Source organism: Apodemus sylvaticus, chromosome 2 (genome assembly GCF_947179515.1).
Source record: "Apodemus sylvaticus chromosome 2, mApoSyl1.1, whole genome shotgun sequence".
Classification (NCBI taxonomy): domain Eukaryota; kingdom Metazoa; phylum Chordata; class Mammalia; order Rodentia; family Muridae; genus Apodemus; species Apodemus sylvaticus.
Genome location: NC_067473.1, coordinates 118,854,555 through 118,974,782, shown reverse-complemented (window position 1 = coordinate 118,974,782; position 120,228 = coordinate 118,854,555). Strand labels below are relative to the sequence as shown.

Genomic DNA, 120,228 nt, shown 5'->3' with positions numbered 1-120,228 from the left:
TCCAATTAAATGTGTATACATTAAATACATAGAGTCTTAAAACAGATGAAAGTTTTCATAGATAATATATGAACTTTGAGGGCATTATTCAATAAATTAGTAACAAAAACACAAATATGTTTCTACTTATATACAGTATATAAAAGGCAAATTTATTCAGGCAGAATATAGTCTAGAGATGATTGGATATTTGGGAAAAGAGGAAAAAATGAGGCATTACTTGCTAATGACTGTCACGATTTTAAAATATAGAAATGGAAGTGGTGATGGCAGTTGTATTAGTCAGCTACCTGTTACTATAATGAAATATTTGAGGCGATTAACTTACAAAGAAAAAAGAAAGATTAGTTTCTTTCAAACAGGAGGGGTTCCAAACTGAGTGAGCCCATTGTTTTGGACCTCTGGTAGGCAAACTGAAGTAGCAGAGGACGAGAACCAACTGGGCTACTGTTGACTCAATCAGGGCATGCCCTCCAATAATCTAAGGACTTAGCCGGTCTCACGTCCTAAGGGTCATAACACCTCCCAATAGCATCATTCTGGGGCTCACATGTTCTGAGGGATAGTCAACATCCAAACTATAGTAGTCAAATGTATTCAGTGATGCTAGATTGAACACTTAAAGTGATTAGGTAGTAAAATTTATGTTAAACATATTTTACCACAAAGATTTTTTTTTAAAGGAAAAATATGAATGAGCACCAGAGTGATCCAACCTGAGAAAGACTCATTTCTATGACTCCAGCTTTGGGGGAGGGGGCAGTGGGGTGTCATTATTCAATGTCTCATGTGCCCCAAGCTGGCCTTGAACTCCTGATTCCCCTGCCTTCACTTCTTGGGTGCTGGAATTACAAGTATGCCCAACCACTTCCAGCTGATCTTGACTTTAAGAGAAAGGAATCACACACACAAGAATCAGAACAGTTTCCAGGAACTGAAACAACCAGGTGACGGGTTCTCCTCTAGAAATAAATCCACCCCAGTCACAGCTTCATTTTAACCCAGCGGGACCCTCAGTCTTCCTAATGCTGTGACCCTTTAATATAGACCTTCACGTTGTAGTGATATTTCCAAGGGTCTTAGGCAACCCCTGTGAAAGGGTCACTTGATCCCCACCCCCCCCCCAAAGAGGTTGTGACGCTTACACAAATGTGTGTTATCACACAAAAGCCATTCTGGTTTGTTTTAAACTAGCTGACTTAATACTCTTTCTTTAATCACAAAGTAGAGGTACTCAGGGACATTCTCCATTACCGAAAGCACCCTGAGGACAGAATTAATCTTTTCTTAGGATTAGGGGACACTTACAGGGAATCCTCCCTCCAACATCAGGAGCTGATTGCTCAAATACAGCTGCCAGCTGTCATAAATAAAAATAAAAAAAGCCTGTATTTTGCCTTGAAACCAAAACCTGGTTTGATTTCAAAACAGTGAGTTGTTTCTAAATGTGGACTGATCATGTGATCTCTGGAACATATTATACGAGAAATACTGTTTGTATGTATGAATTTTATATTTAACTGGGTTCCTGTGTTTTATTCAGCAACCCTACCATAGGCCATACTCAATAAGATCACTCAGAAGCTTCGGGTGAGTTTTGCAAACGTTTAAAGATTAAATGAAAGACGTGTCCCCATAAAGGATCCGATTTCCAAATTCTCTTTTCGAAGGTGCCTTTTTGGGGCTCCAGACTGACAGGACACCTTGGCCGCGAGCGCGCGGTCTGGCGCGGGAAGACCCCGCGCATGCGCAGAGGCCCTGCTGGGTGAGGGACGGCTGTGAGGTCTGTGCGGGACGGGCCGGCGCGGGAAGACCCCGCGCAGGCGCACACTGCGGCGCGTGTCCGAGCCGCTTCCCGCACGGAGACCGAGCACCTGTTACCTCTGGGTGGCCGCCAGCGCCCTCCTCGTCCTCGCTGGGACGTCGCTGTCCCCTGCACCCCCCTCGCTCCGTCTATTTATAGCATTTGTCCGCACCGGCCCATTTCGGGTAGTGTGGTCAGTCAGGCAGGCCTGCCCTGCCGCGCCCTCGCGACCCCGCGCTGTGCCTAGTCACGGCGCCATGGCGGCGGAGCGAGCGGGCCGGGCAGCAGCGAGTAAGTAGGGGCCTGGAGAGGGGACGCGCCCGCGCTCGGCCGGCCGGCGCGGGTCAGCGGCCGCTCCGGGCTCCCTGCGGCATAATCCATTCGCTAGAGCTGCAGGAAAATTCCCTTCCCTAAATGACCCGGCTGATTATTTTGCGACCCTGCTAGACTTTAAATGCCATCGAGGTAAGGGCTCTCCTGCCTTCCGAGAGCCCATAATAAAGCAGGGTTCGGTTCGTTTAAATTCAATCAGTGCTGAATGTATCCCTGGGCGACTCTCTTAACTTTAAAGCCAGGAATATAATTGCCTTGCATTTTCCCCACATGATTCTTAAGAGGAACTAATGAGCTATAATGCATATTAAAGCACTCGGAAAAGTATAAGGAACTGTGCGAATGCAGAACATTGTGTGTGCACCAAAGAGAAGAGAACGCTTATTTGTCTTTATCGTCTCTGTGACTCGTTATTGCAAGCCTTATGTATGTTTGAGGGTGAGTTATTCTTATTAATCAAATCAGGGAAACGACATCCTCGGGAAGGTTGGGTGTAATTAGGGTGGTATGCATGTTCAGCCATTTCCTAATGCAGGGCTGGGGAAAGCTGGTGATGGCAGAAACAATATACAGTAAGATGTTATAAACCAGGGGTCACAAACTTAGATGTCTGTAAAATTGTCCACAAGGAGAGAAATAGGGAAAGCAACATAAATAATGACTGACACTTGGGTCTCACACGGGTGGGCAGATGTGCCAACAGCTGGCTTTTGAAAACACATGCAAATAAGCCATGGTTGCCATATTTTTTTTTCTATAAATGCGGGAATGTTTCACGTTTGCTTCAGCTGGCTTTTCCCCAGGAATGAGGCCTCTATCTCAGAGAGCCAATAATGACTGTGATTAACTTTGAGGACGGGGATGAGAAGTAATGTCATAATGCCACAAATTTATAGGCGATGGAATAAAGTCTCCTGGAAGGATTCATAGTTGGACAAGAGGATAGTAACATAAAGCATTAAAGTGTGGTTTAAGCAAAATCAGAATCTCCAAATCTGGCATGTACATGCAAAGACATAAAGGGAAAAGGGCAGACATAGTAGCACATGCCTTTAATCCTAACACACAGGAGACAGAGGCAGGCAAGATTGCTGTGAATTAGAAGACAGCCAGGGCTACCTAGAAAGATCCTGCCTCAGAAATATTTATTCAGATATGGGGGTGGGGTAAGGTTATTAGGAATGATGTAGTATACAAAGCATTAGTTTGATCATACAACCATACTAAGCAACTCTTTGCTTTTTAATTACTCACTTTACATTCCTCTCCCTGTCACCCCTCCCACAATGTTCCCTCCCTCCCTCCTCCTCTTACCCTCTGAGCAGGTGGGGGCCCTCCTGGGTATCCCTCCGCCCTGGCACATCAAGTCTGTGAGGCTAGGCATGTCCTCTCCCACTAAGACCAGACAAGGCAACCCATCTAGAAGAACACCTGCTATGTACAGGCAACTACTGTGGGGATAGCTTGGGGATAGACTCTCCCCTCCTGCAACGTGCCTGGTCTTACTGATCTAAGCTCAGCAGGGTGGGGCCTGGCCTGGAGATCATGCCAGGTGTCAACACAGACATGAACAGAGAAGTGAATAAAACAAAACCCTTTACTTCAAGAAATGTTATCTGAGCTGAATTCTGAAGAGCTGGACAGGGGAAGAAGGATATTCCTGACACAGAATTACATGTATGCATTAGAATTGTTAGCACTTTGGCACTACAAAAAAAAAACAGTAAGGAAGGAAAGTCAGGAAGCACAAGCAGTGCTGGGAGGAGCCAGATCCAAGGAGCCTGCAAGACGGGAATGAGCAGTGCTGAAAATGGCCCTTGACAAGTATTTTTAATGTGAGGTAATAATTTTTTCACATGGTAGTCACTGACTTTTAAAAGGCTTCCTTAATATATGATTCTGCTTTGGAACTGGGAACACTGGAACTGGGACATTATTTTCGGATGTCATAATTGTTGATGTTTCTTGGTTTGTTAACCAAAGTCTGTTGAAGGCAATTTGGGGAAAACTAGATTTTTGGAGCCCTGCCCTTGCTACCTGTCTGCTCTTCAGCTGCTTTTTGTTTGATTGGTTGGTTGGTTGGTTGGTTGTTGGGTTTGGGTTTGTCTTTTTATTTTTTATTTTTGAGACAGGGTTTCTCTGTACAACTTCCCTGGCAGTCCTGGAGCTCACTTTGTAGACCAGGCTGGCCTCGAACTCAGAGAGAGTACTAGGATTAAAGACCTGTGCCGGGTTGGAGAGATGGCTCAGCGGTTAAGAGCACTGGCTGCTCTTCCAGAGGTCCTGAGTTCAATTCCCAGCAACCATATGGTGGCTCACAACCATCTGTAATGGGATCTCATGCCCTCTTCCGGTGTGTCTGAAGACAGTGACAATGTACTCATACATAAAATGAATTAAAAAAAATGTTTAAAAAAAAAAAAAGACCTGTGCCACCGTGCCCAGCTTTTCAGGATTTTTATAAATGTCCAAAGCTTTGATATTGATCATTTTTTCATAGTCTTAACCTATTCACTGTACCAGATATTTTTTTAAAAGATTTATTTATTTATTATATATAAGTACACTAGTTGTCTTCAGACACACCAGAAGAGGGCATCAGAACTCATTACAGATGGTTGAGCCACCATGTAGTAGCTGGGATTTGAACTCAGGACCCCTGGAAGAGTAGTCAGTGCACTTAACCACTGAGCCATATCTCCAGCTCTGTACCAAATATTTTTAGGGGGGAAATAAACACATAACAATTCTGAATCTAGTAACTTTCCCCATCACACAGTTCAATGCTGAAGAAGTGAACAAAGAGGTGGGGTTATAGCCACAAGATTTCAGACCAGAGAGGAGGTGTCTGCATTTTCCAGTCACTCATAAGTAGGGCTGCCTACACTTTGATATGTAAATTTACAAAATATGAAAATTCATAATTTTTTATTTCTCTGCATATGACATCAGATAATGTACAGATATCATTTGCAACACAGCTAAGGTTTTTGGAAACCATAAGTAATTGATATTAATGCAATCTTATATTCTAAACACAATTTATGAGGTTTTCAAAATATGCAAAGGGCATAAAGAATAATGAAGTGTGGATTGAGTCCTCACCATACAGCTAGGGAAATTAAACATTAATACAGTTTAAACTCCTTGTCATTCTTCTGTTTCCCTTTCTTGCACATCTCATGAAAGCAACTACTCTCCTGAATTCAGTGCTTATAGATACCCTTCATTTCTTTATGTTCCCTTACAGTTGTATGGATTCTTAAAAATACATTATTTTTAACCTTTTTATTTTGGTGTTTCCAATTTTACAGAAAAATTACAAGAATGATATTTAAAACTCCTGTAACACACTTTATCAAATTCATCTGCTCTTTAGATTTATGTCATCATAATATATGATCTATACTTTATTAGAACAGTATACTGTTTTGTACATTTTAAAAACATTAATAGTATGCAGCGTGTATTCTAGTTATTTTGTAACTATTTTGATACATGTGGATCATGTTTATTTTCCATTGTTCAATATTCTTTTGAGTGAATATGTTATAGTCTGTTAATGGATATTAAGTTGGTTTTTACTATTTCAAACAGTGATGCTATGAATTTTAATTATTTTAAATTCTGCTAAAGATGGAGAATTTTCTTAGAAAGGTTGTATCAATCATTGTTCAGAAAATGCAGCAACTGTAAAGATAATGGAAAGATGATAAAAATCAAACATTGTGAAAGCAAAACATTTGTGATTTGAAGAAATTGACATTTTTGCCCTATATTAAATTTATAGCAGTGCACATCTCTAAACTAACTCTAATGGACCTGGGTGTAACTGCACTTTGGATTTGCAGGGTAATTAGGCTTTATTCTTGTGATTTATATTTATCTTTGCTACTCATCTTTCTCCATTATTATGGGTACTGTTATTATGAATGCATCAGTTCAGTCTGCCATAAATTGGAGCAGAGAATAACTCCCCATTGATATCATTGAGAACATTTATACAATTTTGTTTTGCTGATGAAAGGAGAATGACTCTCTGCCCTCATTATGAGAAAAAGTTGCTGTCAGCTCTCTCCACTTCGGAGCTGTGCCTGTATCCACAAGTGATTTGTACATGCACCAAAATTATTGTCATTTGCAAAGTGTCTGTGCAGGTATGTCTCACCTTCACTTTACCAAGTAGAATTTATAAAGCTAATCACATATTGTACATATATAAATAACCTTATGCAGTTCTTCCACCTGTTCTTAATCTTATATAATTCTCAGAAGAAATTCCAAGTAAAGAATCTAGAACTTAAAGAGGCTATAAAATATGCTCATATTACTTCATTACAGTAGACAAGGAGTCAGATATTGGCCCTGTGAACAAACCCAAGGCCATACCCTTAACCGTGGAGAGTATCCTGAGTACTCTCTACTCTGTTTGCTGAGTCACTGTAACGGTAAAATCAACCTATTGTCAATTTGAGAGCTAAGGAATAAAATAACTACTTGATTTATATGCTTTATCTCCATTGTTCAGATAAAGAAATCAAGAGTAGGAAAAGTTAAATCATTTTAAGATGACAGTAAGTAAACAGCCTAAACTCCATTGGCCACATCAATACCTTCTGTACTCATTAAATGTAAAGAAAACGAATATTTTTTTGGAGTGTGGTAGCTGATTTAACATCCAGGCTTCCCTGCCCCCATAATTTCATCCATCAGACTAATTTGATCTGCAAAGCCAAAACAATTAGAATACCTTTCCAGAGTCTAAACAGCAATTAGAACAAGTAGGTATATGTATATGTCCATTTAAAAACATTCACAGTAAATGACTCATCAAAGTGTTTGAAACTGTTGTTTCTGTTTTAAAGTAAATTGAGTTTTTGCTTTTGTTGTTATTTGTGTAAGCCAATGTTGGAGAAAGAAGAACCACATCTGAATACACCATTTGTTCAAGAGACTAAATACAGATATAAATGATGTAGGCATATAGATATGAATAAGCAGTTGATTTTTTTCCAAGCAGAGCCAACCCTTTCTCAGAACTCTTCAGTTGAATTTAGAAAAGAAATGGAGATTAATCACCCAGACAGGATAGTGTCCTACTCACAGTCTAGAGAGTGGATTTATTTATAGCTTTGGAGCAATCGGCAACATGCCACTGTTTTTGCACAGTCTATGAGCTATGAACGGGTTTCATAATTTTAAATAGCTTTTAAAAGTCAAAAGAAGAATAATATTTCATGTCACGTGAAAATAGGGCATGTTGAATTTGTGAAATTCAAATTTCAGCATCCAAAATTCATCATACTGGAACACAGTCCTGTTCATTTGTTTATGTTTTCTTTCCCTGTGGCTGCTTCCACGCCATAAGAGCAACATTGAGTGGTTGTGACAGAGCCCAGATGGCCTGCCTGGCATGGCTACCATTTAGCCATACTTTCCAGCTCTTGCACTAGACGGGACACAGACTCTGAGGTCAGATGGAACTGGGTCCATAATTCAGTCCGTTCCCATGATAATGCCTTGGCCATTTTTATGAGAAGCCAATAGACAATACCTCACCAAGTAGTCCTGGCTGCTCTAAAACTCACAATGTAGATCAGGCTGTACTGAGCTTTTAGAGATCCTCCAGCGTCCGTCTCTGAAGTGCTTGGATTAAAGGTGTGTGTTACCATGCCAAGCTTGTGACTGGCACTTTCTATGAAGGAGGAGTAAAGATTCGAGATTCTGATGGTTCTACTTGACAGTACGGTATCTGAACATATAAAACATCAACCCAGTGATGTACATAATTACAGCTACCTGGAGCAACTTTCTTCAACATGTCTTCAAATGTCATTTATACAAGTAAGGATCCTAGATTACAAATAATAGCATTCCCAATTCAAATTGGCTTTAACTGTCTCAAAGCTGTAAGCCCATCTTCAAACCTATTGCTCTGGATGCTCTGCCTCCTTCCCTGAATTTGCTCTGTCCTGCTGCTGTCTCCGGAGCATGGCTGCAACAGTGTCTAACATGTGGATGTCCCAGCTATAGAGCCAAGGCCAGAAGTTCACTGCTATAGATACCCTTGGGTGTTGTGTCTGTCCTTGAACCAGTAGCAGTAGGGCCAGCCTTCCCAGGCACACCAAGGTTAGATACTAAAGGAAGCTCAGCATCATCCACCATAAAATCTGTGAGATACCACCAGGAGAGATAACTCAACAGCTAAGAGGACTGGCTACCCTTCCAAAAGATCCGGGTTTTATATCTAACGTGTACACGTGGCTTACAACTGTGTGCAACTCCAGTTCCAGGGGATCAGACAACTTTTGCCTGACCTCTGTAGGTACCACAAACACAGTGCACAATTATACATGCAGGCAAAATAAATATCTATACACATAAAATAAAAATAATAAAACATTTTAAATACCACTTAGCATGTTTATGAGCAAACATAGATTCATTAGCTATTTAACTTGAACTTCTTGAAAGTAGTGATGTCTGGTTTTTTTTTATCACAATAGCCAAATGTAGTACCAAAAAAAGTCCATCAGGTAGAATTTGGCTCCATTTTATATATGTGAAATCCTAGGATTATAATCATAAGCTTTGGGTCTCAAGTATCTGAGTTCTAACATTATCAAGATCCACAGTCTAGGAACTGGCCAAACTGCCTGTGGTGTATTAGATCAAGGGCATTCCTCTTAGAAGGTGCACTTGGCCTTCTGACATCATGAATGCTGGTATCCTTCAAGGAATTCTCACACATCTATACAAATAAAATACTAGACCTTTTAAAAAACATTACTTACTTAAAAAGAATTCTTATGTCAATCCATGGTACACAGCTTGCCTAGCACATGTGATAGCCTGTGCACAATTCTCAGATCTAAACCAAAACCAACCAACCAACCAACAATCAAACAAACAAACAAACACCAAAACCATAAGTTCTTTTTACTCCTCAGAATTTAATAGCTGATGTGATTATATGTCAAGACACTTTTATAATGTGATTTTGGCATAGTAGGTGTAAAAAACTTACAGCAATCTCATAATTGCCCATAATTGGATACTCACAGATAAATAAAATAAATAAAAAATCAGAGGTTTGCTTTTAACTGGAAAGCCATCTCCAAGAAAGCTTTAAGTGTTACGGAAGCAAAACTGAAGAGTCAGTGTTGTGACAGTGTCCAGCTAGTAGGGTCTTGTGTCCATTTGGGTTCTCAGCTCTGGTGGTTGTTATGGCATATGCTCAGACCAAGTGCTTCTTGGGTCTTTGTCACTGTACAATGAGACATCCCTACCATGTGTATATCACTTATCTCTTGAAACGAAATTTACTTCAACCCTCAAAAAGAAGAAAAAAAGATATCTCATGAAATGTCTAATTCTTTACAGGGCTATGGAAATTCGGGGACTCACTCCCCATTCTAGCTGAAAAATATAACCTGTTCTTATAACTGCCACCTTACTTTCTTCCACACTAACTCTGCCACAGTCACCATCTCACTGCCTGTGGCTCTGTAGCCAAGTGAGAACTAGAAAAGAGAACCAGAGAACTAGGGCCCTCTCCTCACAGGAGCTGCTGGCTCTGGGAAAGTCTTTCTTTAAATCAAAGCAGCTAATTAACTTCCTTGAAACCTCATGTTTGCATCGCCTGGGGAAGGCGAAGGTGACACCACCAGCTTAGAGACTTTTAATTAGACTAGGGCTTTTAAAGGCAAGAAGCAATTCAGTCCATGCCGCTGTGAAATGGGGAACAAAGGAAAACTGGGTGAGGAAGGAGGACGAGTTTAGGTTTAAGTTTTAAATATCATGAATTCTCAGAGCAGCAGCCATTGGCCTGTGCTTTAAAGCTCAGAAGAAATGAAATTTTCATTACCTACCAGTCTGAATAATCTTTCCCGTGCCAAAATTTAATCAGCAAGGACTTTGTTTCAGTCATCTCGCTTCTAGGGTCTATGTAACCCTCATCACAGTCATATGGATTAGTCATTATATATACAGCTGTGTGTTGTAGAGGAGTTGAGTATAACCCACATGCAACACTGCATCTCCTTAGAAATGATATTAACTGATAGCCCTGAATTCCCAGCCTACAGGCTGGCCCTTCTGATAACTAGAATTGGAATTGCAAAACGTGTTTATCTTTTTATTTCTTTCTTCCTTCACTCTGAGACTCTCCAGTCCTAGGGGGGCAGGGTGGTGGGAACCACCGATGATTAGAAACTATTGCAGCAGCAGTTAATAATTGATGATTTACATATCAAAGTCTTTTTTGCGATACAAAGTAGTTGTCCTAAATTGCTCTGTTCTGAATGTTTAATATGTATTTGTAAATACTTCTTAGCACTAATGCTACATGTTAAGTATGGGGAATTTTTTTTTTCTTAGACAAAACCTGCTTCTTTTCTTACCCGCAGGAATGCTTCATGGCATCTCTGTTGGTTTGTGAGTAATCAGAAATGCAAATAGCTCCTCAGGAATCAAGCTAAGCTCAAAGAACTCTTACTTACCAATTTCAAGGAGTGCATCATGGAGTGCAAGACTAAGGAAAAACACCAGCATAGCTTGAACTTACTAGATAAAATTAAGAATATGAAGGAGTTAGAAGAAATGATTGATGTAGTGCTCATAGCAGAGGAGGAGAAATTTCCTTGCCACAGACTGGTCCTTGCTGCCTTCAGTCCTTATTTCAAGGCTATGTTCACCTGCGGGCTACTTGAGTGCACTCAGAGGGAGGTCATACTCTATGACATCACAGCCGAAAGTGTATCAGTGATACTAAACTACATGTACAGTGCTGTTCTGGAGATCAATAACGCCAACGTACAGACCGTAGCAATGGCCGCCTATTTTATGCAGATGGAAGAAGTCTTTAGTGTGTGTCAAAACTATATGATGGACCACATGGATGCCTCTAACTGCATAGGAATTTATTACTTTGCAAAACAAATTGGAGCAGAAGATTTATCTGATCAGTCAAAGAAGTATTTATATCAGCACTTTGCCGAGGTAAGCCTTCATGGAGAAATACTAGACATCGAAGCTCACCAGCTTCTGGCACTTATTAAATCTGATGATCTGAATATATCCCGAGAAGAGAGCATTCTGGACTTGGTTCTGAGATGGGTCAATCATAACCAAGCTTTGCGCACAGAGCATCTTGTTGAGCTTTTGAAGCAAGTCAGATTGGAACTTATAAATGCTTCCTTCCTAAGACAGGCCCTCAGAAGGAACACGATGCTCCTTTGTGATGGCAGTTGCATTGACATAATCCAGAATGCGTTCAAAGCCATCAAGGCACCTCAGCAGCACTCCTCTAACCTTCGCTATGGCATGGAGACCACCAGCCTTCTGCTTTGCATTGGGAACAATTCTTCTGGAATCAGATCACGGCACAGGAGCTATGGAGATGCAAGTTTTTGTTATGACCCTGTATCACAGAAGACCTATTTTATCTCATCACCCAAGTATGGGGAGGGTTTGGGTACCGTGTGCACTGGGGTAGTCATGGAAAACAATACTGTAATTGTGGCTGGAGAAGCAACTGCCACTAGGCTCTCTAGGCAGAAGAGCAAGAATATTGAAATCTATAGGTTTGTATCTCATAGCAGGTTTGGTATTTTTTGTTTTGTGTTGTTGAAAAAGAGTTTCATTATGCAGCCATGACTGTCTAAGAACTCTCTGTGTAGACTAGGGTGGTCTGAACTCACAGAAATCTGCCTGTCTCTGCCTTCTCAACAGTATATATATATTTTTTTAAATCTTGTTTTGGCATTAGCAGTTGAAGTAGTACTGTGAGGGATCACATCTTAAATAATATAAAGTAAAAATTTAATAGAAGTCATAAAAATAATATACAGGACATCATATATATGCATATAATATTTATAATGGTCATTCATATTTTAAAATTATTTCCTCTTTATTGTTTTGTGTTATTATTGTTTTGGGTTTTGGGTTTTTTTTTTTTTTTTGCCTGCATTTAGGCAGTGCTAGGGACCAGATTCATGGCCTCAGACATATTGAGCAAGTGCTCTATCACTGAGTCCCACCCACAGCCTGCTTTATTCCCTTAATTGTCAAGATATAATTGAATTGTTTGTTTATATAAACTTATGCGTGCTAAGATTATAAGCACATGACATCACACCTGTCTAGAACCTTTTATCTTAGCCAGGAAGTTTTCATTCTGTGTCCTCAGTTTGTGAATCATTCCTAAAACCTTCTGCATTACAGAACTTTTGAAGAATGCCTCCATTATAGTAAAAGGAACAAGAACACCTACTTAGACATAGTTTATTGTCTGTATCATAATTGTGAAAACACATTTACTTTATGACCTAATCGTAAATATTTGTGAGTGCTTACTGTTTAGAGCTAACTACATGAGTATGAAATATACACATAGAATACCCCCTGCTGGATCTTTTCTCTTATTAGATCCTTCTTGTCTGGGTTTATTCAGATTTTTCCATCAGGATGCAATTCTTTGTGGCAGGAAAAATGGGGCAAAGAAGGAATTTAGAACTCTGCTGTTGCTTCATCATTTATTAGCACTACACCTCTGTTCTGAGCCTTTCTGTCTTTTGCACAGTCATGGCTTAAGGAATATGCCTCATCTCCTCCTTTGGGATGGGTTACAGAGTCCTGGGTAAATGGCCTGAACCCACACCCATGGGGATCAAGCATGTCACAGCCTAAAGGAGCATCCTTCCTCGGAATTACCAGTAGACTGCAAATTGGATATGAAGGCCTTACAGGAGGAGGAACTCTGATTTTCCTGGCAGGACTCTTGCAGCTCTGTTTCCCGGTGTGGCACATGATTTGTACTGGTGCCCTTTATCTTGGGACCTTAATTAAAGCGCCCTGGGCTCTTCAGATATCTCGTTTCCCCCTTACACAGGCTACTCACCTCTCACCAGAGATTGTTGTTAATAAGAATCAACCCTACCATGTGCTTCATTCTGTTCTGACCCTTAAACATCTTCATCTTCATTCCGAAAGCCCTCTTCCCTCTCTTGCAGCAATGTCTAATTGCACACTCCCTCGTTTCATTTTTAAACTGTCTTAGATCAGCCAGGGTCCTGTCGCCAATGACTCCTTCACATTGGTCAGAATTAAGGCTAAAGTTACTAGTTTCTTCCACCTTTAATGTTGATGTGAAATTGTTAGAAAGGCAAGTATAGTCAGAGTATCAAAAGCATTGCTTTGGACTTAAGTGGGACAACATACTTCCTCATAGTTGTCTACTACATTGGACTCTGGAGAGCCCAGAGAGAGTCCTGTCTCCCTAAGATCCTTGTCTCACAAGACTTTTAATCTCCTAGCTTCACTGCAAGTCACTTTGGTAGCAATTTTGTGATAAAGGAGGGAACTTAATTGTCCTATGGTGGACACTTGCAATATTATTTTATAGTAATACTTCACTATTTTAATATTATTCCTTATCGCTTTGATCTTTGTCCAGATGTTCTTCAGGGTACCTATGTTGCACAGTTCATAGCTGTCCGTGCAAGTGTATTTCTTCTTGACTTACAGTAGAAAACGGGCAAATAGCCTTGTAGGCCATCCCTTTCCATCTTCTTTCTCCATCCTCCCACTTTGGCTGGCATATGAAGTAAGTGAGCGTGCACCAATTCCATCCTGTCATGTCTTCCTAAATTATGCCTCAGAAAGCCCCAACCATCTCTGGTTCTATTTATATATTCACTCACTTAGCTCCTCTTAAGAGACACCAGCATATAGACACATGATCTTCCTCATCTTTAAAAGTCTATACAGTTAAAAATTAGTGAAGATACTCCTTGAAATTCCAGGAACTCTGGCTTCCTCTCTAGAACTGCATAGAAGACAGCGCTGGAAGGTTTGATAAATCTTCCTGCAGCAGTGACAAGCCACACATGCCTCTAGGAAAGGAACATGCCTTTCAACTTTCCTGTCAAGCCCGAAGCAGAATGTTCTCTGGGGAATGTGAGAGTTGGCCCAGAACAAGTGGGAGAAGCTCTGATTAGATGACTAACTGTCGAGTGTTCCTTAAAAGCTGTACTTTGTACAAAGCACACATAAGTGCTGCAGGCTTGCTCTTGTCTCCAAGCAGAACACCTGGGTTGGGTTGGTTTTTTCCACGTTCCCGAGTTTTGTCTTTATGTTCCACATAAACTTTTCTAGATTTTTCTGAGACATTTAATTTCAGATATTTTATCCCACTATCCCTGTGTTTCTGTCTTTCTCCTACCAAATGTCTCACATTATAATTGGAAAAATACACTTATAAACCATGCGATCACACATATCTGTAACCAACCATCTAAGAGGTTGAGGCAAGAGGATGGAAAGGCTTAGGCCAGCTTGGGCTACACACTGAGACTTTTTTTTTAAAAACAAACAAACAAACAAGTATTGTGAGGAAAGTCAAAACACAGCCATAAACTAATACAATCAGGGGATTTATAATATAAATAATCATCAGTTGCTGTGTTGTGTTCCAGAAGACACTGACAAGACACCTATCTGAGGATCCACATCTCTCAAGACTCTTTCTAAACAGATATAACTATTCATGAAGGAAATTACCCAAATAACCATATCTAGTAGATGAAAATAGACATTAGATGCCCAAAAACATCCATAGATGGGTTTTTACACAATGCTTTTGACCCAAAACTACAACTTAAATAGCAACCAGGCAAGGTAGTGAATCCCTTTAATCCTAGTATTTGAGAGGCCAGGGACAGCCTGGTCTACAGCCAAGGCTAGGCTGGTCAATAGCCAGGGCTACATAAAGAGGCCCTGTTTTTGACTGTTGTTGTTGTTTGTTTGTTTGTTCTGTTTAATCCACCTATGTAGAATTTACAGTTAGAAATTCTAAGTTGAGATACTTTAAATTATCTGTTTTAAAACTATGATTCCTTCAATGCTGTTCTAAAGTGCTATTCCTTATCCAAATATTCAGGATATTTTGTATTTTTATCTCTTTGTTCATTTATGTTAAAGTTAAAAACTGATTTTTCTGAAAGATTTTTCTATTCCTGGTTTTCTTTTCCAGAATTAGGAAATACTGAAAACTAGTCTGAGTAAGGTCTACTCTTTCTACATGTCTGCTTTTTTCAGGGAGATGAAGAATACATTTCAGCACATTATGTTTTGTTCATTGATCCTTGGAGGAAAAAGAAAGCAAATATAAATATATATTCCCATCTTTTCTCCTTTAGTTAGAAGATCAGGGTCACATTGTTTTATGATGGAAAAAAAGTTAAATGTGTTTCTTGGGTAAGTTGTTGCCATGGTAACTCTAATCCTAGATCTCTCTCTCTCTCTCTCTCTCTCTCCTTCCCTCTCCCTCCCCCTCCCCTGCCCTTTCTCTCTCCCTCTCCCTGTTAACTTGCAGGTATCATGATAGAGGAAACCAGTTTTGGGAAAAGTTATGCACAGCTGAATTTCGAGAGCTCTATGCTCTGGGCAGCATCCATAATGACCTCTATGTCATAGGAGGACAGATGAAAATTAAAAACCAGTACCTCATAACAAACTGTGTTGATAAGTACTCTGTAGATCAAGACATCTGGAAACGAGTCTCTCCCCTTCCACTGCAGCTGGCATGTCATGCTGTGGTGACAGTGAACAATAAACTGTATGTCTTCGGAGGCTGGACCCCTCAGGTTAAGAAATGCCTTGCATATCTGCCTGCTGTGGCTGGCTTTGCTGGAAAATGTAGCAGTTGTTGAGTAGTAAAGATTATGGCTTACATTTTGACAAAATGGTTTTAAGCCCATACAATATAAACTTAATTCTTGAATGTGTCAAAGCAGTTTCAGAAAATTGATTTTTTAAAATGTGTTATTTATAAAATTGGTGCATTTAGTATTCATGCTATTCTATAGACTTCATAATTCTTCTCCTACTGGCTAATTGGTAAAGATCCCCTTGCCAAGGAACAGTTACAGGGAGCATCTAAGTAAAGGGAGCAGCTGGATCCTCATTCCTGTCCTTCCATCTAACCTCTGTATGACTAGAGGCTACAGGTCCTTCCCTCTGACCACTCACTGTGTGATCAATGGCTAGTCTAGGCCATTTCTACATTTAGGATTCTTGCGGCCGGGGCTGGGGAAATGTTTCAGTCAGGAAGATGCTTGTTGTACAAGCATGAGGACTTGAGTTTGATTCCTGCACCCATGTAAAAGCCTGTAATCCCAGCACTGAGGAGCCAGAGACAGGAGGACCCCTGGTGCATGCTGGCTAGCTAGTTTTGTCAAATTGACAAGTTCCAGATTTGGTGATCTATCTTGCCTTAAAAACATAAGACAGATCCTCCTGAGGAACAGTTGGGTTTAACATCTGGTTTGCATATGTACATGTACATGAACACCCTTATTGACCATGAGTAAGCATACACACACACACACACACACATGGGAAACCAGAATATTGATTCCATAGTGGCACAATCATTTCTAAGAAAGTGTGTTGTGACTAAACATTAACTGTCATTCCTGGACATCGGCAATATCAAGAGAATACTGTTGACCCTGAAGTCCAGTGGAAGTGATGGCAAGTCAAAACAGAGGTCAGCAGTGTGGCCACAGTGGCCCTGTGTCCTTTTGGGGTCCTTGTGAATCTTTGGCATCTATGGTGGTATAGATAACTCTCACTTGCTCTTTGGATGTCTCTGTAATATAAATTAATTTTTGCCTGTAGTTTCTCTTATTTTATAAAATTTGTCTCATTATAAAACTCATGTTTTTGCATTCCCTTCATAAGCTTGAAAAACTTATTATTTGTACTTTATACATTTATATCCACGCTGCAGATCAAAAATAGTACAGATTTCATCACAGCAAGTATTTGACATTATCTGTAGGTAGGTACATTTTCAAAACTATCCACCTTCACAGTGAATTTACACACCTCAAAACAACTCAGAAGCTTTGCCTTACTAGAGTGGAGATTAAATACCTGCATCAGAAGGAAAGTGAAAGCAGCAAAGGAGGTGTTTGTTACTTTGTAATCTCTGAATGCTGTGTTGTATAACTAGGCAATCTCTCTGGGCCTCAGACACCGCACATGATAACAGGCGCTGAGGGCTCAGTGTCCTAGCTTTCGTTGTCCTTAAAGCTGTTGATAAAGAGGTGCATACAAGTTTCCTAAGGGTGGCAATTGCCTCTTTGTTGTAAAGTTGAACTCAAACAAGAGACACATCAATCCTTAACTTGAAGTTGTTATAAAGTTCTAGGTATTATATATTAACATTTTAATTATCTAAAAGTTTATGGGTAAAAGCCACTTGTATCTCTATAAGAATAAATGTATTCAGTTTTTACTAATTAATCATTAAATAAATATATACATATATAAAGTAAGTAAATATGTAAATACAACCCCAAGTAATTTATGTTAATCCTATTATCTTAAAAATTGAAATCAGGTTATTTACATATAGTTCATAATTAGGGTCTACAATCCTCTAATTACTAAAACAGCAAAAGTATTTTCAAACTTTTTATAGGTTAGAAACTTTTTATAGGGCAAAAAATATAAAGAAAATGCATTATGATTATTAAAATTAATTCTTCATGAATACTATTAAAATTCATAACTGTGAAGTTTGCTAAGGATAGAATTTACTTTATACACTGTTCAAGAGAGCATACTTTGCTTTTATTAATAAAGATTTTACAACTGCTTTATTTTTGCTGTCTCAATGTGAAAAATCACTGATTGCTGTAAACCAGCATGCTAGCTAGCTCCACTGCACATATGAATTCCTCTGATGTTGACAGCGTACTTACAACCCCAAGTCTCAGGGCTCGGCAAGTCTGGGAGTCTGCGGGAGACAGTTAACCTCCGTTCATCTCCTCTGCCTCTGCTTTGATTAATTGTATCCAAAGGCTCACAAAGGCCTCCAAGTGGTCTGCTGCTACATTTGCTGTCATATTTCACACAGATGGATCTTCCTGATGAAGAGCCTGATCGATTAAGCAACAAACTGTTGCAGTATGACCCCAGCCAAGATCAATGGAGAGAGCGGGCGCCCATGCAGTACTCTAAGTACCGATTCAGTGCAGCCGTCGTCAACAGTGAGATCTATGTTCTGGGTAAGAAACAGCAGATTGCTCAGAATGTAGCCACTTTTATTACTACAACAGTGTGTTCCTGTAAAAACAAAAGTTTCCCTTCCTCTTGTATCTTAGTTTAAATATGCATGCATTAGTGGTGAAAAGTTATTTCTTGTTTTCTAGAGCAAAAGTAAAATCAGATTAAGTCTTAGAGGGCAAAACTATTTTTATGGCATCTTCAAGGGCCTAGAGTGCAAAAGCAGCAGAGAGCTGTCCTATGGGACACAGGCTCATGAAATAGAAGAAGTCTTTGTCCATTTTCAGTTGGTGAAATGTGGGTTTTGCAGCCAACTGTGGTTGTGTTGTTAAAGAGAAACCCATGGCAAGACAGACTGCCACAGAGTCTGCAGTTTTCTTCCTTTTGCCCAACCTCCAAATTTCTAAAAGCATACTGCCAAGTAATGGATGCATTCCCCATCCACTCCTGAAGAACTACAGTTCACTAGAAATGTCTATGGTTGGTAAGAATTCCAGAGCTCTCCTGTAGGTACTATTCCTTCCCCCAGTCATTGCATCTTCCTGCTTCATTGTGCCTTAGTTTTCAGAGCAGGTCTCTTCTTTCTGACCTCTCCTTCTGTCATCCTACCATACATACACCCCACCCACCTGCCCAGATTTGGGAAGACTGCGGTATGAGGCTGGTCCTCTCCGTCCTTCTGTGTGCGTGAGTGGCTGGACTATCAGGAGGTGAGAGGAGGCAAGGAAATGACAAAGAAGAGATGAGCTCTGGAGAAAAGCAAACCAGGCCTCTACGGAGACAGTTTAAAAAAGAAAACACAGGAAATGCAGGCTGTTATCTTGGGATTTTTCACCACATGGGACAAAGCAATTCATATACCCAAATATTAAAATTATTTTATTTAAGAATAATTGTGAAACATAATTTATGATTACCTGTTAAGAGACTCACAATTATAATTAAATTTTTTCCTTTAGATAAATATCCCTTATTTGTTATAACCAGAATAAGAGCTCTTTCTAACAAAGGAGCTCACCTAAGCTGGATATGTGATGAAATGATAATTCTTTTGGATGCTGGTGGGAAAGGGCACCTAGAAGCCACCTTGGAATCCCATTCTTCATAGCATGGAGAGTGTCCACTGGGCGAGCACCAGGTGAATGTAAGGGACATTTATGTCAGAGCATATGCTATGCTTCAGGAGGGGAGCAGGACCAAGAGCAGGAAGGAGAAGGCAGGGCAAGTGGTGGCTGCAGTTTGGGGTGAGACAAGGGTGACCAGAGGAGAGGATAAGAGATGTGGAGTGGAGGAGCCCACTATGGACAGAGCTGAGCCCGCGGTGCAGGCGCACTGTTCCCTGGCTCCTCATCACTGTGACTGAACACCTGACAGAAGCAGCGGGAAGGAGGGAAGGTTTACTGTGCCTCGTAGTTTACTGTGGCCTGTGGTTTCGGAGGGATTTCAGTCCACTATAGAAGGTACATGACGGTGGTCTGTGGTGGAAGTGGGAGGCAGTGGCTAGTTCACATGGCATGAAGCAAAAATATGACAGAAACCTGTGGTGGATATGGCTTTCTAAGTCCCACTCCAGGTAACCTACTTTAGCCAGTGTCTTATCAGGTTTCTATTCCTGCACAAATATCATGACCAAGAAGCAAGTTGGGAAGGAAAGGGTTTATTCAGCTTACACTTCCACATTGCTGTTCATCACCAAAGAAAGTCAGCACTGGAGCTGATGCAGAGGCCATGGAGGGATGTTTCTTACTGGCTTGCTTCCCCTGGCTTTCCCAGATTGCTTTCTTATAGGCATACTAGAAGATGGGTCCTAGTGGAAAGAAATTGCATCATTAGGCTGTGGTGTCAAAGGGCTTAACTAGAAAGTATATTCCAGGCAAATTTTAACTAGATGATAATAATTTAGCTGTATTGATAGATAAAATATACTTTTAGTCAACTACAAAAATATTTAATTTCCAGCTGAGGTAAATGGAGCAAGCTCAGTAACCCTATCTTCCCATTAAATAGAACTGCAGAACATGGCCGAAATGTATGCAAAAGACCCTTGAGAGGCAGGTGCAGCTGCTGAAGCACTCGGTTTCCCTCCTGTGTCCGCTAACCTGAACTTGCTGCAGCTGAAACTCAGAAGAACATATTCTCTGTGCAGACAGAGCTCTGAGAGAAGCCATGTAGTTCTGGCCTGAATTACTGGAGAGGAACCTTGTATTTCTCTGAATAGGAGTTTCTCCCTACTTTCCTTCTGTCTTCTGTGTCTCCCTCCTCCCTTCCTCCTATCTTGCCATTTAGGCCAATCAGAGCTAAGTGTGGCTGAACAGGAAGACTAGAATCCTGAGTTTCTATGCAGAGAACCAGTACAGAGAGAGACTAGAGATGTCAGTCTCCTGGAGTCTTGGGTTGTGGACTCCCAGGGCTCACCTCTGGTGATGCCTGCCCTGATACTCTCATACTACACTCACTGAGAACTAAAATCACAGTTGAGCATGGCCAGGCCTCCGCTGATTACCCAGATGATGAACTTCATAGAGCACATCAAAGAGCACTGCACACGCTTGGACTCTAAGCAGACCCTAGAACAGCATCACAGAAAGCGGATGGAGCTTCTGTCCTGCACCTGACCAGTTTAAATGTTGACAAGGGCGCAAAGAAGGAGGGGAAGGGAGAGAAGACAAGAGAGAGGGAGGGAGAAGGAGAGAGAGAGCAGAGGATAGAAGACCATTGTTATCACTAGGGTTTAAATAAGCCCTTGAGTGTTATGATTAGAATACCAGGACACAATTCTTATTAATCAGACAAAAAAACCTGGAAAATCTTGAATCACTTGGAAAAAGCAACAGTAATGACAGAAAAGGCATAAATGCATGAATCATCTTTCAAAGGCCTTAACACAGTTCCTCTAAAATGGTAAAATATACATATGTATATTACATATGTATTCATAGATAGTAAACATTCTTGAAACAAATACTAAAATAGAAAAACCTCTGCAAAGAAATAGAAAATGTAAAGAAAAACAAAGTAGAAAATTTTAAACAGAAAATATTGTTGCTCAAATTATGGAGCTCAAGGGATGGATGCAAAAGCTGAGGGCAGATGACTGGGGCGAGAGTCAGGAAACGCAGACATGCACGGTGGGAGCTGTGGAGCCTGGGTGGCACAGGAGAGTGTTAAAACCAGGGGAGCTGCAGGACAGCTATAAAGGGCCTCTGAGTTATGTCTCTGGGACCCAAAACTCAAATACCAAGAGTGTGGCCCCCTCAAAATTATTTAATATGAAATTTATTTTTATTTTTTTGTCCATTGATGTTTTTCCTGCATGCATGTCTGTGTCAAAGTGTCAGAAGCCCTGGAACTGGAGTTGTAGACAGTTATGAGCTGCCATGTGGGTGCTGGGAACTGAACCCAGGTCTTATGGAAGAGCAGCTAGTACTCTTAACTGCTGAACCATCTCTCCAGCCCTCAAAATTACTTAATACTGTCTGAAGAGCTTCAAATGTGTTTAAAGTTATAAACTCACAGACTCAAGAAGCTGAACAACCCCAAATGGAATAACTCCATAAGGCCCACACCCATGTCACATCACCAACTAGCCACAGAAAACCAAAGGGGGAGAAAATCAAGCAGGCAAACAATGCTTGAATTGTGTACGGGGGAGGCGGGGGACATAGTCTGGACAACTAGAGATGTGTGCTCAGAAACCACCAGAGCCAGGAGGCGAGTAAGCACAGCTAAAGCACTAACAGAGAAGAACCATCAGCGTAGAATTCAGCTTCCCCCAAAGCCTCCATCACCAGCGGTAATTTATTACACGAGTAATTTACATCACGAGTGTAAATAAATATACTCAAGGACACAGGAAAGCGAGGACACTGGATGAGATGTGTCTGCTATGGGAAGTGGTTCAGACAGAAGGGAAGGGTGCGAGTACAAACCCAGACAGAGGAGGCTATGAGCCTAGCTTAGCAGACTGGCAAATGTCTCACGCGTGCAGTGTCCTGCTGTGGAGTTCTCAAAAACACGTTTGCGGACCGAAAGTAAAAATTGTCATAGTCTACAGTTTTCAGTGTAGATAGATATGAAGAATGAGACAGGTTTATCTAGTGTAAGAGGCTACATGGGGGACCTGTAAAGCACTGGTTTACAGTAGACTATGAAATGTTAAGTACATGATTTGGTGAGTGCTGTGTCTCATACCTGTAATCCTCAAACTTGAAAAACTGTTTAAGACAGTCAGTCTCAAATGATAAGACCAAAAAGTACATATTTTGTAAACCTCAAAGAAAAGCTATGAAAGGGATAATGTAAAAATCTCAGTAAATACATGCAGTGACTAGAAAGGTGCTGAGGAGCTCTGGTGTGAGTATCTTTGGCCAGTCTCTCTATTTCCCTCCCTCTCCAGCTATGGTAGCCATAATAGCATGTGGCTTTTCTGATTCAACATATGAAAAGCCCTGGAGAATGTATCTGTTTCTTGTTTTATTTAGTGTAAGGTCTGCCAGCCTTACCCATGTTGTTACAGATGCCAGGATCTACTTTTCATTTTTCTCTGTGTATGTGTGCATATGGTGTGTATCTATGCATATGGTGTGTGTGTGTGTGTGTGTGTGTGTGTGTGTGTGTGTGTGTGTGTGTGATGGTAAAGAGAACATGCCTTGTGCGTAGAAGTCAGAGGACAGCCCTGGGTGTTGGTCTTTACCCTGCACCTTGTTTTGAGGCTGTGTGTGGTTCTGTGCTGCCTTCACTGGGCTGGCTAGCCTGCAAGCTTCTGGAGATCTGCCTGTCTCTACCCTCACCCCAAACTTCCTAGAAGGCCTGCCACTTTGCCCATTTTGTATGTGTATTCTGAGGATTTGACTGTAGGTCCTTGGATTTGTACAGCACGTGTTCTGCCCTCTGAGCCATCTCCCCAGCACAGAGTTCTTCCTAAACTTAATTCCTTCATTTCTAGCCAGTCATCCATTAACAAATGCTTAGGCTGTCTCAGCTATTGTGTGAAGTGCTGCAATGCAAGAGCACACATATCTCTTTGAAGTGCTTTTATTCCCCCCATGGAAGAGGAATTTCCCAGAAGAGGGAGGGATTCATTGTACTTTTGTTTTTCAATTTCTAGAAATTTCAGTACTGTCTTCCATAGGCTGTACTAACTGTCATTTCTACAAACCATGTTCAAAGTCCTAGTTCCTCCGCATCCTTGCCAACAGTTGCCTTTTAGCCTTTGGACAGCAAGTTCCCTAAGGGGTGTGGTGCATCCTCATTGTGGTTTTGGCGTAGTGAATGCCTTTTCTTGTGTCTGTTGGATGCTGTGTGTCTTCTTTGGTGGGTGAAAAGGTTTGAGTCCTTTGCCCATTTCAATCAAGTTTTTCCTGTTTTTATTATTGGGTTATATAAGTCCCTTATATATTTTGAAAATTAGGCCTTATTTTATTTTGTTGGCTATTTCTTTTGCCATACAGAAGCTTTCTGGTTTAATGCAATCTGTTAGTACCTAAGGTTTGGGCATCACCTTTAAATATTTTCTTTTTTTTTTTTTCCTTTTTGAGGAATTGTCCAGATCAGAGTATTTTTATGTTTTTTAATTTATTTTTATTATATTCAACACAACATATACTTTTATACCTATCATAAAAATGATGGACATGTTATTAAATGACCATAAATAGATAAAGTCTTTTGTTTGTTTGGTTGGTTTGGTTTGTTTTTCGTAGAGCTTAGAATCTTGGCTCTTACTTTGGTACAAACCCAAAATAAGAACAATTTTTAAATATTGGAGTACATTGTACTTCAATGTCCCTCATATCAACAAAGGATTTTACATCCATAGTAGCTAAGCTAAGAGTTGACAGTTCTGCTGTGCCAAGGAATGAATTGTGGGCACGATTATTGGATACAGAATTCCTACTGGAAATGGTCAAAGCTTTTTGACTTGAGTGATTGTCATCATTCTCAGCCCATAGGGAACAGGTTACATTCATTTAAGAAATGGTATGTGTACTAAGATGGTCTATCCATGAAGTCATTTATCAACTGTTTCAATGAACAATGGTTCTACTTGGAGGGTGGCACAGACATTAGGTGAGGGTAAGATTCTGGTTCATTGGCTGAATAATTTCTGAGATAAATGAAAAGCATTCATCTCAGAAAAATAGTAACTTATAAGGTCCTCTTCTTCAAAATCGATAATTATAAATATCAAGCAAACCATTCAGTCTCACTCTTTGTTGTTCTCTTATAAGCCACTTCCCAAATTAATTGTCTACATTTCTTTTGACTGTATAAATAATTTTTAAATATGTAAGCTGTAAGCCATAGTATAGTGTAAAAACATCAAATAAACAATCCTACTAATAGAGAGGCTAAGATAGGAGAAGCATGATTTCAAGACCATTATGTGGTACACAGCAAGACACTGACTGTCATGTACAGACAAGCAAAAAGTGTATATAGATTGTACAATATTGACCATCTTAGTACACACACCATTTCTTAAATGAATGTAACCTGTTCTCTATGGGTTGAGAAGGATGACAATCACTCAAGTCAAATATCTTTGACCATAGTAGAAAATCTGTATCCAATACAGATTTTGTGGGGTTTGTTGAAAGATTACTTTCTTGCTTTTTCTAGAGCGTAGTTTCCTTCCTTGTGTTGGTGTTTTCATCTATTATCCTTTGTAGGGCTGGGTTTATGGAAATATATTGTGTAAATTTGGTTTTGTCGTGGAATATCTTGTCTTCTCCATCTATGGTAATAGAGAGTTTTGCTGGGTATAGTAGCCTGGGCTGGCATTTGTGTTCTCTTAGGGTCTGTATGACATCTACTCAGGATCTTTTAGCTTTCATAATCTCTGGTGAGAAGTCTAGTGTAATTCTGATAGGTCTGCCTTTATATGTTACCTGACCTTTTCCCTTACTGCTTTTAATATTCTTTCTTTGTTTAGTGTATTTGGTGTTTTGATTATTATGTGACGGGAGAAATTTCTTTTCTGATCCAGTCTATTTGGAGTTCTGTAGGCTTCTTGTATGTTCATGGGCATCTCTTTCTTTAGGTTAGGGACGGTTTCTTCTATAATTTTGTTGAAGATATTTATTGGCCCTTTTAGTTTGGAATCTTCACTCTCCTCTATACCTATTATCCTTAAGTTTGGTCTTCTCATTGTGTCCTGGATTTCCTGGATGTTTTGATTTAGGAGCTTTTTTCTTTTTGTATTTTCTTTGACTGTTGTGTCAATGTTTTCTATGGTATCTTCTGCACCTGAGATTCTCTCTTATGTATCTTGTATTCTGTTGGTGTGGTCTATGACTCCTGATCTCTTTCCTAGGTTTTCTAGCTCCAAGGTTGTCTCAGTTTGTGATTTCTTTATTGTTTCTATTTTCATTTTTAGATCCTGGATGGTTTTGTTCATTTCCTTCACCTGTTTGATTGTGTTTTCCTGTAATTCTTTAAGGGATTTTTGTGTTTCCTCTTTAAGGGCTTTCTAGCTGTTTACCTGTGTTCTCCTGTATTTCTCTAAGGGAGATTTTTTTATGTCCTTCTTAAAGTCCCTATTGTCATCATGAGAAGTGATTTTAGAGCCAAATCTTGCTTTTGCAGTGTGATGGTGTATCCAGGTGTATCCACTTGCTATGGTGGGTGAATTGGGTTCTGATGATGCAAAGTAACCTTGGTTTCTGTTGCTTATGTTCTTATGCTTGCCTCCCACCATCTGGTTATCTCTAGTGCTACCTGCCCTCGCTATATCTGACTGGAGCCTGGCCTTCCTGTGATCCTGGTTGTGTCAGAGCTCCTCAGAGACAAGCTGTCTCTGATCCTGTGATTCTGGGATCCTGTGATCCTGGGTGTGTCTGAGCTCCTGAGAGTCAAGCTGCCTCTGAGACCCTGAGATCCGGTGTGACCAAACTCTTGGGATCCCGGGATCCTGGGTATGTTAGAACACCTGGGAATTGAGCTTCCTCTGGGTGTTATGGTACTAGCTGTGGAGTTTGCGCCCAAGTTCTGCTCAGGGCACCGGCCAAACAGACCAGAAGGAACCAGTGCCACTGGTCTGGCGGAGTTCCTACATGCCTGGGTCCCACTGGTCACAGTTACTCCTGGTGTTGAGACAGATGTTGTGTCCTCCTCACCTCTGATCCTATGATCCTGGCTGTGTTAGAGTGCCTGAGAGTGGAGTTTCCTGGAACTGATTATGAGTTTGTGCCCAAGGTCTGCTCAGGGCACCGGCCCAGACAGACCAGAAGGAACCAGTGCCACTCTAAATAATTATTTTCAAGGCCAATGTAAAGCAGTCTTTCCTGTGTTCTCTTCTGTGACTGTTATTGTTTCAGATCTTATGTTTTGGTCTTTAATCTTTTTGAGTTGATCTTTGTGTATGATGTAAGAAAGGGCTCCCATTTCTTACATGTCAGGTTTATTTCTGGGCTCTCTGTTCTGGTCTATTGGGCTATATGTGTATTTTTGTACCAGAACCACTTTGTTTTGATCATTATAGCTTTGTAATGCAATCTAATATCAGGAAGTTGTGTGCCACGTTCCTTATTTATGAAGATAATTTGGCAATTCAAAACCTTTTATAGTTCCATATGAATTTTTGACTGCCTTTTCTATTTATGTGAACAATGTTGGGATTTTAATGAGGATTGCATTTAATTCTTATGTCAGTCCAAGTGATGCATACATATTAATCCTCTCAATGAATGGAAAGGGAATATTTCCCATTATTTATGTCTTCCTTCATATCTTTCATCTGCATTTTGTAGGTTTTATGGTTACAGTTACTATTTTATCTTTTTTTATGCTACAACATAGTGGATTGTCTTTTCAGATAAGATGTCCCTAGCACAAAGAAACAATTGATTTTCTGTATTAATTTTGTTTTCTAAAACTTTACTCAGCTTATTAATTCTAACTTTTTTATCGACTCAGAATTTTTTACACGTAGGATTGTGTCATTTCTTTGTGGATGACTTATGTCATTTCTTATCTGTTTTCCCTCTCTAAAGAATATTTATTTTTAATTGTGTGTGTGTGTGTGTGTGTGTGTGTGTGTGTGTGGTGTGTATGTGACTGTAAGTTTTTATACATGAGTGAAATTGCCCTCAAAGACCAAAAGAGTGCATCAGAGCTTTAGCTCTCCCGAAGCTTGAGTTACCTGTGACTGGAACCTGCTGGATGCAGGTGCTAGGAACCACAGTTGGGTGCCCTGCAAGAGCAGTACAGGTTCTTGGCCCGTGAGCATCTCTCTACCCCCTTGTCTGTCTCTCTTACTAGTGTTTCCAGTGTCCTACTGCGTAGAAATAGGAAGAACTGCAGCCATGGCTCAGCCCAGTTCTCGTGGGAGAAGCTCTTCCTCCTCACTGATGACAGCACTGGCCTCAGGGTTTTCACACAGCTTCCCCTATGTTAAGGACATTTCTTTCTCTAGATTTTGTTCAGAGTTTTGTTTTTAAATCATGTTGAACTTAGTCAAATGATTTGTATGCAATATTTAAGATATTTTGAACCCATATTGAATGGTTTTAACTTTCCATTCTTTTAATATTTGTCTTGTGCAGGAATCTTATCCAATAATAATAATTATAAAAAATAAAAATAATTAGCTTATTGTAGAAGGCAAACTATCGATGTTCTGTGGAAAAGGGCTCATTTTGGGTTAACATTGTTTACCAACCAGGGAATGGGTTGCTGTCACCTGAAACTGTGGCTTATGTTTCTTACTGGCATGGTGGTGTGTCAGGCCAGGCCAGAGGAGGCTCAGTAGGGTAAGTCAACAAACTGCCTTTCAGTTAAGGAGACTACGGGTTTCTCTCTGAGGGGCCCTGGAGGCATGTTCACAGAAAAAAAAACTCTTGCTGATTGAGTAATCTTATTAAAAACTAGTTCTGATGGTGACTTATCATGTCTTAGGACCATCTATAGCCCCGTTTAGATTTCTTCATCAGTCAAACAGCACAGAAGACCAGGAGGAGCTGTCCAGATCCCACCACTGTTGCTCATTCTCCTTAAAGATGGGGCTTTGCTTAGGGGTCTGTATGTTGATCAGCATGAGCCCATCCTGCCTTTGTCTAAAAAGCATTTGTGGGAACATTTGCTAGGTCAGTTGGCTGTCTAGATTTAAGACTTGATAAACACATCAAACCATGCAATGCTCTAGTTGACTAGTGTGTGTGTGTGTGTGTGTGTGTGTGTGTGTGTGTGTGTGTGTACGTGCGCACTTGTAGGTATAGGTATATATATAGATGACAGCAGTCTGGTGGGGTGATCTAGGTCTTCCCAGGTCTGTTGAAGTCAGGTCCCAGGAACAGCCTCATGCCTCCCCAGTGGCAGTTCACCTTTCATCTTGCTTGGAGAGAAATTGATCTGAGAATTATCTGTGGTGCTAATGCACTTTCAGATGAAGTGTCCACATGGCATGGACCTTTGTAGCAACAAAAAACCCTAAGCTATGCTTTTGTCCATAAATTGCTGAGCAAAGGAATTAACTTGGTGGCCTGTGTCCTGAGAGCCCTGGGTGAATTTTGAGAACCATCAAAGTCGGACATACCTGTGGCAGGGACTATTATCCTTGGAAATCTATTCTCAGTATCCATTTATCTCAGGGAGGGCGTATCACTTTAAATTCTCTCAGAAGACGAAGTCCCTAAGAGTACTTTAAGGAATTAGTCCTGGTGGACATCTCAGAGCTGAGTCCCAGAGAAGGAAACAGAGAAGCATGTGATCTCTGTGAAGCAGCAGCACCTTTGGCATTTTCTTTGGTTCTCATAATGGTCATAAAAATTCCAGGAAGATTTTATCTTCCCCCCTCCCAATGCAAGCATATTTTCTCTTTGTTGTGTGTTTTATCACCATCGCCAACATTGGTGTAAAATGTCTCTATAGCACATTCCAAACTAGCCACACAAGCAGTGTTTTAGGAGAATCAGATTACTAAATTAGAACTGTCATCATCATCATTTAGTAACTAGTAAAGAAAAATTACCATCAAGGGTATCTCTCTTTTTTTAAATCTCTTTTTACAGTCCAGACTTTATCCCCCTCCTGGTCCACCCTCTGACTCTCTCACATTACATACCCCTCAATCTCTAAGAGAATGTTACCTCTATCCCCACCCCACAAAACATCCCCAATCCCGGGGTCTCAAGTCACTTAAGGGTTAGGTGCATCTTTTCTGACTGAGTCCAGGCCTGGCAGTCCTCTGCTATATATGTGTCAGGTTGGTGGCTAAGTGTCAGAGAGATCTCAGGGTGCAGGTTAGTTGAGGCTGTTGGTCCTCCTACAGGGTTGCCCTTCTCCTCAGCTTCTTCCAGCTTTCGCTAATTCAGCCACCGAGGTCAGCAGCTTCTGTCCATTGGTTGGGTACAAATACCTGCATCTGACTCTTTCAGCTGCTTGTTGGGTCTTTCAGAGGGCAGTCATGATAGGCCCCTCTGTGTGAGCACACTACAGTATCAGTAATAGTGTCAGGCCTTGGGGCCTCTCCTGGAACTGAATCACAATTTGGGCCTGTCACTGGATCTCCTTATCCTCAGGCTCTTCTCCATTTTTGTCCCTGCAGTTCTTTCAGACCTCCAGTGGCCTGACATCTTCTCTTTTCCTCAATGCTTCTCTTCGTTTTTTTCTTTTTTTCAGAGCTGAGGACTGGATGCAGGGCCTTTCAGGCACTTTGCAACTGAGCTAAACCCCAGGCACCAAGGCTTCATTTCTTAAAGGCTCTATTACCTCCCAGCAGTCCCTTGTGCTGACAACAAGCACTAAGTCCTGAGTCTTTAGTAGACACTCCAGATCCAAATGGTATCATTCCCTGATGGGAATGCATCCGATTCTTGAGCCTTTCTGAGCTTTTGAAAATGCTTCTAAAACAGCAACTTTCCAATTGGATGTATTTTTTTTCCTGAGACTCTTACTTCAGGATTGAATCATTTACAAATAGAAAGTCAAGCCTTATACTACTCTCTTTTTTTATCTACCCCCAGATAACAAGTTTGCAAAGTTCTTTTTTATAATCTATTTTCCCTTTTAATATTTATTTTATGTGTATGTGTGCTTTTCCTACATTTTCTCTGAACCACATGCATGCGTTGCCAAAGTAGGCAGAAGAGGGCATCATATGCCCTAGAACTGGAGTTACAGGGCGCAACCACGGTGCTGGCAATAGAACCTGGGTCCTCTGGAAGAACAGCTAATGTGCTTAAACACGGAGCCATCTCTCCAGCCCCCATAAAACCTGGGGGCTGCTTTTACAGTATTCTTTTACTTCATCTTTACTGCTTTTGTAACTCAAAGTCATTTTTGTTCCTATTACTCTTGCAGAACAATTCAAATAATTATATGGATAAGATCTATTTAATGGATACATCAGATTCTTAAGTAGAAAGACTGGCTTGAGAGCTTGATTCAAGCCCAGGGTTTGAGAAATGAAAGATTCTACATTTTCCAAGTACTTGATGCCAAAGTGCTTGAGTGCCTTAATCCCATAACATTTTTATCAAGAAAAAAAATGATTTCATAGTACCATAATTTTATGTTTGATGAAAATTTTTCCATGCAGAATAATATTTATTGAGGAGCTAGTAATTGATAGTCTCTTTGCAATAATGTATTGTTTCAGTTCTCAAAATATATTACAATAGTGAGTTCTTAGGGCTGGAGAGATAGCTCAGTGGTTAAGAGTACATACTGCTCTCACAGAGGACCCAACTTGGGATTCCCACACCCCATCAGGTGGCTCAGCACTGCTGTCACTCCAGCCCCAGAGGATCTGATGTCTCTGGCTTCTGCTGGCATTGCACTCATGTATACACACCCTTACACACATACACATAATTTTCTCCAATTATATTTATTATGCAAATACTGGGATTAAGTCTAGAATTCAAGTCCAAACTCAAGTCCAAGTAAAATTATCAAAGTTAGATAATTTTAAAAATATGTCATTACTAGGGCCTGGCTGGGTCATCTCGGTAGGTAAAGCGCTTGCCAATAAGCTTGAAGAGTTTGATCCACAGAATTCAGGTAAAAGCCAGGCAAGCGAGAAGGCTCTCAGTAATCCTTGGAGAAGAGACAAGGGATTACCCAGGCAAGATGGATAACTAGACTGTGGTGGATAGCCCTGGGCTTGTATTTTGATGCTAATTCCACTCCTCAGAGGGGCTACAGATGAGAAGTTGCCTTGTGAACCTTCTCCCCACCTTAACTTTTCAAATAAAGGCTTGAGCCAATGATTGGGCAGGAGGAAAGGAGAGGAGAAAAGGATGGGGAGAGGGGACGGGTGGGGGAGGGGAAAAGGGACAGGGGGCGGGGGAGAGGCTGCAGAGAGAGAAGCTCATGGCCTGGAGAAACCACAGGATATATAGGATACTATAGATGGAAATATAGTGTAGTGGGAGATGTGCCCAATCTAGGCTTATAGCTTGTTTTGTTACCAATTGAGTTGAGATTTCTTTTACTGAGTAATTAGGTTGGAAACAAAGTAGCAACAAAACTAGACTATCAGGAATTGGTATGCTCTGAGTTCAATGAGGGACCCTGCTTCAGTAAGCAAGTGGAAAGCAGATGCCTGATAGCAACTTCAAGTCTTTACATGCAAGCACATACATGTGAAAACATGCATGCACACCACATATAACACATAACACACATAAACATATATACACACATATTTATGGAGAGGGGGTAGATGTCAGCATATGTAGATGTCTTCTACATATGAGCAATGTCCATTGCTGTTGAGCAATGCGACTATTCTTCACCCCCTGATCTAAGAGGCCACAGGTAACCAGACCTGGCTCATTGCTAAGCAGGTGCCTTTGGTTTTCTCTGTAGTGTTGGGGATGGAACCTAAGGTCCCGCTTCATACCAGGTAGGTGTTCTGCCACAAGCCACACCCCAATCCTCAGTCCTTGCCACTGCTGCTGCTTACTGTGCCATCATCCTTCATGGCTGTCACATTGCGCAGGCAAGCTTCTCCACGAGTTATACACAACATACCTAAGATCACACCGCAGACAGCTGTGTATCTCTACAGACAGACCATACATGAAACTAGGCCATGAGATCACACGCCTTTAGCAGAGTTTCCGGTGTCCGTCGCTGTGCGGGCACGCAGACACAGACTTACTTTTTCATGGTTTGTCTGTGTGCTAGGCAGTGACCTGGAAGTCTGACTTCCTGGCCAATGAGTGACCTATTGCACTGCCAGGGATATATTGCCATGGTTGTCATGGTTTGCAAACATCACAGTGGTGCAGGACAACTGATTCCTGTTCTCCCTTGGCAGCTGGCATAGCACCTTCAGATGCCCTGGGAGCTGGTCCTCAGGGAGGAGGCTTCAAGATCAGTTCCAGCTCCATTCTTCCCAGTCCTGCATCCTAAGTCTTGCATCTTCAGCAACAAGTCCTGAGGCAGCCAAGGACACAGCAATGGAAATAGCCCCTTCCACTCCCCTGACTTCAAAGGGAGGATTCCTGTGCTTGGCACTGGGGTAGGGGTTGTTGTTAGATAGTCTATGGCTCTGGGGGGGGGGCGACCATAATATAATATGTATTTTAAGTGAATATGTGATAATGTTTACTCATGGCTATTTCAAAGTCTTTCTACTCTCCCAACTCTCTATTGTCTTCTTCCCCTTCCTTCTTAGCCTCCCTGTCCTTCATTTCCTCCCTCACAGTACCTGCGTTCTACTCTGCTCTCCCACTTTCCATGGTGTTGGGACATTTTCCACTTGCCTGGTTTATATGAGAACTCCACATATCTATTCGCCTCTAAAGATGAAAAACCAGAATCCAAAATTAAAAGAATAAGCTGCACGTCTTTCTGGGTCCAGGTCACCCTGCTTACCAAGACTGTTTTTTTAAATACATATTAGTAAGTAATTTGGCTTTGACACTTGAGAGTTCATTGTGTCAAGTGCTGAATAATAAGTGTGTGGTAAGAGATGGTTATAATAATTAATATCACTTGTAGTAAGAGGTCCAGCGTACTCTAGAGCCCTGCTAATGATCAGCCTCGGACACTTCTACAACCACCTGAGAGGGCATCACTGCGCTGGGGCCTTTGTCAACTGCACCATCTCTGCCTGCTTCAGCTCCTCCACTGTGACTCTGTACTGATGTTGCAACACCCACTATTCTGTGTGGCTTACACACATGCTTTCCCGTGGGCAGCACTAGAAATGCCATGCAGAATATGCTCTTGCTGCAGGCCCTGAAGACAACAGCAGGGTGCTAACCTTATCCCAGCCCTGGAGACTTGATTTCAGTTGGAAAAAAAAATGAATTTGAGCTTCAGTTAAAATTCGCTCTAATTTTTTAATGGAGGGCATGTTTGCTTTTGAAAAGCATGTTTTAGAGAAAATAACTTCTGGGATGACGTTGAACTAGTCAAGGGGCAGGTGTATTAATTTCACATAGATATATTTCCTGACCATCTATAGATTGCCTTCTTGGAAAAACTTTTTCTAGTCTTTCACTCTAAAGTAATGTCTATCTTTGATGTTGAGGTGTATTTCTTATTTGCAGTAAATAGATGGATCTTGTTTTAGTATCCATTCTGTTAGGCTGAGTCTTTTTATTGGGGACTTTAGACCATTGATATTGAGAGATATCAGTCATCAATGATTGCTAATTCCCTTTTTGTTATTGTTGGTGATGATGTTGTTGTTGTTGGTGGTGGTGGTGGTGGTGTGAGCACACATGTGAGCACATGCGCATTGTCCTTTTGGGTTTGGGGGTTTGCTTGTATGAGATTATTTATTGCCTGTGTTTTTGTGGGTATAGTTAACATCCTTAGAGTTTTCCTTCTAGTACCTCCTATAGGGCTAGATTTATGGATAAATATTGTTTAAATTTAACTTTATCATGGAATATCTTGTTTTCTTCACCTATGGTGATTGAAAGTTCGCTGGATATAGTAGTCTGGGCTAGCATCTGTGGTCTCTTAAAATCAGCCCCACATCTGTGTAAGACTTTCTGGCTTTTAGAGTTTCCATTTAGAAGTTGGGTGTAATTCTAATAGCTCTACCTTTATATGTCACTTGGCCTTTTTCTCTTGCAGCTTTTTTTTGGGGGGGGAGAATTTGGTTTTTTCGAGACAGGGTTTCTCTGTATAGCCCTGGCTGTCCTGGAGCTCACTCTGTAGACCAGGCTAGCTTCAAACTCAGAAATCTGCCTGCCTCTGCCTCCCCTCTTACAGCTTTTAATATTCTTTCTTTGTTCTGTGTATTTAGTATTTTGATCATTATGTGGCAGGGGACTTTCATTTCTGGTTCAATTTATTTGGTGTTCTGTAGGCTTCTTGTGCCTTTATAGGCATGTCCTTTAGGTTAGGAAATTTTTCTTCTATGATTTTATTAAATATATTTTCTAGACCTTTGAGCTGGGGATCTTCTTCTATTCCTATTATTCTTAGGTTTGGTCTTTTCATAGTGTACCTGATTTTCTGGGTGTCTTGTGTCCGGAATATTTAGATTTAGTATTTTGTTTGACCAGTGTATCTATTTCTTCTATTGTGTCTTTAACACCTGAAATACTGTCTTCTATGTCTTATATTATATAAATGATGCCTTCTGTAGTTCCTGTTTCTTTACCTAGAGTTTCCATTTCCAGAAGTCCCACAATTTGTGTTTTCTTTATTACTTCTATTTCCATTTTCAGGTCTTCTACAGTTTTGTTCACTTCCTTCAACTGTCTGTCTGGTTTTTTTCTTGGCTTTCTTGATATTCTTTAAGGGATTTATTGATTTCCTCAAGTCTTTTGATTGCCTTTTCCTTGATTTCTTTATTTCCTCTTGAAGGACCTTTATCATCTTCATAAAGTTGTTCTTAAGGTTGTTTTCTTGTGATTCAGCTGTGCTAGAATATTCATGGCTTGCTGCAGTGGAAAGCTGGGCTCTAGGGGTAACATATTGCTCTGGCTGTTTTTTTGATTACGCCCTTATGATGACATTTAGGCATCTGGATTTGGAGTGATTATGGGTTGAGGTGCCAATTTCTGGGTTTGTCTTTGTTGAATGGATGTTTTTTCCCTTGGTTTCTGTCTCCTTTCTGGTCTTCTGGCTGGAGTGGCCTGGGGTTTGGGATTCTGGCCTGGCCTCTCTAGGTTGCCCTCTTAACATAACGATAGAAATATGGCCAGCTTCTTTGAGAGACTGCACTGTTTATGTGGCTGCTTGTGTATTTCATCAGCTGTACTATGCTATGATTGGTGTGTTTTGTTTTCTAGAAAGCATAAACTAATCTAGTCTGTATGAACCATTTGAGGAAAGGTATACCTACCAACTATCAGGTGCTGAAACTGTGTGGTGTACAAGTTGACTTTCTTCTTAAAGGCTTCCTCATGCCTGTGTTTTGGGAAGCACCATGATAGTGATGGTGCTGTGTGCTAGAGAGAACCACTGCGACCTGGAAAAGACAAAATAGGGTGCTGCCTACAACTGTGTATTTTAAAATGCCATAATTTTAAAGCAGAAAATTTTTTCATTTGCATGGAGAAAACTCACTTTAATAGATCATTAAGTGTATCAGCCACACTCCTGGGCAGGCCCTATACACTGCCAGCATAGTTGGTCAACACAAACAACATGTTTGTCTATGGACTTTTTGTTTAGTTTTTCTTGGATTTCACATATTTTTAGTCTTACTGGTCTTTAATTTTTTTTTTTGTTCTGATATTTGCTTTTGTGTTTCTGTAGTTTGTTTTTGAGAAAGAGAGCATAAAGTTGGGTGGGTAGGGAGGGAAGTGTGGAGGATCTGAGAGAAGTTGAAGGAGGAAAAACATCATCAAAATTTTAATAGAAATATTCTCAAAGGAAAAAAAGAAATCTCAGTCATGAGCTCCTCCTAAGATGCCCTGGGGTTCTCTCTGCAGAAGCACATGGTGGGTGAGATAAAGAAGTAGGCACTGTTTAAAATCCCCCACTAGTGATTATGCTTTTGAGTAATATATGCCTGCTCCTGAAATAATGGCGTGTATTCAAATGTATGTTTTGGATTTCCATCAAGTAGATACTATGAAAAGTCAAATTGAGTACAGAATCCACAGAATGTAGAAAGTGAGTAGAGCCACCTACAGAGGCCTTCACTACACACAAGGCAGCCCTGCCCACCATGCAGCCCATGCGTCACTGCATCCTGAAACCCCAGGCACATATCCCTGGGAGCCTGTTCCCCTCTCTCTTGTGACTTGTGTGACCCCTTGGTTAGATGAACCACTGATTCTCCGGAGCACAAGGCTGCCCTGGCCCTGCACTGCTCCTGTCATTTACTCAGGGAAAAGAGCCTCTCATGTACCCTCTTTTCTCTTGCCTAAGCGCTGTCTTTATATGGCTAATACTTGGCAAACATTTGTTTGCCAAATTAATTTTCCCATCTCTGCATCCTGTCGTATGCTTTCTTCATGTAAAGTTCTACTTTATAAAAGCCACAGTAGAGGTCTCATGGCAATTTTTTAAATAGAGGCTTTTGATTTCCTTTTAGAGGGAGATGGCCAATGTCAACTCTTCCCACACTGCTAATGCTGCAAACCATTGTTGCCTTGCTGAAAATATAACAGCATCGTCTGAGCCCGGCTCAGCTTGAATGCCATTAAAGAGTAATGAAGGAAAGAGTTACATAAAAGGGCCACGTTATGACTGTAAATGCACCCAAAAGATTGCTTTAGTGGTGAACTATTTCATGAGAATACCAAGCTTCACGGTAACAAGACTTTGTCTTTGTTTTTTAACTACAATTGTAATGTGAGTTAGCTAGGCTGTGCTTTAAAATGGCACATGCCTGGCTTCTGCCCCTGGCAGATACCTGTCAGAAGGTCTGAAAGGAGCTGAGAGCCTGATAGTAGGGAGTTTCCAGGCAGTTGTGGAGTGAAAGATCATAGGATTGAACTTTGAGAACACAGACATTGTGAGACTGTCCCTATAGGTGGCATATGCTCAGAGTACTTACTAACCCTGTGCTGCATTAGCCAGCCCCATGCTGGTATAAAAGAGACCAGGATGAGTGCAGTATGTCTACTCATAGCTAGCTCTGAGCAGTTCATTATTTGGTCCAAGTGTCCTAACAAGTGATCTAACGCCTGCCTGGTTCCACTCTGATTTGCATGAGTTTTCATTGCTTAAAATGACATTCCTTACACACATGCTGAATGGGAGTAACACAGGCTTTACTGTTGTCAGAAGGTCAAATAGGTTATCCTCAGTGCCTCCTTGCCCTGAGAACAAAGCCCCGCATGAAGTGAGTGCCTCAGTGACCAAGAAGCTCTCGGCTGGAGCGAATGGCTGACCATTGCTTGTACGCAGTCACAAAGTGTTTCCAGCTAAGCATAAAATACATGTTACCCCTTTTCCATTTGGCATCCTTAGCAGTACTAAGAAGACCAGACCTTGCATGTAGCCACTGACTGCAACTTAGCTACAGTAGATTCTATCACTAATGACCTAACAAAAAAGACTGTATCTATATTTCATTGTGATCATCTATCAGTGTGTAACCCCCAACACTCTATTTTATGTGTGTAACCTCCCAGAAGACTGAATATCTTAAGGACAGAACACAGAAGCCCCTGCATTTCTACTTGGAAGGCACAAAACAATTGAGATTTGCAGGTTTTTCTATCTAAAATCAAGCTATAACACATGATACTTGGGCTTCTCTTTTTAACTGAAAATACCCTAGAGCCCTTGTGTTGGGTTCTAGAAACTGACAAGCTGATGTTTTTTAAGGCTTCAAACTTGAAACTAGAATTCTAAAGTATCTACTGGGGAATCGGAGAGCTGACTACCTGTGTGAGAGTAAAGCGATTGCAACAAGCATCCCATTTGTAGGCAGAGGCTCAGGTCGTGAGTCAGAAGGAAGCCTGGTGGCTCGGAGAGATGGGCCACTTTTTCTCCCAGAAGCTTATGGTTTCTAGAATTGTCTTCCGCTCAGCTCTTACAGCTCAAATGTTATGGCCATGTAAGTGGCTCTGTGGGATCAGAGCGAGCTTCCTGATACCTGATTGTTTTTGGATTTTTGAGACAGTCTTACTCTGTAGCCCTGGCTGGATCGATGCTCATTGTGTGGTCTGGAGTGGCCTTGTACTTCCTGTACAGCCCAGGCTAGGCTCAGATTCATGGCAGTCCTCCTGCCAAAGCTTCCCAAGTGATGGGATTGTAGTCATGCACTAGCACAACTTGTCACTGACTTTTGACCTGATTCCCTCTACTCAGATTCACAAGAAATGTCTATGAGCATTTGACCCTAAACCAACAACAATTCAATAATTCAGTTACACATAATAATTTAATTTAGGGCAAACTCAACAATTTCAAAAAACACTTGTTTATGTAAAACCCCACATACATGAAAGTTAGCTCAGTGGCTTTCAAACACGAAAGAAAATAACCGTCATCAGAGTCCCAGGTGCATGTGTGTCATGATGCCATCCACAAGAGGAACTGTGTATAAGAAAGTTCCCCCGGAGATACCCAGCAGTGCTCAGAGGCCCCGGCTTTCTCCTTTCTTTGTTGTTATCTAATCATTTGATCCTTGCCACATTTTATAAGATTGGTGTTATCATTTTTAGCTTACAGGTGAGAGTGATTGAGGCTTAGAAGAATTAAATCAATCAACTTCATTTGGCTATCAAGTAGTGACACAAGAATGTGAACCGGGATCTGTTTCTAAAAGTCCACATGCTCTCACCAAGGCACGTGGGTGCCTCAGTCATTCCCCACCCCCTTGTCTGGTTTAGCAATGCAAGCAACTTTGGGCGTTTGCCAGAACTGTTGGTGAAATCCCTCTCCTGCTTTGGATCAAGCCCAGATCAGAGTAGGATAAGCCTGCCATCTTGAGGCAGGCCTGAAGGGGAAGGGTGTGCATCAGATTCAGGGCCAACTGGGCGGCAAGTCCCCATGCCTTCAGCCAGCTCTCACTCATCCCCAGAAATGAAGAATCTAGCATAGCCCAAAATCAGAAGAGGCCATCTTCATCTTTGTAGGAATAAAATGAAGAAAGAATAGCAAGTTGTCATTCTTCTCCCTCTTACCCCTGAATAATTCAGGCATGTATTTTGCACATGGGGTGCATTTGGGCATGACCTATAAAGGTAATTTCTGCTCATTTGCTTGGTTTTGAGTGAGGGGACGTCACGCTCAGAGATTCTGGCAGCGCATAAGTGAAAGCCACTGAGCTGACTTATTGACATTCTGCAGCTATGCAGATCCCACCCTAGGCGTCCCCTCATCAAAAGCCTGTACTTGTAGAGCCAGCACTTACTTATTAATAAAGATCAGGGCTTTATTTGATTATTTATCTAATCAAGATTCATCTTCAGTCTAAGCTCATTAAGCCTAGTGCTAATGGAGTGTGCTTGAGGTGAAATTACACTCGGTGACACAGAGACTGAGTCCAGGCTTCAGGGGCCAGGACAGAAACAGCACAGAACAAGCTGGGGTCACCCGGGGGTGGGACAGAGCATGTGAAGTATCTGTTCACCAACGAGAACGGGCACATTTCCCAAGGTTAGTTTCGAATGCAGTAATTAAATACACTCGGTAGCAGCGCAAAGGTGACAAGAACTCTCATTATCTCAGACAGTCAAGACTTATAAGCACTCTGCTTGTGTCACACTGGGGCAACCTCTCTGAGGTGATTTAAGGTGGGACTTCTGACTCAGAATCAAGATGCTGGCACTCTGCCTGCCTCAGCCTGACTCCTACTGACTTCTGTCTAAACGTTTTGCTTCACTCCCTGGTCTAACCTGGTTGCAACATAAGCCAGCCCTAAAGCATCTCCCCTACCTCTCAGAGGGTCTCACCATCTTCTTACCTTGCAGGGCTCTGCTGCCACACACAAACCCTCTTCTACGTGACTTCTTGGCAAGTCCCATTTTCCCTAAGGTGAAGAAGTGTTCTACTACCACAGAGCCACACTGAAAGTGGCCCTGCCCATGAGCACAAGAGCTGTGCTGAGGCCAGTGCGACCCTTCCCCCCAAACACAGTTTAGACTAGGCTTCAAAGTAGACTAAATTACTTCTCAAGGCAGATAAGAGAGAAGGCGGCTAAGCTCATCCTGCGTTGATATTTCAGTCTCTGGGTTCATGCTGAAAGAACTGGTCAAATAACGCCAGTAAAGAGGCGACCATGTGAAAAATTTCTCAGCAAGCGGAACCTATAAGAAAGGTCATAAGTATGTCTTAGTTTTCTATATGTGACAAACAGTATACCCTGATGATGATAAGCAGTGTCACCCCACGTATGTAGTGGCCCTTCCAGGACCATCCTCTCAGAGGGCTGGTATAGCCAAGGCCAACACTTTACAGTCCTTCCTTGACATACAAAGATTAGCAGTGGGTCTGAATGGAGTGGAGTAACTCTGAGAACTATTGCAAAAACAAAAGTGTCCCTTCTTCCAGGGAATCTGCCTCAGTCTCAGGAGCTGCCCTGGAGGTCAGGAACTATGACCCTCACATTTAAAACCTTTCGTCTTGGGACTTGGGAGATGTTTTAATTAATTTTCTATTCTCATGATAGAACACTATGACCAAAGCTCCATGCGAATAGAAGGGAGAGTTTACTGTGGCTTACCATTCCAGGGAGGTGGGAGTCCTTTACGATGGAGGGAGGGGGAGCTTGGCAGCAGGCTGGCTAGGCAGCTGGAGCAGCAAGCTAAAAGCTCACATCCTGAACTACAAACAGGAAGCTAGGAGCAAAGTGGGAATGGTACAGGCCTTTGAGCTCTCAAAGCCCCCCTCCCCCTTGATAGCCCAAGTATTCAAAAGCTCAAAATTCTCATGTGCATCTTATTCAAATCACCACAGCAGGAGAGAATAAAAACAAACCGCATACAGACTGGTGTTTCTGATCACAGTGGGTTGGAAAATTTTATACAATGGGACTTAAAAGTCCTAATTCTGTACATATTCTCTCTGTCCCCGTTTCCATCTGAAGTAGTCCTTGAGATGCCTGCCTTCCTTTCTATTTGTTTACATATATGGCTCCTTCCACGCTGTTAACTTCTTGTTTGGAGACAGTATTTCATGATATAGCCCTGGCTGACCTGGAACTTGCTATGTTGACTAGCCTAGCCTTGAACTCACAGAGATCTTGCCTGCCTCTACCTCCCCAGTGCTGGTATTAAAGTATGTGCTACCATGTCATTAATTTCTAAAGAGCAGGAGCAAACGCCTTGTCGTGTCCAACCTTGCCAGCAATGGGGCGTTGGCGAGCACCTGCTGGATAAATCCCGGGGTCCAGTAAGGAAGGCCTGCACATTTCACCCTCCAGGCTTCCTGGCCTCCCTCTAATCCCAAGCCTGAAATTTACCAACGAGCCTTCTTTTCACATGGGAAAGTATGCATGCAGGTGAGGAGCCCAGCTTGCAGTGATGAGTCACGAACAAGAGTCCTTGGCAGCTGCATGGTGACCTCAGAGCTCACAGCGAGGCAGGTGTCTGCGTCATTCAACCAATATTCTTACTGGAAAGGGAGTGCTCATTGTGTGAACCCCAACTTTGCAGGGCCTATGCGGAATAAATCTTCCCGAAGCAGTAATGGCAAATACAGCATTACAGTGACATTAAACTTATCTTTGAAATAGGTGACAAAGCAAAGTCAAGGCCAGCAAGCTGGTGCTGCCCACGGCGGTGCTAGAGGAGGAGGATGTCCACTGTGAGACTTCTGCTTCCAACACCCCATCTCTGTGCTTCACTCTCTTAGGCGGAATTGGCTGTGTGGGCCGGGACAAGGGACAAGTTCGGAAATGCCTTGATGTGGTGGAGATCTACAACCCCGACGGGGACTTCTGGAGGGAAGGCCCACCTATGCCAAGTCCCCTCCTCTCACTGCGAACCAATTCCACCAGTGCGGGTGCCGTGGACGGGAAGCTCTATGTCTGCGGTGGATTTCATGGAGCAGGTACTAGTGTAGCTATAAATAAGTCGTGAACCTCTCAGAATTGGCTTTTACCTCCAGGATGATCAGAGTTTGCTTTCCAGAATAGTGAGGAGCTGGCAAGAGCCCAGTGGCCTGGAGCAGTTCCCTAGATTCTGGAGGGCTTCTCCTCTATGCGATGGTGAGGATTCTGTGGGATGAAGTTTATAATGCATCTAGCACATGGCAGCCCCTCAGCCCATAGAGACTGAGTATGGAGAGAAAAGGAGAAGAGGAGAGCAAATTCCTTTGGTAGGATTAAAAGAACAGGAGGGACGTGGGAGCAGAGGAATGACCAGAAGTGTTGAGTGTTAGGCTTTTAGCTAACAGAAGACCCCAATGCTGCCCAGTGCCATCCAGTGAAGTAAATTGCTTGAAAGCATTTCTAAGATGAAGTCTAATATATATACTTATTACTGAATGTACACATCCAATACCATCATTGCTTTCTGCAGCATGGTGCAGGGAGGCTTTTAAGCATGCATGGATCCAGAGGCCAATGTCTCTAAAGCCTCACCGGCTGCCTCAGTAAATAAAGCAGAAGAATACCTTCTTAGTAGATGGACTAAATGAAGTGTTAGGCCAATAAATATACCCATGAGACATGTGCCCCAGAGCACTTATGATTTTGAATTTCAAAGATTTGATTTGCCTTCATTTTGTAAGCATTCAGTTTTAAGTATTTAATTTAGAGAATAATGCTTTCTTTGTGGATTAGAAAAGAATTAGTGGGTTAGGGAGTTGGCTCTGTTGGTAAACTACTTGCCTTGTAAGCATGGGGACCTGACTTCAATCCCCCAGAACCCATGAAAAAGCCAGAGACATGGTGGAGCATTCTTGTAATTTCAATGCTTGTGAGATTGGGGATCACTAGAGCTTCCTGGCCAGTTAGCCTAGTCTGCTTGGCAAAGTTCCAGACCAGTAAGGGGTTCTCTCCCAGAAGGCATAAGGTAAGGAACAACACTGACACCGAGGTTATCCTCTGACCTACACGCACACACATGCACAACAACCAAACAAGAAACTTAGAAGATATATGAGTCATAAGTCAAATGCAGGAAGTTTTTGTTCTTTATTCAAACCTTTTATGAGAAAGTATTTTTCAGATAATCTGGGAAATGTAAATATGGACCATGTGTTAGATGATATGAAGGAGTTATTTTAGGGATATTGCATTTTATCTAAATCAAAATAAAAAGAATATTCTGATCAATTAGAAATTATATGAAAGTGTTTGCAGGTGAAAATAATGCACTGTCTGAAGTCTTCTCTATTATAGCAGATTTGTTTTTAAGTATGTGTGTATGCCACCTGAGTGCAGGTGACCGTAGGAGCCAAAAAGGGATATTAGATCCCTGGGAGCTGGATTTATAGTCAGTTATGAGCCACCCAACCTGAGTGCTGGGAACTGAACTCAGTTTCTCTAAAAGAGAAGCAAGTGCTCTAAACCACTGAGCCACATCTGCAGCCCTCCAGCAGATTTTTTAGCAGAAGGAGGAGTCAGCATCCTTTCTGGAGCACTGATGGATGTGATTGCTGTGAGAGCTGGGGTGCCTACTCAGACTGTGCTCCACTCTGGAGCACTGATGGATGTGGCCGTTATCAGAGCTGGGTAGTGTGTGCTCAGGCTGTGCTGCCTTATTGTTTCCCTACTGTGTGCTGCAAGGTTCCCGTGATCAAAGGCTTCACTTGTTCTCCATCTGTCCTTTAGATAACGTTCCCAAAAGGTCTTTAAATATTTTATTGCATTTTATTTAGTGTGTGCAGTGTATGTGGGTTCAATGGCTTGAGTGTGGAAGCCCAAGGGCAAGTTTTGGGAGCTGGTTGTCTATGTGGGTCCTGGGGATTGGCACTTGAGGGAAACATATAAAGTAGAGCATCCCAGAAGAGCAGGGACTAGGCCAGGAGAAACTGCAGCTGGAGAGATTCAAGTAAATGCTGTGCTGAAGGAATGGGGGGTGGGTGTCGCTGGGGAGGATGAGACACTGGAGAGATTGCCTGGGACTTAAGATTTAGACCAGAAATTGAATCTACACTGGAAATATGAACAAATATGGTTGGGGAAACTTCCAAGAAAGCAGAGTAAAGGAAATCAGAGGGAAAGAAATGAAGTGCATGCGGGAGGCCCAGTCCTGGGGAAGCAGCACCCCTGACAAAGAGAACAGAGAAAGTGGACGGCATGTGTCATCCACAGAGCAGGTGAATAAAAATCCTAGAACCGAAGTCCCTGGTCCTAAGGAAGCCACCAAATGCCCCAGGAAGCAGAAAAAAACAGATCGAGTCAAAGTGCATCACTGTGACATTAGAGACAAACAAAAGATTCTAAAATGTTCCGAGGAAAGGGGGAGTTTTATCCAAAGTACAAAAATCAGAGTTCTGAACTGTGATGTTGGAAGCTAAAGGAAAGTGAAGCAAATGTATTCACAAGCTCTGCAGAAAACTATTTTCCACCTACACAGTCTGGCCCTGCTGGGCTTAGTCAGGGCCAAGGGCATTCTCCCGACATGCAGTGTGTCAGTGTCTCTTCTGCGCCCTTTTTAAAAAATCAAGATATGCTTCAGCAAAACTGAATATGTAAACCAAGAAATAGTAGATCCCAGAAAAAGGATTGAATACTGTAGAAAGAAAGAAGGAACCCCTGAGAGGATGAGGGAGACCCCAGGAAAACAGCTGCCATGGCAGAGCTGAGGAGCAGCAGTACGGAATGGAGCTAGCTCTGGGCTGTGGGCGAGAGGGCGGGAGCAGAGTGGTACTAGGAGCTGAACTCTGGTCCCTCTGCAAAAGCAGCATTTGTTCCTAACTGCTGAGCGATCTCCCCAGCCCCTAACTCATAATGTTTTTAAATGTTTTAGACATTGAGAGAGGGGCAGTGGAAACTAAAAAGCATAACAACATCATAAAAAACACCATGCGTTACTCCTTCTGTATCCAGTGTGGCTTATTAAGCCGGAAAATCATGGGAGAAAGACCAGTGCCACAATGTTGAGTCAAATTTGAAGCCAGCTTTAATTAAATACTGGCCAGGATGATGGACTCTGACCAGGTCCATCTCTAGGTTCCCAGGAAATGGTCAGGAGTCACGTTTTGCAGAGGCTTAAAAAGGCAAACCTCGCAGCCACCGAATTTCCTATCAGGTCCAAGCAGAGACAAGCATACCTGTTGACATATCTCCTGCCTGCATCCCTCCTGCTCGCATCCAATCAAGCACATTTGGTGCAAACAAACTTTTTTAGAGGAGCAAAACCACGTGGCTTGCTATTTCCCAAGAACCACAGCACCCACCATTGCAGGAATTTCTCTGTCCTTGGGCGAGAGAGGCTTACAGTTTAATTCTGGCTCCTGGATTCCCCCGTGAGTTGTATCCTGAGTCAAATCCTTGACTCTGTGATTGGTACCTGTTTATATTGGGATCTAATGACCACAAGTTTGATGGTACCCAGATAGTAATTGTCATTTAGTTACGGTATCAGTGATGTAAGAGCCAACAGTAATTAGGAGAAACAGAAGGTTCAAAGACTCAGTGATGGCTGACATCAGAGTTACTATCCAGAAGGAGCCTGGAAATGGATGGGGCACCAGTCATTTATTTCATCTCAGATCCCCTTTTCAAAGTGTGGTGGTGGTGGTGGTGATGGTGGTGGTGTTAGTGTTGTTGTTGAGGGGTTTTTAGTACAGTCAGATTATAATCCTGGATGGTTTGTACAAAAAAAAAATTCTCCTAAAGTCATATAATATCTCCTTGTTCTGCATAAAGCAGGCCAGGTGTCCTATCATATTGTAGAACTATTTTAGTTAGTGAATATCTCTGGTGGTAAATCTGGGTCCACTTTCCTGGTATGCCAATTGACACTATAGGTAATTATTTTGTTCCCTATGTCAGGGAGTTTCCTTTTGGCAGCATTTCAGCCTGTTGGGGACAATGGGTGATGTGTTCTCTTCTGCAACTTCTTCTGGCCGAAACTAGGGCATTGTTGTCAGGGCCCAGGAAGGCTAAAATACTTGTCAGAAACCGTCAGGGGAATCGAGCAATGGTGCATCCATCAACCGCATCTGGTTAGCTGACCCAGCTGAAGGGACGGGACAGTCACACAGGCTGGATCGGTTTGCATCAGCTTTCAGCAAGTCCAGAGCTCAGCAGTTCACATTCTGCAGCTGATTCCCAGTGGCGTCTGTCAGCCAAGTGGAAATCTGCTGAGACAGACATACTGGGAACAAAAAGATCAAGTTTAGGATCTTACAGGAAAACCTTACATTTGGAAGTTTCAATCTCATAGTCTCACTAACTGGGGAGAGTAGGAGCAACAAGAGACCTAGTGGATCTAGGAGGAAAAACTCGATCTAATTTTTATATATGGAATGGGCTAACAAAGAGGCGGCAGCCTAGGTGGAAGGGGCAGTTGCCCGATATTGACAAAGCCAGTCTGACCATCAATGCCAGCAGAGATCTGAGAGGACTACACTATAGGAGGAAGTGTGCTCCAAAGGGCCTATGTGTCAGTGAGAATGACAGAGACTAGTCCATTACCTAGACAGTCTTCTCAGGCTCCTGTGGGCTCCATGGCTTCGCTTTAAGGGCAGAGGTACCAGGGTAGCATCAGTGACGGGACCCAGAAGGTGAGAGGCTTTCCTTTGTAGGGGGAGCATGGAGGACTGACCTTACTTTGTCTAGGCTAAGTGGGACAGTCAATTCCCTATTGTCCTGCTTGTCTCTGGTTTGGGCTGGGCCCTGACTGCAGGCAAGGCAGTGCTTTCAAGTGGTTGGTGTTACCACAATCCAGATAGAGTTATATTTGTGCCCAATCATCTTGTTGGAGACTTTGGGATCACTACTAGGAGCTGGGGTCTCCGTCTGTCATGCTAAGTTTTTCATTAAACATTTCAAATGCCATACTCAGCAGATCTCTTACAAGTCTAAGTATATCTAAGCTAAATAAACCACGCATGGTTTTACTTACTTGCTTTAGGTTTAACCTTAAAAACATATATAGGAGGCTAAATAAGACATATTTCTGGAATTTAATTAAATTAATACTTAGATTGGCTACAAGTATAATTCTGGACATATTAAAGCTTAGTCATATTTAACAGTTTATAATAAAAAAATAACAATTTATGAATTGAACCTCTTCTAGTTTCAAAATACAGTTCTTAAATCAGCAATATAGTCCATGCAACTTTACTTTCCTGGTCCTTATATAGTGTACCATTACAGAATATCACAGTTTCTTATATGACTCAGTATATCAAAGTAGCTACAGCTTAACACAGTAAAGACAAGGAAGTTATACATTCATTCTTAAATCAGTCTCTGCTATCCTGAGTAGAGCTTGGGTAAGGAGAGACTGTTTGCCAGACTGCTTAGGTCATTGTCTTGTTGCATCTTAAGATAAGAATATCCCACTTTCTGGTGTTTAGTGCTTGGTCCTCATAGCTGTGACCCTAATTTTTAACGTTTTATTATCTATTTATCAAGATTACATATTAATAAAAATGGCCAAAATAAAATATCTTATACATATAAAATGCCCCATGGGCTTATAAATTTAAATATTTTTAAAGCTGTTCCTTAAAAATATCCAGTTTTTTAAATTTAAATTTTCTGGGAAACTTCAAAATTTCCTTTTAAGAAGTTGAAAATCTTTCAACTGTGTGCTCCTGCAATATCAAAAATAAAGTACCTCTTTTTATTTTAGAAGGGAAGATGCAGGGTAAAACCATAATCTGTACAAGGCAAAACCAAGCTCCCAACAGGGTAAACAATTCAGTGTTCATTCATAGTCCTTTGGGCTTGGGTCACCTCCCTGGCCCCGCCCTCAGCAGCATACATAGCCTGCTTTCTAGATCTCAGCCAGCTCTGTGATCCCTTCATGTCTTTAAGACCAGTACCACCTAGTTGACGTTTAGGTTACAAAATTTGGCTGCCAGCAACATACATTTTCATATATGAACACATGGAGATGCAGCTTTAATATCTTATTAAAGAAGCATTGTTTTTAAATGTAACTTTCATAAACTTTGTTTTCAATACAGAAATTATTTAAAAAATCCATCCTAATCTAAAATATCTTGGAGATCTGTTATTTCTTCCTTGATTGGGCCGCATATTACATGGTTACTTTTAATAAAGATGGTGTTAAAGTCACACGACATACCTCTTCTCCTACCCTAGCAAATATGGCTGCCAGCCACTTGTCTGACTAAAGATGGCAGCAGGTCGTGTATTGCTTATATCCTTAAATGGAATCATGCTAAATAGTACCTTTAAGATAACCTATCCGGCCAGGCAGTGGTGGTACATGCCTTTAATCCCAGCACTTGGGAGGCAGAGGCAGATGGATTTCTGAGTTAGAGGCCAGCCTGGTCTACATAGTGAGTTCCAGGACAGCCAGGAAAAACAAAGAAACAAACAACAATAACAACAACAAAAGATTACCTATATGGACTGGAGAGATGGCTCCACGCTTAAGAGCACTGACTGCTCTTTCAGAGGTCCTGAGTTCAATTCCCAGCACCCACCTGGTGGCTCACAACCATCTGTAATGGGATCCAGTGGCCTCTTCTGGGGTGTTTGAAGACAACTACAGTGTACTCATATACATAAGATCAAGAAAACAAAATCCCAGTTGGTTCACCAAATAAAACAGAGTTTGAGAGAAGAAATAAAAATTGTTTAAAAAAAAAAAGATTACCTGTACATAGATTTTTTAACTATCAACGCCTTGATCTGAGTTTTGAGTTAACTTTTTTGTTACAGATAGTATGTATCCATATCCAATAAACTCATGAATCTTGAGATACAGGAAGTTTATATAATAGTCTTAATCAATAACCTAGTAATCCCTTTAGCTCTTCTGCTTTGCTCTTTTCTCCCTGCCATAGCTCTTGACCGTAAACACAGAGACTTTGAAGTCATGTCTGGGTCTGAGAATGGGAGACATAACCTACTTTCAGAACCATCTTTTCAATAAGATAGAAGAGCATAAGACAACTTTGATATTATCTATATCCAAAATATTGTTTGATCTAACTCAGTGACCAGAAAGCTTAGAGATACTTTCTGAGCCCAAGCCATCAAAGCAGACATGGTAGCTGTGGCTGGCAGCTGGTGGCAGCAGAAGCAGTAAAATATAACCAAGAAGCACAGAATGCAGTAAGCTCACTCATTCAATTGAGCCTGATGCTATTCTGCCTTGGCTCCATGTTTGCAGCAAAACTTGCAGACACATCAGAAAACACAGCCCCATCCATACACCTAAGACAGACAGGTAAGCCTTTCCCTTCTTCCTTTAGTGCTATTCCTAAGGGACTGCTGCTGGGTATCTGCCCTAGTAAGTACCTCAGTGGGGTAGCCACAGTAGGGACAGCCACAGACTTCCACACTGGCCAGGGCTTTGCTTCAAAGCTGCTCACTGACCCCCAAGCCTGGCCCTGGGCACTGCACTCTGCACTGCCTTACATTGACCCGCCACATACTGCCACCATACTGCCAGACCCCAAAAGCTTCACCATTTCTGGAGTGACCTCTCCAAAGCAGCTCAAAGCTACCCAGATTGTCATTTGTCCATTCAGTTTCCCCAAGTCAGAACACAGAAGACAAAAGTCAGGTACAGACAGAAGGCAAGACAAAGAGCCAAAATGACAATGACAGTAACAATTAGTAATGACATTGTCAATAAGACAATGACATTAACAGTTGGTATTCTACAGAAATTTCACCAGTCTGACCAAGAGAATTCAACAAATAGGTGGCAGTTTCAGCTGTCCCTTGAACAAACACTGGGCCTCTCCTAACCGTAGGTCTGGCCCCTTAGTGTCATTGGCTGTGTTGGGAAACCTTGGCATTGGAACCCTGCTGACAAGAATCCAGGTGACAGGCCTCTGAGTCGAGTGATTTCCCCCACCCCAGCCCATGTTACCAGGGCATCCTCGGGCCTCAAAGATAAATCAGAAGAAGAAAAAGAAAAGAAAAAAACTGGCCAAATTCTCAAAAATAACCAGTCAGTTGTGGATGTCTCCCTTTGCCCAGAACAGGGGTGAACAGACCTCATCACTTCCTCCCCCTCCACAGCTTGGGTAGCCCCAGAACCAGAATCCAGAAATGAGGCAGAAAAATGTCCCAGAAAGTTAAAATGGTTTCTATGACTTACCAAATGATACCTCCATAACAATTCTTACTATTTCCTTTCAAGCAAAGTCATTCACCTCAGGAGTTTACAGAGTGGAAAGCACTTCCCTGGGGCCTTGGGTCACCTGGTTTAGCTATCCCAAGGTGGCACACCGCTGGGGTGCCTGACCAGCCTCTTGGGGACCTCAGAGTAAAGTTCAGCAGAATCTGGATGGAATATTTTTTTTAATCTCATTAAAGGCCTCCAAATGTTAATCCTGAAGATCACAAGAGAAGGACCAGTTCCAGAATTTTGAGCCAAAATTGAAGGAAGTTTAATTTAAATAATGGCCAAAATGATTGTCTCTGACCAGGTTCATCTCTAGGTTCCCAGGATATGGTCATTTTGCAGAGGCTTAAAAAGGCAGAACCTCATAGCCACCGAATTTCCCCTCAGGTCCAATCAGGAAGAAGCATACATCTTGAAGTATTTCCTGCCTACATCCCTCCCACCCACATCCAATCAAGCACAAACAAACTTTAGGGGAGCAAAACCATATGGCTTGCTGTTTCCCGAGAACCACAGTGCCCAACATTACAGGAATTTCTCTGTCTTGGGCAAGTGAGGCTTACAGGCTCGGCCATGAGAGCTCAGACATAGGAGCTAAATGTGGGCCAGATCCCCCCAACCCGGAGGGACTGGACCACCAACCAAAGAATACACATGGAGCGACCCATGGTTCTGGCCACAAATGTGGCAGAGGGTGGCCATGTTGGTCATCAGTGGGAGGAGAGGCCCTTGGTCCTGAGGGTGTTCGATGCCCCAGTGTAAGGGAATGCCAGGGCAGGAGGATAGGAATGGGTGGGTAGGTGGGTGGGGGAGCACCCTCATAGAGGCAGGGAGAAGGGGGATGGGAGAGAGGGGTTCCAAAGGGGAGACCTGAAAAGGGGAAATATTTGAAACGTAAAAAAGAAAATATCCAGGCTGGAGAGATGGCTCAGCAGTTAAGAGCACTGACTGCTCTTCCTGAGGTACTGAGGAACCAGTACCTCAAATCCCAGCAACCACACGGTGGCTCACAATCATCTATAATGGGTTTTGATGCCCTCTTCTGATGTGTCTGAAGACAGCTACAGTGTACTCATATACATGAAATAAATTTTAAAAAAACACATGCATGCACACACACATATTTTTTAAAAAATTAAAGAAAATATCTAATCAAAAATAAAGAAAAAAGAATTTAAACAAGAACTAAATATTGAGCTATATTTATATATAACCAATACTGTGCCTTGACTGTCCTGTAGAAATGAGAAAATAAAAAGTAGGTAGGTATGCTACGGATGAGAAAAAAGCTAAGTCCACAATGCCATGTCTTTGTTGTTTCTGTAGCTAACACAAAATACCTAAAGCTAGATGCCTCTAAGAAAGACTTCTTTAGCTCGCAGTTTTGGAGGCTAGAAGTCCATGTTCAAGTGACCCCAACCATTGGTAACAGAGACCCCCTTGACTGGGTCACTGCATGGAGGATAGTGTCCTGGTGGCAGTGCATGCAGAAGGAAGAGTCACATGACAACACAGAAACCCAAAGTAACCAGGAGCTATGCTCACTCTGATGTGAGACAAGGTCTCACTATGTACCCTGGAAGTACATATTGGCCTGGAAGTCACTGCATGGGCCAGGCTGGCCTTGAATTTCAGACCCTGCCTCTGCTTCCTGGGAGCTGCAGTTATGGAGATGAACTTCTAAGCTGTGCTCACTGTGTATTCTGGGGCACTAGTCAGAGGCCATGCAGGCTGCATCAACCCCTTCTGAGGAGAGCAATGGCAGAATCTGGTCACCTCCTACAAAGCCTCGCTTCTTAAAACGCCCCCCCACGCCCCCACCTCCCAGCACCACCGCTCCGGAGACCAAGTTTCTTGCACATGAATCTTCGGAGAACAAACTCAAGCGGTATCTAAAGCACAGCCGCCTTCATCTGAGAAATCAAGAATGAAGTGTTATAAAATGTTATTTATAGGGCTGGAGTCAGTGCCTGGAGAAGCAGCCGAGTAGGAAGAAGAGCAGTGGGTAGGGACAGCTTCTTCAAGGAATTATAGGGCTGAAGTTGCCTGACTCTTCATAGCATGTGAATATGAAGCTAGGAAATCTAGAACAGGGCTTACACTATGCAAATCAAGTGCGAATGAAGAGGAATGGCAGGGAGAGCTCTAAGGAGTCTGCCCGAGGCCAGCCTGTGGGTCTGTGGGGTTCCCACATCTTCCGCACAGAGACGCTGGCCGCCATAGTTCTAGACTGTTTTTATAAGTAGCAGGTGATCTTAGAAGATGCCTTCTCTGGCTCCGTAACAAAGGGCAGGCGTACTGGCCCTTTCCTGACAGTCTTTCGATTCCTAAGCCCAGGATTTCTCCCTAGTGCTCACAGGTGTTGGCACACTCTTCAGGTCGCCTTGTGAGATTAGGAGCTCAGATACCTGGAATTCAGGATGCTGACACAGCAGCAGCAGCAGCATACTGCCCTTCATTGGCTGCTTAGAAGTCCCCTGTCTTCATCAGCACCCATGCATCTGCGGCAAACAGTCTACAAAGACCCAGACTTTCACAGTCCTCAACAGAATCCTGACTCTCCAGCAGGCTTTCATCTCCACCTACCATGGGCTGAGGAGGCCAGCATGTTTCAAGGCCAGCGCTCATAACACCAATCTTTCACACATTCTTACAAAACATAAATGAGGAGACAATTCTCAACTTATTCTGTGAAGTCAGTGTTATCACATTTAAAAAAAAAAATCAAAGCTCAGAGGCTAGGGAGATGGCACAGTCAGTAAAGTACTTGCTATGTGAGCGTGGGTTTAATCCCTCAGAACCTGTGTAAGAGGCCAGGTGCGCTCCTGCAATCCAGCACAAGGAAGGATCCGGGACTCTCTGCCCAGGCAGTCTAGCTGAATCAGGGTGTTCAAAGACCAATGCTGTCTCCGAGAGTACCGCTGGCCGGAGAGCTGGCACCAGGGCTAAAAGCTCTAGCAAAAGACGGAAGCGTGGTTCCCAGCATACACATCAAGCTGCTTACAGCTGCCTGTCACCCCAGCTCCAGAAGATCTAATATCCTCTTCTAGCTTCCACAAGCACCTGCATTCACATGCACATACCCACACACAGACATACATGCAGACACATTATTAAGATGGCTCAGAGGTTGAGAGCACTGACTGCTCTTCCAGAGATCCTGAGTTCAATCCTAGCAACCACACAGTGGCTCACAACCATCTGTAATGGGATCTGATGTCCTCTTCTGGTATGTCTGAAGACAGCTACAGTGTATAAATCTATAAATAATAAATAAATAAATAAATAAATAAATAAATAAATAAATACCACACAGTGGCTCACAACCATCTGTAATGGGATCCGATGTCCTCTTCTGGTGTGTCTGAAGACAACTACAGTGTATAAATTTTATATATACATACATACATATATATATACATATATATGTGTGTGTGTGTGTGTGTGTGTGTGTGTATACATACATATATAAATGGAGCTGGAGAAATGGCTCAGCAGTTGAGTGCACTGGCTGTTCCTCCAGAGGACTCAGGTTTGTTCCCAGCACCCACATGCCAATTCACAACCACCTGAAACTCCAGTGTCCGGGGATCTGACACCCTTTTATGGCATCCATTGAGGGCTTGAGGATGATAAATGCACTCGTGTATACATTTACCTGTACATATGGCACATACACACATATAGACACACTAAAAAAGTCAAAAATTCCAAATGTAAAACTCCTCTACAAAATACTGGCAAACTGAATCCAGAAACATTCAAAAAGAGTTACACATTGGGTGGAGTGGAGGAAAAAATAGAAAAAGGAAAAAGAAAGAGTTACACATTATGACCAACCCAGATTCTCCCAGACAGGCAACAGTGACTAATTGTCTAAAAACTCATTTATATAACACACCTCTTAAATAAAATAAAGGACAAAACCAGGATAATCATCTTAACAGATGAAAAATAAAGGAAAAATCCAGCTCCCATTCATAATGCAGACACCCAGTGTAGTGATTTGATATGCTTGGCCAGGGAGTGGCACTATTAGGAAGTGTGGCCTTGTTAGAGTAGGAGTGGCCTTGTTGGAGGAAGTATGTCGCTGTGGGGTGGGCTTGGAGACCCTCCTTCTAGTAGCCTGGAAGCCAGTCTTCTCCTAGCAGCCTTTGGAACAAGATGTAGAACTCTCAACTCCTCCTTCACCATGCCTGCCTGGACGCTGCCGTCTTCCTGCCTTGATGACAATAAACTGAATCTCTGAACCTGTAAGCCAGCCCCAATTAAATATCCTTTATAAGAGTTGCCATGGTCATGGTGTCTCTTCACAGCAATGGAAACCCTAACTAAGACTCTCAGCAAAGTTACTGAACTACTGACACACATCTATGGAAAATCTGCAGCTAACATCATACTCACTAGTGAAAAATTGAAAATTTTTATCTTAGACTCAGGAACAAGATAAAAATGTACACTATTGCCAGTTCTGTTCAGCACAGTGCTGGAGATTCTGTCCTGGGTAATTAGACAAGAAAAGAAAAACACAAGCAGCCAGATTATACAGTAATAAGTAATTACCTATGATATGATCTTATACTTAGAAAATTCCGAAAAGGTTTTTTTTTTAATTATTGGTACTAAGAAACAAGTTCAACAAGGTTGCAAGATGGAAAATTACTGTACAGAAAATCATATTCCCATGTCCTTGTAGCAAACAATCCAAATGTTAAAATTAAGAAAACATTTCATGGGGCTGGAGAGATGGATCAGTGGTTAACAGCACTGACCATTCTCCTGGACATCCTGAGTTCAAATCCCAGCAACCACATGGTGGCTCACAACCACTCGTAGTGAGAATTGATGCCCTCTTCTGGTATGTCTTCTACAGTGTAGTTGCATATAATAAATAAATATATCTTAAAAAAAGAAAGAAAGAAAGAAAACATTCCATTTATAGTACCATACTAAGTAAAATACTTAGGAAAAATTTAACAAAAGCACAGAACTTATACATTGAAAAATGCAAACTAGCCAGGCAGTGGTGGCACATGCCTTTAATCCCAGCACTTGGGAGGCAGAGGCAGGCAGATTTCTGAGTTCAAGTCCAGCCTGCCTACAGAGTGAGTTCCAGGACAGCCAGGGCTACACAGAAAAACCCTGTCTCGAAAATCAAAAAGAAAAAGAAAGAAAGAAAGAATGAATGAATGAATGAAAGAAAGAAAGAATGGAAGAAAGAAAGAAAGAAAGAAAGAAAGAAAGAAAGAAAGAAAGAAAGAAAGAAAGAAAGGAAGGAAGGAAGGAAGGAAGGAAGAAAGGAAGAAAGAAGGAAAGAAAGAAAGAAGGGAAGAAGGAAAGAAAAAAGAAAAGTGCAAACTACTTAATAATAATAGTGCAGGGCTGGAGAGATGGCTCAGTAATTAAAAGCACTTGCTGCTCTGGCAGAGGACCCAGATTTGGTTCCCAGCACCATGTGTCTATAGCTGCAGAGTCATAGGGATCCAATGCCCTTGTCCAGTCTCGGAGGTGACTGTATATACAGTGCATAAACATACACACAGACAAAACACTCATACATAAAATAAAATATCCAAAAATATTAAATGAGAAAACAAATAAGGAGTCAGGCTAATAGGATGATTTAAATTTTAAAAGGAGCTGGCCAATCCAAGATGAATAACTCCATAAGGTTTTTTTGTGGGCTTTTTGTTGTGTTTTGGCTTTTTTTTTTTTTTGTCTTACTGGTTTTTGGTTTGTTTTGATTTTCATTTTTGTATTTCTGTGGGTTTTTTTTCTAAAGGAAGATAGAAAAGAACATAAACTTTGGTGGGTAAAGAAAACAGAGAATCTGAAAAGAGTGGGTGAGGGGAAAGCATGCCCAAAATATATGAAAAACTTTTAAGAGAAAATGTGTATGGAAATGCAAGAGGCCTTTATAATAAGAGCCAAATACTCACTTCAAAGCTGTGACAGCCCAGACTGTGGGGTGCCAGCAAATCACAGGAACGGCTCAGTGGGAGATCCCTGAGCAGTCAGAAGTGACCTCTTTCTATTATAGTTACTTGGTTCTCTACAAAGCCTCTCGGATAGCTTAATTGGGAAAGAATCTTTCACCATCAAATTGTACAGGAATGGTTGGATAGCCACAAGCAAAGGAGTGAGTGTGTCTCACACCATGTACAAAGATGGGCTCGAAGGATAAAAACCTGTAAATATAAAACTACAGAGTCTTAGAAGGAAATGTGGACATCTTTGTGGCTTTGTATTACACAGTAAACAGGCGAGTCATTCTGAAAGCATTGTTTAAAAATCTGACATCTGACAGATGAGAGAAAAATTGCAAATCATATACCTGACATGTCTAGATGGCAGAAAGAAATCTTCTAAGTCTATAACAAAAAGATAGTTCACTAACTTTTAATAACTATTAACTTTTGAGATTATAATTCCATCATTTCCCTTTCATCTCTTTCCTCCCACCAAACACTCTCACATGCCTTTCCTAAATGCATACATACAACCTGATCAGTCTGCATGTCACATGTGTGGATGTTTTCAGGGCTGACCAGCTGGTGTGCTCTTCCCTGGGGAAGACTATTTCTCCAACTCCCAGCATTCCTCAGTTGCCTGTAATACTCTGTGTAGGGAGGGAATCACCCACTTTTTAAATGACAAAAACCCGAATAGACATCTGTCCATTGGGGGCTGGGGATTTAGCTCAGTGGTAGAGCACTTGACTCCACTCATAGGAAATGCCCAGGAAAGGTGGAAATGGGTTTGCAGGGGGTCAGGAGTCAAAGGAAGGGAGAAGGAGAAGTGACCATCACTGTCTCCCAGTGGGTACTTAAGTTCAATTCTTCTTTAGTGTCAAACCCTGAGGCAGACCACCAAAGCATGAGAATAGTAGTTGTTCCTTTTTCCTTTAAAAGCAGCATTAGTGCATGTAATTCATATGACATTCACTCCCTATACGTGAAAAAGTGGGTTTTTGCATATTTACAAAGTTTTTGAGGCAGCCCGCCATGTATTTCCACAACATCACGAGCCCCCCAGATGAACCATGCACTTTGCATGGGGAAGAGGCAGAAAGAACATCCCAGAAATGAAGACTTTAGTGGTAGACGACACCTAGTGGCCGACACCTATGTCAGCTATCAGAACACCCAAGAGATGACCACACTGCGACCTTAGGGATTGCTGGTGACTCCTTTGCCCATGTTCGGTACCCAAGAACCCTGCTTTTCAAGGGAGCTCGTGGGCTTGAACTGTAGGCATCTTTGTAAAAACAAAAACAAAAACAAAAACAACTTGAGCTCCTAAAAGACATGGAATTCAGTTCTGCAAGGTTTCTGGTGCAGGACCGGTCATCCCTACTACAGCAGGCTCTTATGTGCAAGCTGCAGCTACTCCCTCCGTCCAGGATTCCCAGGAAGCTCTGCTAGGGAGCAGGACTGCCTCCTCTCCATGTCGGCCCATGCCTGGCTGCCTAGCTCTCACCCAGAGCCGGAGCCGGAGCTGGAGATACTCTGCTTTCGGCTCACCAGGGTATCTGTGCCCTCAAATTCAGCTTCCCCAGAACCCAGCAACGTTCCCACCTCAGTTTCATTCCTTCCACATCCTTCCTTCCTTCACGTGGACTATCTTCTCAGCAGATTCCCCTATCTTCTGATTCCCCTATCTTCTCAGCAGAACTCGTTTTACATCTGTCTGTCCCCTCTCGCACAGCCCAGCCCAGACTTAGTGGTGGCACTATGACAGAGGACAGACCCAAATCAACAGGCAGAAAATGCACTGGGATCTACGTCATTCGTTCCCTGACTCTCAGGAGCAGTGAAAGACTGATGCTGGTGTTGACTGAGCCCACAGCAGCATTGGGCACTGTACACAAGTTCATTCATTTATCCTCACGACAGCCTACAAGGGCGATACTGATGTCACTCTTATACATGCAGAAACCGATGCTCAGGAGGTCACACCAAGGGTAAATATTGAATTTGGGATTCAGAGTTCACATACAGAGTCTGGCCCCAAAGTCTGCTGTCTAAATAGTTAGGCTGGCCTGTCAAATTCAAGTACAGCATTTGATATGGAGGCCGAGCACTGATATATCATTTTAAAGATCTTTAAGAATTTAAATATTACATTTTTAAATGTTTATATTTGTTTGCTCTGTGTGTGTGTGTGTGTGTGTGTGTGTGTGTGTGTGTTATGCATAGGTCAGAGAACAACTTTCAGAAGTCAGTTCTCTCCTTAACCATGTGTGCCCCAAGGATGAAACTCAACTTATCAAGCTTGGTGGTAAGTACCTGTACCCCCTGAGCCATCTTACCACCTCTAAAAAGACTTTAAATTATTGTAATATTCTGTTGGGATTTAGAAATAATACCCTGGATGATGCCTGTTGGGGTTCATTCATCTAAAATAGTTTGACTAAATGCACTTGGGTGATAAGCTCTTATTAGCTGCAGCCCTGAAGGACTTAACCGAAAGCCAAGTAAGGGAGCTGCTGTTGCTTGGAATGGAGCAGTCTCTTTACAAGTGGATATGCAGAGGAACTTGAAGGGGAGCTCAAGATAGCCTACAGATTTCAAAGCCTGTGAGCTGTGAAAGACTGCCATGGGGTCACACCCAGCACATAACCAAACTTCTGAACATGAAGGGCAGAGACAAACCTCGAAAGAAGCAAGAGAAAGGCGACAAATAACGTGTGAGAGAACAGATATCGGACAGGCTGGCTTCTCCAGTCAAGGACAGGACAAGATTCCCAAAGGACTAAAGAAAAGTAAATATCTGAAAACTGTAGACAGCAAAGATGCTGCTTAGGAGCCAGGGCAAGCAAGCCACTCCCTGTGTGAAGGAGACAAAATCCGTGGAACAGACCTGTCCTTGAAAAGAAAGTTCCTAAAGAAGAAAATCAACTGATGCCTCGGAGAAACACGGAGGGCCGGGCAGCAGTTCTTCTGTAGTAGCAGCTGCCTGGCATGGCAAGTCCCTGGTTCCAGACCCAAAATTAGAGGAGAATGTTGCGGTGAAGCCAGGAACCTCGGGGTCAATGAAGATACACACACACACACACACACAGAGAGAGAGAGAGAGAGAGAGAGAGAGAGAGAGAGAGAGAGAGAGAGTGTGTAAATATCTGGGCACATATAGTGGTCTATTTCTTTCCCTTTCTTTTTTTCTTTTCTTTTCTTTTTTTTTTATAACAAAGCCGATGATCAAATCCAGGGCCTTGCACTTGCTAGGCAAGCTCTCTACCACTGAGCTAAATCCCCAACCCCATTTCTCTCCCTTTCAATAATTTAAAATAAAATTGTTTAAAATAGTCCTATCTCACTCTTTATGAGAGGGGAAGGGACTTGCATGGTAAAAAAGATTCCTATACTCTACTTAAAGTGGAAATGTGTTCTTCAGAATGGTCAACTGTGTACAGCACAGCACATATAATGAGCCTTACAACAGCTACTAAAATATGACCAAAAAAACTGTGCAAAGACATAGGATTTTAAACTTCAAGGCAACTTAAAAATGGAAATTGAAAATATTCACACAGTTTAAAAACAAAGATAAAGAAAAGGAAAAAAAGAAAATTTAAATTAATTAGACCTAAACTCAAGCACATTAATATTACAACAAAAATAATAGTCAAAACTGGGAATTTGTAAACTGTAGTCCAACCCTGGTGGATCTAGTTCACTGTGTTTTATAAATAAAATTCACTAGAAAATGCATCTATTTACTTACATATGTTTCTGGTTATTCTATTGTCTATGATCTAATTAAATTAACTAAAAGACAAAGATTGTTAAGACTAAATAAACTGCATCTAACTATATAATGTCTACAAGTCAGATTGATGCTGGGTATGCTGGTGCACCTGTAGCCTCAGCACCCTGAGGCTGAGACAGAGGATTGTGTGTCTAAAGCTAGCCTGGGCTACAGGTGAGACCTGGCCTCAAAGCAAGAAAAGAAACTGAATGTAAACATAACTGCATAGGTGCTTAAAAGTCAAAGGATGAGCCAGATGTGGTGGTGCATGACTTTTATCCCGGCACTCAGGAGGCAGAGGCTGGGGGATCTCTGTAAGTTCCAGGACACCAGGGCTACACAGAGAAACCCTGTCTCTACAAAACAAACAAACAAAGTCAAAAGATTAACTGGACCCGGGATCAGTGCTGTACTTGGGAGACGAAGGCAGTAAAGTCTGGGTTCACCATCATCCTTAAGCTGCAGAGTTTGAAACCCTGGGCTTCGTGAGGCCCTATCCCAAATACACAGTGGGGGAAGGGTGGTGCTGAGGAGATTGCTCTGTGGGCATAAATCTAACAAAATACGTTGAGGATCTGTATCTGGGTAGAGCTAAACAAATGAGCTTCCAGCTTTATGAGCTGGAAGACTTATCATGATGGCAAAGTTGTTGATTCTTCCCAAATTGACCTGAAGATTTAATTCACTTCTAACCAAAATCCTGTTCAGATACATGTGCACATAGACAAGTTTATTCTCAAATTTCTTTGGGAATCAACAGAAGTTGGAAGAGCAAAAACTATTTTCAAACCAAAACAATAAAGCAAGGGTGTTCGTCTTATAACTTGAAGGCTCTGTATAAAGCCCGCCTTAACACAGTGGGGTCTAGTGACAAGAGAGCGTGAAAATGGGTTTAAAAAACAATCAAACACCTAAAAATAGACCCAAAGAAATGTGGCAAATTATTTCAATTTGCTTTGTTTTGCTTTGAACAGGATCTGACTATGCAGACATGGCTATGTAGACCAGGCTAGCCTTGAACTTGCAAGAGATCCTCCTGACTCTGCCATTCGAGTTCTTGGATTAAAGACACGTGTCACAATTCCTGGACAGCAAATTGATTTTTAACAAGTATTTAATTTAATGAATTAAGGATGGTATAGGTTTAGTTTTTTTTTCAAAACATACTTCAATAAGGGTTCTTAAATGGTCACACTTTTCTTCTAACCCACCAACCAAAGGTAAAAGAGAAAGATGGTAAATAAGACAAGGATACAGATATGTTTAGAAGTAGTCCTTTGGGGTGATACCAGTCTTTGTTGTCAGGATATCAGCAGTCTAGTCCAAAACATCACACACAAATCAGTAGTAGCAGTCCAGGCCAATTAGCAAACACCAAACAGAAATCAGTAGCAGTGGCTCGATTCAGAAGAAACTGTGAGGCTCCCCCAAACCGAATCAGCACAAGTCCATGGAAGGGGCAAGAAGCAACCAGAACTTTCTCTCTACGAAGTCACACCAAGAGCAGATCAGTGAAGACCAGGGAAGCACGGCAAGGTGAGCCAATGCAAGGGCCGTTCGTGTCTGTTGGGTTCTACTTATACTCTTCCCAAACATCACACATCCTCAAGGTTCTGCCTCAGCATAGCATCCTCTCACAAGACAGCGTTCAGAAAGACAGCACATGAGACAACTGAGTCTCCAAAGGAGCCAGAAAATTTCACTTCAGGGTGGTGTTCAGAATTGATTGGGTAGCTCAGTGGCACTTGCCCCATGCCTAACAACCTGAGTTTGATAGGTGAGAGAAAGCCAACTCCCACCCAAGAAAGAAGGAAACAAAACACCCAAATAATAAGTAAGAGGGCGCAAGATTTGCAGATGCTTCACCAAAGTAGACACAAAATCTGAAATAAGATGTTCAACTCCATTTCCTTAGGGAAATGTGGATTGAAGTCATCATGAGATACTACACTGCAAACTATCTGAAAGGCTAAATATTTTAAGATAGTATTTGAGTCTTGACCTCACGAGAGTGTTAAAAGCAGACTCGCATGCCTTCCTGATGAGGATGCCAAGCAAAACAGCCACTCTGGGAAAAGCAATACACCCTGTAACCTGGTGCAGGTGTCAGAGATCACCCAAGAGAGGAGATGAATTACAGTGCAAAAACTTGTACATGTTTCAAGTTATAATTTCTAAAACTGAGCAACTCAAAGGTCCTTAAGGAGATGAGCAGAGAAACAAGTCATGAGGAAGTCTGGGGGAGGGGGTGTAGCACTCAGCAGTGCAAAGAGCACAACAACTGAACCGGAGCTACAGACAGCTGTGAGTTGCTGTGTGGGTGCTAGGATCCAAACCCAGAACCTCTGGAAGAGTACTGCTGAGCCACACCTCCAGACCCTGTTTTGCTACTTTAATGCTTCTGTGTGACTTTATAGAAACATTCCTAGCTGGACATTATGGTGCGCATACTTTTCATCACAGCATTGGAAAGCAGACAGGTGGGTGGACCACTGTGAGTTCAAGGCCAGCCTGGTCTACATAGCAAATTCCAGGTCAGCCAGGACTACAAATATTCTTACAAATAAACTTAGAAAAGGTAGAAATTGGTTTACAGTCCATCAATGGAATGCTAATTGTCCCTTGATCAAAAATAATTGTACAGGTGCATTCTTTCAATTTGATGAAACCCTTAACTAATTAAATGTGTGGTCCAGGCGAGAGTACAACCCCACACTCCCATCTTGCCGTCTTGCGTGCCCTGTGGGATCGTGAAGACCTGCTCCTTTCCATCCTGCCTGCAGGGCACTTGCTGTCCCTTCATCCTTGTGCTCAGGCTGTCACCTGCTGGTCACAGTGCTCCTCTTGCTCCTTCTTCCTGAGTCAGGGCTTGGTTAATCCTTTGCTTTCATTGACAGGTCACATGCCTGACTAGGAACAAGCCAAAGTAGGCTGGACTCTTCTCTGTTGATTCTGTAGGCCGGAGCATCCCAGGCAGTAGAGTGGCTCGTTCCCCTCTCAGGGCCATTCACTTGCAGGGAAGAATGCAGAGCTTTCCCAGTGACGTGGAAATTGAGATAAGCCTACGTTAGGGTTTTGGTATGAACTGCTCCCCTCAGGCTCATAGGTGTGAAGACTTGGTCCCCGGCTGCTGGCGCTGTTTTAGGAGGCTATGTAACTGTTAGGTGGGAGTGTCTAAAGCAGCGATTCTCAGTCTTCCCAATGCTGCAACCCTTTAGTGCAGTTTAGTGATCCCCAACCATAAAGTTATTTTCATTGTCACTCCTTAACTGTAATTACACTGCTGTTATGAATCATACTGTAAATATCTGGTGTTTCCAATGATCTCAGGCAGCCTCTGAGAAGGGATGTTTGACCCCCATAAAAGGTCTCAACCCACAGGTTGAGAAATATTGGTCTAACTGGAGGAAGAGAGTCTCTGGGGAGGAAACCTCCAGTTTACGCTCCATCCTGCTTTCAGTCTGTTTCCAGACAGAGAGAATTTAAAATAAAAAATAGAGCTAAAAAATTAAATAGTAATACTATTCTTATAATAAAACCCAGCAAGTTAGCATTTCACTAATAATCAGTGGAAAACAGTGTAGGTCTCCCCAAACACTCTTCCCACTTTTCCAATCGCATTAAAGAGTAAAAACTAGATGAAAATAGTCCCTGATGTCTCCACTGAAGTACCTTCCACAGCACAGAGCACACCCTAAAAAGCATGGAGTGTATCCCAAGGCAGTCTGCCACATACGCAGGCTTCCACTGCCTTATTTACCCCAAACATCGTGTCCATATTCCATTTACCCCCTGGTATAGCTGAGCCCATTTTTCTATGGGACAGTATTCTCGAACCACTGGCCGCTGGAGACGTGCTGCTCCGGCTTCCCCGACCCCCTCAGGGAATATGGTGCTGCTGTGTGTGGTATATTTATTTTGGGGATACCTGGACTGAAAGAGCTGACATGGGGTTCAGCCTCCTGTGCCTTTTCCTTGCTAGTGTGATGATATTTCATCCTAAGTAGGTCAACTCAAATGCCAGCCCCTTTCCTGGTTCTCCAAGCCCTGAGCTTAGAAAAGTACCAAGAGTGACACCAAGAGGATGAACCAAGCTGCCACACCAACCTGGTGGGGATGGTGGCAACCTGGGGTCACAGAAGATATGTGACAGTGTGTCCTCTCTCTGAGGCAGCAGTGAGAGGTCTGCCTGTGTTCATTTGAATGAAGACACAGGGACGGGCTTCCCAGAAAGACAAAAGAAAACCAGATCTTGAGTGTGGCCATGCTAAAAAGCACATCCCCAGACAGCTCCAGAGAGCAGGAGCAGTGAAGTCAGCTTGCAGGATGAAGCCACAGAATGACACTAGCTGTGTGGGGCTGCTGTCCATTGGCCACGCCTCTCCTACTCTTGCTGAGGCAGTGCAAGGCTCCCTCCTCCTGCGTCCATACCCCACAGTCCTAGGTAGGACCAGGCATCCTTTCTGCCATTCAGAAGGTGACACAGAAGAAGAACTGTGCACCTGTCCACAAAGTTAAAATGTTAAAAGCTAGTTAAATGGCTCAGGGGCTGATGAAACATGTCCTTGTCGCCAAGACTGACAACCTGAGTACAATCCCTGGAACCCAAAAATTGGGGATATGGTGGGAGAGTCAACTACTCACATGCATGCACACAATAAATACATTTTATTTTTTAAATTTATTATCAAAGGATAGACAAATACCAATATGCTCATCTTTACAATGCAGTAGCGAGCCACCATGCCTATCAGCTTTTTAAATGCTTTTATTTTATTTTCAAGTATGTGTGTGCACTCACGTGTCTGTGTGTGTTCATGTATGGATGCAGTACCCATACAGGCTAGAAAAGGGCATCGCATCCCCTGAAGCTGAAGTAATAAGCAGCTGTGAGCCACCTTGGTGCTAGGAACGGAACCTGGGTCCTCTGCAAGAGTGGCCTACATACACTCTTAACTGCTGAGCCATCTCCACCCTGAGGCAGGAAACTCTTAAACATTCCAAACAAGTCTTGAGTCAAAACAGTATCCAACTTTGAAATGGCAGAGTCTGGAGTATAGAGCCATCCCAGGAGTCTTGTACGTGGTATCAGAGTGTGCAGAAGAGACACTTAAAGGCATGTGTGAAAAGACAGGGGCCTGAAGCTGGCTTCAGCCCCCCAGGCTAGAGGACAGAGAAGGAACTACAAAGAGCCCCAGAGGAACTCTCAAAACCGGTTTCAGCTTGGCACAAACGACTGTCACACTTTTGGAAGTTCTTGATTTGAGGTCAGAAGTCCGACGTGATTTCCTGCTTTCTGTGAGGCTAGTATATTCACTGGGATTTCAGAAGATGATAAAGACTCCCCTGCTCCCAAGATTGAGAAGTATATCTAATTAGCTTCTAATTAGGGTCGCTGCTAAGCAGTAAACCCTTCCCAATTTGATCTAAAATTATAGCATATAAATTTCATCAAAGCCATCCTAATTCTTCTTTTCTGCACTGGGGATTGAACCGAGGGCCTCTTGCACACCAGGCCGTTGCTCTACTGCTGAGCTATAGCACCAACCCTCTTTCTTTCCCCCAACTTTCTATTTGGAGACATGGGGTCCCACTAAATTGACTGGGCTAGCCTTGAATAATACAATCATCTTGAAGTAGGATAAGGTAGAAAAGACCAATTATTACATGATGATTTATTAACTTGTTTAGTGCTTTACTTAAAGCTTGTGCCACCTATTTGCCAAGTGCGGCTTCACTTGTTGCCTGGAACACAATGACCTGGAGGGATAGCTGAAGCAACCAGTTGTTGCCCTTAACAACCCACTGACAGCCATGCACGCTCCTGTAAACTCTTGCTTGCATGTCTGCTCTACCTTGTGGTTTTAGAGTATAAAATTAGAACACACACTGAACCCAGTATTGAAGACTTTCCACTGTCCAGGTTCATGGTGACATCTCTCTTCAAACCTCACTGGCATCAGAACGCTTATTCCAGAAAGACTCCCCCAAAAATCTGTACGCCAGTAAACACATCAACTAGGTTGTCATTTTTATTTGTGCCTAAATATAGTTTTATTTTCCTTCTCTTTTTGCTTTGTCTGAAGTACGTTTAAAGAACTGTAAGAATCAGGCCATTTCCTTCATCCATACTTCAGCAGACATCTTTTACTAGGTGGCTGGGCTAGCCCCGTCCCGCCCCCACCCCACCCCGCCCCGTTGGTGCTGTGTTACCTAATGATCACAGCCCTGCCTACTGTCACACCTGATCCCAGGTGGCATCATGAAGCCTCTCTGAGGAGTTCTTTCCCATCTCCATTCTACTGTTTGCCCTTCAGTGGTGAAATCTGAATTCAGTTGTGTTCCAGGCAGGTGCACACCTTCTGTAATCTGTGCTCTGTTTAGATTTTCTCTCGCCCTAAGCCATGATTAATTAATATACACACTCTAGAAATGTTTGCGTGTGTGCGTACTTTTACTTGTTTGGCACAGGGTTCTGTGTTTTTGTGTTAAACTCACTGATCATACATACTGTCTAGCTCGCTCAGAGCGAGTTCCACTAGGAGAGTTAATTAGCTTGTCTAGACCCATTGCCTTTCCTATGAATGGAGAAACCAGTGAATGTTTCTTAGATGGTTGTTCAAAGAACCAATTGATATCTCAACAGCTAATATAACTACTAGTGCCCATTAATGTAGTCATTTTATCAACATCAGACAACCTGAATCTGCAGTATACCCCAAAAGCTGTATCCCAAAGGCTTGCTCTTCAGTTTGGTGATGCTGGAAGATGATTTAACCTCTAGGATGTATAAGGCCTACTGGTAGGTCTTTCAGTTTTGGTACCAGATGCTCAGGTACTCTTGGATGGGACTAAAAGACCTGCCTTCCCAGCTGCCGTGAAGTGAATACTTTCCTCCACCATGGGCTCTTGTCCTATAAACCATGCATGAAGCCCCAAAGACTGTGAGCAAGGTGAACCTTCATTCTTTATAAATTATTTGCCTTGGGTATTTTGTCACAGTGCTAGAGGCTGACTAACAGTCCTCATGACTGTGCTGCATGTCTTTTTGGCACAGGAAGCACTGGGAATGAGACAGGCCGTGTGTATCAGGAACACATCAGGCAAAGCTATAGCGGGGCTCCCTCTGGAGGCTGAAAGGAGTCAGCACCAGCCTGGAGGGAGCAGGGTGCTCCTCAAAGGGGAGATGCAGGCCTTTGTGGGGTCTGGGATTGACTAGTGAGCAAGCATCATCTTGCCAGGAGGACATGTATCTGGTGCTGAAGAGCTCAGGGTAGATGAGAAACCAAAGGGGTCTGGGTGCCTGAGCTGCTGAGCCACGGATCCAACTCCATCAGGCAGATCTCTGAAAGTTACACGTTAATGTGATCACCACCCACATCGTGTGTGCTCTACACAGCACACCTCATAGAACACTGAGACATAGAGCCTCTCTGTGTGGCCCTCAAAATTGTGCTTTTTAATCAACAAAGGGCAAGTGAGTGTTTCGGTCTATTTAGACTTTTCCCTCAGCATCCATTTTATTTCTCTGTTGGCATCTTGGGGAGGGGTGGGCTGCAGACTCCTGTGGATGTCCAGCTCCTCATATGCTCAAGGCTTTATATGACATAACTATTTGCACACTTCACACACATCTGTGAGCCTTACACCAGGACGACCCTTGCACTTTCCACGGTCCTTTTCCTCACCCGAGAGTTTATGTGACCCTAGGGATAGGTGCACACTCAAAATGTACCTAAAACAACTCATAAAGACATCTATTTGAAACACTCTGTTGGCATACATAGTATTTTATCGTCTCTTATGAAAGGTTAAAGTGGATTTGCTGAGGAGATGGATGTGCCTGTTTGGTTTTGCATGGAGAGTGCAATCTCGCTTGCGTCAGTGAGTATCTGAGAGTACTTGTTACTTTTCCGACAACCATGGCAGCCTGACAAAAGCAACTAAGGAAGGAAGGGTTTGCTTCAGCTCCAGTTCAGGGTGCGGGGAAGGTGGTGGGGAAGGCGGTGGAGAGAGGGGAGGAGGGAGGGGGAGGGGGGAAGGCGGGGCCGCAGCAGTGTGGGGTGAGGCGCCCTCTGCAGTCCGCGAGCAGAGAGAGGGCTGCTGGCGCTCAGCACTCTCCCCTTCCTTCCGTGGGATGCTGCTGCCCACGGTTAGAGCAGACCCTCCAACCTCAGCCAGCCCAGTGTAGGTGGGTTTTCTCCTGGGTGACTCTAGATCCTGTCAGGCTGACGATGTTAATCACCACATAATGCATCTTCAACATTTTGTGGTTAATATTCAAATTTTATTTTCATCAATGCCAAAGAGTGCTGTTTTGCATAAATACATTGACACAGTGGCAGAAGTATGTTTAAGGCCATTTCTGAAACCATTGGAAATTCTGTCCTAATCCCAAACCAAAGTTTATTTGATGATTTTTTTCAGTCATCAAAATAATTTATAATAGTTAAATGCCTTTTGAATATACATGATACTTTTGAAGCTAAAAGTAATATGTACTCCACCAGTTTTTAAAGTCTATTTGGAGCATTAAGCACGATATAAGTAAAAAAAAAATCTCTTATGAAGTCCTCTATGAAAGGAAATTGTGAAAAGTTCCTAATTAGACAGAACTGTCCCATCTCCAAGGGAATACGCACCCTAACTGTGACTTCATAGAAGGAATTGGGTAGTGTTCCTTCTGTTTCTATTTTGTGGAATAGTTTGAAGAGTATTGGTATTAGTTCTTCTTTGAAGATCTTATAGAATTCTGCACTAAAACCATCTGGTCCTGGGTTTTGTTTTGTTTTGTTTTGTTTTGTTTTGTTTTGTTTTTTGGTTTGGAGACTTTTAATAACTGCTTCTATTTCTTTAGAGGTTATGGGACTGTTTAGATGGTTTATCTTATCCTGATTTAACTTTAGTATTTGGTATCTGTTTAGAAAATTGTCCATTTCATCCAGACTTTCCAGTTTTGTTGAATACAGGTTTTTGTAGTAGTATCTGATTTTTTTTTTAATTTTCTCAGTTTCTGTTGTTATATCTCCCTTTTGCTTTCTGATTTTGTTAATTTGTATACCCTCTCTGTGCTCTCTGGTTAGTCTGGCTAAGGGTTTATCTATCTTGTGGATTTTCTTAAAGAACCAGCTCCTGGTTTTGGTGATTCTTTGTATGGTTCTCTTTGTTTCTACTTGGTTGATTTCAGCCCTGAGTTTGATTATTTCCTGCTGTCAACTCTTCTTGGGTGTATTAACTTCCTTTTGTTCTAGAGCTTTTCAGGTGTGTCGTTAAGCTGTTAGTGTATGCCCTCTCCAGTTTCTTTTAGGAAGCACTCAGAGCTATGAGTTTTCCTCTTAGCACTGCTTTCATTGTGTCCCATAAGTTTGGGTATGTTGTGCTTTCATTTTCATTAAATTCTAAAAAGTCTTTAATTTCTTTTTTTCTTCCTTGACCAAGTTATCATTGAGTAGGGAATTGTTCAGTTTCGTGTCTATGTGGACTTTCTGTTGTTTTTGTTGCTATTGAAGACCAACCTTAGTCTGTGGTGATCTGATAGGATGCATGGGATTATTTCAATCTTCCTGTATCTGTTGAGGCCTGGTTTGTGACTGATTACATGGTCAATTTTGGAGAATGTACCCTGGAGTGCTGCAAAGAATGTATATTCTTTTGTTTTAGGATGAAATGTTCTATCAATATCTGTTAAATCCATTTGGTCCATAGCTTCTGTTAGTTTCAATGTGTCTCTGTTTAGTTTGTGTTTCCATGATCTGTCCATTGATGAGAGTGGGGTGTTGTAGTCTCTCACTGTTACTGTGTGCTGTGCAATGTGTGCTCTGAGCTTTAGTGGAGTTTCTTTTATGAATGTGGGTGCCCTTGCATTTGGAGCAATCAGAATTGATAGTTCTTCTTGGTAGATTTTTTTTCCTTTGATCGGTATGAAGTGTCCTTCCTTATCCCTTTTGATAACTTTTGGTTGAAAGTTGATTTTATTCGAATTAGAATGGCTACTCCAGCTTGTTTCTTGGGATCATTTGCTTAAAAAATTGTTTTCCAGCCCTTTACTCTGAGGTAGTGTCTGTCTTTGAAACTGAAGTGTGTTTCCTGTATGCAGCAAAATGTTGGGTCCTATTTATGTATCCAGTCTGTTATTCTATGTCTTTTTATTGGGGAATTGAGTCTATTGATGTTAAGGAATAGTGACTGTTGCTTCCTGTTATTTTTATGTTTGTATGGCTATCTTCTTTTGAATTTGTTGAAAGAAGTTTGCTTTCTTGCTTTTTCTAGAGTGTAGTTTCCCTCCTTGTGTTGTTTTCGATCTATTATCCTTCATAGGGCTGTATTTGTGGGTATATATTATGCAAATTTGTTTTTGTCATCATAGAATATCTTAGTCTTCATCTATGGTAACTGAAAGTTTTCTGTTCTCTTAGGGTCTGTACAACATCTGCCCAGGATCTTCTAGCTTTCATAGTCTCTGGTGAGAAGTCTGGTGTAATTCTGATAGGTCTGCCTTTATGTTACTTGACCTTTTTCCCTTACTGCTTTTAATATTCTTTCTTTGTTTTGTGCATTTAGTGTTTTGACTATTATGTGACAGGAGAAATTTCTTTTCTGGTCCAATCTATTTGAAGTTCTGTAGGCCTCTTGTATGTTTATAGGCATCTCTTTCTTTAGGTTAGGGAAGTTTTCTTCTATACGTTGGGAATCTTCTGTCTCTTCTATACCTATTATCTTTAGGTTTGGTCTTCTCATTGTGTCCTGGTTTTCCTTGATGTTTTGGGTTAGAAGCTTTTTGCTTTTTGCATTTTCTTTGACTGTTGTGTCAATGTTTTTTATGTTATCTTCTGCACCTGAGATTCTCTCTTCTATCTCTCGTATTCTGTTGGTGATGCTTGCATCTATGACTCCTGATCTTTTTCCTAGGTTTTCTATCTCTAGGGTTGTCTCCCTTTGTGATCTCTTTATTGTTTCTAGTTCCATTTTTAGATCCTGGATGGTTTTGTTAATTTCCTTCATCTGTTTGATTGTGTTTTCCTGTAATTCTTTCAGGGATTTTTGTGTTTTCTCTAAGGGCTTCAAGCTGTTTACCTATGTTCTCCTATATTTCTTTAAGGTAGTTATTTATGTCCTTCTTAAAGTTCTCTATCATCATCATGAGATGTGATTTTAAATCAGAGTCTTGCCTTTCTGGTGTGTTGGGGTATCCAGGGCTCACTGTGGTGGGAGAACTGGTTTTTGATGATGCCAAGTAGCCTTGGTTTCTGTTGCTTATGTTCTTGCCCTTGCCTCTCGCCATCTGGTTATCTCTGGTGTTAGCTGGTCTTGCTGTCTCTGACTGTGGTGTGTCCCTCCTGCAAACCTATGTGTTAGAACTTGTGGGAGACCAGTTCTCTCCTGGAGGAATTTGGGTATGGAGAACTGTGGTACAGGGTCAGCTCCTAGGTGCAGACACAAACTGGAAGGATTGTCCCAGGCTGTTACTTAGTTCCTGTGTCCTGAAGTCTCAGGGCGGGTCCCTCTTGGGCAGTATTTGAGTATGGAGTGCTGTGGCACAGGATCTGCTCCAGGTGTAGACAGAAACCGGAAGGATCCTGTCCCAGGCTGTTCCTGGGTTCATGTGACCTAAGAGCTCTGGGTGGGTCCCTAAGAGCAGAAGTGGTGGTCTCACAGGCATGTCTTCACTCCTGGGAGACCAGCTCTCTCCCTGCTGTCTATTTAATTATTTTTTTAAATGAAATTTAAGTTAGCAAATCAAGTAGCCATTTTAAAAATCAAATAGTGCAATACAATTCAACCCAGAGACACACATGGATTTGACTCTTATATACTGAGGAAAGCAGTAAAAGTCTTTTATTCCAAGTTAAACAACTCAGCCAATATACAGCCAATGTAGACTTATCCCTGATTAGCTTATGAATGAATGGGCCTCAGACTATGGTTATTTTATTTGGCTTTGATAGTTACTAGAGGTCACCCCTAATCTTTTCTAACTGCTGGCCTAGCTTGCCCCCCAGCGGTGTTCCCCAAATACTTACTGTTTCTCCTGGCCTTTTCCCTCTCTCCTCATGGTCTCTCCTCTCCTCCTCCTCCACCCCAACCTGGTAACTCAAAACCCACCTACCTCTAATAATCCCCCCAGTAATTGACTATTGCCAATTTTATTTAGCTAATAGTTTTAAATTAAGGAACAATATTTGCACAACAAAGGCTTATAAACAGGAGAAGGCCTATACCTTCCCTACAGAATTTAGCATTACAATACACAGCAATAGACCAAACCTCAGCCCAATTGTGTTTCTATAAGAGAAGACAGTTTAGCCTGCTGAGTTGGTTGAGAAAGAGTACTTGTGCTCTTGTGGAAAGCCTGGGTTTGAGTTCCATAGAGCAGCTCTGTAACTGTAAACCCAGTTCCAAGGATCCAATACCTTCTTCTGACCTCCACAGGCACCAGGCACATATGTGCTGCACAGTACACATAAAAGTAGTAAAATAAATAAATCTTTAAAAGTTAGAAAAAGAGCAGAAGCTTTGTGTGTATAATAAAAGCCTGGAACTTTCTGTGTGTGATGATACATGTCTTTGATTTCAGCATTCAGGAGGCAGAGGTGGGTGCATCCCCGTGAGTCTGAGACTGAAAGAATAGAAAATACAGTCTAACTCCAGCCTTCTAAGGAGCCCCAAACACTTCATATTCCAGAGCCTGCTCTTTGTGCTCTTTGTTAGAAACTAGGTAAAATGTCACATTCCAGAGCCTGCCCTTTGTTTAGAGCTAGCAAAAAGGCCTTGAATAGGTGATCCTGGCCCTATAAGGTAACTGGAAATGAGCTAAGCTTATCTTGCTTCTGTAAACTGCTTACGCCATTAACCCTATCCAGGAGTTCATGCATCTATAGACTCCAAGAAAATAAAAAACTAATTGGTCCACTGAGCGTGGGCTCCAATAATTTAAGCTGATTGGCCTAAAAACTATGGAGTGGTACAAATTGATTGGCTCGCATTTCGCGGGCTCTCCATGCTAAGGAATGATTGGTTGGTGATTCGCAGGCTTTGTTGTGAACTTATAAAAGCTGTCGCAATTCGGCACTCGGGGTCCACAGTCCTCTACCCCTGCGCAGTGTACGGCTGTGGAACCCAGAATTCTGGAATAAATAAACCCTCATGTTATTGCATCGAGACTGTTTCTCACAAGTGATTTGGGGGTCGCCTTCCGAGGCGTGGGGTGCTGGGGCGCCCTTGGTTTCTGGGGGTCTTACAAGACCAGCCTGGCCTGCATAGCAGCCAGGGCTCAGGGCTATATAGAGAGACCCTGTCTCAAAAAAAGAAGGAAAGAAATAAAGCAAGGAAGGAAAGAAAGAAGAAGAAAAGAGAAAGAAAGAAAGAAAGAAAGAAAGAAAGAAAGAAAGAAAGAAAGAAAGAAAGAAAGAAAGAAAGAAAGAAAGAAAGAAAGAAAGAAAGAAAGAAGGAAGGAAGGAAGGAAGGAAGGAAGGAAGGAAGGAAGGAAGGAAGGAAGGAAGGAAGGAAGGAAGGGAAGGAAGAAAGGAAGGAAGGAAGGAAGGGGAAGGGAAGGGAAGGGAAAAGGAAAAGAAAGGAAAGGAAAAGGAAAAGGAAGAGAAGGGAAGGAAAAGACAAGATTTAAACAAACACAAAAACAAAAACCTATGTAACTTTAATTTTTTCAAATCCTGTTTTTAAAGATGGTTCTTAAACACTTTACCCTCCCTTGTAGCTCACCACCCACCAGAGGTACTGGGGAAAATAAGGATGCTGGGGAAGTGGACCTGTTTAGAAAGATTCTTTGGAGCAACTCCCATCTGTGTTGTCTGGAAATGAGCAGTTCAGTTCACAGGTTAGCAGGCAGCGGCAGCTCGATCCACTTGGAAATATCTCACAGATACACCAGCAGTCCAGTTCGGTAGAGTCAGGTTAGCAACAGCAGTGACACAACCTAGCAGAGAGACAGCCAGGCCTCAGCCCTGGCATGAGTCAGCTGGAGGGACCAGCAGGGGGAACGTGAGGAGAAGTTCCCAGCTGTGCCTCTCTCAGGGAAGTGAAGATCAGTGAAGACCCACAAGCGTTGCACAGCCAGCCGGACCATCAAGCCAAGCTCTCTCTGTCACTCCATGGAGTCCTATTCATACCCTCCACACATCGCGTGTCCTCCACGTGCCTCGCCTCAGTGTGGGTCTTGCCTCAGCATGTGCATCCAATCAGCCCGAGTCCTTGGAAGCAGCAACAATCTGCTGCACACTACCAGAAGTTGTTTTGTTTTGTTTTATGTGTTTCTCTCTATGGTGTCCCAACAAATATCGCTCAACCAAGCAATGTAAGGCAGACCAGTGCAAGCATGTGGTTAGCAAAGAGTCTTTTTTTTTTTTCCGAGACAGGGTTTCTCTGTGTAGCCCTGGCTATCCTGGAACTCACTCTGTAGACCAGGCTGGCCTCCAACTCAGAAATCCGCCTGCCTCTGCCTCCCATGTGCTGAGATTAAAGGTGTGCGCCACCATCGCCCGGTGTAGAGTTACAGACAGTTGTAAAATGCCATGTAGGTGCTGGGAATTGAACCTACAATTTGTCTTCTGCAAAGAATCTTTCATCACGTGTCCTTTCACGTGCTTGCTTTAGCAGAACATCCTCTCTCCTGTGTCTGCTTCAGGGAAACATTTCTTCCTGAGACATCACCATTCAACACAACTGACTCTCCAAAGAACCCTTAAAGTTTCCACTTCAAACCTGCAGTTCCTAACACATAGTACACAGGCTTGAATCCGGGCTGAGGTGTTTCAGGCCCTGGAACCTAAGACTGGTGTGATGAATGCAGATGAACTGTCAGTCTTTTGTGTGGTTAGACAGGACTGCCATGAGGTCACAGTGCCACACTTGTGATGCCACACCCGTGAACACTGCCAGAATGCCTTGGCTACAACACATGTTTGATTTTGAACTAATTTCTAGTGTGTGGACATTTATAGAACTTTTGTTGCTGCCAACATTTTCACGACTGGCACATGTGGAGTCGTGACCCACAGTCTGAGAACTGCTTCCACATTTCATGTAAGAGCTAGCACACTATAAACACTGCATCTCACACAGAGGCCGTGCCTTCTTTGCATAGTTTACATCCAGGGTTAGTTGAGTTCACAGATGCAAAACCAGTGTATGTGCCCATGGAGGGCCGGTGTGTTCATGGTCAGCCTGTCTTTGGCATGTGCCAGGCATGACTCTTCCAGATCACCTATGATAACCCTTGAGTCCATCCTCTGAGGCCAACATTACAGAGAATGAAAAAGATGCATCGCAGCAAGGACACTTTGTCCCGAGTCACCCACTTCCAAAGGGAGGATGCGCCAGACCTGCCTGTCTACTCTAGTTCTGCACTAGTTAGGCCCTCAGTGTGAGCCACCGAGGCTTCCTCAAGCATCTTTGTGCACTGGATTGGAAGGGTGCCTGTGCTCAGGGATCCAGGTATGAAAAGCACAACCCACCAGGCCTCAGAACAGACTCGAACAGTTCCTGATCTCCATGGTCCAAGCACACCAGAGGCCCAGTCCCCCTTTCCAGAGTTCGCATCCTGTGCCTGTCACTCCTCGCACACTTTCCCGGCTGCCGACTTCTGTCTTCAATCTTCTGTTGTCAGTTCAGTACTGACTGCATCTGTGGGGATCTCTAGTGGGCGCCCAATCTCTGAGTGAGAAAGGCCGATATACTTGCCTGTCTGGACTCCCCACCCCTGGGGAATTGAGGCTCCACAGAGCTTGACCTACGCACATTCCTACTGATGGTTTCTGTGCTGTATTGTACATAATCTGTTTTGAACCTTCTGGTCTGATGTACACCAGAGGTACACGACCTTTTTAAAGGGCCAATCTGGGTAGTCGGAATTCTCAGTCACATATGACTAGACTCATCCCCTCCAGGTTAAAAATCTCAGAAAGAATGAATGTGGGTGACCCAGCCTACTAACTGCACTGCTCCTTGGTACCCAGGCTGCAAATCAGTTCTCTGAACCCTTGAATCCATGCCCACCCGCCCAGGAACAATCAGTCGTGAACAATCAGGCTGCGTGGAGGAACACATGACTACCACACTGCTCTTCTAGGAAAAGGCAGTCTGCCCCAGAAACCAGCTGTGGCTTGACCAATGTGCACTGAGCCCCATTGTCCAACAGCAACAAGGTTTACAGCAGATCTATAGACTAATGTACGGAAGAACAAGAGACTAGACAAATGCTTGGAGATTAAACAGCTCCACTTTTAGAAAAGTAATTCAGGGTGGGAGTGTAGCTCAGTGCCTAGTATATGTGGGTCCCTGGGCTCTAAGAATCCCCATACCAATGGCTGAATATTAAATGCATAGATGACTAAATACAGCAAGCAAGCCTGCAGTTTGAATTTTTGCTTTTATCGCCACCTGCTGGCTAGAACCAATATTAGGCTAAAGTTGGTCAAAGATGGTTTTCCTTTTATGCTGAAAGAACTTTTTTCTAAGAAAACCTATGCTTTCTTTAATTTAAAAAAAACAATTATAAAATTGACATTTTAGTCATAAGACAATTGTGTAAACATTTGTTTATATTTCATATATTTTACATGAAAACGTTTTAGAAAAAAAGAAAGTTAAGATTTTTATAAAAAGACAAAAGACAGGTATTTTAAAATATCTTTACATAATTAAAGAATATGGAAAAATAACCATGAGAATATGAAGAGATGTATCAGCAGTTAAGAACACTCGAAGCTCTTACAGAGGACCTGAGTTCAGTTCCAAGCACTCAGCAGACAGCTCACAACCACCTGTAACATCATCTTTGGGGATCTGATGGTTTTGTCTATGTACACACGTGTCTCTCTCACACACATATAAATAAAAAAGCATATTATTAAAAATCAGCCTAGACAGTAAAGACAGACACCTGACTTTTGGAGGGAAGCCTGACCATCCCCTCACTCCTGCCTTCCACTGCATATTGCTACCACACGCCACTGCGTCCTGTGCCTCACCCCTGCCTCTGGGACATGGTTGCATCCCTACACAGAGCCCTGCCAAGGGTGGCTGTATCTTTCTTCTTCTATCTGCATCAGCTCCTGCCAGGCAGTACCCTCTGGAAGTCACTGCAACCTTCCATTGCAGGGTTGTGAGCCTCTGCTGTCATTAGTAAGGAACCCTATGGCATCTGTGACAAGTCTAACCCTACCCACATCCTGGCTAAGTGTCAGTCTCTGTCCAACTGTACGCCCAGGGCAGGCGATGGCTGGGTCAAGGTCACACTACTCAGGCTTCCTCCTATGCACACTGAAATCAAGTCAGCTCCATGGCCTCAGAGCATCCTTCCATTGTGTGACAGCTGCATGTTCTGTCGATGCCTGGCACAATAAATAATCTTAAAGGTGCATTGACTTTCATTTTATGTGTATGTGTGAGTGTCAGCTTGTATGCACATGGACCATGTATCTGTCTGATGTCCCCAGAGGCCAGAAGAGGGTGTCAGACCCCCTGGAACTAGAATTACAGATGGTTGTGAGCTGTCCAGTGCGGGTGTTGGAAACTGAAATTGGGTCCTCTGCGAGAGCTGCTCATAACTGCTGACCCATCTCTCCAGCCGTACTGCCAGGACACACCATCTTCCGCAGTCCTAAAGTACCACCACATTCAGTGGTTTGTTGATTAACCCTTGGCTCTCAAAGAGGATGTAGTTGGAGAGAGTGATGGCAGCCTCTGAGCTTAACGCTGCCATGGTTTTTGTCTTCTTACTTTACTGCCTTTCAGATCGCCATGAGGTTATCTCCAAAGAGATTCTGGAACTGGACCCTTGGGAGAACCAGTGGAACGTTGTGGCCATCAATGTCCTCATGCACGACAGCTATGACGTCTGCCTGGTAGCCAGGATGAACCCCCGGGATCTCATCCCACCACCCTCGGATCTGATGGAGGAAGATGGTGACCGCAGAGGGCAGAGATGAGGAATTCCCGAGCTGGAGTAGCCATGGCTCAGCAGCCAGGCCTCAGAATGCAAAACACGGCATACAGTGTGGCGCTGACATTCTCACTGCATGCAGAGCAGCCCCTGTGTAAACCAGCGCTGAGCAGGGCGGGGGGTGGGGGTGGGGGTGCAGGGTCTTCCCTCAGGGGGCATGCCAGCCTGGTAAAGTAGATATGGCAATGCAGGGCAGACACTGAGGACTCATGGAGGTAGGACAGAGTGCAGAGGAGGAGAGCATCCTCCTCTGCTGGGGACTCAGGAAGACTGCCAAGCAATCCCATGGGTGCTTTTGATGATGAGGCTGTGGGAAAGGACAGTCAAATGTTCTCAAGTAGAAAAGCTGGCGCCTATCTGCGGCATGTAGGCCAGTCTGGCCACACTGCTTGCACACAGGATTTGCCGCTGGGAGAAAGGTGATATATAACTAGGTGACCAATGCCTAAAAGAGGAAGGCGCATAGGCCTGGGCCTGGGTAGAGGAGCCATCTCTCCTGGAACCTTTCCCTAGCTCAGTCTGTCTGTTAGAACTGCCCTGAACTACATACAGCAGCAGTGCCTACTGTGGCCCTGCCTGTGGCCAAATGTTCATGCCTGGAACCAACCCTGCTACCATGGGCCACAGTATGCAGAGCATTCCTGAACACAGAGGGGCCCCTTGGGCTTAATACTGAGTGTATAGACTGAACTTGCCGAGGGTCTCTACCTAGCTCTCTTCAGCTATACAGGACTTTCCTTGGATGGGGCTGAACGCAGCATGTCTAAACATGGGAACCCAGGGTTAGAGTAGGCTCTGAATGAGGAGAGAAGAGGCATATTGTCTACCTGCTGCCTCCTTCAGAGCCCTGCCCAGGGGGAGCTTACCCCAGCCCAAGCATGGTGCAGTGAGCTCTCCCCAGATATATTAGGGGTATGTGCAATTACATGTGGAAACCTATCCATTTTGCTTCCATTCATATTTCTGGATGCACAGCAGATCCATTACGTGGCTGTTGTCTAACGTCACAAAAGCTCCCGTGTAAGCAGTGTGGACACCTGGGGGTCTTCCCAGAGGCCAGCAGACCCTGCATGGAGACAGCTCTTCATCAATGCACACTCCAAGTTCCAACCTCTCTCTGACAGGAGAGGGGAGCTCAATCAGACTGGAGCCACTGACACCAAGGTGTTCTGCCCCTGTGCCTGCACAGGTGTGTCCCCAGAAGGCTACACTCTTAGAGGCATGGGCCATGTCTGTCTCTCTGAAGTTATGCCCTAAGTCCCTGTCACAGTATCTGGCACATGGACGGAGTTTCAGGTGACTGGAATAAGTAACATTTCTAAGCCAGGATCTTGGTCTCTGAGCCTGTCTGGGACTTTGAGTTTCAGTATCCTCATTGTGCTCCCAAGTGGAGGGCGGGAATCTGAGAGTTCCTTTTCTCAGAGCTGCTCCAGACAGGCTGGGCAGGGGCTCTCTAGGGAGGCCCTCTGCTCCTCTGGATCCCCTCCCAGAATCTCTCTGTTCCTGTTCACCCACCTGGGCATATTAGAAGCTACTTGTCACCTGGGTCACTGGCTGCAGGGTACCTTCTGAATGCACATCCTGGATCATGGGCAGAACTTTCCAAATCTTCCCTTCCTCATATGCAGAATGGGAAGGGAAACCCCACGTTCTTTACAGAGTTGGTGTGTGGACTGAGTGTGAAAACACTGAATGAAACACAAACACCATGAGCAGGTTTTAGCTGCTGGCTGTGTCACTGTCACTGGGATCAGTCTTTCCTGGGACAAAGGACAGAACAGAACCCGGGACCTTAGGGAATCTCAGATCTCAGGGAGGGATCTGGTGGTTTAAGGTGGTTCTAATTGCCCCCCCCCCCCCCCGTTGTTTGGTTCTTTCGGTGGTGAACCCCTGGGGTCTGTAGGCCCTTGCGACCATCAGCAGATGCCTCTGAGGCATCACCTGGTAGTGAGAGCCATCCTGGGCTAGGACATCATTGCTGTCTACGCTAGGGAGTGTCAGAAGGGAACTTCCCAGGGAATGCTGCAGAAGGACAAAGGAGAGTGGCTAGTCTCCCTGGAGCAGACGCGCCCTACAACTGTTTCAGCACCAGAGGGAGGCAGGAGCTGGGCGTATTCTCAGGCTTATTCCCGACAGGTACATCGGGGTCTCAGATGGCAGACATGAATTCCCGTCTACATCCAGAACCCAGAGTCCAGGCTCGCTGGCTCTGGTGCTCACTTTCAGAACTGGTACTTCTTGTCTGCCTTTCCTATTTGTGATTCAAACCGACCCGCGCTGCCCGCCCGGAGAACCATTGTTAGAGATTCCATTTGGACAGACCTTCTGCCACCCGTCAGTGGCATTGAAGGTGTTCTGACACTCGGGAAGGCCTCTTAGAAATGTCTGCTACTGGGGCTTCTTATCTCTGTGGCTCAGGATTGCTGGACGCCTAGAGAGAACACACAATGAGGAAGTAATTTGGATGCTGGGCTGATAAAGGCTGCAGCTGTCAGCCATCCTGACTCAGGTTGTGCTCAGCAAGAGGCGGCATTGTTCTCAGGCCGACTTTATAATGAGGAAATGCTCTGAGTGCAGACTTATAAAATACATTTTTGCTAATGAACAATTGCCTGCATTTTGGTTTTCATATTGTGAGCGAGTGTAAGTTTCGGTTGAACGAGAATCCCTGTGCCTGGTAAATGTGGTGTTTCCAGAACAGAAAATGTCAGTCAGTGAACATCCAGGCATAGGCAGGAGGGGAGAATGGGCAAGGGGCAGCAGGTGGACTGCTTCCAAGTCAGTGCAAGCTCTGGCCCTTCTCTTCATGACTCCTCATTTTACACAAAGCAGATTTGCAAACACAGTGCCTTCCTCCCATGCCCTCACCCCTTTGACACAGTCTTGCTATAGCCCAATCTGGCTTCAATTTTGCAATCCTCCTGCCTCTGCCTCCTGATTACAGGCATGCACCACCTCTCCAAGCTATAAAGTTTCATCTCATGAGGAGCAAAAGCCAGCTCAGTGGCCGAGAGCCCACATTTCCTGTGTTACTGTGTTACTGTGTTACACATTTCCTGTGTTACTATACAACCTCAGCAGAACAAGTTACAATGAATTCAGAGACCTAAAACAGCACAGACTTATCCTTGTACTGTTCTGGAAGTTATGAGACTTTGTGAATCTCAATGAGCTAGAAATCTGTGTGCCATGGCTGTGACCCTCTTGCCTGTTTCTGACTCCAGAATGTGCCGACCTATCTGTTCTTCTGTTCTGAGGCCCCTTCCTGTCTCCAGAACCATAGCCAGGCTCACATCCTCTGCTTCTCTCTCCTGCTTTTCTTTCTTTCTTTCTTTCTTTCTTTCTTTCTTTCTTTCTTTCTTTTTCTTTTTTTTTTTTTTTTTTTTTTTGGTTTTTTCAAGACAGGGTTTCCTCTGTGTAGCCCTGGCTGTCCTGGAACTTACTCTGTAGACCAGGCTGGCCTTGAACTCAGAAATCTGCCTGCCTCTGCCTCCCAAGTACTGGGATCAAAGGCATGCGCCACCACCACCCGGCTTTTCTGCTTATCAAGACTCTATGATTAAACTGGCCCACCTGGATGATGCAGGGGACTTCTTATTTAAAGGTCAACTAATTAGCAACCTACCAGCCAGTGATGACCTCAGTTCCTCTTTGCCATGTAACAAAATATATACAAGTCCTGGCACAGATATGATGTGGTAAGGGAACAATTTTCCACCTCTCATACCCCCCAATCCTTTATGTTGCCCATACAACAATCCATACAAATATGTAAATAACCAATTCCTCCACCTTCTCTTTCTCTGGTAAATGACAGACATGTTAATACAGATGCCTGGGTATTGCCAGCATGTGTCCTAAAGCCTTGCTTGCCTGTGAAGACACTACAAGAGTCTTAGGACACCTCACTCCCCAGAAGGGCTCTAAGAGCAGGGATTCTGGGAGCTGGCTGGGGCTACCTCACATCCACTTGGAGCCACCCATAGATATACACTTGTATACATACATACTTGTATACATATATACTTGTATACATATGTATTTGTATACATATATACTTGTGTACATATATACTTGTATACATATATACTTGTGGACATATATACTTATATACATATATACTTGTATACATATATTTGTATACATATATATTTGTATACATATATACTTGTGTACATATATACTTAAATACATATATACTTGTGTACAAATATATACTTGTGTACAAATACATACTAGTATACATGTACACTTGTGTACATATATACTTGTGTATATATACTTGTGTACATATATACTTGTATACAAATATATACTTGTGTACAAATATATACCTGTGTGCAAATATATACTAGTATACATGGATACTTGTATACATATATACTTGTGTACAAATATATACTTGTGTACAAATATATACTTGTATACAAATATATACTAGTATACATATATATTTGCGTACATATATACTTATGTACATATATACTTGGTATCCTAGAGGAGTCCCTGAGAGGATCCAGTATTGAGGGAGTAGCAAAAGCCAGAGACCTTGAGCCAGACCAAGACTCGTAGCAATGAACATTTGCAAGTAAAGCTGTTTGGACAAAAGGCTGTGGCATGTGGCACATTGTGACATGTGGCAGCTTCCACACCGGGATTTTGTTTTGTTATGTTTTTAACTTTGATTTTATCGTTATTTTTTGTTTTCTTTTGGGGGAGGAGGTTGCAAGGGTGGAAGGCAGATATGGAGGGACTGGGAGATGAGTGGGATTGGGGTGCACGTTGTGTATCACTGATCAATACAATCCATGAGGCCAGTGTAGAGCAGAGACGTTGAACTGGGGGTTCGGAAGGACCTCACGCAATAGGCATATCAACTTTGTTTAAGGTGATTAAAGGCTTATAGTTTTGGGGAACTCAGGGTAGGGACATCCAGGATGGGCAAAGGTCATTGGCTGGAGGCTTAGGGTACCTGGAATGCCTCGTTAGCATGGGGTATCTCAGGTGCTGGCAGAATATGTTTTATCAGGAGAAAAGAAGTGGTCCTATAAACTCATTGAGGTCGAGGCATAAGTGTGGGCTTAGAATTCCCCAGACAAGATCAGAGAAGGAGAACACCTGATAACAAAGAGAGTCTCCCATAATGTAACAAGCCTGGAAGCCATCTAGTCATGGTGGACTTTGATCTTAATTAGCAGCGTTTCCCCACAGAAATTCACAAAGAATCAATAAAAAAGTTTTTAATAGAAAAAGCAAAAAGATATATTTATCTATCTACCTATCTATCTATCTATCTAATATGAGTACACTCTCACTGTCTTCAGACACACCAGAAGAAGGCATCAGATCTCATTACAGATGGTTGTGAGCTACCATGTGGTTGCTGGGAATTGAACTCAGGACCTCTGGAAGAGCAGTCAGTGCTCTGACCATCTCTCCAGCCCAATGAAAAGTTTTGTAAAAAGCCCACAATCGATGACAACCAGAACACTGTGTCTCCAGAGCCCAGAAACACTTCCACAATAGACCCGGAAAATTGCCACAGAGCAGAAACACAAGACAAAGACCTGAAAACAGCCTTTGCAAACATGACAGAGAACATGGACGAATCCCTTAAAGAAAGCAAATACAAACAACAGTGAAAGGAAATAAGGAAAACAGTTCAAGAACTGAAAATAAAAATAGAATCAATAAAGAAAAACAAAACTAAGGGAAATCTAGAATTGAAAATGTTAAGAATTCAAACAGGAACACCGGAGGCAAGCCTCACTAACAAAACACAAGAAGTAGAAGAGAATCTCAGGCATTGATGGCAGGATAGAAGAAATGGATACCTTGGTCAAAGAAAATGTTAAATCTAAAATATTCCTGGCATAAAACATCCAGGAAATCTGGAAATCTATGGACAGACCAAGTCTAAGAATAATAGGACTACAGGAAATAGAAGACACCCTTGCCAAAAGCACAGAAAATATCTTCAGTAAAATCATAGAAAAAAAAATCCCTAACATAAAGATGTCTATCAAGGTACAAGAAGCACACAGAAGGGCTGGAGAGATGGCTCAGTGGTTAAGAGCACCGACTGTTCTTCCAAAGGTCCTGAGTTCAAATCCCAGCAACCACATGGTGGCTCGCAACCATCTGTAATGAGATCTGATGCCCTCTTCTGGAGTGTCTAAAGACAGCTACAGTGTACTTACATATAATAAATAAATTAATTTAAAAAAAAAAGAAGCACACAGAATGCCAGAAAAGAAATTTCCTTTAGCACATAAAAATCAAAATACTAAATATACAGAACAAAGGAAAAAATTTAAAAAGCTGCAAGGGGGAAAGACCAAATAACATATAAAGGCAGACCTAATATAATTACACCCAACTTCTCAGTGGAGACTAAAAGCCAGAAGGGCCTGGACAGATGGTCTACAGACTCTAAGAGACCACAGATGTCAGCACAGAATACTATACCCAGCAAAACTTTCCATCACAATAGATTGAGAAAATAAGACATTCCACGACAAAACCAATGTTAAGCAATTATCTAAATCTTAGCAACTATCCTACAAAGGTGCTGGAAGAAAAGCTCCACCTAAAGAAATTAACCATACTCAAGAAAACATAAGGAATAAACAATCCCAGGCCAGAAATTCAAAAGAGGGGAAACATACATCACCACCACCACCACCACCACCACAACAACAACAACAACAAAGTAACAGGAGTCAACAAACCCCATTAATTATCTCTCAAGACCAATGGTCTCAAATTCCCAATAAAAAGACACAGACTAACAAAATGGATGTGAAAACAGAATCCATCTTTCTGTTGCATCTAAGAAACACACCTTAACATCAACGATGGGCAATATCTCAGGATAAAAGGATAAAATAAATATTCCAAGAAAATGGACATAAGAAGCAAGCTGGTGTAGCCATTTGAATATTGGGTAAAATAGACTTCAAACCAAAACTAATCAGAAGAGATAGGGAAGAACATTTACCAAAGGAAAAACTCCACCAAGAGAGCATGGCAATTTTTTTCTGGTTTGGTTTTGGTTTTGGTTTGTAGTAGAAAATATTAAAAATTCTAGCGCAGGGCTTCTTCCCCACCTTAGACCATTTATATTCCTGGATGAAATACACACACAGCCTTTAAATTTTTAATATGCCTTAGGCAGCACAATAGCTGGGCACCTGCCTACCCTTCAAGCTGTTGAAGCTCCCTTCCTATCCATAACCCACATTGTTACTATGTATTGCTGGGCTGCTCTTACCTCCAACTGGCCATTCCCACGTGTGGTTATGGCTCCGCTAACCCATGGCGGCTCTCCTTTCTCTTCTCCTGAAAGTACTTCTCCTATTCCATGGCAGCTTCTCCTCCCCTTCCCCCCTGGTGGTCCTCTTTCTCTCCCCAAGCCCTCCAAACCTAAGTCCCACCCATGTCTCTTCTGCCCAGCTATTGGCTGCCATCATTATTCACCAATCAGAATTAACTTAGGGCCAGGGAGGAGGGTCCCAGGGGCTATGAGCTGACACCAAGTCTTGGGGGCCAAAGACAAAACCTCAACTTTGGCTTTTTGAGATAGAGTTTCTCTGTGTAGCCCTGGCTGTCCTGGAACTCACTCTGTAGACCAGGCTGGCCTTGAACTCAGACATCTACCTACCTCTCCCTTTTGAGTGCTATGATTAAAAGTGTGTGCCGCCGCCACCATCACCACTGCCTGGCACCATTGTAATTCGTAACTTCTATGCACCAAACACAGGGGTGCCCATGTTCATAAAAGAAACTACTATATCTTAAATCACATATCGACCTTCACACAGTGATAGTGGGAGATTTCAATACCCCACTTTTGCCAATAGATAGATCATCCAGACAAAAGCTAAATAAAGAAATGCTGGAGCTAAGACCAAATGAACCTAGCAGGCATCTACAGATGCCAAACATTTTACCAAACACAAAAGAATACCCCTTCTTCTACATCTCATGGAACGTTCTCCAAAACTGACCACATACTCAGACACAAAGCAAATATTAATAGATACAAGAAAACTGAAGTAACATTCTATACTCTCTCTGGCTACCACAGATTAAAGATGGATATCAACAACAACAGAAACAACAGAATGTTTACAAATTCATGGAAACTGAACAACTCACCACTGAATGAAAAATGAGTCAAGACAAATTAAGAAAAAAAGAGTTTCTAGAATTGAATGAAAATGGATAAATGAAGCCCATTTGAAGAGGCAAAATGTAGCACTACATTCCTACGGAAAAAGAGAGATCTCATTCTAGAACAAAGAGAATAAATCAATAAAATAGAATCAACAACAAAAGGTACAATGAACCAATAAAACAAAGAGCTGGTTCCTTGAGAAAAGTCATTCAGACTGACAAACCCTTATACAAATTAACTAAAAGGCAGAGAGAGAGAATATCCAAATTAACAAAATTAGGGATGAAAGGGGGGGCATCAACATACACCAAGGAAATCCAGAGAATCATAAACACATACTTTTAAAACTCCTACAAGTTGGAAAATCAAAAAATAGATAATTTTCTTGTTACATACCACTTACCAAAGTTAAATCTAAATCAGATAAGCAATTTAAATAGACCTATAACACACAGTGAAATAGAAGAAGAGGAAGAGGAGGAGGAGGAGGAGGAGGAGGAGGAGGAGGAGGAGGAGGAGGAGGAGGAAAGTGGTCAAGGTCCAGATGGTTTTCGTATACAATTCTACCAAACTTTCAAATAAGAGAATGAATATTCCTCAAATTATTCCACAAAACCGAAACAGAAGAAACATTGTACATTAAAAAAAATTAAGGTTACAGTTACCCTGATAATAAACTGTATAAGAACCCAATAAAGAAAGAGAATTACAGAATAATTTCCTTTATAGACATACATGTAAAAAAAAAAAAAACTCAATAAAATGCTTGTGAACCAAATCCAAAATATCATCCACTGTAATCAGCTAGGCTTTCTCCCAAAGACACAGGAGTGGTTCAACATATGTAAGCTGATAAATGCAATCTACCATATAAATAAACTAAAAGACAAAAACCATTATATTGGCACAACAATAGATGTATCAATCAGTGGATGGACAGCTGCTTGTAGAAGGGGGAGGAATAGGTTCCCAGGAGCTCTGGTCAGGCCGGGAATGCCATGGGTGTTACAGCTCTTAGAAGAGAAGAGAGGAGGTTTGGGCTGCCAGTGCAGGGCAGGGTCTCTTGTGTGACAGCAACAGTGCCAGCCACAGGGGTGCAGTCGACGCAGCATAAGCCTGGTTAACCAGGCAGGTCCACGGTCCAGGGATGAATGCTTTAGGAGAGAGAACTCTTCCCCAAGCACAGCTCAGTAAAAACAGGCACTCTTATGTAATCCTCAGTGAAAAAACTCATGCTCTTTATTCCATGTGGACAGGGGCTTTATAAACATTAAGAAGTAAGGTGGGATTTAGGATTAGCTGTTTCCTATTGGTTCTGTTTGAGATGTTAGTGATGCCCTATTTGCATGGGAAAGGAGTCCAGGTGTTTCCTTATGTGACTGACTGCCCATGCTCCTCTCATTGGAGTGTCATGGTTCAATGCTCCAGAGCAGGTCTGTGGCTAAATGGATAGGGAGTGGCTCAACTCCTGCTGATCCCGGGGTCCGAGCTTACTCAGCCTTACCAGTTCTTGTGTCTGATGGCACAGCCCACTTGCCCATAATGGATCAAAGAAATCAACAAGCAAGATACACTGAATTTAATAGAAAAGAAAGTGGGGAATATCCTTGAACTCATTGGCACAGGAAAAGCCTTTCTCAACAGAACACCATTAGCACAAGCACTAAGGTCAACAATTAATAGCTGGGACCTTACAAAACTGAAAAACTGTCGCATGGCAAAGGACAACATCATTGAGACAAAGCAACAGGCTATAGAGTGGGAAATGGTTTTTACCAACTACACATCTTATAAAGGGCTAATAACCAAATATATAAAGAACAAAAAAACCCTAGATATCAAGGAAACAAATAACCCAATTAAAAAGTGGAGTGCAGATCTAAACAGAAGATTCTCAAAAGAGGAAATTCAAATGGCTGAGAAACACTTAAACGTCCAGTGTCCTTAGCCATCAGGGAAACCCAAATCAAAACTACTGTGACATTTCATCTCACACCTTCAGAACAGCTAAGAGCAGTAAAACAAATGACGGCTCATGCTGGAGAGGTTGTGGAGCAGAGAGAACACCCCTCCGTTCTTAGTGAGACTGCGTACTTGTACAGCCGCTATAGACATCAGTGCAGTAGCTCCTCAAAGATGAAAACTGATCTACCTCAAGACTCAGATATATCACTCTTGGACATATACACAAAGGATGCTTCATCCCACCACAGAGATACTTGCTTATTGTTCATTGCAGCTTTATTGACAATAGCCAGAAATTGGGAAAATCCTAGATGTTCCTCAACAAATGAATGGATAAAGAAAATGCAGTACACTTACACAATGGAATATTACTCAGCCAATAAAAATGAAATCATTAGCAAATGGATGGAACTAGAAAAAAATCATCCTGAGTGAGGTATCCTAGACCCATAAAAACAAATATGATATTGGTTTGCTTATATGTGGATGTTAGTCAATGATAACTAAGCTACAACCCATAGAACCACAGAGATTAGGTATAAAGGACCAGCATGAGCAAAGATCTCTCTAGGAAAAATAAATAGAATAGATAGTTATGAATGGATGGGGAGGCTGGAATGGGAGGATCAATGGGAGCAAAGATGGGGAAGAGGGAAGGAGTATTGACAGACAGATAAAATTGGGGGCCATTTAAGAGGTAGTATGGAAACCTATCACAGTAGAAGCTTCCTAAAATATATACATATATGAAGGTGAGCTAAATCACCTTATATGAACTCACCAAAGAATGAGGGAGACAGATCTTCTCACTAAAGTTTTCAGTGTCAGGAATGGGTTACATCTAATTGAGCTATTGGCCAAAGGGGCCCCATGGGAACCACCAAATAGCCCAAACTGTTACCAGGACTGTTGCTCTCCACACAATGACAAGACCCTATTACTGAGAACAATACCTACAATACCTACACAACTCATTGCACATGAGAAGTCTACTCAACCTATAAAAAGTCTTCACCCCTCCATGCCAGCATCTTTGGTAATGGAAGATACTCTACATGGTACCAAAGGAAAAATGTAAGCACCAACTCATCTACAAACCCCCTGGTTTATGACCTTGTCCTGCCTGATAGAGATGCTAGCACAGTAGTAGCACAAAGCTTGTGGGAGTCACCAATTAATGTTGATTTGACTTAAGGCCTACTCCATGAGACAGAACCCATCCCCAACACTGTTTGGGTGACCCAGAGCCTGGTACTAGATAGTCCAGGGAGTGGTGGGAGATAAACTCCATTGTGAATATGGGAGTGAACAAGCCACATTCGGAGCACAGCAGCAGGAAAAAAATGAGGTGGCCTTTTGCCCCTCACCCCCACTGCCCTGCCACAATGCAATGGGGATCTGGACAGAACGCAGTGCAGGGAGGAGGACTGTCACCTGTGTAAGACAAGGGAGCTAGAATTTGTCAGCACGGGAGTGGGGAAGCACATGAGCAAAGTCCCCTGATCCTGCAGTCTGTCTGGGTTTCTTTTCAAAAGCTGATCTCTCATCCCCATGAGATAGCATCAAATTAGCCAAGAGCTTCTGGGAAGCCACATGTGAACCCCAGGGGTCACCAAGAGGAGGAGGCTGCCAGACAGGACAGCCCTGTGGGTCGCCTGAGAGACTGAGAAGCTGCAGAAGATCGGAGACTTTGGAGGCTGACTAAAGGGGCCTAGAAGAAAAGGCCCCTCGACTCCACTGTTTACAGGTTCAAGTCAGTGCTAGTCAGAGCTGAGTCCTGCCACCCATAAAGGAAACTGCCATCCAGCACTCATCACTGCAACCACACTTGACACCAAAATAATATGACACTGTGACTCTGCACTTTGGATCAGTAAGTGTCCTCCAAAGAGCCATGTGTTAACGACTTTCAGAAGCCCATGTGCTGTTATTGGGAGATGGTGGACATATAAAGTCCCAATGATTAGGAGGTGGAGTTAGTGGAAATTAGGTGACTGGGGCAAAGCCCTCTAAGAGGATGTTGGGATCCTGCCTTCTTTCTTTTCTCACTCCCCTGCTGCCATTCAGAGACTGCAGCAGTATCCCATGATGCCATGCTGCCGTGGGCGGAGACCACAGAGGACTGAGAGCTCTGAAGTCAGGAGCCAAAATAAACCTCCCTTTGTAAGCTGGTTATCCAGCTGTGCGGACTGGTTTTTGTGTCAATTTGATACAAACTAGAATCATCAGAAAGGAAGGAGTATCAATTGGGTAAATGCCTCCATATGATCCAGCTGTAAGGTATTTTCTCAGTTAGTGATCAGTGGGGGAGGGCCCAGACCATTGTGGGTGGTGCCATCCCTGGGCTTGTAGTACTGTGGAAACCTTGGGAGATAGATCCCAGTGGGGGGAAATAGGGGCAGATTTGGAGTATACTATTCCAGGTCCTGTCTTGTGCCTTGTGCTTCCTGTTGGTCACAAAGTAAACAGCTCCCCTCCAAGGCCTCAATGCACTGCACATGGGCATGGAGCCAAGCAGTCATGGCTCTGAAACCAGGAGCCAAAACAAAAAACGTTGTTGTCTCATGTGTTCTGTCACTGTGACAAAGGCAACTAGTTCACAAACAGTGATGGAAGATTCCTGGAACAACAGAACTCTGTCTGTGGGGGCAGAAGGAATGCAGAGGTGACGGTGCACACAGATAGTGGGGATGGTGTGTACAGGCAGAGGTGGTGGTGTGCACAGGCAGAGGTGGTGGTGTGCACAGGCAGAGGTGATGGTGTGCACAGGCAGAGGTGGTGGTGTGCACAGGCAGAGGTGGTGGTGTGCACAGGCAGAGGTAATGGTGTGTACAGGCACAGGTGCAGGTGATGAAGTGCATGGGCACAGGTGATGATGTGGTCAAAACTGATGTGCCCCACAGTCAAAACTGCTATAAATATGCTCAGCATGATGAGAAAACATGAGAGACATAAAAAGAACCCAGTGGACTTTATCTGGAGGTGAAATGTTCCCACAATAAGAACATCATGGGACAAGAGTAACAGCGCATCACACCGATAGAGAAGAGGTCATGAACTTGATAACACTGAGGCAGAAACGGACCCAAAGCACTCAGAGAAAAGTCAGGAGCAGAAAAGAACAGAGCTGAATGCCGTAGCTTGACTGAGACGAAGCACACCATGTGCAATCACAGTACCAGAGGGGCATGAGAGACTGTCAATCTTCTGAACTTAGTGAAAGCTTTAAATGCCCAGCTCACCTTGAAGAGAGAAAGCTGACTGGCTCAATTTGACACATCCCCAAATAAACTGCTGTCCCTTCTACTGAGTGCAACTCCCCTCCAATGCCCTGCAGCTGGGCCTAGGTGGAGTTCCACATCCCTGCCTCTTCCAGGCACAAGTGACTGTGCTAATGAAAGGTTTGGAGCCTCAGACCCCATCCCATCTGGTTGCAGAATCCACATAGTACCGCATGAGCCACAGAAAGCCATGGTGAGGCAGAGGGGCTGGGGACAAAACAGTGTCTTAAAGATTAGGGTACGGCCCTGAAAACCCAGACCCATAAGAAAAAGACACCCAGACCAGCCAAAGCCAGAACACTGTCTTCCAGCAGACCCACAGTGCAAGCATTGTGTGGCAAGTGGGTGTCCCTTGGAGGAAGGTGGTCAGATCCAAACCCTGGAGCTAAAGGAAAGGAGTAATCACTCTAGAATGGAAAATGTGATGGTACTGAGGAAAACAGTTTTATTGTTTTAAAGTTTTCTTTGAGAGAGAAATTAATTGGCTGTTACAAGTAAAACTGGTGGCATTACACTGTGGGATCTGTAAGAGCCATGATGTGAGGTGGAATTTAGACAGAATGCTAACAGCATCTGTTTTCAAAAAGAAAAGAAAAAGGCCTATTTGTCTTCACGTGGGCTTCACATGGTAGAGTTCTTGCCAAGCTCATACAGAGCCCTGTGTTCAATCCCAGTACCTCATAAACTGAGTGTGGTAGCACTTGGGAGACTGAGGCAGGAGGATCAGAAGTTTAAGGTCATCCTCAGCTACATAGCCAGCTTGTGGCCATCCTGAGATATGTGAGATTCTGCCTCAAAAAGAAAAAGAGAGGGAGGCATAGTGGCAACGTTAATCCCAGCCCCCAGAGCAGAGGCAGGAGGATCTCTGTGAGTTGGAAGCCCCTAGAGTCCCAAGACAACCGGAGCTACATAGTGAGACCTTGTCTCAAAGAGAAAGGGGACAGGGGTTGGAGAAGCAAGAAGAAGAAGAAAAAGGAAAGATGAGAGCAGACCTGTGTCTGACAACCAACTGTATCAGCAACAGGAGACGTGGATTAACAAGCACTGTGCCTGTGGTGGTTTGGGTAGCTTTGTCTTGCATTGACTTATATGTTTAAATTCTTAGCTTATAAAGAGTGGCACTATTAGAAGGTGTGGCCCTGTTGAAGTAGGCGTGGCCTTGTTGGATGAAGTGTGTCACTATGGGAGCAGGCTTTGAGGCACACAGTCCTCTTCTGTTGCCTGTATATAAAGATGTAGAACTCTTAGCTCCTTCTCCATCACCATGTCTGCCTGCACACTGCCATGTTTACCACCATGATGATAATGGCTAAACCTCTGAACTGTAAGCCAGCCCCAATTAAATGTTTGCTTTATAAGAGTTGCCTTGATCATGGTGTCTTCACAGCAACAAAACACTAAGTCAGTGTCCTAATAGCTTTGTCCAGACGTGACCCATGCCTCCATCTCATTCAGTTACATGTGGGCCACTTGTGGGTTTCCTTCTCACCCCATGAAAAGCCTTGTTCTCTGTCCCTCCCTGGTTCTCTTCAGCTTCTGAGCTAGGTGTATTTACCATTGGTCTCCTTTAATCCTGTCACAACCATAGCCAAGGATGTGAAAAATACAAGGTTTTTATTTCCACAAACTTCAGTAAATGAAGTCAGCTATGTTGGGGAGAAACATGGGGTGCTATCAACTCATGGTCTGTCTCCACTTAGGTGAAAACTTTGGGGTAGGAACAATTATTCATGTCTATCATTGATGCTGTGATTCATGGCAGAGTGTGGGGCAGTAGTAAAATGCTTGGTTTGTCTTTCTTGGAGTGGAACTTCACTCTGTGAATAAGGCAGACAGCTGCAAGGGCATCTTAATATTAGTGTGCTGTAGCTGGGGCAAAGTCTCCCCGGAATGGAGCCTCTGAAACTCACAGTAGCATGGTGAAGGGACTGGGTGCAGAAAGGAGCTAATACTGCAGTCCCACAGACTCAATCCTGCTCCACCCTTTACTTGTAAATAAAGTTTTATTGCAACACAGTTGAGGCCACTGATTTGTTATTGTCAGTGGCTGCTTTTGTGCTAAGAGGGCAAGAGCAGAGCTGGTCATCATCACAGATGTCACTTCTTCTTGTAAAAGCTCTTTAAGAAGGCCACTGGAAGCTAGCCTTGGAAAGGTATGTTGGCTTATAAGTCTGCCATGTTCTTCCACTTCTGGGTATATACTATATCCACTTAAGAAAACACCATTGAGTGATAATTTGCATATTTTAATGTATTGTATCAGAAAATTATCCTCCTCCAAGTCCTGTGCTTCCCTTTGGACACCTCTTTGAACTAAGAACTCCAAAAATTAAAAAATGCAAAACCTCACAAGGCCAGAGAAAGAGACACTGACAGATGAAAGACTCTTAGAAAATGTCAGCTCTTGGGAAGCAGACTGTTACTGTTTGTATATGCTCGGAACAGGGAGTGGCACCATTAAAAACCTTGTTGGAGTAGGTATGGCCTTGTTAGAGTAGGGATGTCACTGTGAGTGTGGGCCAGCCCCAATTAAATGTTGTCCTTATAAGAATTACATCGAGGGCCTGGAGAGAAAGCTCAGTGGTTAAGACTGCTCTTCCAGAGGTCCTGAGTTCAAGTCCGAGCAACCACATGGTGGCTCACAACCATCTGTAATGGGACCCAGTGTCTTCTTCTGGTGTGTCTGAAGACAGTTACAGTGTACTCATATACAAAAAATAGATACATAAATAATTCTTTAAAAAAATTAAAGGAGTTACCTTGGTCATGGTGTCTGTTCACAGCAGTAAAACCCTAACTAAGACACAGATGACCATGAAGTGAGTCTGTCTTCCTATTTGCCAATTGCTTGCAAAGGTGGGGTGTACTACCAGTCCCTATGAAGAAGGGTGTAGGGGAGGCCAGAAACAGAACACTAGGTCTGTAAGACTGTGGATGATGCATGCTGCACCAAATCTGGGCTGGCAGTCAAACTCACTATAGTTAAACAAAAATGCCTCCCTCACCTGTCACAATTGAGTGACTGACCCTCCCTAGAAGGGAAAGGAGGGAGCCATCTGGGTGGGGACTCCAGATTTAAAATAAATTAAAGCACAGCTAGGATACCAAACTCAATTTGAAATTTAAACAAGCAACAGATATCATGTTTGGTATGAGGCTATCCCAAATGTTACATGGGATACACTTTTGTAAGACACTGTTGTTCTCTGCTTTTCCAAAAGGCAAATGCAACTGGGTATTTCACGTACCATCTGAAGGTAGCCTTGCATATGGAGAAAAAAACTAAGGCATTATGATGGGGCATTCAGAACCCTTGAGTGGCACTATGAAGAGTCTAAGGATAGAAAGGGAACTCAGGTCTTTTTCCAACTTAGCTCCCAGATGGCTGGCAACCTGCACTCCACCTACCCAGGCACCACTGAAATTACACAAAGAGCCATTGGTCAGAATGGATCCAGATCTCTCAGCTGCAGAAGATCTCTAGGGTGGATGACGATCTCAAATGCTATGGGATAGTCTCTCCAACTCACATCCTCTACAGCCACTGGACCCACACCCCATTGAGAAAGTTTCCCTCCCAAATACCATCCTTAGACACTGCTGGGGGAAAGTGACTCACAAAAGCAATAGAGTTCCCCAAGAAATGGAGTGTGCAATGTCCCAGGAAAGTGAAGAGGTATCCTTAGTGATGAAAACCAGGGCCAAGGGGCGGCCTGCAGGCCTAAAGAACCAGTCCAGACAGGAGCTAAAGAAGCAAGAGGAAATCTAGAAGACACGAGGACAAGACCCCTTAGACTTTTCACTACATCAGGAGGGATGGTAGAGACTGCCAAGAACAGAGAGGGAACCTAGTAAACAGTACTCACCAAGAGTAGTGAGGAAACCTAGCCAACAGTACTCACCAAGAGCAGAGAGGAAACCTAGTCAACACTACTCACCAAGAACAGAGAGGGAACCTCATCAACAGTACTTACAAAGCCCAACAGGTGAAAACATGACTTAACTTTTTAGAGAGGAAAGATCCAGAGTCACTAGTAGCCTTGTCACTGTAAGAAAATATCCAAGGTCAAAAACTAATAGAAAGAAGGGGTTTAGTTTGGCCCATGGTCTTGGAGGTTTAGTCCACACCACAAGTTCTTTAGGTCATTCACAGAATAAAATCCACTTATCTCATGCTCAGGAGAAAAGAAACAAAGAACGGCAACCAACAAATTGGGAAAGGATCTTCACCAACCCTACATCTGATAGAGGGCTAATAGCCAATATATACAAAGAACTCAAGAAGTTAGACCCCAGGGAACCAAATAACCCTATTAAAAATGGGGTACAGATCTAAACAAAGAATTTTCACCTGAAGAAATTTGGATGGCTGAGAGGCACCTTAAGAAGTGCTCAACATCATTAGTCATTAGAGAAATGCAAATCAAAACAACCCTGAGATTTCACCTTACACCAGTCAGAATGGCTAAGGTCAAAAACTCAGGAGACAGCAGGTGTTGGCAAGGATGTGGAGAAAGAGGAACACTCCTCCACTGCTGGTGAGGCTGTAAGATGGTACAACCACTTTGGAAATCAGTCTGGCGGTTCCTCAGAAAACTGGACATGACACTTCTGGAGGACCCTGCTATACCTCTCCTGGGCATATACCCAAAGGATTCCCCGGCATACAATAAAGACACGTGCTCCATTATGTTCATAGCAGCCTTATTTATAATAGCCAGAAGCTGGAAAGAACCCAGATGTCCCTCAAAGGAGGAATGGATACAGAAAATGTGGTATATTTACACAATGAAATACTACTCAGCAATTAGAAACAATAAATTCACAAAATTTTTAGGCAAATGGTTTGATCTGGAAAATATCATCCTAAGTGAGGTAACCCAATCACAAAAGAATACACATGGAATACAATCTCTGATAAGTGGATATTAATTAGCCCAGAAGATCTGAATAGCAAAGGCACAAATAGCATAACAAATGACTCCCATGAAGAAGTATGGAGAGGGTTCTGATCCTGGAAAGGATTGATCTAGCGTTGGAGGGGAGTATCAGGACAGAGAAAAAGGAGAGAAGTGATTGGAGAATGGGTGGAGAGAAGAAGGTTTATGGGACATATGGGTAGGGGGGATCTGGGAAAGGGGAAATCATTTGGAATGTAAACAAAGAATATATATATATAAAGAAGGCATAAGGATCCACAATTTCCTTCAAGGGCTTCCCCCTGAAGACCTACTAGGTTCCACCTCTTAAATGTGTCACTGCCTCCTACTACTGTCAACCTAATGAGCAAGACTCTTGAGATCAGCTACAGTAGCTCCATCCGAACGGCCTGACACAGGGGACACTCTGTGCAGCGTCATGAGCCACTGGAAGCTGAGTGGGCTTCAGCAGATCTAAATGCCCACTGTCAGATCAAATAGCCAGGGAGGAAAGCAGGTTGTTAGATTTATCCATAGAAGACATTTGCCCAGGCACAAACTCTGTAGGCAGAGACGCAAGGACTTTAGTTCTAATTTATTGGATCAGAAGTCATGAGGCTGCTGATGGAAAATGAAGGCCTGGAGATGCCACTGCTGTTTGAGAGTGGGTGGAGAAGTTCATATGGGGTTTGCTGAGGTTTGAGACAGGCTCTCACTATTTTTTTAATTGAATATCATCTTCATTTACATTGCCATGGTAAAGCCTTTCCCAATTTCCCCCCTCCCCAAAGACCCCCAACCCCTCCTCCCAGACCCTGCCTCCATGTATATGCCGCTCCACCCGACACACTCTCCCCTCCCCCCTTGGTTTCCCTTTGTTGGGGCCTCTGTTGAGCCTTTACTTGACCAAGGACCATTCCTCCCACTGATGCCCAATAAGGCCTTCCTCTGCCACATTTTTGGCTGGAACCATGTATGCCCCTTGGTTGATGGTTCAGTCCCCTGGGAGTCTTGGGGTGTCTGGGTGGCCAAAATCATTGTTCTTCCCATGGGATTGTAAGACCCTTCAGCTCTTCTGGACTATCCTCCAGCTCCTCCATTGGGGACCCCATGCCCAGTCCAATAGTTGGTTGCTAGCATCTGTCTCTGTATTTGTAAGTCTCTGGCAGGGTCCCTCTGGAGACAACCATGGCATGCTCCTTTTGGTATACACTTCTTGTTGTCCTTAGTAGTGTCAGGGTTTGTTGACTGTTTATAGGATGAATCCCCAGGTAGGGCAGTCTCTGAGTGGCCTTTACTTCAGCCCCTGCTCCACACATTGTCTCCCATATTTGTTCCCTTTCTTAGAGGAACCAAAGCACCCTCACTTAAGTTCTCCTTCTTCTTGACCTTCCTGTGCTGAGTGAATTGTAACTTGTTTATTTTGAGCTTTTGGGCTAACTTCTGCTTATTAGTGAGTGCATCTTTTGTGATTGGGTTGCCTCCCTCAGGATGACACTTTCTAGTTCCATCCATTTGCCTAAGAATTTCATAAATTAATTGTTTTTAATAGCTGAATAGTACTCTATTGTGTATATATACCACAGTTTCTGTATCCATTCCTCTGTTGAGTGACATCTGGGTTCTTTCCAGCTTCTGGCTATTATAAATAAGGCATCAATGAACATAGTGTAGCATGTGTCCTTATTACATGTAGGAGCATCTTCTGGATATATGCCCAGGAGTGGTATAGCTGGGTCAGCAGGTAGCACTATGTATAATTTTCTGAGGAATTGCCAAACTGATTTCCAGAGTGGTTTTACCAGCCTAAAATCCCACCAACAATGGAGCAGTGTTCCTTTTTCCCCACATCCTCTCCAGCATCTGTTGTCCCCTGAGTTTTTCATCTTAGCCATTCTGACTGGTGTAAGGTGGAATCTCAGTGTTGTTTTGATTTTCATTTCCCTAATAACTAAGGATGCTGAACATTTCTTTAGGTGCTTTAGGGCCATTCGAGTTTCCTCAGTTGAGAATTCCTTGTTTAGCTCTGCACCCCATTTTTTAATATGGGTTATTTGACTCTCTGAAGACTAACTTCTTGAGTTCTTTGTATACATTGGATATCAGCCCTCTAGCAGATGTAGGGTTAATAAAGATCTTTTCCCAATTTGCCTTACAGAAGTTTTGCAGTTTTGTGAGGTTCCATTTGTCGATTCTTGTTCTTAGAGCATAAGCCATTGGTGTTCTGTTCAGGAACTTTCCCCCTGTGCCCATGTGTTCAAGATTCATCCCCACTTTCTCCTCTGTAAGCTTCAGTATGTCTGGTTTTATGTGCAGATCCTTGATCCACTTGAACTTGAGCTTTGTACAAGGAGATAAGAATGGGTCGATTTGCATTTTTCTGCATGCAGATCTCCAGCTGATCCAGCACCATTTGTTAAAAATGCTGTCCTTTTTCCACTGGATTTTTTTTTTTTAGCTCCTTTGTCAAATATCAAATGACCGTATGTGTGTGGGTTCTTTTCTGGGTCTTCAATTCTATTCCATTGATCTTCCTGCCTGTCTGCATACCAATACCAAACAGTTTTTATCAAGATTGCTCTGTAATAGAGCTTGAGGTCAGGGATGGTGATTTCCCCCCAGAAGATCTTTTGTTGTGGAGAATAGTTCTTGCTATCCTGGGTTTTTTGTTATTCCAGATGAATTTGAGAATTGCTCTTTCTGGATCTATGAAGAATTGATTTGGGATTTTGATGGGGATTGCATTGAATCTGTAGATTGCTTTTGGCAAGATGGCTATTTTTACTATATTGATCCTGCTAATCCATGAACATGGGAGATCTTTCCACCTTCTGAGACTTTCTTCGATTTCTTTCTTCAGAGGCTTAAAGTTCTTGTCATATAGATCTTTCACTTGCTTCGTTAGGGTCACATCTAGGTATGACATATTATTTGGGACTATTGTGAAAGGTGTCATTTCCCTAATTTCTTTCTCCTCTTGTTTATCCTTTGAGTAGAGAAAGGCTATTGATTTGCTTGAGTTAATTTTATATCCAGCCACTTTGCTGAAGTTGTTAATCAGCTTTAGAAGTTCTCTAGTGGAAGTCTTGGAGTCACTTAAGTATGCTATCATACCATCTGCAAATAGTGATATTTTGACTTCTTCCTTTCCAATTTGTGTACCTTTGACCTCCTTTTGCTGCCTGATTTCTCTGGCTAGGACTTCAAGTACTATATTGAATAGATAGGGAGAGAGTGGGCAGCCTTGTCTGGTTTGCTTCAAGTTTCTCTCTGTTTAACTTGGTGTTGGCTACAGGTTTGCAGTATATTGCTTTCACTATGTTTAGGTATGGGCCTTGGATTCCCAACCTCTCCAAGACTTTTATCATGAAGGTATGCTGGATTTTGTCATAGATTTTCAGCATCTAATGAAATGACCATGTTGTGTTTTTTTTTCCTTTAGTTTGTTTATGTAGTGGATTACATTGACAGATTTCTGTATATTGAACCATCCCTGCATCCCTGGGATGAAGCCTACCTGATCGTGATGAATTATAGTTTTGATGCATTCTTGGATTCGGTTGGCCAGGATTTTGTTTGGTATTTTTGCATCAATGTTCATGAGGGAGATTGATCTGAAGTTCTCCTTCCTTGTTTGGTCTTTGGTTTAGGTATAAGCATTACCATGGCCTAAGGCTGGTCTTAAGCTCGAACAAAAGCAATAGAAAACACACATACACAGGGACCTTGAACAATGTTCTTCTCAACGACAGTTTAGCCAAGGAAGAAATAAAGAAAGAAATTAAAGACTTTTCAGAATTTAATAAAAATGAAACACATCATACCAAAATTTATAGGACACAATGAAAGCAGTGCTAAGAGGAAAACTCATAGCTCAGAGTGCCTCCAAAAAGAGAATGGAGAGAGCTTAGACTAACAGCTTGACAGTGCTCTTGAAAGCTCTAGAACAAAAGGAAGCAGATACACCCAAGAAGAGTAGATAGCAGGAAATAATCAAACTTAGGGACGAAATCAACCAAACAGAAACAAAAAGAACTATACAAAGAATCAACAAAACAAGAAGCTGGTTCTTTGAAAAAGTCAACAAGATAGATAACCCTTAGCCAGATGAACCAGAGGGTACAGAGACAGTATCCAAAAAATAATCAGAAATGAAAAGGAAGACATAACAACAGAAACTGTGGAAATTCAAAAAACAATCAGATCCTACTACAAGAGTTTATACTCAACAAGGTTTGAAAACCTAGATGAAATGGACAACTTTCTAGATACATACCAGGTGCCAATGCTAAAACAGGATCAGATAAACCATCTAAATAGTCCCATAAGTCCTAAAGAAATAGAAGCAGTTATTAATAGTCTCCCATCCAAAAAAATAAGCCCAGGACCAGATGGGTTTAGCGGGCAATTCTATCAGATCTTCAAAGAAGAGTTAATACCAATACTCTTCAAACTTTTCCACGAAATAGAAACTCAAGGAACACTACCCAGCTCACTCTATGAAGGCTCTCACTAGTTAGCACTGGCTGACTTGGACTTCACTACATAGATCAGGCTGGCCTTGAACTAAGAGATCTTCCCGTCCCTGACTCACGAGTGCTGGGACTAAAAGCATGTGCCACCACATTTGGCTTTGAGCTTTCATTTTTAATTATTTGCCTGTGCACATGCCCACACAGGCTAAAAGGATGTCATATCTCCTAGAGCTGGAATTAGAGGCAGTTGTGAGCTGCCTGATGTTGGTGCTGGGAACCTAAATACTCTAAGAGCAGTAAGAGCTCTTAACCACGGGACCATCTCTCCAGCCCACCAGGAGGTAATTTTAATAAAGTAAATGTGCTCCATGAGTTTGCTCAGGTTACATCAGCCAAAGAAGCAGATGGCATAAGGTAACTGGTCCCAACTTAGTGGCATACCGGTGGCTAGGTGTGGGTGATAACATTTGCGCTGTGGTGTGAGGGAGGCTAGGTGTGGGTGTTAACATCTGCGCTGTGGTGTGAAGGGGCTAGGTGTTGGTGATGACATCTGTGCCAAGCTTCAGGAGTGGAGCAGGACATGGATGCTTCAAGACAAGTCTGGGAGGTGAGAAGCGAAGTGTAGAGAAGACCCAGCAGCAGGATGAGGCAGAGTTGGGGGCAAGCTTGGAGGCAGCAGTGTGGAGAGTTACAAATCTGAACACTGGGCATAGCTTCCAGAAGATTGAATTCCCCCACGGTCTCTTTAACCTCCTCCAATAGAACACTATAGACTTTAGCTGAATGCATGACCTTTCGGAATAATGACTTCATATCCGCTAAGTAGATAGGCATAAAAAATATCTTCGGCAGTGTGTTGGAAAATGGCCCAATCTGGAAATGTGTCATCAAGTTCAGAATGACTGATTGTAGGTTACAGAGAGATGGGAAGGAGGAAATGCACAAAGTTCACATACAAGGTTGAGTGAAAGGATTCCGTGAGGAATGTTTCAGAGTTCTAGAAGTGACAGGCATCACAGTAGTTACCCAAGAGGTAGTTATCTTCCTTGGAGGCCACAGGGGCCCGGAAGGATCCTCTGTACATGCATAAGCAAATGTGTATGTACTTTACCAGTGCCAAGACCTGCATCCCAGTCACTCTTCTTGTTCCCTCTCAATCCAGTGTCTACATAAGCTTGGAGCCAAATTTCAGGATTCAAGAAGTCCAGGGACCCATAAAGTCACACTAACATGACCACCTAAACAGGAGTCAAACGGTAGACATGCCAGAGTGCATGGGAGAGAGAAGACCAAGAACTAGAGGCAACCTAGGAATGCCAAGAGCAAAAGAAAATGTCTTCCCCAGGAAGTCTTCCCCAGTGTTTATCCAGGTAGCCAGCCCTGAAGGCATGCATACACATGATATACGTACTGAGCAGGTTGTATTTCAGAATACGTGTGAATATACAATGTTCATGTAACAATTTATGAAAAATGAGGCCATGAATTTGAAACAAAAAAAAAGGGGGTATATAAAGGAGAGTTTGGAGGAAGGAAAGGGAAGGGAGAAATGATATATTGTAATCTCAAAGATAAAATATAAAGTATTAAAGTCTAGGTGTGAGATGTGTACAGCTCAGGGGTGGAGTGTTTGCCTAGTGCGCTCCAAGCCTGGGCTTTCACTGGAGCGCCACGGTCCTTTCCACTTCGCCAATAAAGACACGGAATTGAAGGCTCAGTATCATTTCCTGCTTTTGTCATTACACATTTTCATATTTATTGGGAATTCCAGATTTTTCACTTAAATTTGATTTCATTTTCCAAGCAGTATACCTGTTTTTCTATACCATTTTCCATTTGTTTTAAACTATCCTTTGTTTACATGAATTAGAAAGAAAATTTGGGTCCATACTACATTGTGTCAAAACATTTTCATGAAAACGCTTGACTCACTTTTATAATAGTGCTAAAAATTCTGACAGTGCCTTCTGAACCTTTATTCTTTTTTTTTTCCAGATGTGACACAAAACTATACCCTTTAAAAAAAAAAAAGCACAGGGGGAGGGGCTCAGAGCTCTGGATGTGTCCAAGGTCCAAGGACAACTTTATGGAGTTGGTTTTCTCCTTCTACCTTTGTGTAGGTTCCAGGGATTGAATTTAGACTACCACACTGCATGGGAACTTCAGACCTGCAGGGAACATCTCACTGGCCCTGGTCTTTTCTTTCCCAGAGTAACATATTGGGAACTTTTTTTTATTTAGAGGTTTTGTTTGGAGACAATGTCTTGTAGCCCAGGCTGTCCTTGAACTACTGACCCTCTACCCTCAGCCCGAGTTATGCGACTGAAGGACTAAATCACCAGGCCAGACTGTTGGAACTCTTTATTCTTGAAATATTTGATGTATGAAACTTCTTACGTTTTCTTCTCATTGATGATTAAAACTTCAAACTTCAAGTTTTAACAGTATTTTGAAGAAACATAAATGTGTAGCAGTATAATCTTTGTGGTAGGTGTTACGGTTATGAGCACTGAGCAAGGGGCCTCAAACATTAAACAGGAGTTTGCTGATGAGGGAATTGCAGTCTCAGCTCTATCCTCACTTTTCTTTTTATACATTGTGTTCTGCCTCCATGTATGTCCGCGTGAGGCTGTCAGATCACCTGGAACTGAAATTACAGACAGTTGTGAGCTGCTATGTGCATGCTGGGACTTGAACCTGGGTCTTCCTAACTGCTCAGGCATCTCTCCAGTGTCCAACTTTCACTTTTCAACAAAACTTTTGTACTCAACTTTTTGTATCCTGTCACCAACATAAGATGCTCCAATTCTTGGTAGAGGAGGGGGTAAAAAAAAAAAAAATCAAGCTACATTTTTTTTCAAGCTACATTTTTATTCCAGAACTTCATTTTGTAAAATACAGATTTTATTTTGTGAGTATCAAACCAAGTTGAGGTCTGGAATCCATTACTATTTTAACTTCTTCATTGTCCTGAAGATTAACAAGATTCATGTTTATTGTAATTTAAAATACCATTATCAGGGAAATGGAAAGATGACTCAGCAGTTAAGATGACTTGCTGTTCTTCCAAGTTCCCAATACCTTGTCAGGTAGCACCCTCTTCTCTCAATGGGGCTGGCTGTCTAGAGTGTTTCTAAGGACGCAGCCACAGCAAACGTCTTCACTGAAGTCAGGACTTGGCTACATGAAACCCAGCACTCAGGGTGCACAGCAAGAAGCCGATTTGAGACAGCACACTGCACTGAGATCAGAGATCTCTCTAAAAAGTAAATTTCATGTTGCCCTCACCTTGCCCAGCCCCCTTCACACACCCTTTCCTCCAGCCCAACAGTATTTCCCTGAAGATCTGGAGCAGCAAAGCCTGCCTCGGTTTATCTCTCCTAACTCTCCAGTTCCAAAGGCCTTCTCGGAATGCGCTGAGCCAAGGCCCACACCGAGCCGCCAAACCCGGCCTCCGCCGAACGTCCTCAAACGCATGAGCTAAGGCATCCTCAGAGGCAGTCCACAACACCCAGACAGAAGCCACACAAGGATTCGACACACGGCTGTTCTGTCGCGCGAGTCGCGCAGCAGTCGAGGCCTACTGGGTCACCACATGCTATCACTGGCACTGAGGGCCACCGACACGGAAGGCCGAATCCCCTTCTTCGTGGGGCCAAAACCACCGTGAAGAGACCACAAAGAACACAGCATAATTCAGTCCCCACTTCCGGGCAAGTCTGCGCAGCTGCACACGCCCAGTTCCGGCGTGCCCCGACAGTCGTCTTCCCGACAGCCTCTCTGCTCCTGCTGCATGCTGGGAGTTGTGGTCTTGGCGCAGGCGGCGCGGCGGGCGCGCGTGGCAGGAAGCGGAAGCGGCCGGTGGCCCAGCCCCGGCCCCGCCTCGCCGCGCTGCTCGCCGCCGGGCTATCACTGACGTGTCTCTCGGCTGAGGAAGCGCGCTCCAGAGCTAGCAGCGGCTCCTCACTCGAAGTGGAGCGCAGTCGAGGCCGGGCGTGTAGTCGGATCAGCCACCGCCATGGCGAGTGAGTTTCCTGGGGCCACCCCGGCGCAGCCAGGATGCGTCTCCTTTCCCCGCTTGGGCGCTCGCCGGCCGTGCTGCCAGATCCTGGAGGAACGCGGCCTGCCCGGGGGACTCGTCCCCGCGCCCCTAGACCGAGCCCTCTGGATCCCCGCACGCCCACGCCCGGCTCCCATTGGTGCCTGGCTCCCTCGGGTGCCCTCAAGTTACTCTGTACCTAACTCTCTCTCTTTCTGTTTCTTCCATCAAAGTCAAATTTCTGGAAGTCATCAAGCCATTCTGTGTCATCTTGCCGGAAATTCAGAAGCCAGAGAGAAAGGTAAGTTCCCCAGATGGTGGTCAAAGAAGCCTTGCAAAACTGGGCGCTGGGAGTTTACAGTACAATTAAAAATGGCCTCAGCACACCGAATGGAAACTGCCCCACTGGAGTGTAGCTGTGTGTGCTGGGATACTCACGGGAGCCGTTGAAAGGTGACCTGGTTGTGTGGGAATTCTCACGACACCAAGTCTCGTTTGGAGCATCTTTAGTGGATAGTAGTTAACAAAGCCTCAGGTTTGCCTAGTCCGAAAGTGGGTCTGAGCAGTGATTGAAACAGACCTCAGTTAGGATCCCAGATTGAGTTACCCTCCGTTCTTCACCCAGCAGGAGCAGATCATGGGGTGTTTGTTTCGTATGGGAGGTGACTTTTAGTATTTGGTTTCCAAGGGAAAAAGCCAATCGTGTAATCGATATGAACGTGTCCGTATTTTTTTTAATGTATGCACTAGTGAAGTCTGCTGCCATTGACAGCAGGTGCGCTAAAACGAGGAAGGAGAGAAATGTAGCACCAGGTGAATCTTAATCAGACATGACAGCTTCAGCCCAAGAATAAAGGTTCCTAATGTGAGATTGCCCAATGAAGGAAAGTCCAGGTCTATGGGTTACAGAAAACAGTAAATCCACTTTGTGTCCCTCTTTTCTCAGACCATGTCATACATTCACATCTGGCATTTATACCTGGCATTCACATGGATACTTAATGTGTACTCCTAACTTTTTTACTTAAGGTCGTTTTTATGCAAATGCCTTACAGTATCCTTGCTGCCTTAGACGGGATGATGTGTCCCACTGCAGTGCACAGGTTCTGGCTCAGGGGCCAAGAAGCCCAAGTCCCACACTTTATATTCTTTCTTCATAGACCTGTGACCTTGGCCTGGCAGAGCAAGGGAGATGGGGAATATATATGAGGAATAACTGGCCCTGGTGGGGAGGACGTCTGATGGGAGTTTTGAATGGGGACTAGAAGTTGCCTTAAGGGTGTGGGAAGGATTCCTGGCTTGCATTAGTGCACTTGGATGGTAGGTTGTAAACGGAAAGGCTCAGGTGAGTGCGGTGGGCAGATAAGAAATGGCCTTGGCAGAAGGGAGGGGCCTGGAGTGTGGCTTGGGAGCGCTTGCAGGAGAGGGCACATCCTGGCACCGAATGAGGGTGAGTATGCATTTCAGAGGCAGACCATTCAGGACTTTGATGAAAAGCTTTGGCTGTTTTGCTCTTAAATTGACCAGGAGAAAAGACTTTCTCATTTAAAGTAGTCTTGAGTGGCTAGTGGTGGGGCCCTGTGTCTGGCGTCCCTCGTCACAATAGATGGTGCGTACACATTCATTCCGGGCTTGCCTCTCTGATTCCTGGGCAGTGCTGTTGCTTCCCCCTCGCTTGGTGCTGAGTTCTTGGTATGATAGGATGACATGTTGGAAAAGCAGTGTTCTTGAGAGAAAGAGGAGGAATGCAAGCCCCCAGCTGCCTCTGCAGGAGCTGAACGTCGAATTCTCATCACCCATTGGGTCCAATACTGTGTCCTTCCGGGAGTGACTAGACCCAGCGGACTTGGGTTCTGACCTGACAGTTCCCATGAGCCAGTGCTCATTGGAGCCTTCCCTGCCTCCCTCTCTCCCTCTCTCCCTTCCTTCCTTTCTTATTTTCTTTCTTGGTTTCTTTTTCTTTTTCGCTTTACCTTCATTTAACATCATTGGTCTTTAGCTGTCTGTTAACCCGGTCTAAACCTGTGTGGTGGTGGGTCAAGCACTACTGAGGAGCCCTCACTACCTAGTGACAGCTCTCTTGAACAGGAGGAGCCTAGAGGTTTAGAATCAGGCTAGAGAGAAATTATTTGTGTCGACTGTTTAGCATACTTGATCTGTTACCTTTCTGATTGTTGTGACAGCTTTCCTGACAAAAGAAATGGAAGGAAGGAAGGAAGGAAGGAAGGAAGGGAGGGAGGGAAGGATTGTGTTTGGGCCCACTGTTTACAGGTGCAGTTCATTACAATGAACGAAAGCCAGTAAGAACTTGAGGCACATTGGTCAAACTCATTCCCTGTAAGGAAGCAGGGGCAGCTGAATGGTGGTCGTCAGCTCACGTTCTCCTTTTCATTCAGTTCTGGATTCTAGCCCATGAATTGGTGCCTCCCACATTTAAGCTGCGTCTTCCCACTTTAATAGACTCTGTCCAGGAACTCCGCCATAGTCATACCTAGGTGTTTGTTTCCATGGTGCTTCTGAATCCTATGAGGTTGACAATCAAGGCTCACCATCATACTTAACCTGGGAAGGGACGAAGTCTCAGCTGTTACTGTGAATGGTTAAGAGCATAGCTTTGGACTCAGATTCACTTCATGCAGGATTTGAGACAGATTAAGCTTTCTTGGTCACTTTGCTCGTTGTCACATGAAGATAATCTGTGCAATGAGAAGATTGTCTGAAGTGAAGACCCACATAGGTCTTTGTATCACGGTTTGGACAGAGAAGGCACATGATGTTATGTGCCTACTTAATGGTATGGTGCTGTGTGTGGTATGCTTTTGAGCAGCCTCTGAAAAATGGGGAATGAGATCTTGTTTGGATTTATCTGTACTTGTTTGCCTGTGTGACAACACTGCTTTCATTCCTGGCCTTCCAGATCCAGTTTAAGGAGAAGGTGCTGTGGACAGCCATCACCCTCTTCATCTTCTTAGTATGCTGCCAGGTAAGCCCTGCTCAGGTGTCATCGGGGGAGCGTGCTGGGAACACGTGTGACACGGCTCTGCCTGTTTCTAGATCCCTCTGTTTGGCATCATGTCTTCAGACTCAGCTGACCCGTTCTACTGGATGCGAGTGATTCTGGCCTCTAACAGAGGTAAGACCCTGCTTCTGTCGCCCTCCCTGGTAGTGTGGGCATGAAGAGCCTGGTTTACTTCCCTCACAGGTTTTAGCTTTAAATAGAGCTCAGAAAGTTTGTGAAGATGTGTAGCTTGGAAAATAGAGGATGTTGGTGTGGGAAAGTAATCCAGTGTTTGCTGATGAGTGCACCCTGTGGGTCTGATTGTAATACAGAACCTGTAATAACCAGATAAGGCTGCATTGTGGGAAATTGTTTAAAACATGGGAGAACTGGAATACTAAGTGATAACATTCTTTAGAAGGTCTAATTTGTTTCTCAGCTGAATCTTTTTTTATATCTGTAGGTTACAGTGTCTCCCCCCATCCCCCGTGAACCCCCTCCCCGTGCGTGTCCCACCTTTTGTTTTTTGTAAACCCTAGACCATTTACCTACCTATGGGCACAGAGAGGATTTTGAATATGTATGTTGATACTGCATTTGATTAACTCAATTAAAAAATAGAGTGCACATTAAATTGGAAATCAGAACTCTAACTGGATTCAGCATATTGGAAGGTGGGAGTTTATTCACAGCCAGATGTGGTTGTACTGGCCCCTTTCCAGACTCTGGGAATGCCTTCAGTGTTATCCTTTCTTACCAACTGATGAGGAGACCAGCCTCTTATCTCCATGAGGCTAGAGTAAATCTGTTGCTGAATTGAAATGCAGCAGTCTGAATAATGTGACTGCCTGGACAGACTGAGATGCTGCCAGTTGGGTGACGGATTGCAGTAGGCTGGGCTCTAGTCGTTGATATTTGCAGGTGGTTCTGTAAGTTAAATGCTGCTAAGCCATTTCCCTGCCTATGCTGTCAGTGTTCATTATGTGTAACGTTGGTTCTTCCAAGCTCATTTTGGCTGTGTCTTGTCTCCTTTCCTCAAGGTACCTTGATGGAGCTGGGCATCTCTCCTATTGTCACCTCTGGCCTTATCATGCAGCTCTTAGCTGGTGCCAAGATAATTGAAGTTGGGGACACCCCGAAAGACCGAGCTCTCTTCAATGGAGCCCAAAAGCGTAAGAAATACTGTGCATTCTGTTCTGGTGTCCTCAGTTGCCCATGTGAATTTTCTCTATAAAGCTTCTTGGATTAAAGCAGGTGTGCTCTGTGCTCGGACCCCCTGGGCTGCCTGCCCCCTACATGCACTCCATGACCAGCACTAGGAAGAGGCAGGATGGAGCAGAAGGAACAGGACTAGGAGCTCACCCTTACTGGGCACAGTTGGCACTCATATCAGCTTTCCTGAACGTGTGAAGCCGGTCAAGGGAGGAGAGCGCTCCTGTATGTCCTGTGCTCCTTACCAGCTTGTGAAGTGAGCTAAGTGAGGTGGTCCTTCTGAAGGCTCAGTTTTTCATCTAAGGAGGTAGTGCTATACAGCAAGCGAGAGGTGTAACTGGTAACCATGGATAGCTACCAGCATCCATGTCCTGCCTCTGAACTGGAATAAGTTGTTCAGGAAAAGTTTTCAAACCTTTTCTGCTTTAAGAATTCAGGAATAAGCTGGGCGGTGGTGGCGCACGCCTGTAATCCCAGCACTTGGGAGGCAGAGGCAGGCAGATTTCTGAGTTCGAGGCCAGCCTGGTCTACAGAGTGAGTTCCAGGACAGCCAGGGGCTATACAGAGAAACCCTGTCTTGAAAAAACCAAATCCAAAAAACAACAACAACAAAAAAAACTAAAAAGAATTCAGGAATATTGGGTGTGTAACTCAGTGGTAGAGCATTTGTAGTATGCCTAAATCTCTGGGTTTAACTGCTGATACTGAAAAAAATTCTTTTAAATAAAGCAGGGGTACTGAGCAATATTGTGTTAATTTTTTTACATTTTTTTATTTATGTGCATGTGCCATTTTCTGTGTATGAGTCAGAGCACCTGTAGGTGTGACTCCGCCCTTCTGTCATCTGGGTTCCAGCCCCCATCCTCAAATTACCCAGCTGGGCAGCAGGCATCCTTACCTGCTGACCCATCTTGCTGGCCGTTTGTTTGGTTGGTTAGTTTTTATCTTACTCATTTTTTATTGTGTTTGCATGCATGTATGTTCCATGGGTCTGTGTAGAGAAAGGTCAGAGGGTATCGTAGAGTCTGTTCTCTTTCTCCGGTGTGGAGTCTGGGGATGGAAGTCAGGTCATTGGGCCTGCATGGCAAGTATTTTACCAGTGTGGACTTCTTGGCCCTCCCTGAATAGTTTTTTTTTTTCAAAGTTTCAAATAGGGACTGTATTAGGGGAGTATTTGAAAATTTAATACTGGGCTGGAGAGATGGCTCAGCAGGTAAGAGCACCTACTGCTCTTCCAAAGGTCATGAGTTCAAATCCCAGCACCCACATGGTGGCTCACAACCATCCAAAAAGAGATTTAATGCCCTCTTCTGCTGTCTGAATACAGCTACAGTGTATATACACTGTATATGTGTATATAGTAAATAATCTTTTAAAAAAATTTAATACTATACAACAATAATACAAAAATACTATGTGTCAATTCAAATATGCCTAGGAACAAAATATAATGAGATCTGAGAATCCATGTAGAAGGAGCTTGGTCAGCGGAAGTGGTACCAGTGGCCAGACCACTGGCACTGTGGGTGCCCTTCCAAGACACTTGAAATATAAATTAGATCTAAAAGGATTGGTTTTTTTCCAAAGTTCTGTATGTTCTGGACTTGGATCTGAGTGGTGAGCTTTTGAGGTAGCCCACTTACAGCTTAGCTAAGGAGTCTTCGGATCCCAGTGACCTGCTGTACACCCGGGCTTCAGGGGTGCCAGCGTTGCATCTCTGATTTTGCTTGGAATTCCATGCTTTTCCTAAGACCACATTTGCCAGGCTGCAACTCTGTCTCCATCACTGAGCGAGAAGCGAGGCTGGAGAGCAGATGTGCTTTTGTGGAGGGCGCCTGTATTATCTCACACGTGGCGTGAGTGTCAGCACTGTTTTTCTGCTTAGTGTTGGGCATTCATTCAGGTGTTCATCAGCCACCTCCTCTGCTTTGTGCTCGCTGCTTTGAGAACACGGCTCTCTTGACTTCTAGTGTTTGGGATGATCATTACCATCGGTCAGTCCATTGTGTACGTGATGACGGGCATGTATGGGGATCCTTCGGAGATGGGTGCTGGGATCTGCCTGCTCATCACCATTCAGGTAATCATTATGTGTGCCCCCCACCCCCAAATCCCAAATCCCAGCCGTGCTTTAAATAAAGAAGCTGGAGGTTGTAGGTTTGCCCTTCTCGGTACCAGATGAAGGCTGAGGACGCACCCACTCAGCTTTCTGTTTTTATACTCGGACTCAATTAGTGAAGAAGAGAGCCACATCCACTGGGAGCAGTAACAGGATCTATCTGGGTTTCTTTACTTTTTTTCTTTTTTTTCCACAGCTCTTTGTTGCTGGCTTAATTGTCCTACTTTTGGATGAACTTCTGCAGAAGGGGTATGGCTTGGGCTCTGGCATCTCTCTCTTCATTGCCACTAACATCTGTGAGACCATTGTGTGGAAGGCATTCAGCCCCACCACTGTCAACACCGGCCGAGGTAAGAACCCCAGGAGCTCGTGCCAGAGGTTGTCAGAGGCACAAGCTCCTGGTTTTCTGTGTATCCACTATGTTTTAAGTACAGGAGGGCTTATGTTCGTGACACTTTCCAGCCTAGATTTTCACATGCCTTGTCGTGATTGGTGTGCCCGATATGAGTGGGGTCCGTGTTCGCAGCACAGTAAGAACTGCATCACAGTAGTAAGCGCCTTCTGTTTTAGCCTCTGTCTTGCTGTGGACTTCAAGTCACAGCCACTTTGTTGACATTGAGATTGTGTGCGTCCTCACCTTTATAAATTTTAGCAGTTTACTCTGGGTCATTTTAAAAAAACAAAAGGAAACAAACAGAAAACCTGGAACTACTCCACCAAAGTACTCTCCCTTGGGCTCAGATCTGTTAATGGTCTGTAGGTGGTGTGAGCACATTCCTCTACTGCTGATGTGGGTCATCTTGTAGTTATGGAATTACATGACATGTGTCTGTAATTCTAGCTCTCCAGAGCCTGAGACAGGAGGGGGTTTGAATTTGAGACCATGCTCTCAGAAAACGAAGAACTGAGAATATAGTCCAGTGGTTACTAGGGAAAGAGACTTTTGTTGCTAAATGTGTTATTAGAAGATACTCAAGAAAAATATTTGCATGTTTTTATAAAATTGGATACACAGGCAGTTTCTGCCTTCAGAGGCCATACAGCCCGATATATCTAATGAACAAAGCTGTCCTCCAATGAGATGAAAGGCATTGAGAGAGACTGGGGCAGTGGAAGGCACAGCTTCTCAGACTTGGGTATGGAGAAGCAGCAGGTGAATGCAGTTGGAGTGTACTGTTTAGAAAGATGACACAATCGGGAGTGCCAGCTTTGGAAATGACAGCAAAGGGAGCAGGGTGGGATGGTCAGTCCAGGAGCAGGGAGTAGCAGAGAATGGTTGCCTTCTGGGGCTGGTGGAGTTTGAAAGGACTGATGCACTGATACTGCAGAGCACACTGCTGGAGAAGTGCCATGGCTGCCTTGAGCAGACAAGATGTGAAGCACAGATGGATTGTTAGGGAGATGGGGGAGATGGGGCCAAGGTGGGAAACTGAGAAGTCACTGGGAGTGAGTGTCTCCATGGCCAGGCCTCGTGGAAATATAGTCTGAAAGTGTGGTTTGATTTACTGGCTGCTGGTATGGGATGAGCCACACCAGGGTGGTGGCATCAATAAGATACAAGGACCAGAAGTGTACAGAGGACACAGGTGACCTGTAGCCAGAAGGGCTGTTACAGCTTGACTGGCTCACCACTGCTGCCTCCCTGGGCAGTGCAGAAGTCCAGGACTGACAGAGTGTGGACGGTGTGCTTGAGTGTGCTGCTGGGATGGTGCTAAGCATGTGGAGATGGGCTTGTTCCCAGAGATCACTGTAAAAATTAGAAGAGCCAGGACCTAATTGTGGCATCGTTGACACTGCTGTGGGTTCAAAGACATTGCTGTTACACAGCAACTTGAGGTCTTGGATCATTGTGACAGCAAGAGGAATGAAAGGGCCACAGGGAAGGTGTTAGAAAGTTGATCTGGGTGTCTCAGTTGAGCAGCCTCGAAAGCCCTGAAGGAGGCAACCAGCAGCTCTGCGCCCTGAGCTGAGGTTGTCTCCATGAAGCTGGAACAGGGCAAAAGCAGAGTGTTGGATGGGGAGCTTAGAAAGGCTACTGAGGAGAAAGCAGGAGCGGTTCCTCCTCCCCGTCTCCCTGGACACACCTCCTCTGTTATATATCAGGCTTGTCCTGGCTACAGCTCCCTTCTCCCTGAAGAGAAGATAGGCTACAGCTGAAAGGTAGGGGGGCTTGCTCTCACCTCCCCTTGCCCTGCAGATACTTGAGACCGTCTTCCTGCCCCCTTCAGCTTTCAGAAGCCCATCTGTTTGCCGTCCTACTCGTAGACATTACCTGTGGGAAGGAGAAGACCATGATGTCAGGCCACACACAATGGCAGCCACATGTCTCCTTGTAGCAGTAGTGTTTGGAGCTGAGAACTCGAGCATTCCCCACTTCTTCCCACTGGGGGCAGGCAGCCCTCTTCACGCATGGGAGGGATGTGCAGACTGCCCAGATTCCAGAACAAGACCTGACCTCTTCTAGGCAGATTGTCACAGATGTGTTTAAATTGGTAATTGTCCTTCCACACACCTGGTGGCCTACGGAATGAGGCCAGCCATGGCCTCTCAGAAGAGAGGAGCCCAGTGCTATAGATGCTTCTCCGAGCTTCTTCACCTTTCCTCTCTGTGTGTCATCAAGGGCCAAACGAGCACTCTTTGTCCTCCACTTCTATAAATGTTGCTTTTATTTCCTCAGATGAAATGATGAAATGAGAGCCATACCCAGGCCTTGCACTAAGCCCAGAATGTTTCCCTCCCTGTTCTGACCCTCCCTAGTCCTAGGCCTGGAAGCTTCTAGCCTCTACAATCTTAACTTGTAAGCTGCCTGATTCAAACCGGCTTTTCTTAGCTTCTGACAGGATTGCTCTGTCTGGCCTCATACTAACGTTGGCAGTCTGTTCTAATGCTCTGGCTCCTTCTGTCTTGGCCTGTGTCTAGCTTGTGCTCATTGTAACCTGTCTCTGTGGACCCCCACTCATTACTCCCACCTTTCTCTCTGGCTCCTCTTACAGCCTGTCTTCCTCTGCTGTTCTTGTGAGAGTTAGGCATGTCTCTGACTCGGTCTGTCAGATCTTTCTGGTTTATCACTTTGTCTGTACCTCAATTAGACATCACTTTCAACATGGCTGCTTCCTTCTACAAACGGACTTTGTCTTCATTGTCAAGGAGTAAAGGTGTGAACTGAGGGTGTGTCTGTATGCTGGCTGGATCATATCTTTGGATGTGATCCCTTATAGGAACAGCCTTGTTGCAGGATTAAACTTCCCCTACACACCACATGTTTTACTCTGCCCATAGGGATGGAATTTGAAGGCGCCATCATTGCGCTGTTCCACCTGCTGGCCACCCGCACAGACAAGGTCCGAGCCCTCCGAGAGGCCTTCTACCGCCAGAACCTCCCTAACCTCATGAACCTGATCGCCACCATCTTCGTGTTTGCTGTTGTCATTTATTTCCAGGTGCGTCCAAAGGCAGCTGAGAGAAGGTCTGTCTTGTGCAGCAGGCAAGCTCAGCATCCATGTTGGCCTACTCCACAGTTCTCAGGGTTATGATTAGAAGTCTCTCTTGTTTCTGAGTAGGACACTTGATCTGCCAGCTGTCTTAATTGTACTGACCCTCACTCATACTTAGTAGGATTTGGTATTTGAAAGTGGATGAGTGGGTTGGTTGGTTGGTTGGTTAGTTGGTCGGTCAGTTGGTTAAGTTGGTTTGAGGCGAGGTCTGTCTAGCCTTGGTTGGCCTGAAACTCAGTATGTAGATTAGGCTATCCTAAACTCCTATAGATCTACCTTCCTCTGCCTTTCAGGTGTTAAGATTAAAAGTTTATGTTACCATGCCCCGCATGCTTTGCAGTATTTTGATATTAACTGAAAGAAATTACAGTAGTTATTCATGTATGGTGGCTCATTTAGTAGGTGGGACATAAGACCAGGAGTACAGGGATAGTGTGCTGTATGTAGTGAGATTCTGTTTTAAAACAAACAAGGCTGGTGAGATGGCTCAGTATGCCCCTGTGATTGTTGCCGAGCCTAGTGACAAGTTCAATTCCCAGGACCCACATGGAGAGAATTAACTTCTTTCTATATGCTGTCCTTCGATTCCTACTTACTCTTACACACACCACACACACACACACACACACACACACACACACACACACACAAATAAAATTTTAAAAAGGGGATAGCACTTGAAAAACATGTTTGTGATGAGAAATACTTTTCTGAGGCCAGGTCTCTCAGTGACTCCTGCTGAGTCTCAGCTAGCTACCTGCTTACTTAGTAACAAGTCAGTCTTTCAGAGCAAGGCGATGCCTGCAGTTGAATTAGTAAGACGTTGGAGTCTTCTGTCCTGTTGTAGTGTCCTGGGCACTGGGTTTATAATGATAAAGAAGGAAGCAACTCTGCTGTCCAGGGTTTCAGCAGGGTGGGTGGTATTGGTAGGAAGCTACGGATTTTTTTTTGATGACCATACCAAACACGATCACTGCCTGAGAACCACCAATAGGGTCTGGAGGTGCTCATGCAGGCCTTTCTGGATAGGAAAGGAAAGGACATGTGCCCTCAGACACCATCACAGCGGGGTCCAGTGGCAGAACTGACACCCTGCACTACCTCTGCTATGGCAGCTCGACTGTCCCTGACCACAGGGGACAGTGGGCAGAATAGGACAGTGACAGGTCATGTTGCTGTGTCTGTGCTGCAGGGTTTCCGAGTGGACCTTCCCATCAAGTCTGCACGTTACCGAGGCCAGTACAACACCTACCCCATCAAGCTCTTCTACACCTCCAACATCCCCATCATCCTGCAGTCTGCTCTGGTGTCCAACCTGTATGTCATCTCCCAGATGTTGTCAGCACGCTTCAGTGGCAACCTGCTGGTTAGCCTGCTGGGCACCTGGTCGGTGAGTGTCGCTGGGTAAGATAGGATTGTTTGTTCTGGTGCAGTAGCTGTGGCTTGTGGCAGGTATCTTAGCTCAGGACCAAGGGCTTCTGAATTGCCTCTTAAAAACACAGTTCGGGGAGATTGCTGTGGGTGTGCTTATGATACCACAAAGCATCTGCTGGAGCACTTTGACTCTACGCCGTGGCCTGTGGAAGCAGCATCCAGAAGACTTCTCTATCTTCCTCCTAGGACACATCATCTGGGGGCCCAGCCCGTGCTTACCCAGTAGGTGGCCTGTGTTACTACCTGTCTCCTCCGGAGTCCTTCGGCTCGGTGCTGGAGGACCCTGTCCACGCAGTCGTGTACATCGTGTTCATGCTGGGCTCTTGTGCATTCTTTTCCAAAACGTGGATCGAAGTCTCGGGTTCTTCTGCCAAAGATGTAAGTCTAAGTCCACGCTCCTGCTAGAGAGCTGGGCAGCGCCCGCCGTTCCCAGGGCCCTGCTAGTTACCACTGGGTAGTGGTTGGTGTACAAGCCATCCATGGTCTACAGTTGGAGCCACCCCAGTGGGCACTAACAGAGTTGGCCCTGACAACCCAAGGCTGGCCTAGAAAGGCAGACTATTGTGTGAGTGAGTGTACTGCTGGGAGTTAAAGTTCCTCCATGGAGACGGTCTGGGCTGTGGGTGGAAAAGTATCTGGCTGGGGGGGTGAGAGCATATACCTTTAATCCCAGCTCTTGGGAGGCAGAGCGAGGCAGATCTCTGTGAGGTGGACACCAGCCTGGTCAAGGACAGCCAAGGCTACACAGAGAAACTCTCAAAAAATGAAATAAATAAATCTAAAATTGTTTAGTCCCACTGTGAAGCACTTCCTTACCCCTCAGCCTCTGGCTCATGTGCTTCTGCTTGGGTCACGTAGGTTGCAAAGCAGCTGAAGGAACAGCAGATGGTGATGAGGGGCCACAGGGAGACCTCCATGGTGCATGAGCTCAACCGGTAAGTGTGGGCATTAAGTTCAAATACTAGAAATGCTAGCATAGCCCTGTATAACCCCTGACCAAAGAAGACAGCCCACGAGAGGAGAGGGAAGCACACAGCAGGACATTGAAATGGTGTAGGATGGTGGTGACTGAGCAGTGCTAGTTTGAGCTGGGTGGGGCCTGGCACAGATGAAGCAAGAGCCGGCCTAGAATAGGTGGTTAGTGTTCGGAAATAAGACCAAACCAGAGGCCAGAGCCTGCCAGGCTCAGCCAAGGGAGATAGAGCAAGGCAACGGTCCCCTGCGGAGAGGGAGGAGCTGAGGGTCTAGGGCTTCCGGGAGCAGCAGGCATCCTTGCAGACCTTGTTGCTATTCTGAAGCTGCCTCTTGGTATGTGGGAAGTGCCCAGTCTGTCATCATGGTTAGTTCTTCTGTGGTTACTCAGAACACCCAGCTGCTGTGTAGAATGAGCATGTGGTGATTTGAAGCTTGCTGACCTCACTGAAGGAAGCCACCACAGGGAACACCAGAAGTGTCAGTTTCTGAGCCAGGGGCTGTGGGGCTTTCCCCTGAGTCCATAACTCTTAAGGCCCCTGACTCAGGCTGCCCAGGAGCAATGCACAGCAGCTCCGCAGAGGCGCCTTACACTCACAGCACACCATTCACAGGCTGGGCATGTCTGCAGATGCTTTCAGCTTTCCAGTAGCACAAGAACCAAGATGCGTCCTAATGATCTTGTTTTCAGGCTGTTTAAGATCTAGAGTGACATCATCCATGTTTGGATTTGCTGGTCACATTCCCCAAGTCCTGTGTGGCTAGCTTAATGGGCCTGTTTGGCTTTCTGGTTCATCAGGCAACACAGAGCTGTCTGTCTGTCTGCAGGTACATCCCGACAGCTGCAGCCTTCGGTGGGCTGTGCATTGGGGCCCTCTCCGTCCTGGCTGATTTCCTGGGTGCTATCGGGTCTGGAACTGGGATCCTGCTGGCGGTCACCATCATCTACCAGTACTTCGAGATCTTTGTCAAGGAGCAGAGCGAGGTGGGCAGCATGGGAGCCCTTCTCTTCTGAGCCTTGTGTGCCCATGGACCAGGATGAGGGCACAGGCTCCAGAACTGCCCAGGAAGGGTGCTCCTAATGCTGGAGCACGCTACTGTGGCGTAGGGACTTTACTTTTTTTTTTATTATTTTTTTTTTAATTTCATATCTTTTCATTCCACTGTGTAAAGTGCTAGGAAATTTCCAATTTGAAATTTTGCTTTTTCGGGCATTGGCAAAAACCCAGTAGAAGTGAATTGTTAGCTGATGGCCGGGGGTGTGGTAACAAATTGTCCCCAAGTATCCCATGTAATTTTTATTTAAACCCTTGCACTTCTCAGTGCCTGGCAGCTGCAGGGGTCCCAGCTGCCCCAAGGCAGTCTGTGGCCCTGGTTGAAGGAAGCACAAACTCGGAGATGTCTGCATCTCATCTGGGCACACAGACAGGTGGGGATCGGCAGGGTCCACGTGTCCGCCATTGCCAGTAAGGAGGGCGTTACTGGCTTTACCTGGAGCCTGGCCAAGCCAGGGAGCTGGGCGCATGCATAGGCCCCCATGCTTGCTCTTTTCCAGTTCCCACTAGAAAGGGAGCTCCTGTGGTGGCCGCCTCTGTCTTCCTACTGAGAACTTCCTGTTCCAGGTTTTAGAATTTTCTTATTGTCGTTAGGACCAAATGTAGAATGGCTCAGGACCTATACGAAAATCACACTGGGGTTCAGAGATCTCTTAGGGAAGTTGCTCAAAATCTTTCCTGTTTGTAGTTAAGGTGTCTGGGGTAACAGATAACATGGGCCTGAGGGAGCCCTCAGGTCTGTAGAAAAGGGCCCTCTTAAGACAGAAACTGTCTAACAGCAAGGGTACAAAGGCTGCAGTTTGAGGTCAGAGCAATTAGAGCTTGACAGCTTACCTTAAGACACAGGAGGGTCCAGTTGTTGACACGGGGGCAGGAGCTCTGGTGGGGGTGCCGTATGGTCACAGCCTGCCGGCAGCAAGACCCCTGGGTCCACCACGCCTCGGTGGAAGTAGCAACATGCCTCCCTGACCCAGGGCTTCTAGGAACTCTTGCTGCTATGTTTGCCAGCAAGTGGCAATCAAGGGACAGTTAGCCACTTGCCCTGACACAGGTCGGCATCAGGGCCAGATCCCTTGCACACAGCCCAGGACTCACACCATATCACACGTGGCCTTGTCTAGACCCAGTCCTGAGCAGAGAGCCTGGTGCCCTCCCAGTCCACAGGGTCTTCCACTGCCCCTCCTCTGCCACTGCCACAGAGCAGCAGGGCTTCCCACCTACCCTAGGGACTCCACGGCTTCTGGCAAGCAGGTGCCGAGTCCCCAACTCTGGGCTGTGCTGGGGAGTGTCAGGCCTGGAGGAGTCCACAGCCTCACCTGCTGCTGTAGATGTCAGCTGGGCCTGGTGGCTTGTGGTTGATGACCTGGCTTCCAAGAGGACTGTCACTGTGGACACCAAAATGGCTTAACTGAGATACAGTGAAAACATGACAAATAAACCAACTTTTTACAAGCTGCCTTGTCATCTTTGTAAACTGAGAGCAGAGAGCTTGTTGGGAGTGTTGGAGGTGAGACAGGGTCATCGGCACCAGTGACATCTGGGACCTACTATGCCAAGCGCTGCCTGCCGGCATCTTCCGGGGAAAAGGAGGCATGGGACTAGGATAGTAGAGTCCCTGTGCACTTGCAGCGGGGCGAGGTGTGGCTTCCAGGTGCAGTGTACACGTGGGTCCTGAAGGGCACTGGACTGCTTGCTGCCCAAGCCAGATAGGTGGCCCGGGTGGTAGGAGCCTCAGCTCAGCTGCTGACCAGGGAGTCCGTGGATGCTCTGGTGCCAGACCTGTAGCCACAACAGATGTGTCCTTAGTTCTGGCCAGAGCCTGATGGGGACAGGTGACTAAACCTATAGTATGGGTTTACCTATAGTACTAGGTTTACCTAGGACTAGCCTGCCATCAACTTCCTGTTGACCCACTCAGCAAGGGATAGGTGACAGCAATTCTTGGGAAAGGCACATGCTATTCTGTAGTTTTGGAACATTTCTCTGCTGTGTTGTACCAGGCAGGCTCGCCCTTAGGACTGCTCTGTGGGCAGGTGTGAGCCTGACTGTAGGAGCCAGGCCTCAGCAGTAGCACTGCTTAAAGCTGCACGGACACAGGTG

The 120,228-nt window shown here is 43.7% G+C and overlaps 2 protein-coding genes across 2 annotated transcripts; both read left to right on the top strand.

Moving 5' to 3' along the window:
* Nucleotides 1–2,104: 2,104 nt before the first annotated feature.
* Kbtbd12 (kelch repeat and BTB domain containing 12) lies at nucleotides 2,105–78,085 on the top strand. Its single transcript, XM_052174284.1, has 6 exons — nucleotides 2,105–2,575; nucleotides 10,546–11,721; nucleotides 15,516–15,786; nucleotides 18,069–18,219; nucleotides 41,894–42,091; nucleotides 77,779–78,085. Exons 2-6 carry the CDS (start codon nucleotides 10,658–10,660, stop codon nucleotides 77,970–77,972), a joined length of 1,878 nt encoding a protein of 625 aa, XP_052030244.1. The 5' UTR covers nucleotides 2,105–2,575; nucleotides 10,546–10,657; the 3' UTR covers nucleotides 77,973–78,085.
* Nucleotides 78,086–104,672: 26,587 nt separating this feature from the next.
* Nucleotides 104,673–119,580, top strand: Sec61a1 (SEC61 translocon subunit alpha 1). Its single transcript, XM_052174283.1, has 12 exons — nucleotides 104,673–104,830; nucleotides 105,078–105,145; nucleotides 107,762–107,827; nucleotides 107,899–107,977; nucleotides 108,883–109,014; nucleotides 111,025–111,134; nucleotides 111,370–111,523; nucleotides 114,453–114,613; nucleotides 115,860–116,057; nucleotides 116,288–116,479; nucleotides 116,960–117,036; nucleotides 117,902–119,580. Exons 1-12 carry the CDS (start codon nucleotides 104,824–104,826, stop codon nucleotides 118,086–118,088), a joined length of 1,431 nt encoding a protein of 476 aa, XP_052030243.1. The 5' UTR covers nucleotides 104,673–104,823; the 3' UTR covers nucleotides 118,089–119,580.
* The last annotated feature ends 648 nt before the right edge of the window (nucleotides 119,581–120,228 follow it).

Coding starts and splice junctions, on each gene's coding strand:
- Kbtbd12 (XM_052174284.1), top strand. CDS start 10,658: ATGGAGTGCAAGACTAAGGAAAAACACCAGCATAGCTTGAACTTACTA. Junction 15,787..18,068: donor TCGGAGGCTGGACCCCTCAG/GTTAAGAAATGC, acceptor TATTTCACACAG/ATGGATCTTCCTGATGAAGA. Junction 18,220..41,893: donor CAGTGAGATCTATGTTCTGG/GTAAGAAACAGC, acceptor TCACTCTCTTAG/GCGGAATTGGCTGTGTGGGC.
- Sec61a1 (XM_052174283.1), top strand. Junction 111,135..111,369: donor GCCTGCTCATCACCATTCAG/GTAATCATTATG, acceptor TTTTTTCCACAG/CTCTTTGTTGCTGGCTTAAT. Junction 114,614..115,859: donor CTGTTGTCATTTATTTCCAG/GTGCGTCCAAAG, acceptor TCTGTGCTGCAG/GGTTTCCGAGTGGACCTTCC.